Source organism: Canis lupus, chromosome 4 (assembly GCF_011100685.1).
Source record: "Canis lupus familiaris isolate Mischka breed German Shepherd chromosome 4, alternate assembly UU_Cfam_GSD_1.0, whole genome shotgun sequence".
NCBI classification, from domain to species: domain Eukaryota; kingdom Metazoa; phylum Chordata; class Mammalia; order Carnivora; family Canidae; genus Canis; species Canis lupus.
The window spans coordinates 14,883,386-14,986,641 of NC_049225.1; the positions used below are offsets into that span (position 1 = coordinate 14,883,386).

The 103,256-nt window shown below is 35.3% G+C and overlaps 1 protein-coding gene and 1 long non-coding RNA gene across 10 annotated transcripts; one reads left to right on the forward strand and one right to left on the reverse strand.

Annotated features, from left to right (window-relative positions):
• The first annotated feature begins 10,545 nt into the window (after positions 1–10,545).
• On the forward strand, positions 10,546–12,893 carry LOC119871459. The gene is made up of 3 exons (XR_005357885.1): positions 10,546–11,264; positions 11,371–11,427; positions 12,451–12,893. It is a non-coding gene; the product is annotated as an uncharacterized LOC119871459 (long non-coding RNA).
• A 1,357-nt stretch (positions 12,894–14,250) lies between these two features.
• On the reverse strand, positions 14,251–88,425 carry RTKN2 (rhotekin 2). 9 transcript variants are annotated; one of them, XM_038534041.1, is made up of 13 exons: positions 88,340–88,425; positions 81,537–81,733; positions 73,033–73,091; positions 67,539–67,592; positions 66,097–66,214; positions 63,509–63,691; positions 53,807–53,901; positions 43,311–43,417; positions 42,279–42,410; positions 30,923–31,088; positions 26,715–26,822; positions 25,283–25,443; positions 14,251–15,140 (listed from the first exon to the last, which is right to left on the reverse strand). In XM_038534041.1, exons 1-13 carry the CDS (start codon positions 88,397–88,399, stop codon positions 15,018–15,020), a joined length of 1,563 nt encoding a protein of 520 aa, XP_038389969.1. In that variant the 5' UTR covers positions 88,400–88,425; the 3' UTR covers positions 14,251–15,017. The 9 variants fall into 9 exon arrangements, 7 of the variants coding, with proteins under 7 accessions (XP_038389969.1, XP_038389964.1, XP_038389967.1 ...); XM_038534036.1 differs by having other exon boundaries at positions 24,912–25,443; XM_038534039.1 differs by lacking the exon at positions 88,340–88,425 and adding an exon at positions 84,094–84,382 and having other exon boundaries at positions 24,912–25,443.
• Between the last annotated feature and the right edge of the window lie 14,831 nt (positions 88,426–103,256).

Sequence of the window (103,256 nt, forward strand, 5' to 3'; positions counted from 1 at the left end):
AAGTAAGTCAGTCGGAGAAGGACAAACATTATATGTTCTCATTCATTTGGGGAATATAAATAATAGTGAAAGGGAATATAAGGGAAGGGAGAAGAAATGTGTGGGAAATATCAGAAAGGGAGACAGAACATAAAGACTCCTAACTCTGGGAAACGAACTAGGGGTGGTGGAAGGAGGAGGGCGGGAGGTGGGGGTGAATGGGTGACGGACACTGAGGGGGGCACTTGACGGGATGAGCACTGGGTGTTATTCTGTATGTTGGTAAATTGAACACCAATAAAAAATAAATTTATTTAAAAAAAAAAGATAAAGTGTCTATACTACCCAAAGCAATCTATAGATTTTTTTTAAAGATTCTATTTATTTATTTATTTATTTGAGAGAGAGAGAGAGAGAGCACACATGCAAGCCGAGGGGAGGGACAGAGGGAGAGAAAAAAGCAGAGAATCTAGCAGACTCCATGTGCATATGAAGTTGATGCAGGCCTTGATCTAATGACCCTGAGGTCATGACCAGAGCTGAAACCAAGAGTCAGACATTTAATGCACTAAGCCACAAGATGCCCTGTGATCTACAGATTTAATGCAATCCCTATCAAAATACCAACAGCATTTTTCAAAAAACTGGAACAAACGATCCTAAAATCTTATGGAACCACCAAAAAAACAAACAAAACAAAACAAAACAAAACAAATAGCCAAAGCTATTGAAAAAGAAAAATAAAGCTGGAGGTATCACAATTCTAGATTTCAAGTTATACTACAAAGCTGTAGTAACCAAAGCAGTACGGTACTGGCACAAAATAGACACATAGATCAAGGGAACAAAATAGTAAGCCCAGAAATAAACCCATGAGTATATATATATATATGGTCAATTAATCTTTGACAAAGAAGCAAGAATATGCAATGGGAAAAGACAATCTCTTCAACAAATAGTGTTGGGAAAACTGGATAGCTGGATGCAAAAAAATGAAACTGGACCATTCTCTTACATCATACACAAAAATAAACCCAAAATGGATTAAGGATCTAAGTGTAACACCTAGAACAGAGCACAGGCAATAATTTCTCTAACATCAGCCATACAAACATTTTTCTAGCTATGTCTCCTGAGGCAAAGGAAACAAAGCAAAAATAAACTATTGGGACTACATCAAAATCAAAAGCTTCTGCACAGGGAAGCAAACAATCAGCAAAACTAAAAGATAATCTACTGAATGTGAGAAGATATTTGCAAAAATGACATATATGATAAACGTAGTATCTAAAATATATAGGGGATCCCTGGGTGGCGCAGCGGTTTGGCGCCTGCCTTTGGCCCAGGGCACGATCCTGGAGACCCGGGATCGAATCCCACGTCGGGCTCCCGGTGCATGGAGCCTGCTTCTCCCTCTGCCTGTGTCTTTGCCTCATTCTCTCTCTGTGACTATCACAAATAAATAAAAATTATAAATAAATAAATAAATAAATAAATAAATAAAATATATAAAGAACTTCTGCAACTTACTACCCCCAAAAAACAAATAATTCAATTTATTTTTTTAATATTTTATTTATTTATTCATGAGAGACACACACAGAGAGAAGCAGAGACCTGGGACTCCAGGATCATGCCCTAGGTGGAAGAGAAGCATTCAACCACTGAGCCACCCAGGCATCCCCAAATAATTCAATTTAAAAAGGGGAGGAAACATGAACAGACATTCCACCAAAGAAGACATCAGGATGGCCAAGAGCTACAGGAAAAGATACTCAGGATCACTCATCATCAGGGAAATGCAAATCAATACCACAATGAGCCAAAACTTCACACCTGTCAGAATGGCTAAAATAAAAAACACAAAGAATAAATGTTGGTGAGGATACAGATAAAAAGGAACCCTTGTGCAGTGGGTGAACTCAGTACAAACTATATGGAAGTTCCTCAAAAAATTAAAAATAGATCTACTATGTGATTCAGTAATCCCATATTGGCCATTTACTCAAAGTATACAAAGACATCAATTCAAAAGAATAATTTACCCCTATCTTTATTGCAGCATTATTTACAATAGCTAAATTATGGAAGGAGCCCAAGTGTCCATCATTAGATGAATGAGTAAAAAAGATGTGGCATATATACAATGGAATATAACTCAGCCATAAAGAAAGAATGAAATCTTGCCATTTGCAACAACATGGATGGATCTAGAGAGTATAATGCTAAGCAAAATCAGTGAGGAGAAAGACAAGTACCATATAATTTTACTTATATGTGGAATTCAAGAAACAAAATAAATGAACAAAAGAGACAACCCAAAAATCAGACTTTTAACTATAAAGAACAAGCAGATGGTTACCAAAGGGGAGGTGGAGGGGAGATGGTGAAATAGGTAAAGGGGATTAAGGATTAAGGGTACATTTATCTTGATGAGCACTAAGTAATATACAGAATTGTTTAACCAGTATATTATACACCAGAAACAAATATAATACTATATGTTAACTATACTGGAATTAAAATAAAAATAGAAATAGTAAAAATAATTGTACAAATAATAAAATTCATTATAACAATTTAATTATAACAAATATTTTAAAAATTCAAGGAGGAGCACGTAGGTGGCTGAGTCAGTTAAGCATCTGCCTTTGGCTTGGGTCATAATTTCAGGGTCCTGGGACTGACCCCCACATCTGGCTGCCTGCTCAGCAGGGAGTCTGCTTCTCCCTCTCTCTGCTGCTCCCCCCCCACACACACACCCTGCTTGTACTTTCTCTCTCTCTCAAATAAATAAATAAATAAATAAATAAATAAACAAATCTTTAAAAAATTCAAGAGAATTCATGAGATTCATGAAAGACACACACAGAGAGAGGCAGAGACTCTCATGATTTAATGAGAGTTAAAATTAAATCTCATGATTTAATGCTTAAGCTACCATAAACAGGCTTGTTAGTTAAAATAATAACAATAAAAACAACACAAAATACAATTTAAAATAAAGCAGTTACCACATTGATTTGAGATCACTAAGATTCAGAGATCTAGGGCTAGGGAAAGAGTGGTAACCTTAGTTCAGGTAACCCTGAACTTCCTGGGATTGTTTTTAGTTTTGTTGCATTACATGAGTAAATGTATTTAAAGTGCTCAAGAATATGTAGCACATAGTAGATATTCAAAATGTTATTTCTGTAAAAGTTTTAAGAGATAGGCATTATATAGCAGAGAAATACCATTGCTTATCTAAAAGGATGGTCTTGGGCAGCCCGGGTGGCTCAGCGGTTTAGCGCCACCTTCAGTCCAGGGCCTGATCCTGGGGACCCGGGATTGAGTCGGGCTCCCTGCATGGAGCCTGCTTCTCCCTCTGCCTGTGTCTCTGCCTCTCTCTCTGTGTCTCTCATGAATAAATAAAATCTTTAAAAACAATAAAAATAAAAAATAAAAGGATGTTCTTTACTATGCAGCTTAGAAGAACCTCTAAAACGAGTTACAGCTCATAAATCAAAAAAGAATAACAAAATGTAAAAATAATTGTTATTATAATACTCAGCTAATCTAAATGGGCAAAAAAGAAGGAAGGGGGAACAGTGAACTGATGGAACAAATAGAAAACAAACAGCAAGATGTCAGGCTTAAACTTGATCATATCATTAACCACATTAAACACAAATTATCTAAATAGGGAGTCTAGTTAAAAAGCAGAGATTGTCAGACTGGATTAAAAAGCAAGACCTGAACTATATAATGTCTACAAGAAGCACATTTTAAATATAAGGAACAAATGGAGCTAAATGTACAAAGATGTTAAAGGCTAAAAAGAGATGTGCCATGCTAACATTAAAAAAAAAAAAAAAGCCAGAGCAGCTACGTTAACATCAAATAAAGTAGATTTCAGAGCGAAATAGTGACAGGGAGAAAGAAGGTCTTTTCACAAAGATAAAAGAATCAGTTTATCAGAAGGATATGAAAATATTAAACTTTTATGAATCTATTACAGAATTTCAAAATATATGAGTAAATATTGATAAAACTACAAGGACAAATAAATAAATCCACAACTACAGTTAGAGATTTCAATATCCATCTCTCACTAATTGATTAAACTGGTCAATAAAAGGTAGATAACAGGTAGATAGACTTGAATAACACAATCAAGCAACTGGACTTAACTGACATGTATAGAACACTCTACCCAATGACAGAAGAACAGATGTTCTTCACAAGTGTACACATGTGAAACACTAATCAAGAGTGACAACATTCTGGGCCACAAATCAAATCTGAATACATTTACAAGTATTCAAACTATACAAACTATGTTTCTTGACACAGTGGTATTAATTAGAAATCAATGCCAGAAAGATCTGTAAAAATCTCCAAATGTTTAGAAGTTAGATAACACTTTTCTAAATAACTTATGATCAGTGAAGGAATAAAACAGGAAATTTAAAAGTATTTTGAATTGAATGAAGTGAAAACACAGCATGTCAAAATTTGTAAGATGCTGAAAGGCAGGCTTAGAGGGGAATCCATGCACTACATGCCTATAATACAAAAGAAGAGCAGTCTCAAATTTTAATGAACTCAGTTCCCACCTTAGGAAACTAGAAAAGGAAGGGCATATGAAACTAAAGTAAGCAGAGGGAAAATAATAGAAAATTAAATGGAAATGAATGGTCTTGAAAACAAAACTCAACAAAGAAAACCAATAAAATAAAAGCTGTTTTTGAGATCATAAACTTAATAAATCTCTAGTCAGATTGATCAGGACAAAATAAGAGAAGAAACAAATAATCAACATCAGGAATAAGAGAAGTGATACCACTGGAATCTGCAGATATTAAAAATAATAAAAGAATATTATAAACAATGTTATATCAACATCAACAACTTAGATTACATGAATAAATTTTTTGAAGGACATAAATTATGAAACTCTCTCAAGAAGAAATGGATAAACTGAATAGCCCTGTATCTATTAAAGGAATTAAATCTTTCAAAGGAAAAACAATCCAGGCCCAGATAGTTTTATTAGTAAATTTTATGAAACATGTAAGGAATAAGTAACAAAAATTTTATACAAGTTCTTCCAGAAAACTGAAGAGAATGTTATACTTCCCACCTCATTGTTTGAGGCCTCAAATTAATCTAGAGATTAAATGGAATCTCCATCAAAATGCCAGCAGGGATTTTGTAGAAACTAGCAAGCTGATTCTAAAATTCATATGGAAATGCAAAGGATTTCAAATAATCAAAACAACTTGGAAAAAGAATAAAGCTGTAGGACGAACAATCTGATTTCAAGACTTACTACAATGCTGGAGTAATCAAGACAGTGTGTCATCAGTATAAAGACAGAACAATAGATCAATGGAACAAAATAGAGAGTGTCCAAGTCAAAATGACCTATGAACGCATGGGCAACTGATTCTCTACAAATGTGCAAAGGCAGATCAGTGGAGAGACAGTAGTCATTTCAATAAATGGTGCTGGAATAACTGAATATGCATATAGAAATAATGAACTTTGACTGATATGTCACACCACATACAAAATAAGCTATAAATGGATCAGAGACCAAATGTGAAACCTAAAAGCTACTCAACTTTTAGAAGAAAACATATGAGAAAACCTTAGTGATCTTGGGTTAGGCAGACTTTATACATATACCAAAAATATGAATAATGAAATAAAAAACTGATAAATCAACTGCATCAACATTAAAATCACTGGTCAGAGAATGAGGAGACAAAGCACAGACTGGGAGAAAATATTTGCAAACCAAATATCCAGAGTATATGAAGAACTTTCAGAACATAATAAGAAAACAATTCAGTTTTTTAAAGGAGCAAAAGACTTGAATAGATACATCACCAAAGAAGATGTACTGATGGCAAATGAGCACATGAAAAGAAGTTCAACATCTTTAATCATTAGGAAGATGGAAATTGAAACCTCAGTAAGATACTACTACCTACTCATTAAAATGATTAAAACTGAAAGTGCCATGCCATTTTACATGTACATTGGAATTGAACAATTAGACAAAATGATGGTGGAGGTGGGAGCCAGGTTTCTCACTATTTGAGTAGGAAGTTAATACAATCAAGGGGAAGTGGCTACACTGATCTCTGTGGTAATGGTTTCGAGCTGGATATGTAAATTAAACTCATGTTTAACTTACTATAAATACATGATTACAGGTAGAAATATTTATAGATATGGATACATTCATGTGTTCCCATTTTCTTGCTCTGTCAGTGGAGAGATCTAGAAGCAAGAATACTCAGTAACAATGAGTAAACGAAACCAGGGTTCTTTGAAGAAATGCCTGATTCTAAGACTGGGGCAGGAAATACACAGATGAGCCTGAAGAATTTTGTGGTATCAGAAAGTAAGAAAGCACTCAAACAAAAGCACAGTCATTGAGGGTATGGTAAAGAAACACAGGAGCCAAGTGAAAGAGCTCACATGGCTGAGGTAGAGTTTCTCAAGTCTCACCACGGTGAAGTTACTCTCTTTTTTCCACCTCCCCATACTGTTCTCTCTGGAAAAAAGTCACTCTGTAGCCTCAGCCTAAGGAGTGGAGGGTTATGTTCCATCTCCTGGAGAAGAAAGTATCTACATAAATTGTGTGTGTGTGTGTGTGTGTATAATTATATGTGTATGTATATGTATACACAGTATATAGAATATATATAGTATATATAAAAATATATATCACATAAACGTATATTGGAATTCTGTTATTTATTCAATCATTTATTTACAGCAGTATAGATTCATGCATATTTATTTTATACTTTGTGTTATAATCTAATACTACTTTATTTTGTTGCTCACATGGTTCCAGCTTTGGCTATTGGGGCACTTCTGTACTTTCTGGTGCAGCAAAGTGTTCCAGACTTATCTTGTGCTGTCACTATCCCAGCAATAGTGTCAGCCATTTGTATGAGGAACTCCAGTTTCTTTTAGTGGAGAAGAGTATTTAGAACCAAGATCTGGGCACTAGGTATACTCACTGATACTGGTATGTCGTCATATCCAGGCCTTCGCAGTGGATAGAGCTATGATATAGATATACATATGTAATAAAAAGGAGTCATAAGACTTCCAATTCCAATCCAACAATACAGGGTATTTTTTACTCTTCCCCTTCTCAGACTTGTAACCCAATAGAAGAAACCTGCATCCCATTATCCTCAGTAAATGTATCATTTGCTCAAGCCTAGAATGCAGAGAAGATAGTTTCAAAATTGCTGGCCTGATACTGCAATGGAGTATAAGAATGTAGCACTTAAGGCTAATGAGTTTGGTATCTGTGACAGAGGCCGTAGAGGAAGGAAGTTAAGAGTTCCAATTTATCATGTCCGAAGTGTTGACTTTGGACAAGTTATGCCACCTATTCAAGCCTCAATTTCCTCATGTATAAAGTGAGAATAATGATGGTACCTACCTCACTGGCTTGTTGCAAGGATTAAATGGGCCACGGCTATAATAACATTCAGTAAATAGAAGCTAAATGTTGTTTAAGACACATTCTGGAAACCCTCTTTAATATATTGTGTAGAGGGGATACAAGGAAAAAAAATAAGGGGAATCTTAAGAGCTCACTTGTGCCTAGACATTATTTGCTAGACCAACTACCGAGGGAACTGCTAGCAGAGGGATAAAACGGAGACTTGTTTTACATTGCACAAGTTTCTGTGCTGTTTAAAATTCTTAAATGTGTCTGTGTTACTCTTATATTTATGAAAACAAACTTCATATTAAAAGTTTATCTGGTTTATTAAAAGATTGATTTGATAGCTCAAATAAAAATTTTGAAGAGAGTATCTATAAACCTGCTTTTCTTCAGATGCAATGCCGAGCTTCCTCTGTGCCCTGGCCAGCCTGGGTAGTTGGCCCTGCAGGCAGCACAGCAGCCACTAATTTCTCTTCTCACTGCCATAGTTAAGATTCCATATCCTATTCTTTCATAGCATTAGAAAGAAACACAGATGCTCTAGTAATTTCTCTTATGTTGTCTCTCCCTTTCATTTATTTATTTGTTCACTCAACGGGTGTCTACTGAGTACCTACCTTGTTCCAAGCACTATCTATAGGCAGCGAGGATACAGCAAACAACAAAACCAATAACAATCCTCGTCCTCACAGAACTTAACATTCTAGTATGAGAATGTTTTGTATATCTACTGCTGCTTAATAAACTATCCCAAAACATGGCATCTTCAAAGACAACTTCTTTCCTGAGCCAGGAATGCTTAGTCAAGCCTTGCTTGATAGCTCTGCTCCATATAGTGTTGGCTGAGTCATTCACTTGAGTCCATTCAGCTGTGATAAGCTAGGCTTTCAAAGTCAAGAAGGCTTTAGTTACATGTCTGGAGCCTTGGTACTTACCCAGATGTGGACTCTCATCATTTGGCTAGCTTGAAATTCCTTCGGGCTTGGTGGCCTCAGGGTAGTTGACCTTCCTACTTGTTTGTTGGCTTCCAAGAGAATGCAGAAGCCCAGACCTGACTGAGGGGAAACAGACTCCATTTCCTGATGGGGGAGTGGCAATGTCACCTCAGAAAAGAGCATGTGGGATGGCAGCTAATGTAGTAGTCATCTTTGGAAGCAATCTAAGTCCGAGAGATAGATAACGAAGATAAATCAGTAAAAATGAATTGTAGGAGACAACTAGAGCAGGGAAGGGTGTAGTAGGAGTTGCAATCAGGACGTACTGAGAAAGTTACATTCACATTAAAACTTGAAGGAAATAGACAAAACTGGAGGAAGAACATTCCAGGCAGAGGAAACAGCAAGTGCAAAGGCCCCAAGGCAGGAATATGCTTTGCATATTCAAAACAGCAAAAAGGTCAGCATGTCTGAAGTAGAGAGGGTGAGGGGTCTCAAGAGTGGTAGGAGATAAAATTAGAGAGGTAAGGGGTCAGCAGATCATTTAGAGTCTAATAGGTCATTGTAAGAAGTTTGGCTTTTACTCTGAATTTTTATTTTATTTTATTTTATTTGTTCATGAGAGACACAGAGAGAGAGAGAGGCAGAGACATAGGCAGAGGGAGAAGCAGGCAGGGAGCCCGAGGTGGGTGGGACTCGATCCCTCCACTTCAGGATCATGCCCTGGGCCAAAGGCAGACGCTCAACCCCTGAGCCACCCAGGCATCCTTTTTAATCTAAATTAAATGGAGAGCCTTTGGGTGGTTTCTGAGTAGGGAAGAAGCATGCAGTGTATCTTAAATTGTCTTTTGACAGGATCCCTCTGTCTGCAGGACTGATCATAGATAATAGGAAGCTAAGCAGAAGTAGGGAGATCAGTTAGAAGACAACTGTAATAATTCAGACAAGAGATGATGATGGCTTGAACGAGGGTGGAAGCAATGGAGAGGTGATAAGAGCTTGGATTGTGGACATATTTTAAACATACATCCAACAAGATTTACTGATGAATTAGACATGGAGTAGGGAGGAACTAGAGAAGCCAAGGATGATCTCAAAGAGTTTTGACTCACACAACTGGGAGCATGGAGTTGGCATTCTCCAGGTGAACTGAGAAGATCAGGATTGGGAGAGAAGAGTAGAAGGTCATGTTAAGTTTGGAATGGTTATAAAACTTCCAAGTGTAGCTATTTAATAGGAAGCGAAACATGTAATTGCATGTATATGTGTGCGTACACATATACATGCACACGCTTTTGGCTACATAGGAAATTTTTGGAAATACATACTAAAAGCCATTAACAGTGGTTACCTCTGAGTGATGGGAATCTCAAAAATGGCATTGGGATATAAAAGGAGAGACTACTACACGTCTTTTGTTTTTAAATTTAATACCCTTTTGTGCCATGTATGTATGTACTACTATGTGTATTACTTTTATAACTAGAAAATTACATAAAATTTGTGTGGTTGGTGTAATGAATCAAGTCATCACAAATACATCTTATCAGAAAAGCCCATTTTGGACCAGGGTCTTGGCAATGTCCTTTCAAGCTCTAACAGATTTCTATGACTGGGAATTAACTGCTAATTCTTAAGTTCACTTCCTCCTAAGGGCTCTGTGAAATTTGTAGTGTGTAAACAGCCTCTCTAACTCACTTGCCTCGTCTTGAAAACAGCACCAAGAGCTCTCAGCACTTACCTACCTCACAGGAAATTTGAGGTTGGATGAGATAAGGTGTTCAAATACTTCGAGTTACCACAAAGACAGGTGCTCATGTAGGCAGGATATCATGAGTCCTGGAATATTAAGACATAGTAAAAAGAAGCTGTTTCTGCCTTTTGATCATACAGGCATTTTGATACTCTTGAACTATTACTCTTCATTCAGGCTGCCATAAAATGAGTGTTTCTCCCCAAACAGTATTCATTTTAGCATTTTTGTTCATGCCTTCTGTCAAACATGATTTCCACAGCCTTTGATTCTTATCAAGATCTATTTGACTTTATTCTTCAAAGGATTTAATTCAAAGTTCACTATCAGTGGGTGGATTAGTTGAGTAACTGAAATATCCGTGTTGAATGCCATAAGAGTTTGTTAAATTATTTCTCTTCACAGGAGATACACTTAACCAAAGTCATGTACTAATGAACAATGAAGTGACAGTCTAAATAGCAGACATCATTAAAAGAAGTTACTGGTACACGGTGAATGAAAAATAATAAACAGTGACAGCTCTAACAAACGTTCATTTGATGCCTCTTAAGTATTCTTCTAAGGCTATTATCATGTGTCAGGTACTGTATTAGGTGCTGTGAATACAAGAAGGAAGCACATGTCTTTTCCCTCATGAAGCTTATATTCTTCCAGAGAAATGCCACATTCTGTTTTTTAAGTTTGGCATCCGTGTTTTAATGAAGTATTTGAGATGCGGTGTGAAGAGGAATTGGGAGGTTGCTGGCTGTATCTATTCCTGGAAATTATGCAGTTGATTACTATTATTTTGAAAAAATCACCTTTAGTCCCACAAATGTAAGAAGAAACCCAGAAAATCACCACCAAGCAGAATCACAAAGTACAGTCAGTGGAAAAAGTTGCAAGTCTCACGAAAGATGTGCCGTCTTTATATGTAAGATCTTTCTTAGAACTAGAACTTATAAGAAGTCAAGCTGAATGTTCCAAAAACAATGTTAAGATTAAAAAAAAAAAAACAAGCAAAACCTATGTCAAATACAGGCTAGATATTCACAGACATTGTGGACTGTTGGGAGTGGCTTCTGCCTCTGGAGCGTGGTTAAAGTAGATCGCCTTTGAGATTCCTTCCTAGCCTGAAGGAACCTAAGTGAGTACAATTGTGAAGTTATATTTTCTCTAAAGAAAGATTTCTCAACAACCAAATACACCCAAGATGCTAACATTCTATTTATATTTTTATAATTATTTAACAGTGATCTCAAACCAGAGATGGAGCTAAAGAAAACTAACAGGCCTTGTTAATTACTGAGGTGAGTTAAATAAAAGTATAGCTTTTACCAGATATTCTTTTGCCTTGAGTTCATTAGAAATCTTACCATTCATGAGCCAAATGTCTGTCAAATTTAATTGGTAAACCACTAATGGTCAACGGTCAGTCCAGGGTCCCCCACCACCACCAGCATCCCCAACTCCCCGGATATCTTGCTAATGTCTTTCCCTTTGCTTGTGCCTCCCTGCTTTAATTAATTTTCCACCCACATTTCTGATTTCAGTGCCAACTTCAGATGACTCTTGCTTCATCTTGTAATTTAGCTTGCCATTCCTCGCTTCTACAATTATTCTTAAAAAAGACCTCCATAGCAAAAATAAAAACTCACATTTTTGATTGGCAGCCTCTCTAAATTGACTGGCACTTAGGTGCGTGTCATAAGCTAATAAGCATTTAATTGCAACAGTTCATCTGGCTCTGATTCAAAAAATGATCCTGGCAAAGCCACTGGTGGTGAGACATCAAAGGAGGAGTTCCTTTAGGAACAGCCCAGGTTAACCGAACATCAGAATTCATGTTAATGCAGTTACACATAACCACTGGCTCCTCACCTTGCAGCCAGCCCAAGCTGGGTTGTCTTGTAAGTAGTATATCAGATGTTTTCTTGTGCTTTGAATAACATCAGGGATTGGGACAATAATAATAGCCTTAGCAGCTAACATTTATCGGACACATACTATTTCCTTGGAACTTTGCAGATAGCTTTATATGTAGTTCCTCACTGAATCCTTGCAATGACCCTCTGAAGAAGGTCTCATTATTACTCTTTGACGAGGTCTGGAGTTTAGCAGACTTCTGCTGACAGGCCTAAGGCAGCCCTTGGAAGTGTGCTTTTCACCAGGGCACTGGCAGAGACTGAGATGGGACTCACTGTGGGAGGGAGCTGGGCCATCACACCTTCGTATCTCTTCTCCTCCCCTGCCTCCCCTTCCAGGCAAGCTCATTCTCACCTCTTCTTGACACATAGGTGTGTATTTTGTCCTTGTTTTGTGTTTCACTTCAGGAAATAGTCTATAATTCAACTAAAGCTCCTACTTGATGCATTTACATACTGTGAAGTTCCGAAGAGAGTTCCCCTCTATGTAAAGTTTTGCTAAAGAGGACGAGCTAAGTGAGAGATTTACTGGAAACAGGATTGACGGACGAAGGAACATCCTCTTGATTTGAAGGAGGCAAATATGGAGACTTCGTGACCAGGGAGGAAGATAGTACAGTGAACCTGTTGGCATTCTTATGTTTCCTACCTGGAATGGGAGTTGGTGTGATAGGAAATGTGGCTATGAGCCCCATGAGAAAAGGACACATGCAGTTTAAGGAGAGATGTTTTCTCCTTAATTCCTGGTTCCCGAAATATGTTCAGGGCTCATAAGTGAGGACTTAAGCCCTTGGGAGACACTTGGGGGCCCTTTTCTCTGCACCTTTTAGAATTCAAAAACAGTAGTACAATACAACCCATTAAACCTAAAGCTTATATGTGTACTGGAATTAACAGTTTCTTTTTTTCTCTTCTTGAAAAATCTGGTTGATCTCTCTCTCTCTCTCTCTCTCTCTCTCTCTGTCATGTGTGTGTGTGTGTGTGTGTGTGTGCGTGTGTGTTGTTGGATTGAGATTTGCTTAGTTTTGTCTACTGAGTAATCCAGTACTAAGCAGTCCAAATGCAAGTTTCTAAAAGGCTCCAACTAATTGTGAAAAGGAAAAAGAGGAATTAGTCTAAAGCTCATCAGCTTCTAAATGGAATGTCTAGCAGCACCTCACTAAGACTTAAGGAATGCTTTAAACTAACGGTTTTCAAACTGCTGTGGGAAACTCCAAGGTCCTACAGAGCAGCTTCTGGGATAGGTAGGAAGCAGGATGGGGAGGCCATGAGCTCCTTACTCCTTTTTCACTCCAGAATAGTTGCACTGTGATGTGTTTTATTATTAAAAGGCCCCCATAAGATTTTGTTTGAAAAGGGGGGGGGTCCTACTGCTTAAACAAAATCATAGTATGTAGACTTGTCATTTTCATGCTATTACTGATCAGAAAAGTACTTGTGGGTTTTTCTGACACTGGAACTAAACCCCACGAATCAATCCTACTAATCTATAAATCCATGAGAGAGACAGAGACTAGCCCCTCATCTTCCCATGCCCAGGCAGCTGGCAGAGCCCTACATATGATGGGGACTAGTAAAGTGTTGGCTGAATGCATGTTGTGTTTTTCTAATTACATTTATAGTACAAGTTATCCACCACTTTCCAGGAAGTTCATGGTAGAAAATTAAACAGAATATTTTCACTGGTGTTGATAAGGCTTGTGGTCCCTTAGTCTAACACTTTTTGGGCTCTCCACTCTAAGCATTTTATTTTAGTAATTGACTTGGGTTGAAATCAATCTAAAGTGGAATCATACCTCCGAATTTTTACTGGGTTTCATTTCTTGGGATGCTTTGCTCAATGATATAGCAAAGGTGTGGAAGTATACTGGGCACACTATTCTAATTTCCTGAAAAAAACTCTGAATGACTCATTTGAGGATGATGTCAGGTTTGTTCTCATAATTGACTATTTAAAAAGCACTTTTGGTATCACAAATTATGAAAAAAAAAAGTACAGTTGAATTTCCCACAGAGGGGAGTAGGAATCATGAACTCCATTCAAAGCACTTGGTGTAGACGCAGATAAATGAGGTTTGCCTTGGGCCCCAGAATGTTTCCTCCCTGCAATCTGTTCACCACTCTGGTCACTCTTCACAACCCTTCAGGCTTCTCCTTCCCTCTTGCCTACTGAAAAGAGAATTTGATAAACTCAGTCATGCTCAGATGTCACAGGTGGAAGCAATTTAATGTGTCACCTTCTTGCAAAGAGGCTGGTGGGTAAGAACAATCAAGTCGGTGGTGTTACATTAGTGACCTGGATACATGTGAGAAGTTTTTTCTCATTCTTTCTCTCTCTCTTTTTTTTAAATCAAGCCAGGGGAAGCTTTATATTGACAAAGCATGACTCAAAACTAGCCCCTGCCATCCATGGACTTCGCATGTAGTAGTGACATGTACAGGTTACGGTTTTTCTTCTTCTAGAGACATGGCAAGCATGCTCCCCAATACCAACTATAGCCACTCCTGCCCTTACTGCTCTAACAGAGAGTAAGTCACATGTGATCTGGATGTACTAAGTCCACATTGTAGATTTCTTCAGAAACCAAATGAAAGGCAAACACTTCAGTTTGACATTCAAGGCAGTTCATCTGACTCCATTGCCTCATCCACATTATTTTTAATCCCCATTCGTGTGCACCATTCCAAGCCCTCGGCATACCCTGTATTTTTAAGGCCATTTATTGCTATGGAAACAAATTACCCCCCCCCCCCCAAAGTGACTGTTTAAAACAGTAAGCATTTACTGTCTTACTCCCAGTTTTTGTGGGTCAGGAATTTAGGAAGTGCTTAGCTGGATGGTTCTGGCTTGGATTTTCTCAGGAGGCTGATAGGTCACACCTGGGATCTGGTCCTGAGGTGGCTCACTCAAAAGGCGGTCCTTGTTGCTGGGAGGAGGTCTCAGTTCTTCATTTCTCTTCCAGGGCTGTTTGAGGCTAGATGCTGGATTCCTGCAAAGTAAGCGATCCAGGAGAGAGTGCCAGGCTGGTGGACACCTTCATGTTGGTCTTGTGGGATCTCAAGCAGATAACCCACTGGAGCCCATCCAGAATTCTGATCTAAAGAAATGTGAGATAGTGAATGTTGTTTTAAGTCGGCAAGTTTATCATGATTTGTAATGCAGGGAACAAATTCACAAAACTCATATGTAAGGGAACACAAAGCTGTCCTTATAATGACCTAGTGTCATGAGCTGCACAGCATCACTTCGCCCATAGTCTATCAGTTAGGAATGAATCACTAAGTCCATATTCAAGGGGAGGGGAATGAGGCTTCACTTTTCTAGAGAAGTGTCAACTTGTAGATGTATTTTAAACCACCACACTACTCCTGTTCCACAGTTTGTTCTGTTCCCTTAGTTCAGAATGCTCTTCCCTGTATGTGCATGGCCCAAAACTACATGTCTTTATAGTTAACAGCATCCCTGGTCTCTTCTCAACAGATCTGAGTGGCACCCCAAGCCCCCAGGCATGGTGATAAAAACTGTCTCCAGATATTGTCAAATGTTCCATGGTGAAAACCATGGTTGCATGGTTTTCCACACTTGGTTTAGAACCATAGTTCTAGATGTGAAAAGTTGTGATTTATTTTTTGTAACCCCAATGTTAGACAGTATTAATGTATTAATAGGTTGATATAGTTACTACTTTAAAAGACTATTCTAACAATCTAGAACGTGACTTTATTCTTTCAACTTTATGTTGCTAAGGACCCAGACTCAGCCTGTCCAACCCTTCCTGGACAAACTGGTTCCAGTAGCCTTTCAATAAATTCCTCCACCTTTTTTTTTTTTTTTTTCAAGGTCTAGCTCAAATACCAACTTCTTCCAGTTCCAATTTCCTTAGAAGGAATTTATCTTTTCTTCCCCTTCATATTTCTATTACACTTTCCAGAGCTTAATAGTAGATTCAGGCTTACATATACCCAAAGCAGGTGCCTCCTGAATGCCTCCAGAGGCCAAGCATTGTGCCCAGAATAGTATATGCTGGATCTTATTGTGAAGGAAATGGATTTTTATCTGGGGCTTTAAAACAAAGGGATATACCAAGGGGCCACATCACTAGGGAAAAAGTTTGGAAGCTAGTCTGGCAAAACCTGCCCTTAATGGTTTTTTGTTTGTTTTGTTTTTGTTTTTTTTTTTCTCTTTCACATTAGAGGGTGGGAGTACAATGAGGAAGTTGAGCACTCACTGTGGATCATGAATGATGACGTTCGAATCCTGTCTCACTCACCATGAGACCATAGGCAAGTTACTCATTTGTTCTATGCCTTAAATCGCTCATTTATAAAACGGAGATTGTTATGATACTGCCCTGAGGGGTTAAAACAAGGCCGTCCACCGTGGAGCTGCGCTAGCTGAATTAAGAGAACCAGAGGCTCACTCTTTTGGCATCACTCTCTTGGTTGCTACCTCAAAGGGTATCAACTCAGGGGCCTAGGGCTCTCCACATTAGTATGAGACAAATACCAACAGCCTTACCAGTGGCTTTACTTATAAGAAAGTTGAACAGATGAGTAAATAGCTTGTCCAGGCAACATGGTTAGTTAGTGGTAAATCAAAGACTAGAATCCAATTCCCTCAACTCACAAACTGAATACTTTCTCCACTAACTCTGCCTACTCTATTGCTGATGTCAACGATTCCTACTTCAGTTTGTCTTATCTTCTTGAACTGCCATTCAAGGTCCTGCATGTGCTTCAACATATCCTACCCTTCCCCCATTGCCAATTTTATTCCATGCCAATCTGTACCATGTTCTGTGGATTCTTACCCTAAAAAATAGGCTCACTGCCTTATCTAATCCATTACTTTCCACAAGTTTCATGACTACACTCCCCCTTAAATTTGAACGCTATAAAATTAAACTCCTCTGAGAGTCTACTGGATAAACTGATTTCTATTTTACTTATTTCTCCTAAATTTGAAAAATCTCCCTATTATGACTTGCTCTTACTTTGTCTGAAAATACTTACAGCGTATAATTTTGCATTGCTTAACTCTTTATAGTAATAAAATACTATACACTAGTATTAATAAAATAAAATACAGTAGGCATTTTGCGCTTGTTGGAAAATTGTTTTGTAAAAGTTCTCATACCCCTTTCTGATTTCTCACACTTAAAATTAGATGTTTGTGTTATACTGAATACTCTTTTATATTGCCTATTGTTGTTTCATGTATGATATTTTCAACTAATTTCTCAAGTACCCTGGTGGTAGATAGGGATTGTTTTAAGTGTCTGTGTACAGATATATTAACGTTAGATACATAGAGTGCAAATTCAAGCAGTAATTCACCTCAATATTCTCTAATATGATTGATCCTACAAACTCTTATGTGAACTTCTCAAGAATAAGCATCGTTTTAATTTTGCAAACCTCAACGGTGCCTAGATAGGGTTCTAATATAGGAGCAATAAGTATATGGACACATTTTTAGATATCTCTTAAGGTCCAATATTTTCACATGAAGTATGCATGTGGAGAATATATGTATGCATGTGGATATATTAGCTGTATCTCATTCCTTTCTTTATATATTTGTTACGATGTTGTATGTCACACTATAGAAGCAAGGTAAGAATTTATATCCCAGGCCCTGGGTTTTGTTTGTTATATGCATTATCTTATTTAATAATCACGGCTATCCTGTGAAGCAAATACTATTTTTACCTTGAAGATTAGAAAAACCTCAAACTCCCAAACTTTGATGATATTAAAAAAAAAAAAGTCCCAAATCACCCAGTTAGGTCATGCAGTGCTAGAAGTTAATCCAGATCTAATTCCAGAATCCACACTCCTAACTACCATGTAGTGTGACCTTGGGCATGTCTTCTACATTTGCTTAGTGGGCTACTGAGTGAATCCATGTGCACTATACGTATTTATCCAATACTATTCCTCCATTAGCATTTCACTATGACAGGACTAAAAGGTCAATAATATTTTCCCTGTCCCTGAAAAGTCTAATTTGTGATAGCAGAATTCTAAAACGGTACCCCAAGATGTCCTGCCCTAAGAATATATCATGCCCATGATAATGATTACGTTATATGCAAAAGAGATAAGTAATTAATTATCATGCATACATATATTCTCCACATGCATACTTCATGTTAGTAATTAAGGTTACTAATAAGTGGACCTTGGACTAATCAAAAGGGAAATTATCCTGGTGGGTTACATCTACTCACACAACTCCTTAAAAAGCAGTTTTCCTCAGCTGGTAGTGGTTGGAAAAGTCAGACAGATTTGAATCAGATAGATTCAACTCATCCATGGGGAGGACTTAATTCACCAGACTTAACGAATTGTTGCTGGCTTTGAAGATTGAGGTGACCACATGCAAAAACTGGAGAGTGATCTCCAGTTGCTGAGAGTGACCCCTGGTCGATCCACAAGTAGTAGGAACTGAATTCTGCCAATATCCGAATGAATAACAGATAAGCCTTGAAGCAGATTTCCCCCCAGAGGCTCCAAATTATAGAGAGCCCAGGCTGGTGGACACCTTCATGTTGGTCTTGTGGGATCTCAAGCAGATAACCTACTGGAGCCCATCCAGAATTCTGATCTAAAGAAATGTGAGATAGTGAATGTTGTTTTAAGTCGGCAAGTTTATCATGATTTGTAATGCAGGGAACAAATTCACAAAACTCATATGTAAGGGAACACAAAACTATGAACAAGGGCTTAGGCTGTATAGGTATAAGTAAAGCACAAAATAAGGAGAGGTTAAAGAGGGTATGAAGTCTTGAGGAATTTAAAGGTGTTACCATTCTGAAGAATGAATAAAATTTGCTGGCTGCGTGCTGAGGGAAGATTGCATGAAGAAGAGAGGGAGGAAGGATATTCTAGGCAGAATAGCATAAGAAAATGTCAAGCAAGCAAAAACTTGTTGAGGCAACGTCCAAATGCTTGAGAGCAACAAGAGGAATGTGCCTAGCAGGGCGGGGCAGGTTAGAAGGGGGCTGTGAAGCTTTCTGTCAGCTGTGAAGAGGTTTGGACTTTTACTCTGCCCAGCATTGGCAGCACTTAAAAATAATCCTTTAAGACTAATGGAAAATATCTGGATTGAAGACTTGATGGAGTATATGTATGTATTTGTAATTTTATATTATGTATATATAAACACGTTATAATATTTGAGGCAAGTGAATGGATAACTCTTAACTTTTTTTCTCCTCTTTAATATAAAACTAAAATTGCCATAACTAAGTAAATTAAGATATGTTTATTAAGATGGCTAAATTCAACAAAAATCTACTCACAAAAACAGAAAAGTTTTTGAGTAAACAAACCTAAAAATACAACACTCAGAAGAGTGCCCATTTTCAACAAAACCACCTATTTAAAAAAACATTTTTTTTGAGTATAGTTGACACACAATGTTAATTAGTCTCAGGTGTGTAAGAGCTATTCGACAAGTCTATGGGCTGCGCTATGCTCACAAGTATAGCCACTCTCTGTCCCCATACATTACTATGACAATATCATTGACTATATTCCCAATGTTGGGCCTTTTATTCCCATGCCTTATTCATTCCATAACTTGAAGCCCATATCTCTCATTCCCCCCCTTCACCCATTTTGTCCATCCCCCCCAGCCCTGTCCCCACTGGCAACAACCATCAGTCTGTCTTCTGTATTTATAGGTCTGATTTTGCCTTTTGTTTAAAACATTATATTTTAATATCTTGAAACATATTTGTGACATGGCAATTATGTATATACAAGATCTTTTCAATCTCTCTGTTAGTAGTCACATTAAGAGATTACCATATCTCTGAAAGCAAACTGCTGTGATTTAAAACACAATTTTCAGTGAGATTTGGAATGATTTTGCCTAGTTTTCTAATTATCAAACTTGCCAAGATTGGTATTTTTCCTATATTCAGATAAACAAAAATATTTATGTAATAAATCTCAGAGAAAGGGATGCTTTTTTAAAAAAAGAAATGTTAAATATTTATGGTCATGTTTCAGATTCAGGAATAAAATGTCGAAATAATATAATTGAGCCAGGATTGTTCATTTCTCTCCCCCCTCCCCTGAGGAGCTCCATGGGAATAAATTAAGCACTGAGGGAGGTACATTAGAATAGGGAGTCTCCTTGTGGCTAACAGTAACTGAGTATCCTAGGTCCCTAATTTATTATCAGAATAACTAAAGCTCTGGGCAAATTCTACATCAATAACCTAAAACTAAGGTTATTTTAGTGGATGTTTAAGAATATACTGTAAGAAGGTTTATACATAAACATTTTAATGATTGTTAGTTATAGCAAGGTTATTGAATATTAGTCTTAAAGTAATTAGCACCAGTTTTGGGTATGTCTCTCTCTGGTTAAGCTGATTTCACATTTGACTTTTATTAATCAAGCACAGAAAGAAGGTTGTACCTAAAGAAAAAGTTAGCGACTTCATGATTCAGTTCCTTTGCTGTAAAGAAATTTTAATCACATGAGCTTGGCTTCCTTACCAATTCTTGATACTTTGAAAAATATATATCCATAATAGAATACTTTTTTTTTTTCCAGAGAGAATACAAGCAGAGTTGGGGGAGGGGCAGAAGGGGAAGGAGCCCCGCACAGAGCCCAACTTCGGGGGTGGGGGCTCTATCTCAGAACCTTGCAATCATAACCTGAGCTGAAATCAAGAGTTGGATGCTTAGCTGACTGAGCCACCCAGGTACCCCATGAATATGTTTTAATCCAGATGCTTGATTAAAAAATACAAATTTACAAAATTAAAATTAAAATTTAATTAAATTTAAAAATTTAATTAAAAAATAAAAATTAGGGGATCCCTGGGTGGCTCAGTGGTTTAGCACCTGTCTTTGGCCTAGGGCGTGATCCTAGAATCCCGGGATCAAGTCCCACATCAGGTTCCCTGCATGGAGCCTGCCTCTCCCTCTGCCTGTGTCTCTACCTCCCTCTCTCTCTGTCTCTCTCATGAATAAATAAATAAAGTCTTAAAAAAAAAAAGGGGGGGTAGCCCGGGTGGTTCAGTGGTTTAGTGCTGCCTTCAGCCCAGGGCCTGACCAGGGCCTGATCCTGGAGACCCGGGATCAAGTCGCATGTCGGGCCCCCTGTGTGGAGCCTGTTTCTTCCTCTGCCTGTGTCTCTGCCTCTCTCTTTCTATGTGTCTCTCACGAATAAATAAAAAAAATCTTAAAAAAAAATAAAAATTATAAAAAATGCCAATTATACAAGCATATCATAAAAAATATCCCCTAGCGTATTTTCAAGTGAAATCCTGACTTAAAATTTCAAAGGTAGCAAACACCTTTTCTAGTGTTAACTAAAAATATGTGATCCAAAAGAAACTATTTTTTTCTTGAACTATTATTTGCAGTGTAGTAGTTACATTAAACATGTAAACATTTAAAAATAGTGATGCCTTTGAAATGTCAGGGTGCAAAGAAAACTCCATCTACTTTATAGTTTAAGACTAACAGAACACTGTATAAATGGTCATCAGTTAAAATTTAATTACTGTTCAATAATTCACTTTTTAAAAAGACAAGGGCTTTGGTAAATTCTGACCACAGGGACAGATATTTTTCCTGCCAAAGCACTCCTCTTCTTGTTCGCAGTACAGCATTCCATCTGTAGCTAGTACAGTCGTTCCTTATTCATGGTAACACAGGTGATTACATTCAAATGGCATTTAACGTAAATTGTGCCAAACTGCCCTATAATTTCATTTTGGACTGAATTAATTAGCTTCTCAGTAGGTGTCTGAGGCACTGAACACAAGCCTAAGGAAATACTTGACTGCTTAACCTACCTTATATGAATCGTCTCTAACGCAAGGCAGCTCCCGTTTTTAATAAACGGTACCAGAAAAATGTACTTGATAGGGTCTTAAAGGGTAAAGATAAGGCATTTATAATAAATGAAATTAGTTTTCCACATACATGCACACCCACTTATAAGAAGTCAGAGGGTATGGCAGATTTAACCAAACTCACCAAGAGTTGGCATGCCTGATATTTTGAAAGACTGTTTACCTTAGGAAGCATGTGTTTATAATAACAAAATGCCTTCTTTGTCCTTGGCAAGATGTTTAAATAAAAAAGCTCACCACTTTGTTGCAAGTAAAAATAATACTATCTTTATACTGTTGTAATTTACGTCCCAGAGCTTGAAATGTAAATGCAATTTTCTGAGACATTATCTTCAGATCATCAGAATTATCATAATATAAAATACCTATTCTTTCTGTTTCTCTAATTATAATATTATTATCAAGATCTGACAGCTAACTCTTTGTTTTCAAGTTTATAGTCTTCATATATCAAGAAACAAATTAAAAGGACAAACAAGGAATGTGAAAAGGCAGCTCATAAAAAGCTGAAACGTCTTTTATTACATGACATATTTTTATCTGTCATAAACTTCCGGTTTAGGAAATGAGAAAACAAATACTTCTTTTGACGAACTCCTTGACAAAGTGTTTAAGTATTTTTAGATTTTTTTTTAACTGTGGAAGGAAGGAAGGAAGGAAGGGAGTAAGAAGGAGAGAAGGAAGGGAGGGAGCCCTGTAAGAAGGAGAGAAGGAAGGGAGGGAGCCCTGACTCTGTATTATAACTCTTGGGGGAAGTGAACTAACATTTAATGAACACTACGTTAAAGGAAGTGAAGCTGAAGCCTTCAGCCTGATGCCAAAGGCTCTGTAGCATACAGTAAGATGGGCTCCAGAAACAGCCTGAATAACTGTGGGGGGAGGTGGTCCTTGATTCAGGCTTCGGATAAATATTTCTAGGAAGAAGGGCCTCAGCCTTGTTTCAAAGTGTCCCACTGAGGGCACAACTGCTAGGGAGTTTCTCTATGAATAAATTCTCTTTCCAGTACACCTTAAATCTTTCTCAATATAATATGCATGAGGAAATGACAAGAATATAATTTGGAAGTTTTAACACTGGTTGTTATAAGGAAGGCTTCGACTAAAAAAAAAAAAAAGCTTAGAAGCCAGTTTCAGAAACGATTTTGCCTGCAGCATCTTCCAGCTCAATAATTTAGTGGCATTGACAGTCACAAATGCTGTCAAAAACAGCGATGAGGTTTAAAAAATAAACAAAAATTCAACAATAATATCCTGCAGATTTTTAATATGTCATTTACTGAATTAGCAACCACGACAGAATTGATGAGAGTCTCCTCGTTAGAAAAACAAATTAATCCTACCTTTGCAGGTTTTCATACATGTGATTGTCTCTACAATCCTCTAAGGCAAGCACATGGGGCTTCCTTCTCATCAAAGACTATGTCTATCCTGGTGTCGCTGGTCACAAGAGACCTTTTGAATCATTACTCCCTTGAGTCGCAATTCTTACTGGGAGTACCCGGCAAACACAAAAGTAACCTGGCAGTTACATCACGCTATATAAATGAAGAAAGACTGCTATCTAAAAATAATGAAAGGCTCCATTTAAATTAATGTAACTTTTTGTCAAGTGTTCATTTTACTTTGTAATAATGTAGTTCTGATACAAATAGAATTCTCATGAGCTTTAAAAATATCTCTAGAGATTATACTCTGGGCAGTAATTTAATTCTTGTGTTTTTATTTCTTACAATGACATTTAGGGTTCAGTGTGATTTCAGATTTTTTTGTGCCATTGCTGACACCTTATGGATACTGTCTTATTTGGAAATTCTGATTTGATTTTTAAAACTACTCAGTTCTTGTTTACAAGAAGCATTATTATTTTTAAAACGCAGTTTTTGTTCCTTTAAGGTATTCATTGTCTTGTTATTTATTCCTCACTTGATTTCATAATCCTGTTTGGGTCACTATGATTAGTTGCTATGGAAATTACCTCCTATGGAAATGATTCCGATGTCATTGTTATAAGAATATGACTTTTAATGAATAATATCAATAGCAGACATCAACCCTTCCTAGAAAAAGGAAATTTAATTAAAATGTTTTAAAAGGATTAATTCTGAAAATTATTATCATAGCCAACTTTTCTGATATTTTTGAATCAGCCATCTGCTTTTTAAATAAGTATTAAATGAATTTTAAGGTGTTAATCAGCTACTCACTTCCCCAAATTCCAATGTCACAATGGAAATTAGCACCATGCATAGAAAAGTGGAAATAAAGAACATTTCATTTACCTTTTTTCTAAACTAATAAATGCTATGCTTCACTTATGAGAGTTAATGTCAACAGGATTTCAGGGCTCATCAAGGAAACAACTTTGAATAGCACATTATAAATTCCCTTTAAAGATGAAGAATTTAATATTCCAAAATTTATCCCAGGAATGTGAAAGGTCAGTGAGTTAACTAGTGAGTTAAACAATAGATGAGAGCCAGTGAACCATTAGATGAGAATTCCAGAATGCTAAGGAGAAATTTTCTTGGGTGGATTCTATAATTTGTGGTTTGAATAAAACTTTTGAAACATTTCATTAGTATTAAAATTTTCACAATGAGAATATGGCTCATATTTAACCCATTTTAAATTACTAGACAGTCTCTCCCCAAAGAAATTTTAATGCCTTCTTCTGCCTAGTGCTTGCTCACTGCTGGCACTAATTTAGGAATAAATTAACCCTTCCAACAATTAGGATATTGTCTAGAAACTGCCTCTTACACTCTACTAGGGAAATCACTTATATTCTGAAGATCAGAAGTAAAAGAGAAACCTACCTCTTCATTATAAAGCATTTTTATACCTAACAGCTTATTAATTATTGATGTAAATCGCTACCATATTTACCAACATGATTACATACTGCTGTATCTCCAGTGTTTCTGAATGAAGCCTAACAGCTACAGATTTTGTTAAATGCTTTGTACATTAAGGGTCTCCTACACTTGTGCCTGCAGCCATGATCTGGGGTCCAGCATGCCTTTGACAGATTTCTGCCTTGGAGCTGGCACTGGCTTGGCTTCAAAACTGGTTTTACTGTCCATGCGTTCACCATCACTTAAATAATTTTTCCTGGCAGGAAGAAGTTTTCGAGGAGCAGCCATTGGTTTCTGCAAGTGATGCATCAGGGTTGATAATTTGGAATCCAAAGGCGAGGTCCAAGATACACTTGTTTTTTCCCAGTTGTCCTTAACGAATTGGTCTGTGTTGCTTTGTGTCTTTAAGCTGAATGGAGCTTGATCAGAAGGAGGAAGGGGAGCACGTCTTTTTTTCCCTTTCCCATCATGTAACTGCTTGCTTGTAGGAGATAATACCTTTTTCTGGATAACCATTTGATGATTACCATCAAAGAGGCTGGCCCAAAGAGGTGGTGAGGATTCTTCATGCTGACCAACAAGAAGCTGTCCATTTGTCTCTTCAAGGTTTTTTTGTATTGAATCAGTTAAACTTTCAAGTTTTATAGGTGAATCAATGCCTGTAATAATTTCCAGAAAAAGTACATGGGGGAAAAATTCAAAAGCTGTGCACACTTTGAGTGAGTTATTGTTTTCTAAGCTAGTATCTGTAACGGTCATCAAAAGCACATTGGGTAAGCAAGTGGTTTTGGTTTTAAAATAACTCTACCAACAGAACCAAAAAATAAGGAGATCATTCACACACACTCTTTCTCTCTCTCTCTCACACACACACACACACACACACACACCCATAAATATATTCCTAAATAAATGAGTAAAAACCAGTTTTCAAAGGAGTGGGGTTACACTAGGATTTTTTTCAATCTATAGATTAAATATTTATTAAATAACTTTCCTAGGATTTAAATTCTATTCTGACTTCTAGGTAAGAGTGAATTCTTTTTTTTTTTTTTTTTATAAAAGCCTGATATGTAAACTTAGGCAAGCGTAACTGAATTAGCATCTTTTCCTGTAGACTAACAAAGTCTGTTAATAGGGAAATAATCCAAAACCAGAAACCCAAGGAAACAGTGAAGCCCTGATACCAATTTGGTGATAAGGATGCTGGATGAATTTTTCCTTGGGAAAAATAAGAGAATAGAGATAAATGTCTACTAAATGAATCACTGGTATTAAATGAATCACTGGTTGTATCATTTTTAATCTAACATTTTAAAGTATGTGTACAGTATATATTGGTGACAAAATAGACTAAAATTTAGTGTTGACCTGTGTTTGTTCACAGCACTGTTCACTCAGGCAATCCCACAGAGAAATAAATACCCTTCAAAGTGCGGGAAAATGGAATATTAATGAGTCTAGAAATTTAAAAAATCTAAAGTATTAAACCTAACCAATTTTTTGACCTGAGATGAAAGCTTCCATTTATTAATATTCATTTATTATCATTACTTTAAAACAAATTTAATAAAATACAGAAAAAATTACAAAACATGATTATATTTTAGAATCTGTTAAGTTCACGTTTTCAGAATTTTCATCAGCTACTCAGCTAATATTTATTTTCAGTGTACCCTTATTCATTTTGAAGCCTTAACATTTTTGTTTGATCTTAAGCATTCAAACTATGAAAAATGTGTATTCATTAAATTTGTATTAATTCATCTATTAAACATGAGTTCCTTAGTCTATAATCATAGTCTTTTTTCATTCATTTTGACTGTGCCCTGAAAATTTTAGCATTTTAATGTCAATAGAATAAGCTGCTTGAGTATGGACAATGTTGTTTTTGTTACCCTGCAGCTTAGAAAAGACAAACCCCACTTACTCATATCATGGTAGACTGAGGTCGCCTCTTTTGTCAAGAACAAAGGTGGTTTCCGTGGTGACATAATCTCAATTTTCATAAGTTCTTCACAACAATGCTTCCATTGGCCTAAGAAAGACAGAAAAAGGCAGCCTAGTTTAAAACATAAATGTAAAGACGTATATTTCATTTTCAATAGATATCAACATATTTTTGCTGTGAAAAATAAGAGTGAATTTATAAAGCATTGCCTTAAAGAAGACACAAAAATCCAGTACTACCCATAATGTTAAAGTCCAAGTCTAAGCACAAAAGTAATCTATTTGAAAAATAAAGTTCTGTGCACAGACATAAGAAGCTAAGATCTCTAAGCTATTAAATACTGCACTATTTCACTAAATGGTTGGTAACTGAAATTTCTATTCATGGCAAAAATTTGTACAAGTTCTCCTCTTTTAAATATTAAATAAAAAAATATTAAACAAAAAATCCAATATTTAAGACAATTGAAAGGTAAAAATCAACTGAAATAAAATATAGTTATCTAGTAGGAAACTGTACTTCTCAAAAATGGTGTTACCTTTGAAAATTCTAGTTGAGAAATAAGAATTGCTTACTTAACAATCATTTCTTCAAATGATTATGCTTTTCATAAATCATGCAACTCTAGAAAAATGCTATATTTTCATTCAAGTAAAAGGTATATAAGAGCCTGCTATAATAAAGACACATCAGTCAAAATTCTAGGAAGGAATTTATTTTAGGAAGGATACTTTAAATAAAGCCATTAGTCACTAGGAATAAAAAAATACAAGTTGTTTCAATTTTTAAGTTAAATTTAAAAGTGTGGTCAACATTAATTTTTCTTTTAATTATGTTTTACTATTTTCATCTTAAAATGCTCAGACTTACTTCTTCTGAGGGCATATGAACAATTTAACCTTTCCACATTTATTGTGTACCTGCATGTTGGACAACAACTACGTGTCTCTATATTCATGTTATAAAAGTAGGTTATTGAGGTTCACAATTCTTATACTCTAACTTACATCTGTAGAAAACTAAATGTAATACACACGTGCCTTTTTGGAATGATTTATGATCTATATTCCTCTTCCTTTTATTATATTCTCAGTTTCCATACTCAATATCTAATTTAGTTATTTTCCATAGCTTAAAAATAAAAGACATTTCATGTTCAGTCAAATTATCTATTCATTTTTGTTGTTTTAAATCTAATACACAGCCATGGTTACATGGTAATATGCATACATTTTAAATCCATCACCTTAAATAGCTAAGAAACATAAAAAACCTTTTAGTATGTTTTATTACAATGCTAAGTATAGAATATGGTAAAAATTTCAAAATAGCCCACATAGCATCTCATAAAGGGAATGAAATCTTGAGTTTGAGGCTTCAAAGGTTGCTCTGCAGAATTTAAATCTAGTAGGATCTGAGATCTGATAACTTATTCCTCCCCTCCACTTCTTTTTTTAGATAAATATATAAAAGCCAGCTTTTCCTTCTTGGGGGCAGAAAAAAATAAGGTCTTATCTAATAGAAAAATAATGAAATACTTTGAACTAGCAAACATTTCTCTGTCAAATCTTAGGCAAATTATAAAGTGTAGTATCTTCTCTACATTGATAGATGAAAGCTTTTCATTGTTAAACTGGTAGCAGAATACTAATCACGTTGAAGACCCGACTATAAAGTCATATTATCCCATGTGTTACTGAAGTCAGAGGTACAAGGGTGGTATATTCGCTGGTCAATTTTATAATGGAAAGGTTTATTTATCTGAATAAATTAGTATGTGCTGTTATACCTGATACCAACATAAAAATAAAGGCCCAGTATGAAATATTAAATGGCTATGTTGTGCTCACATAAAATCTGTATATTGAAGATGCTTACCACAATAATATTTGCTATAATGTTCCCAGTCAAAATGATCTGTTATGTTAAGCTGTTTATGTAACTCAATAATATATTATTAAATACTCAAAAAAAATCTTTGGCCCACCATGCCTAGCCCCTTTTGATCATCCAAAACAATGTCAATCCTATTTTATTTTTTTTTATTTTTTTATTTTTTATTTTTTTATAATTTTTATTTATTTATGATAGTCACACACAGAGAGAGAGAGAGGCAGAGACACAAGCAGAGGGAGAAGCAGGCTCGATGCACCGGGAGCCCGATGTGGGATTCGATGCTGAGTTTCCAGGATCGCGCCCTGGGCCAAAGGCAGGCACTAAACCTCTGCGCCACCCAGGGATCCCAATCCTATTTTATATGTTGGTCAGCTCTCAAATATTAAAACTTAGCTATTACATCCCCTTTGCCTCCAACCTCCACTCCTCAGGTTGTTTCTCTGCAGGCTAAACAGACTTAGTGTCATTAATGTTTTCTCATGGTAATTTTCTCACTCTCCTGATTTTCTACTCTTAAGCAGAGACAAGTAATTGAAATTTGCTTTAAATATTAAATTAGTCTTATTCTACCTTGAATATCTATCTATCCTCTACTTGGTTCTACATATCAGATTTCACCTAAGATCACAATAAGCTTACCACTTACAAGTCAATCTTTAGGATAGTATAAACATTTCCACCTTTGCTTCATATTTTCATACACAATGAATTCTAAAGTATAAATTTCGTAGAATTTATACTTTAAAAAAATTACATAGATTAGCAGATTTTATCAACAAATTATTAAATACTAAAGAAATAGCTAGATCTGAGAACCTAGTTGTCATCACTTTCTTATTTTGACAGTAAAATTGGATATTTGTATCCCTCCAACTCCATTTTAGCATGATAAATTATTTTACATAATCTAGAGAATAAAAACATGAGATCATCTAGCAGTAATTGATATCCAGACCATAATATTCTGCATTTTTACCTCCTTTCACCCCTGTTCCTGTTTTTATACACATAAAAAGTTTAAAATAGCAGAATCACTTCTAAAAATAATATAGTCTTTGTAAGACAGACTCTCTAAAGCAAAGCATTTAGGAAAGCAGTTAAAATTTCAGATGTGATCAGCAAACGAAAGGAAGTTGTTGTCTTTTAAGTTACACATCTAAGATCAGCTGAAATAAAAAAAAATGCAGTGCATGTTGATAAGCATGGAACAAATATTTAAACATCTATTCAGTGCCTAGGGATAGTACTTAAGGAAAACAAGTCCTAAAGGATTCCATAAGGCTATAGAAGGAGTCCTCTGGTTTCCTGCAGTAAACCAGCAATCTTTTCAGGCCTCAATTTTCTCAACTTTAGAGCAGAGAGAAATAATTTCTGCCTTTCTGGACTTTGGAGAAATAAATGAAGCCATATGGTATGTGGAAGGTAATCAATACATTTAGTTCTCTTCTTTCCCCCACTCCAACCATCACTATAATAATTGACCAGGGCATGGATCACTGTAAGCTTATAAAAATTAATCTGAGGATAGCAGGCAGTAACTCTTTTATAAAGTTCCCCAAAACAGATCTTAAGAAGTCCTAAAATTTCTGTAGGATTATTTCTAGGAGTTTCAAAAATAACTTTCTATTGTTTAGAAATGGCTACCTTTCATAATTCCATAAAAAAAACATTCTAAAGACATAAAATACTGGTTGAATGTAACAAAAGGCTTAATTTGACTAGAAACAAGCCATTACCAATAGCCTACATTTTCAATTTTAACTTCAATATTTTGTTGATAAAATTCCCTCTTAAATTGAGAATATTTTATTATTATCACATTGTTTTTATAATCATGGGCTGTATTATTAAAACTGAAAAACCATATGTATGGTTTAAAAAAAAATCTTTGGACGATGTCCACGATAATATTATAATGAATCTGGAGTTAACAGAGGGTTACATGAGTTTCCTCAACATTTCAATATTTTAGGATCATCTCTAAACTACAGATACTGCCTTAACCAATTAAAACCCAATATTTTGAAAAATGTGGTCTAATTGTTTTAGGGACCAGAGAAACTTAAAAGTAACAGGGAGGGATAGGAGGAATTCAAAAGTATAATAAACTACATTAAGTCAGGGAAAGGTTGAGAGAAAGGCATCAATGTATTGATGATTGTATCATTTTATCCAAGAGCATAAAAAATTCTTGAGAGAAACCATAAGATTATAATTTTAATATTTAGATTGCTTTGTGCATCTTTTCATGCACATGAATATTTTACTAGTAAATCCAAACATCAACTTACTAAGATCAAAGAAATGTTGCCAGAAGGCTTCCATCCATTTCTGAAGATCTTCTCTATTGTCCACTGCAAAAATATGAGTTACAGACTGTCCGGCAACAGGGTTGATGACAGAGAAATTATGAATTTTTTTCTTGGCATCCTTATCCATTGCCCGAATTCTGGTTTCCTTAAAAATTAAGACAAAATTGGTTTTTTACAAAAGAATATTTTTGTAATCATCAAGTGAATGTTGTACTGCTTAGCTACCATACTTATACCAGATGCAATTATACATCTTATTGCTGATTATTTAAAATATGTAATTTTGAGTACTTTGAATATTCAGATTCAATAATAAATGCTTTGTATGAAAATACTGAGTAATGTTTCAAAGTATGCTACATAGAGAACTTACATTAAATTATGTGAGATTAAACATAACCTATTTTGATCTGTTTAAGTAGGAGTTTGCTGTCTTTTATATACATCTTAAAATTTGCAATAAAACAAGTACAGCGTGTCATAACTGTAATGTGAATTATGTTAACTACATTTCCAACAGTAATAAAATAAAAGAATCAGTAAAGTATGTTTGTTATTCTAATATTCAGGCATTATATACAGTGTTATCACTAAAAGCAGTAAAACCATAACTTAGTGTTTACTGCAGCAGAGTAGTTAGGTTTTCCCCATTAACATTTATTTCATATGTAACATTCATTTACAAAGTTCATAGCTAAAGATCCATGAAGTACTATAACCTTCCTGATGGTAACAATTATTTTTTTCAAATGCTGAATGCAAGACTCTACAACAAAGGCAATGGTTTTTTATTCATGTTGGTAGCCTAAACTTTTTCTGAGTGGTACTAGGTATGACATTGTGGTGCTTATTGTGTCTACATGTAGAAAAGTCTGTTCCCAAGCCATACAGGCACCACCACAACGCATGACAAGCTAACAACTGCATGTAGTTTCCAAGGAGTTTTGGGAAAAGAAGTCTGGAATACAACTATCTATGTATGCAATAATAGGTATTTGGTCCCTTGGATTACGACTGATATTATCTAAAGCAGTGCTTTCCATTAGAAATATGTGAGACACATATGTAACTTACGAGTTTCTAGTAACCACATTAGAAGGTAAAATAAAAATGGTGAAAATCGTTATGTATTAATTATTACATTTTAAGATAATGTTTTTATGTAACCCAACACATCCAAAATATTAGTTTAACATGCAAGCAAAAAAGTTTTTTAAGCTGTCTCACCTTCTTTTTCACACTAAGTTTCTAAAATCCAGTATCTATTTTATACTTATAGCACATCTCCACTTGGACTAGCCACGTTTTAAGTGCCTAAGCCACTGGTGGCGAGTGGCTACTATACAGGCAGAATAGTTCTCGAGGAATGTGTACATCTACTAGAGTATGTAGAAGAATATTCAGCTGGCAGTTACAAAAGCTGATTAGGAGTGAGAAGAAATTCCTCACTTCTTTCAGTATTGAGTGGATAGTCACAGCCCAAAACCAACATACACCTATGATGATGTCTCTGTGGACATTATAGAATAGCAAAGAGTTACAAAGAAATGCTATACATTCCCTGAAGAATGGCAGATATCATAGGCAGATGAACACCATATACGCTAGCTCCCCCTCATCCTCGATTTGTTGCTTTCTGCAGTTTCAGCTGCCCCCAGGCTACTGTCGTCCAAAAGCAGATGATCCTCCTGACATATGGTCAGAAGGTCAGAAGTAGCCAAAGGCTCCATCATAGTGCTGACATCATTCGCCTCACTTCCTCTCGTCACACAGGTATTTTATCATCTCACATCATCACAAGAAGGGTGAGTACAGTACAATAAGGTATTGTGAGAGATAGAAGGACCATATTCACATAACCTTAATTACAATATGTTGTTATATTTTATTAGTTATTATTGTTATTAATCTTTTACTGTGCCTAATTTAGAAATTAAACTTTATCAGAGGTATGTATGTATAGGAAAAAACAGTATAACCAGGGTTCAGTACTATCCACAGTATAAAGCATCCAGTGGAGGCCTTGGAACACATCCCCTGCAGATAGGAAGGGACTACTTACTATATACTATAGAAGTTCTTTGCTGAAAAAAGGAATTCTTATTCAAAAATCACAGGGGGAAGAAATATATGCTGCATGAAGTAGCAACATAACTTTAAAAGTTTGGAGCATCACAAAGCATAAGGATTTGGTAATCATCTTAGAGACAGTCTATCCTATCATTTTTAAAATGTAGGTATGTGTGTGTCTTCAGAGGATTATAATGGACTTATGGGCAACATTGTAATTTAAAAGAGCAGGGTCTTTTTATATTCCTATGCCATGGCAATAAACTTTGTGAATTAACTCTTTTAAGTAATTATTTATACAATATAAAAACAAAATGGTGCCCTAAATGGCATCCTTAGAGGCTGAAAATGCATATAATCCATCTCTTTAAATAGAAAGCTTATTATCACTGGCAGAGAATGACTTAAGCTCTAGGAAGAATCTTTAATATGCTCTCAATAAGATTTATTGAAGGCTGACTCAGTGGGGGAGGAGGGCAAAAGAACCCTCTATTACTGTTAGTATTTAAAAAAAACAATGAAATATTAAGATTCTTGTTGAAATTTTGCTTTCCTGCATCCAAATCTATCTTAATACAAATTTCTGACTACCTTTTGTATATAGGATTAAAATGGATTCAATTTTTAAATAAGGAAAGTGTGATTTTAACAGATGAATATGTACATTTTTAATAACACCAAGATATCATTTCAAATGAAAATAGCTAATGTAGAAAATCTGATGAACTGGATCATTTATATCCTTCTAAGAGAATATAATGCAATAATATAAAAATACTATACATTATACACTCCATTAACTCTGAGAACCATAAATACCACTAAATTTTTAAAACATGAGAAGCTTTTAAAAGGTGCAAATGAAACACAACGTAGATCATTTGAATTAACTTCTCTATATTTTATCACCCCAAATAATTTAACTAATGGGAATTTTTTCAACCAAAAAAACTGCATGTCAAAGAAAAAGTCATTAAACAAATAATGTTTCTGTTAATGCCAGAAAGTCTATACAAGTTGTCTTTCGTTGTAGACAAAGTATCAGTAAGAGTACTTAAGACTGCACTTCTCAAAGGAGGAGCGAATTAGAAAACACAAGGTGCACTTTAGGACTGTTACCATTGTGTGCTCACATAATACACATAGATGAGGGAAGTACCTGCTCTTCACAGGGTACGAAAGCAAGAAGCTTGGGTGTTTTTGCTCTATTTCTACCACCTAACATACTAAGTATTTGCAACATATATGCAGAATAAATGAACGAGATAAGAGAACTAAGATAATGACAGTTATAGGTTCACAGACTCTGATCCCAGAGAAGATCCTAGTCCTATTCTTTATAGATGATGACATCGATGGTTTGAAATCAGTTTTCTATCCAAAGTCAGAGTTTCCTGACTAAACCATTTATTGATTTGGTAGGTTTTAAAGTCAACTGCTACTGCTTTGTGGACAGATTTGAGACTATTCATTGTGAAATTTTAATCCTTGGCTGGATCTACTTTGTGAGTCAGCACATACTGAACTGCAAACTTCCACTGCATGAGATGGGGGGTACTGAGAAGGCCAAGTAAAGTCAATAAAAATATAATCTGAGAAAATTTTGTAACAAAATACAGTTAACTCTGAAATTAAAGAAAAGTTTCATTTGTTTCATTATTTTGTCATTCATTATTTTGAATTAAAACTGTACTTCAACCTCTCCATTTCTGTGATAATGGATGATTAGTAAATCAGGACTAGATTTATGAACTATTTCCTGCCTTACTTTTTGACTATATGATCTTTTAAAAAGTCTACTATATACCCAGATTATGTTTTCTAAATATTCTTTCCTGCTAAAAGGGATCAGAGCTCTTTACAGAGATGGCCAATTCTCAGCCTTGGCCAGGAAATGTACAGGTAATCCCAGAACATGTTCTCCTCCCAGAAATGAAAGATCACTAGGGTTGTATCAAAAGGACTGAAGAGGCTTCCAGTAGGCAAAGATGGGATCATCTGAACGTAAGAATATCAATGGTAATGGACTGATTCATTAAAGAATGTCCATAAACTCATAATGATATTTAAAAATGAACTCATTTGTCACTTTCAAAGGATACTAAGGGAACCACCTCATTATTTTGGTAACTAGTTAGTCTTGATTGTCTTTCCTATAAGAATTGTACTTCAGGGGCACCTGAGTGGCTCAGTCAGTTGAGCATCTGCCTTTGGCTCAAGTCATGATCCTGGGGGTCCTGGAATTGAGCCCCATTTCAGGTTCCTTGCTCTGTGGGGAGCCTGCCTCTCCCTCTGCCACCCTCTCTCTCTCTCTCTCTCATGAATAAATAAAATCTTAAAAAAAAAAAAGAATTGTACTTCAACCAAATAGCTGATAAAGTAGAAGTTTCTCAGCTAATAAATGAAGAAAAAATATTGAAATATCACTGGTTTGCAACATCCAATGAAATAAAGGATCTAAGCAATGCTCGTCTATGGATGTTAATATGAGTAGAAGACCCAGACATATTAATTGCCTCCCAATCAATAGAGGGCGTCTGGGTGGTTCAGTTGGTTAAGCATAGGATTTTTGGTTTTGGCTCAGGTCATGATCTTGTGATCGTGAGATAGAGCCCCATGTCAGACTCTACACTCAGGGCAGAGTCTGCATCATATTCTCTCCCTCCCCCCACTAATGCCCTCTCTTGCTCTCTCTAAAAGAAAAAAAAAAAACAAAACTTTAAGTGCCTCCTAATAAAAGTATACAATATTTCCTAAGACATGTTGTTAATAACTAACCAACGAACCTAAATCTGTGCCAAAAATAGAAGAATAAAAGACAACTCAAAGATGCAAGCAACAAAATCCAGACTATGGAAAACTCTTAGGGTAGATAATCCAATTTCTTCAATGAATTGTGTGTGAGAGTGAGCGAGAGAGCAAGAGAGAGAGAGAGAGAGAGAGCAAGCACACGAGAGTGCTAGAGTACTCCAACAGATTTAGAGATTTAAGAGACCAAATCAATTAACTGCAATTATTTCAAAATCCTGATTCAAAACCTGTTTTAAAAATTACAAGACTGGGAAATTGAACACTGAATTTTGGATGATATATCGACTATACATACGACTATAAATTTTTCTAAAGTATGATAATTGTTAATATTTACAAATAAAATCATATAGTCTACAGGATTTGCTTCAAAATAATTCTATGGTGGGGGCAATGTTTGAGGGCAGAGATAAGTTTATTTCTACCCTTCCCTTTATAGATTATCTTTAAACTTTTCCCCTCTAAAAGTGAAAATAAAATACGAGTACAAAAAACTAAGTGCCTGCTTTCCTACCTTTAACACAGAGATAATATTTCACTCACAGCTTCCTCACAGACGTATCATAAGAATAAAGGAGTTCTTTGAAAGGTGTTTGGTCTAAAATCTTATTAATTAGGAATGAAAACAAAATGTTGTTGGCTAAAAACAAGTCTTAGACCTTATATACACTCTAATGACAAAGTATACTTTCACAATCATATGGCAAGGACTGTTTGAATACATAAACCATAACCATAAATTAAACCAAGCATTATGAAGAATTAGTGTGATATAATTATTTTCAATTTATGTCAATTAAATCAGATGTAAACTCCTAAAGGAAGAGGCTTGTTTAAATAATTATTTTTGCTACATTTAATAAAGGACAATCTAAATCATTGACAGGATTGAGACATTAAAGGACTAATCAGAAAAAGAAAATCTCATGTGCTTCATAATAATCTTGCTTGCTAGCGTTCACAACAAACATAATGGTTCAAAGCAATTTCAAGACAATTTAACAAAGTTCTATCACACCAAGTAGTGATATTGATTTAATACAAATTTTATTATTCATTAAATTGAAGTGATGTATAGTATTTAAATCAAGAAAAGACTTTTGATCGCAAAGACTCACACCACTTTTCCATTCCACTCCCCACCCCACTGGCAATGGATAAAACCTTTGCTAATAAAATGTTTTTTACAATGTATAGAGGATTCAGTGGCGCTGTTAAGTACCTCTGATTGGGAATGTCTTGCTCAGCAACATTAATAGGGAAGTTTTTTGAAGTTGAAGCAATCACTTTGAAGTAAACCATCCTTTCAAATTTGGATTGAAAAGAGGAGGGGAATAGCTTAGCCTTTTCTTTCCTTAATATGACTATTTCCACAGATGGCTCCCTATGAAAATTAATAAACTGACTTAGCTTTAAAGGAAATGCTATCTAGGAGAACAAAAATTATAGTTAGAGAATAGATCCTGTGATCAAAATAACAGACCTATTATTTATATACCTCAGCAAATGCAAAATTTATGTTTCTACATAATTTTTAAAGTGGCATTAAACAAAATTATCTTCTAAATCATGAGAGAAGACAACAAAAAGAAAAGAACTCTGATTTGTATTTAATATGTAACTTTATTATGCATTAAAATATCTTAGAGACCTAGCATTGAAAGTATACTAAAAACTGAAACAAAAGCTCTATTTTTAAAATTTTTATTTAGTGCTTATCTGCCCTACATATCAGAAAATACCGACCTGGCATTTATCAAAGATCTTGTTTACTTAAGAATATACTAATAGCATGTATCCCTTGGAAATTTCCATAATAAGCCAAATAATTAAAGCACCTAACTTATATTTAAAAATCAAGTAATTTAAAACACTGAATAAATAAAAATCTATGAGTTTATCATTAATACCAGGGGAACGCAACAGACACAACACTCATTTACTTCCTCTGGAGGGAGTAATACTGCTCCAATACATACTGCCAATATCAATACAAGACCAGTAAGTAATACCAACTTTTCACTCTGAAAACTGGTAATTAAAACACTAATGTTTCATCCTATCTTTTCAGGAGGGACTGGGATTCATTCATTCCTACTTGATGAGAAAAAGTCCTTCTTTACAAAGGAATGCCAGCTAATACAAGTAAAATGAAGGACATTATGAGAACCACATATGCAATCTCCAGTGTAATAACCAATTCAGACAAGGGCAATCAGGTCACTAAAACCATTATGTGAAAGACTACTGGACAACAAGGATATTCACACAGTGTCAAACTATCACCTCATTGACTACTTGCTAACAGTAAAGAAGAAAACTTACTTTTATGTTGGAGGGAGCTAGTGGTCACCATCTTAACCAAGTCATTAAACATGACATTGCCAATAATGAGACAACCTGACATCATGTGCTTCTAAACAGAATGCCCTATAAAGGTATCTGTCATTATGCATGAAACATTCTTATAAATAATGTTTAGAATGAATCCAATCAAGCCTCTAGACCTAATTTAAAGTTTAGAAGAATGCATAATCCTTGAACATTCCTAGATTGAAAGCAAAAGCTAAAAGGACATTTTAGGGAAAATGGGGGAAATGCAAATATGGACTGGACTATTAAATGATATGAGAGAATAATTTTGTTCATTTGGTTAGACATGATAATGGTATTATAATTTCATTTACTCATAAACACACACACACTTTTGTTTTAGATGCTCCTATTTTTTAAGAGTTGCATGTTGAAGTATTCGGGGATAAAGTGCCAATGTTAGAGACATATGTTCAAACAGGTCAGCAAAATATATAGATAAGAGACTTTACAGACTCACAACTATAGGATAAATAAGGTCTGGAGATGACTACAGTTGATAACACTGCTGTATAATTGAAATTTGTTCTTACAGAAAAGCTTAAAAAACCCTATAATCCAATAATGACTCAGGTCAATAGTGTAGTAATGATTACACAATCTTATTTGTCAAAATTATCAAATTGAACACTTACAGTTGGTGAACTGTATTTTATGTAAGTTATACCATCACAAAGCAAATTAAAAACTAAATACAAAGAGCTTTAACTCCCCCCACGAAGAATAGAGATAAAGCCAACTGGACAGCAACAGTTAACTGCTAAATGCAGGTGGTGTGCAAATGTCACTTCTCCATAAATATGAATCATTGTCTGAGTTGAGAGAAAATAGGTAAAAGTTACTTTAATAGAAGATATTAGGACACAGGAGCCAGGCTTTCAGAAATAACAAATAGACTTCTTGACTGACTGTAGTCCTATTTAAATAAAGAAACCAGGCTGTTTACTGCTAAAGGGAAGTTTTCATGTGAATGAAAGGTTCAAGGGAAACCCAAGGGAGAAGTAGGAACTGCCAATAGGAAAGCTGCTACAGAGAGGCGGCAGGGATTAGCACTGCAGAAAATGAAGACAGTGACATCACAACACTTTGTTATCAGCTCAGTCATTGAGATTGGCACCTAAATTACATTAATCTTCTCAACCTAACCCTTACTTCTGGCTTAATCTTAAAATTCTCTTTTGTACTTGAGACAAAAGTCAGGCACACTGACAGTTTATGTCATCAGTCCTCAGGATCAAACAGAGCCCACACTATCCCCAAGTCGAAGGTCGAGTCTCTACGTATCACTAGATTCATCATTTTCCTGTGAATCTGTAATGGTCAACTGTGAAACCACCAGTGGGATTTCTAAGTATGGTGATTTCAGTCACTGTAATAATGGAGCTGATTGACTACAGAATCGCATCAGTCACCAAGCCACCAGCTTTTATCACCACAAGGAAAAGTGAGTCAATTGGAAAAAAAGTCAATTCAGCAGGGCCATGTAAACACTAACCACTTTTCTGGAATTACACCCTTGTCACCAGACAAGAAATACAGATACCCTGGTTACAGTAACAGAGGGGTTCCACTATAACTGCCCTCTTAACATTAAATGGTAAAGATGCAACACATGTCTAAGCCACTGCTTGGAGGTAGAAAGTGTGGCTTCAGGCTCAGAACCCTATTTCAGAGCTACTTCTTTGAAAACTTATTCAGAGTGGGTATGGAGATAGGAAAAAGTCTAATTTTGTCTTCCAAATCTAGTCTAGCAGTATGTCTGTGAGGAAATAGAAAAACAGAGAGCCATATAATTTTACTTACTAGCTAGACAAGTTCTATCTGATCTGTGAGTCTGTTTCTTCACTTATAAAACAGAAATAACATACCTATAAAACAGGGCTGACTTACTCGCTCTGTCTGCCATAAAGGACTTGATATGGTAAAAATGAATACCTTGAAAACTGTTTTCAAATAAAACAAGTAAATTTTAAAATAACATTTGTCTAGATTATATTTTAATTTCTTTTATGACTATTCATATTCCATTGTACAACACATAAGAGAAAAATTGGTAGATTTCCATTTTTACTACCTAGGTACCTAGTAAAATTAGGTTACACAAAATCCTCTATGCAGAACTCTTGTCAAAAACATTTACCTGAATCTACTGAAACAATTAGTCAAAAACAGAAGTGGGGACTGGCATGGATTTTTCCAAAATGTCAATATAATAAAAGATAAAAAAAGAAAAAGTAGTGAGTGATGGGTCCAATTTAGGTAAAAAGAAAACAATCAAAGGACATGGTGACTAGTTGCAATTTGTGATCCCTGATGGGGATCTTGGATCAAACAAAATATAAAAATCAGGGAGAACATTTTAGGGACAATTGGGATGATTTGCTCTCTATATTAGATATTATTTTATCAACAATAGATTTCTTGAATGTGATAATATTATGGTTAAGAAGAAAATGTCCTATTTTTTAGGAGAAACATGATGAAATATTTTAGGGAAGAAATGTTATGCTGTTTGTCACTTACTTTCAAATGGTTCTGAAAAAATTCTCAAACTATGCAAAGAGAAAGGAAATATAAGAAAATATTAACAAGAGCTAAAGAATCCAGGTGAAGAGTATACAGGTATTCATTATTCTATTCTTTCCATTTTTCTGCCCATCTAAACTTTCAAAAGGCTAGGATGGGGAAAAGTGGACACTGCATAAACAAAGCATTGCACGTAATGAAAAAATATATCAATTTTCCAATAATAAACAACATACTTTCATAAATCTAATTATCTAAACCCAAATAAATTCACCATGTTATATAATATTGAGGTTTATTGTTTAAGAGCAACACTAATTTTTCTAACACACAAAATGGATAAATTAAGTGGACTTAATTTAGAAGGTCTCATTGAAGGATTTCCTTTAAGAAAAAGCAGTATAATTTCTAAAAGCAGGATAGAAACAGACCAAATGTTATTGGAAAAGATCAGAGAAATTAACTTAAATCCTTATAGATAAGCAAACCAGCATCCACCTGTTTTCCAGGACATACAACTTTTTTTCAAAAGATAACTTAAAGTTAAGTAGAACATGTACAGTTAACAGATGTGATGGCTCATACTTTACCACAGACTTCATTTCAACCACTCCAAAAGCAAGCAAAGTAAAACAACTAGAAACAAGTACATTCTATGGACAGGAAATATGATAGAAATGCTCTAGAAATGCCATGAGAGTACTCTAGAGTAGGAATGCCAAAAAGAGGGGGAATCCTCTAATAAACACTAGGCTTGGACAACATACAAAGATAAATTTAAGATGATAAGTGCATGAGTGTGTATGCATGTGTGTGGGGTGTATGTGTATGTGCAAGTGCATGTGTGTGTATGTGTGCTTGGTGGAGGCTGATCAGGCTTTCCTATTCTGACCCAAGATTGGACAACTGTCCAACAGTCCCATAAGAAATCAGGGAGTATTCTCGGGATTGTCTTTTTATGGGTTCATTTGAATATTAACTACAAAAAGCATCACTGTAACATGAGCTAGCAATTTATGTTTATATCTTAGTTAAATACATTCACGAAAAATTTAAATATGTTAAATGTGGAGTTACATTCTCTGCTTTCAAACCTATTTACTGGTATAAATTTCCAATTACTATGGAAATATACCATATTTCCTTTACCAGATAAATTCTGTAATGGAAGAAAAAAGAAGATTAATTTATCATTATGAACTTATTTTTTTAAACTTTTAATTTTTATTTATGATTTTATTTATTTGAGAGAGAGAAAGAGATAGCAAGAGAGAGAGCAAAGCAGGGAGGAGAGGGAGAAGCAGACTCCACTGAGCTGAGCAGGGAGCCCATTGTGGGCCCCAGTCCCAGGACACTGGGATCATGACCTGAGTTGAAGGCAGATGCTTAATGGACTGAGTCACCCAAGCGCCCCTGAGCTAACCTATTTTCCGAGCTAACCTATTTTCCGCAGTCTTTCCCTTCTGTCCGTAAGATGGTAACAATGTGAAATGTATAGAAAAGAACAAACTTTATAAAATGTTGTATCTGTACTTCAGAATAGCATATTGTTTACCTTGTTAATGGCCACTACCAAAGCTGGTTCCACTTTAGCTTCAATTTCTTCCGGAGTGTAAAAACAATAGAGCTTACCCCCTCTTAAAACACAATACAACCTTCTCCAACTAATCAGGCTTTCTGCCATTTGCTGAAAAACATTCAAGAAACCATCAACCTTAATCATTATTTATCATCTTTAAATTCAACAAAACACTTCAATTATCAAAGTTATATTAGTTTAAAAAAATTTTAAACATGATAGAGTTACCCATTAATTTAATGTGCAATAAGTCAATAGTTCAAAATCAGAGTAAGTTATATCACAGAAGAAAGGTTTGGAATTCTCAAAAGCATTAAGCAAAATGGAGGTAACGATTACCACATAACTTTTACACACATAAAATCATAAATCAATGCAGTTTTAGAAAAGCTAGTCTATTCAAAATTAGTGCTTAAAATTCCACAGCAATCCATCTAATGACTCAAAAAAAATATAAAAATAACTCAATACTCAAAATATAATTTTCCTTTACTGTTCTCAGAACACTGGAAAATGTTGACTACCTTGTAAGAATGCAAATTTTCCTTCCCTTAATGGAATCTTTTTTAAAAAGTTATTGATTCATTGAAGCCCATAATTAATTATTTACTGAATATAAATAACTATGGTTATAAATAAATCAGGAGTAGGTGGCACAGAGGCAGCTTTGGAAGCCCAAAGGCTCAGACTGTGCCAAAAGCCGTCTGCCAGAAAGGCCCTTCTATGAAAGGAGGGGAACAGTCCTCATCTGCTTCCACAGGAGTCCTCTGCAGCTCATTATCCTGTCACTGCTATTATGCAGCAGAGGCACCTGGAGAGGTAGCTCTTTAGCCATCAAGACCCCTCCCCTTTTGGCCTTCTCACCCCCATTCTATGTTTAACATGGAGAAAACTGTCATTTAAAAGAAGATTTTTAAAAATACTTCTTATTATCAGAAAGCTAAACAATGCCAGTATATCAAGATCTAGATTGCAGCTATAATTGTAGGATATTTAAAGTCCTCCAACCTGCTGATTAAGAAATCCTGCAAATGCATCCTCAGCCATACAAGCTGGCTGGGCGACTAGTCGGCAGCACATGTTGCCATATAAGGGAAGCCAAAATGAAGACTCTTCTATTTAAACAAGATAGAAAAAAAATCAAGTTACAAACATGTTTATTTAAGGTCATTATACATTTTTATGTTTTTTTCTTTTGCATTTTTTTTTGCTTTATGTAACAATATATGTAAAGGTTTATCCTACTCAAATACCAGCACCATAGTTAATGACATCAAATATGAGAAAGTAGACCAGGATAAGATGACATTAAACTGATAGTTTATGAAATGCTCTCACCTAGAATAGACACGGAACTTCTAGTCTCTTGATCTCTTATTTGATCTTAAATTATTTAATCAATGGAGGTAGTTCAGGGCATATAAGTAAACTCATCTAATTTAAAAAATATCTACAAATGGTTCTTGAATGTCAAATTCTACTTTTTGCTCTGATTCTCAATATTATAGCTAGCAAAGTGATTCTCTGAAATATTTCAAAATGCAAGTTTATGAAAGTATTTTCATGAAAATACTTAGGAAAGTATTTTCCTAAGCCTTTTGGCTCTTCTTCCCCTTCCATTACTGAACACTGGGTAGAGCCCACCAACATGGGCTTCTGTTGCAGGGCTTATGGGAGGAGCTGTGGTGTGCCAGAGCAAGGTGCCACAGCCAGTAGGATGAGGAGGGCGAGGAGGACAGCTGCCAGGCACCAGGTGTCAGAGCCTGAATGGGCTGAGGAAGATGGAAGACATGGAGCTGAGCCCCGGGGGAATTTCTCCTCAGAGGGTATCATGGTGCAGGGAGTCGAGGTCCAAGCAGAGTGAGGAGAGTGTCTACATGGTGTGGCTACCCAATGTAAGTTATCAGAACCCAAAGAGTAAGGACAGTATACACATTTGGCAGGTGACTCTGCCATGGAAGTCAGAGTCCAAGAGCAGTGAAACATAACCCATATATTCAGTGTCCCAGAACAGTGTATCAGAGCCCAGTTAAAAGGGCATCTGAGAACAGGCACTAGGCATGGGGTGTCAGGGCACAGCAGGCTGAGGAGAGTGTCCACATGGGGTAAGGGAAAGGGCAGCCAGGCATAGGAACTTAAAGCCTGAGGAGAGCAGGCCTATGTGGGCTGTGTGAGCTTCAGCAAGGTAAGGAGCATCCACATGGGGCAAGAGACAGCCTAGAAATAGGAGTCAGAGATCCATCAGAGAGAAGAGAGCATCCATATGGGGAGATAGAAGAATGGTTGCTTTTAGGAAAACAGATCAAAGAATATGTGTTAAAAGTAATAGAAGACAGCTTTCTCTCTGTCAGGTAAAAGGAGTTACAAATGTGTAGAATGAAATCTGCACTGTTGGGATTGGAACTGGGTGCACCGGTGTGGACTCATGGTTTCCAGCCTATAGAGATTAAGAAATACAAGACAACACATGTGCCTATGTGCAGCTGTGTCCACTGAGAGGGCTCAGGGAAAACAACACCCTGATTATATCCCACTAACAGCAGTGAGTGTACCTAGAGCCCAGATCATATCTTCTAAATATTATTACCATTAAAAATAACCAGCATTCCTTGGAGAAATGACTGGCTCCAAGGCTGGGGCAAGCAAAGTACCTGATAAGTCTGAAATATCTTGTTATGACATAAAGCAAGGAACTACTTGATGAATGATGAGAACATTGTCAAAAAGACAACAGAACCCATCTTGAATGTTTTCACATAGGCCAAACTGGGAACAACATGAACCTTAAAATAAGCAATGATATTAACAGATTTTGAAGCATTGAATAAATTAGGAAAACATGAGTCCATATTGATATAAATAAATCAATGAATAAGTTGAAAGACCAATAAGAAATCAACTTACATAGTTTCAAGACACTACCCTTCTCCACACAAAATATGTATTACTTACAAAGGGGAAACAAAGGAGCAAGTTTATAGTAGAGACAGTAGGCAGACACCACAGTAATCAAATGATCAAAGTGAAAATCACTAGTAATGGGATGAATCAAAATTATATGCCACTTGATAGAATGCAAGGAGAACTCTCTGCCAAAGATGCACATCTTTAATCTTATCCCAAGAAAACATCAGACAAACCCAAATTGAGGGATCTTCTGCAAAATAATTGACCATGATGTTTAAAAATGTCAAGGCTGGCACACTTGGGTGGCTCAGTGGTGGAGCATCTGCCTTTGACTCAGGCCATGATCCCGGGGTCGTGGGATCGAGTCCTGTGTTAGGCTTCCTAAGGGGAGACTGTTTCTCCCTCTGCCTATGCTCTGCCTCTCTCTGTGTGTCTCTCATGAACGAATAAATAAATCTTAATAAATAAGTAAATAAAATAAAAATGTCAAGGTTATAAATGCCAAAAAAGGACAGAAAAACCGGTCCCATTTGAAAGAAACTGAAAGTGTGATAATTAAATGCAATGCATGATTCTACACTGGATCCTTTTGTCATGAAAGACATTATTGGGACAATGAACAGTATTATTTTAATAGTCTGATGATTAAATAGTAGTAATGTATTAATTCCTGACTTGGATAGCAGTAGTGATGTAGCCAATGTTCTGTTAGTAGGAAATACATATTAATATATTTGGAGGTAATGGAGAAACATGTAAACAACTTGTTCTCATGTATTCTGGGGGAAAAAGATCTTGACATTTAACTTATAACTTTTCTGTAAGTTCTCAATTGTTTAAAAAAAGTTCTTTCAAAAAACATTAAGATATTTCTTTAATGTAGTGGGTAGGTAAGAATAGAGCCTTCAGGGATCCCTGGGTGGCGCAGCGGTTTGGTGCCTGCCTTTGGCCCAGGGCGCAATCCTGGAGACCCGGGATCGAATCCCACGTCGGGCTCCCGGTGCATGGAGCCTGCTTCTCCCTCTACCTGTGTCTCTGCCTCTCTCTCTCTCTCTCTGTGTGACTATCATAAATAACTAAAAAAAATAAAAATAAAAAAATAGAGCCTTCACATCTGCATGGAAGGAAAGTATTGCATGATTTCATGTATTAGAGTATAAATAAAAACAACATACAGCCCTTTGCCCACACTAAACCAAACAAAAATGATTTTCAAAGTTTTTACTGCATCCCTGTTGGTAGTGCCTATAAAATGGCTAACCACTGGCTGTTACTATTATTGAACAAAAAGTCTTAATAACTCTGGAAAATAAAACATTTTTAGGTAAAAATACAATTATATAATATATAGATGCCATGCCAAGGTTTGGTACATCAGTATATGAAAAAGACCAGGCAAAATGAAGTATACAAAGTAACACAATAAAGTTTTTAACAACCTGCTTGCTCATCATTCTACTATAGAATAGAGCAAAACAAATTGTCTGGAACTATTCAAATCTTTTTTATTAGTATCTTGGAAAAGCTGCTATCTTTCAGAAATAACGAGTTTGACCTGGGAGAAATAAATGCATAAATACAATACAGGCGATGATTCTAAAACACATGCATAAATAAATATATGAGAATCTCCTTTCCTAAAATAGGCAGGAAATGAAATAAAAATTCTATAAAAGCAGGCATCTGAGTAATACATCTGAAATCAACTTTATGATTTACAAATTTAAAGTTTGAAAGCAAATTTCTTTATACAGCAATCCCAGATTTATGAATGGCTTATGTTCTAAATATCTGTAAGCTAGTTATTTTTAAGTTAGGATACACTTTCTAAAAAAAATAGAATCATAAATGATGATTAGTTTTTCAGACAAGTTCATGAATTTTATCCAATCAATAATGTATTTGGAATCTAAATACCACATGTAACAATCCACATCTCTGGTAAAGTAAGTTTAGATTTCATAGCATGCAAAGTAAAGTAATTTCTTCCTGATTGTAATCCTTGAAAAAGGGTATTGGATTTAGAACTCCTTTTTCTATAGACCTCTTGCCATATTCTACAGTCATCTGTCCTTTCTGACCTAGGTCTCTTTACAGCTCAGGACCCCTGTGGACTGAAGCGTAGGGTCACGGTTGCTTCTCTTGACTTCCTACAAGAAATATGGGATCCAGGCTAGTCATTTCACCTGAGTATCAAGTCTTTGCCTTCTTAGGTAGGAGGGTTGTGAAAATCAAGTAAGATAATGTGTAAATGGTCTATCATTGTGTCTGTCACATAGTAGCTGCTTCTCATAATTTCCTATTCAGGGCAGTCTCACTCTCAAAACCACACTCTTTACATTTTCAGAGCTGTCTCTGTCCTTGTGCAACATATCTAATCAAAATACTTAATTCTGCTTTTTTAACGAAGGGCGGCATTAGGACAAGATGAAATTAAGCAGGAAGTGAAAAAGCAATTTGACTTCTCACTACTTAAAGATTTTATCTAATTCATTTGTAGTTTCAAATGGGGAACAAAATGGTGTTTAAAAATGACAGCAACAACAAAAACAAAACATAGGCAAGGGAAAGAATCCAGATAACATCTCAGTTATGTGTGAGTCAATCTCCACAACGTGGTTTCATTGTTTTATAAAAAGCATAAAAATTTCTTGGTGATAAAGATATCATTTTAGACTTTCCTTTCAATTATCAAGAATAATAAAATTGAGTTATAAATTTTATAGACACTGACATAACTTTATTTAGATAAACCTGCTGCATTAACACAGATTTATAGTAATGAATAAACTAATGTATAAAATTTTCTTTAAATTATAATATTTCATTTTCAAAATATGAATGATTCCCAAAGTTTTAATTTACATAATTTACACTCCTAGGAATATACATATTACATAAAGAGGCACTTAGGTTACATTTCTTACATTTTTTTCTGTGGAGTCTACAAGTTCCAATGTCAACAGTTTTGTTAACTTAATGTCAACTTTAAGCACAAGTCTTTTCACAGTCTTTAATGTTAGTTTGTATTGTGTTTCTCTAAAACAGAGCCATAACACACAATTCCCATGCTGATCTGCCCATGAGCATTTTATTAAGTAAGAATCTAGTAATATCTTATAGAACACTGAAGACAACCGAGGAATCACTGCTAAAATTAATGCTTCATTTATGAATTATGTTCCTTTCCACAACTTTTCAGATGATTTGGTTGAAAGAATGGAGCCTTTCATCATCAATTCCATTATTCACACATCAATAGTATTTTGAGTCTTTAGGTGCTTTAGCAGTCATCATCCCTGACCAGAAAGCATAGCAGAAAGAGCACAGCCTGTCCCGGATTATTTAAAGTCTGACTCACCCACTTGCTAGCTACATGATCTAGCATGTTATGTTCTCTAGGCTGCAATTCACCCATCTGTAAAATGTAAATGACAATACAATGAGGAACTTGTGAAGGTCACAGAGCGGGCCAGTGGTAGAACTAGAATATGAGTCCAAGGCGGAGAGCTCCACAGTCCACACTATTAATCACTTAATTGTAATGCTTCTTTATAGATACATCTCACAGATTCTAGGAATGAACACTGCTGAAAATGTTTTTTTTATTCATTTACATTTTATTGTGGTAAGAACACCTAACAGGAGGCCTATCCTCTTATTAAGTGCATAATACAGTACTGTTGACAATAGGCAATGCATTATATAGCAGATCTCCAGAACTTATCCACATTACATACCTGAAATTTTATACCTGTTAATTAGCAACTCCTTCTTTCCCCTAGTAACTGACATTCTATTCTTTGTCTCTATGAATTTGACTACTTTAGATACCTCATATCAGTGGAATCCTGCAGTATTTGTCCTGTGACTGGCTACTGTAGTTAGCATGTCTTTAAGGTGCATTCATGTTGTCACATACAGCAGAATTTTTTTAAAGACTAAACAATATTTCACAGAACAGTGTCTGACACATATTTTTTTGTGTGTTCCAGTAAAATTTATTTACAAAAATAGGCTGCAGGATAGATTGGGTCAAAGGATTGTAATTTGCCAACCACTGTCTTTGTCCTTGATGACACTTAGTAAATGACCTGGCTGCCTGAGGGAACTATGGTCCATTCTGCTCCTCTGTGATATGGAAACCTCTAAGTCTGGTGCTTTGCTGAGTTGTACATGGGTGCAGAACAGGACACTATGTATGGGAATTTCTGACCAAGTAGTGGATGCAGAGGGCCAGAATGTGAGGGCCATAACTGGAATACATAGAGCCTCCTTCTTTATAAGAAACATCAATAGATTTATTCCAGATCAGGCCCAACCCTCCTACCCCATACACACATGGTCCCTGGGTGGGCACTATCCTTACTGGACCCTTAGAAGCCTTATGCTGTGACCTGACCACCACCTCCTCCCTGGTGATGGCCCAATTGTAGCTCTTCGGCAAGTCGGACATATGATGACAATGTTGATAATTCTAGAGAATTGACACATATGAAATGACCATAAACTCCATCTGCTAGATTTTCTCATAAAATTGATAATGCTAATACAATTACAGACTTTAAGTTTTGGTGATGCAGGGCTAAATTGTTCAGACCAATCTTCCCACTGAAAACTACTGAAAATGCTGAATCAAATAGATTTAAAAATTCTTCCCAGAACAACAAAGAGGTAATAAGACCATAAGAAATTACCACAACAAATCTGATACATGAGACCCAGTGAGTTAAGTGAGCATAGAAGTTGTGTTTGTGCTGAGAGCATTTACCCATTTCAGCAAGTCTGAATTTATGATTTAATGATCCTACAAGATGAGGAAGCAGAACAGAAATCAAAGTCTAGGGTCTGAACAGTAAAAGTAGTTTAATGGGAGATCCTCCTCATGCTAGGCTGATACCCGGAGGAACTGCCAATAGGGTAGTGGTGAAACAGAAATAATCCAAGCCCAGGATTCTCACTGCCTAGAGATGTGGGATAGGAGGAATCCAGAGAGACTCAGACATGATCTTTGAAAATGGGCCTAGACTAATAGTCCCCCTAGATGCCTGCCAGAAACAAACAGAAACATTAGGCATCAATTTTTTCCTGTATGTAAACTTTCAATTACAATGACAAACGTGAAGATAAGCAGACATGCAAGGAATTGAGATATCATGAGAACCACCAGAAAAAAAAACAACAGAAATAGACCCAGAAAGACACTGTATATCTGGAATATTAGTCACAAACTATAAAACAGCCATGCATGCTTTTTTACTAAAAAACTAAAAGATAAAATGCAGGAAATACAAAGTTCCAGAGTAAATCTGAAAAAAGTCAAACAGAACTTCTAGAGCCAAGAACTACAAGAACAGAAATGAAGAACTCTTGGTTGTAAGGTTTAACAGCAGATCACACAGAGCTACAGAAAGAATAAAGGAGAGAGAAGATAGTTCACAAAACAATCCAGAAAAGCATCAGAGAGACAAAAAGATGAAAATATATTATAAAGGGGAACAGACACAGAGGATAAAGCCAGAAGGACTGACACAGGTTTAACAGGAATGCTAGGAGAAAAGCAAGAGAATAGAGCAGAGGCCCTCTAAGTATAAAAGTGAGATTTTTGTCCAGAACTAATGAAAGGCACCAATGAGTAATTTAAAGAAATTAAAAGAGTTCCAAAAGCAGCATAAATGAAATAAAATTCTACACTATGTCATAATGAAACTTCAGAAAACTGAAGACAAGGGGAAAATAAAGTTACCTTCACAGAACTGACACACTGACAAATGATTTTCTTCTTCTTTTTTTAAAAGATTTTATTTATTTATTTATGAGAGACACAGAGAGAGACAGAGACACAGGCTCCTTGCAAGGAACCTGATGTGGGACTCAATCCCAGCACTCAGGGATCACGCCCTGAGCCAAAGGCAGTTGCACAACTGCTGAGCCACCCAGGTGTCCCAACAAATAATTTTCAATAGCTAGTAAAAGAAGCCAGAAGATAGTGAAATTATATCTTTAATATTAAAAAAATTGAAATTGTCAAAATCCTTTAGCCTATAAAAGATACCTTTCAAGAATGAAACAAAAGAGTCATCTTTAGGCAAACAAAAGAACAAAGAAATATGATACCAGTGAAACACACTAAAAGAAATTCCAAGGATTATACTTCAAGTATAAGGAAAATGATCCCAGATGTAAGGTATAAGATACAAGTAGTACACAGAAACTTATAGGTAAATCTAAATAAATACAAAATGTATAAAACATCTTGTGAAATTTAAAAATCGAATAGAATTATAATATATAACAATAGCACATAGGTCAGAGAAATGGAGTTTAACTGCTCTAAAGTCTTTGCATTGTCTAAGAAAAAGGTAAAACTGTCTTTTAATTTTAGACTTTAATAAGTATGATTAATGACATTTCTAGAGGTAATTTCTGCAAGAGGAGAAAAGAATTATAACTTTACTTAGAACATGGAAAAAGTGAAACGATAAAACTATCAATCCTTAAAAAGAACAAAAAAACGCACCATGAAATGGATAAGACCAATAGCAAACACAGAATATGATGGTAAATTTAAACCCAATTATTTAATATCATATAATATGGTTTATAATCTATTTGGTATTAAATGTAAAATGACCAAAAATGTGCCATTAAAAAAACCACAAAGATTATCAAACTGGAAAAAAATTAAAATCCAGAGGCTCCTGGATAGTTCAGTTGGGTTAAGTGTCCAACTCTTAATCTCCGCTCAGGTCTTGATCTCAGAATTGTGAGTTCAAGCCCCACATTGGGCTCCAGCATGGTGCCCCCTTAAAGAAAAAAAAGACTTTGGGTAGCAAACAGCAAAGGCTCAAATAATAAAAAGCAAAAGTAGACATAACTAGGAGAACTAGAAAAATCTACAATCACAGCAGATTTGATCACATCTCTCATAGTAATATAGAGTATATAGACTATAATAATTATTTCTAACAAATAATTAGAATATATAGAACAGACACTGAATAAAAACACTGGCAAACCTACTGCAAGTATGATAATAAAAAGAGAATGTACAAAAAGGCAGTATCAGGTGGAAAGGAGGGACATCACTACAGATGCTGGGGTAATTCAACAAAGCTATCATGAAGAAGTTAATGTTTATTAACTTCAAATTTTATTTATTTTTATTTTTTGAGAGAGAGAGAGAGTGTGTGTGTGTGTGTGTGTGTGTGTGTATGTGTGTGTGCAAGTGGTAGTGGTGGAAGGAGGAGCATAGGGAGAGAATCTTAAGCAGGTTCCACACTCAACATGGAACCCAACACAGGGCTCAATCAATCTCATGACCTGAGATTATGACCTGAGCCAAAATCAAGAGTTGGATGCTTAACCAACTGAGCCACCCAGGTGCCCCAATGAACCTCAAATTTTAGATAAAACAGACACATAAGTATAAAAATATAACCTACTAAAACTGACTCAAGAAACAGTAAACCTAAAGACCCTATAACTATTAAAAATAATTGAATAAAAGATAAATAATAGTGATATAATCATACAATGAAATACTATAAGCAATAAAATCTATACACACTGAATAAACAAAAACCAAGTCACTAAGGAGACAATGAGATTTTATCCATATGAAGTTCAAATCACAGAAAACTAAATTATATTATTTAGAGAAGCACACACAAGTGGTATAACCAAAAAACACAAGGAAGTGAATACCATAAAAATTGGTACACATTTACACCTAGATTAATTAAGAAGTAACATTGGCAATGTTCTTTCTTGACGTGGAGGTAGTTATAATTATTTGTTGCACTGCACATTTACATGTTAAGAACTTTTCTGTATTTTTAATGTAATGTTTAACGCAAAACTTAAAAAATATTGTTGTAAAGTCATCTATTTCATCAGTAAAGATAGCCATTCATCTTCACAACAATAAGTAAGGTAGTATATAATTTTATATATTCTGCTTCAAAAAATGGACAAGAATAAATAACCCAAATTATATTTATGAACTACTCTGCCATCGCCACTCTGTATTTTTCCTCATAGCTAAAATAATCTGGGAGAATGGAGAATGCTCATATTAAATTTTACAAACCTTTCTAATCACTAAGCTCCCTTCTTCACCTTGCTATATTATTTTTTGGGATAAACTACAACTATCAATATCATCCAGAGAGAAAGAGGTTCAAATGAATTTAGCCCTACCATCTTTATCCTCTGTTTCTACCACCAGGAGGGTTGGCTTCTCAGTTTCGACTTTAAAACTAAGACAGGTCTTTGACTGCCAACTAGAGGGTTGGTAAAGTAATCAATTTCAAGTCAAAGACAAAGACTCAGTATACACAAAACCTTTCTGTCCTCACTAAGCTAGCCTCACAAACAAGTCTCTGGCAAATGGCATGGAGAAAAGAAAACATTTTTTTTCTCTTTTGGGGAAAAGGGATGGACATATTAGGAAAAAGATAACCACAGATTCATGGATGTCTCTATGTTATTTAAGCCAACATCTGATTCAGAGAAGCATATTAAAACTAGAAATAATTACTGTCACCACGTTATCTATTGACATATGTAATAAGTAAAATATAAACTGTACTCACCATTTCCATTAATAGACAGATTATGGGTCTTAAAGCTATCCTCAGCACTCTCCAAGGTCAAAGTAGCATGAGCTAGCAAATTATATTTTGCACCGCTAATAATAGGGAGAAATAAGACATACTTTAAGTGTTTTAGTGTATTTTCTACTACATAAAATAATTTAATGTTCAACAATAGAAAATAAACCTGATAAAAAAAACAGGCTAAGATCTTGAATAGACATTTCTTCAAAGAAGATATACAAATGACCAATAAAAACAAGAAATATACTCAAGACCAATAAAAACATTTCTCCAAAGAAGATATACAAATGACCAATAAAAACATGAGATATGTTCAAACAATCAGTGAGGCAGCTGGATGGCTCAGTTGGCTGAGCATCCAACACTTAGTTTGGGCTCATGTCATTATCTTGGGGTTGTTAGATTGAGCCCCGCATCTGGCTCTGTGCTCAGCAAGGAGTCTGCTTGAGATTCTCTGGGTCTCCTTCTGCCTCTTCCCCCTTAGGCACTCCCCTCTTTTTCTAAAATAAATAAATATTTAAAAATTAAAATTAAAAAAATACAATGAGATACCACTTTACATTCACTGGGATGGCTTTTATTTAAAAAGTGGGGGGCGGACACCTAGGTGGCTCAGTGGTTGAGCATCTGCCTTTGGCTCACATACTGATCCTAGGGTTCTGGGATCAATTTCCATATCAGGCTCCCCACAGGAAGCTTGCTTCTCCCTATGTCTCTGCTTCTCTCGGTGTATCTCTCATTAATAAATAAATACAATCTTTAAAAAAAAACAGAATTGTGTTGGCTAGGATGTGGACAAACTGGAACTTTTGTACATTGCTGATGAGAAAGTAAAATGCTGTAGCTACTATGGAAAATGGTATGGTGGCTGGTTCCTCAAAAAGTTAGAAATAGAATTACCACATGATTCAGCAATTCCACTTCTGGGTACATATACAAAAGAATTTAAAACAGGAACTCAAATGGATATGTGTACACCTGTATAAATCAAAGCATTACTCACAATAGCCAAACAATAGAAGGTCAACCGTCCATTCAAAGGATGAAAGGATAAACAAAATGTGGCACATACATTACAATGGAATATTATTCAGCCTTAAAAGGAAGGAAATTCTAACACAGGCTACAAAATGGATTTAACACTAAAGACATTACACTAAGTGATAAGCCAATCATGAAAAGACGTGATAAGCCAATCATGAAAAGACAAATACTGCTTGATTCCACATGTAAAGACTCTAGAGTGGTCTAATTCATAGAAACAAAAAGTAGAGTTAGAATATGCCAGTGGTTGGATGGAGGGGGGAACAGGGTGTTATTTTTTATTGGGTATAGAACTTCAGTTTGGAAAGAGAAAATTAAGTTCTGGGGATGGGTGGTGAAGATGGTTGTACAACATTTGTGAATGTACTTAATGCCACTGAACTACATACTTAAAAATGGTTAAAATTGTAAATTTTATATATATTTAACCACAAAAAATGAAAAACACATTTAATGTTATAGATGACAGATTATAAACATAAATGAATTATCAACTTAGTGCATTTATCTTTTTATGCTATTTTATCTGAAGAAAATCTCCACGTTATTTGGTTTATCTCACAAATGTTTCTTTGAAAGATCTCCATTTACTCAAAAACATTAACTGAACATCTGACATATTTTAAGTCCTATGCCAATCGCTTCTCGGCCTTTTGGCTAAGATCAAGTGTAAGTCCTATGCCAGGTGATGGGCATTAATGGTAAATAAGACTCAGTATTATGTTCTGATGCAAGGGGGAGGGAAAACAAAGTTAAGCAGAGGGATGAATAAAATAATGGCATTTGTAAGTTATAATGCAACCTTTTCTATGAAACAAAGGGGATAAGAAAACTGAAGACTTTAAGCATGAGAAAGAAGAAAAGGGCTAAGGAGTAATGGTGACGATCTCATAAAAGGATGGAACCAAGCAAAGAAAACATTCCAAGCTGAGAGGGCTGAAAGAAGAGCAATGTGCTGAAGCATAGGGAGCCAAGTGGGAAATATCACCTTAGGACAGAAGGTCAGAGATAAAGACAGGGATTAGAGCCCTCAGACTCTGCTGGGAGCCTTGGAGGAAGAGTGGATTTGATTCAAAGTGTACGGGAAATCATTAGAGAAGGTTAATAAAAAATTAGTGATACAATCTGATTCATATTTACTTCCTGCGAGTAAGAATGAATCTTCTTCTGGTTTACCAACTTCAAAGATTTGGAGTTTTTATACATCATATGGGAAAATGGAGGACTTCATTACTAATTCCACTTTTTTCATTACAGTCCCCTTTATGCTACTTGTGTTAAAATAGCACTCTTGCCAAAGCATCTAAAAATTCTGATGCTAAATTTCATATCCTGGTACTTTGTGGTGATAAAACATGAATTCTCATTCAAAAATAATTCTACTTTCTGTGCTAGTAATCTTAATTTTAGTTCAAGACTTTTTCTTGGTTTTATCATTTTTTTTCCAAAATAGTAAAAACCTCAGCATTCAAAACATCAGGAATCATATTAAAATGAGACAGACAGTAATGTAGACAAACTTTGAAGAAGAATAGAGAAGTCTGATGGGAATCTTTATTAATTGTGCCAGGTGATATGTTTCATAAACCTCCTTTGTCTCTTACTAAGTCTTTAACAGAATCTCTACTATAAAGAAAAGTATGTATATATGTAGTAGGTGTGCAATGCATACCCTACAGAACATTATTCCCTTAGAGAACACCTATTGGTTTGTTTTCTTCTCCAGCTTTATTGAGAAATAACTGAAATACTTTACTGCATAAGTGCAGCATGATGGGCTGATTTATCTTAGGTTTTAATATACAACCACCATAGACTAGCGATATCTCTCAATACCCAATGTCTTTGTCAGTATTTATATAGGAAAATTTATGTTTCTGTCTCTAAAATGCAGCAAAAATTTTTTAACAAAATGACGCATGACTACAATTTCAAACTAAATTCCAAATGCAACTGGCATAATGTCAGACTCATATGCAGACTTCTGGAAAAGTTCACTAAGCACCAACAAATTTCCACTGTTGCAAGAGCTAAAGGCACCAGCCTTGTACTCAATGTGTAAGAGAAAAGGAATTATCAGTTCAAAATTATAAAAAGTATTTGATTTGGAATGAAGTATGATTAACTTTTTTTCTCTTCTAGATTCTATTTGATTATTTTTGTAATCAAATAATAAATGTGGTGAAGTGGTAGTACAATGGCAATCTCCCATAAAAATCAGAGACATGCAAAGCATTATACCACATATGTACAGTTTAAGGTATTTTGACAAACAATATCTTTTTAAAGATTCACAATAACTACTTGAGGTAGGCAGGGCAAATAATTTGGTCCATATTTCAGATGAAGAAACTGAAGTTCAGAGAACATAATTGATCTGCCTTTGGCTAGGCAAGTGGTGTATTGGAAGGAGAACCCCACTATACTATACTTACTACCTTTATATTTCATTAAGAAATAGTTTAAAATTATGGTACTTTTTCTGTTAAAAGACAAGTGACTGTATTTTATCACTGCAAGAATTTTGAGTTCAGAGAACATGACTTATTATTAACTTGGAAACCAATGTGCCATATGATTTAATTGCTGAATAATCATTTCTAAGATCATTAAATGAATAAAGAAATGACACCCAATGGCTGAGTATGTCTTTAGTTATGTTTGAACTCTGCATCATCTTTCACACAATCAAAACAGTAACTTCATTGTTCCTTGAACATAAATAACTCATTTATTCCAGACAGGGTTAACATATTTGTTCTATAGCTCCAATCTAATTTAAAATGTAGTATAGTATCTTTTTTAAAAAAATTAACATACCTTTTTGTCAAATAATCACTCTGAATTTTACCAGTTTTCTTGAAATGATTGTTTAAAATGACGTATATTTACACAGTGCCAAATAGTGTACTAAATAGTTCTCAAGAAGCATAAAATAGTGAACTCAGTTATTAGAGACACTGGGAAAATCTGGCTAAAGGAATTTCAGTAAGTGAAATTCCACAAATAAAATGAATAAATGAATCACATCAGGGAGCATGCTAAAAATTACCAAAAATGTTCACTGTCTTCTTTTGGATCAAACAATACTTTATGATGATATTTCAAGTTACTTCATTTTTAAACCATGACTAATTACAATGCCAATGCTTCCAAAACCAACAATGATCTCACTTTTAAAACATTCCTGTCAGGATAACATTTTCTTACTAAAACATTACACTCATTCCTTTTGGCCAACCCTAATATTGAGTTCCCAACAGTTTAAATCAGCTACATTTTTAAATATCAAATAGACCAATTGTTATAACATTAGGGTGTGGGGGGGGGGGAAGATTGGTCCAAAAATACTATGAAAAGAAAAATAAAAATGACTACTTTTAATGGTAGTTAATGTACTTTTTTGTCAGAAAGAACAGCTATATTTGGTCACATGCCATATTATTAGAGAAGATATATATGTCCCAAATTTGACCTTTAATTCCCATTTTGGTTGAAAATTAAAAGCTGTACTGGAAATCTTCTCATTGAACAAGATCACTATTGAAACAAACCTGATCTCCTTATGCATTTTGATCACTAGTGCTATCCTCAAACTCCTATCATGGTGCTGAAGCTGTCAGTTAAGGAATTATTAAGAGTCATCCTGGGCTATGAGTTTAACCTAGTATATGCTGGATTCACACCTGAAGCTCAGTAGAATTCAGGTATTAGCAGAACGAATCAGTGAAATGTAAAACATTTTACTCTTCCTTTGATCAACTTTAGTTGGTATAAATAAGCAAATGGCATACAAGTTGCATGGGCAATGTTCATAATGAAAATTAGTGTTTGGATTCAGGTATAAACCAAGTAGAATAACAAATCTAAATAAGAGAATGAACACTTCAAGATAAATATGCCATTTGTTACTTAAAAGAACTTAATACTGAGGCACCTGAGTGGCTCAGTCAGTAAAGCGTCTGCCTTTATTTAGCTCAGATCATCATCTCAGTGTCCTGGGATGGAGCCCCAATTAGGCTCCCTACTCAGAGGAGAGTCTGCTTCTCCCTTTGGGCCTTTCCCCCAACCCCCACTCATGCTTTCTCTCTCTTGCTGTCAAATAAACAAATAAAATCTTTTAAAAATGACAAGAACTTAATGCAAATACTGCTACGCTCAAAAATTCCTCCAGGCTTCAAAGAGGAACATGGGTTAAATGCAAGTTCTAATATCACTCAGATTATCTTCTTTGAATTTATAAGCAATGGTTTTATATTTTAAAATATCCGTCTATATTTTATAATCCCATCTTGTTTTTAAATTGCAGTACTTAAGGGGCGCCTGAGTGGCTCAGTGGTTGAGCGTCTGCCTTCGGCTCAGAGCATGATCCTGGGATCCAGGATCAAGTCCCACATCAGGCTCCTTGCAAGGAGCCTGCTTCTCCCTCTGCTTGTGTCTCTGCCTCTCTCCGTGTGTCTTTCATGAATAAATAAATAAAATCTTAAAAAAAAAAAAAATAAAAAATAAAAAATAAATTGCAGTACTTAAGCATGAGTTTGAAAAAAAGTTAAGGAAAAGCACTAGTCTCAGAAAAGTAAAAATAGTAACAATAATGGCAAAAACTTAATGATTAAATACTGTTTTTATTTTTTCCAATTATTAATTTTTTAGGAACCTCCATACTGTTTTCCATAGTGGTTGCACCAATTTACATTCCCACCAACAGTGCATGAGGGTTCCACCTTTCTCCACATGCTCACCAACATTTATTTCTTATCCTTTTTTTGGTAACAGTCATTCTAACCGTTATGAAGTGGTAGCTCACTGTGATTTTGATTTGCATTTCCCTGATGATTTTTGATGCTGACCACGATTCTTTTCATGTTTCTGTTGGCCATCAGTATATCTTCTTTGGAACAATGTCTATTCAGATCCTCTGCCTATATTTTAATTGGATTCTTTTTTTCTATTAAGTTCTAAGAGTTCTTAATGTATATGAATATTAACCGTAACAAATAGATGATTTGAAAATATCTTGTCTCATTCAGTAGGCTGCCTGTTCATTTTGTTGATAATTTCCTTCACTGTGCAGAAGCTTTCTAGCTTCATGTAACAATTCGACTACTGGGCATTTATTTGAAGAAAATGAAAACACTATTTCAAAAAGACAGTGTATGCATCCCTATGTTCCCTATAGCATTATTTATAATAACCAAGATATGGAAACAACCTAAGTATCCACTAATGGATGAATAAAGAAGATGTGATATGTTTATGTAGTAGATGACTACTCAGTCATAATAAAAAAGAATGAAATCTTGCTTTTTGCAAAAATATGAATGGACCATGAGGATATTATGTTAAGTGAAATAAGTCAGACAGAAAAAGACAAATACCATATGATTTCACTTATATGTGGAATTAAAAAACAAAATAAGTAAAAGAGAACTAATAAATACAGAAAACAGACTGGTGTCTGTCAGAGGGGAGGTGTGTTGGGGGGGTAGGCAAAATAGGCAAAGGGAGTCAAGAGGTACATTTCCAATCATAAAATAAATAAATTATGAGTATGTAATTTACAGCATGATGACTATAGTCAATCATATTGAATTAAATATCTGAAAGCTGCTAAGAGAGTAAATCTTAAAAGATCTCATCATAAGAAAAAAATCTTTAACTTTGTACAGTGAGCTAGTTACTAGGCACCATAACTAGACTTATTGTAGCAATCCTTTCTCAGTGTATACAAAACTGAATCGTTATGTTACACACCTGAAGCTAATATGTTACTTGTTAATTTATATCTGAATTTTTAAAATGCTTACTACACACCAAGTTTAGGATTTATCTTTTTTGGTTTTTTAAAATTTTTATTTATTCATGAGAAACAGAGAGAGAGAGAGAGGCAAAGACATAGGCAGAGAGAGAAGCAGGCTCCATGCAGGGAGCCCCATGTGGGACCCGATCCCGGGACTCCAGGATCACGCCCTGGGCTAAAGGCAGATGCTCAACTGCTGAGCCACTGAGGCATCCCCGATTTATCTTTTTTGAATCTCATAATGAGCCTATGGAGTTAGATATTACATTATTATTATTCCCATTTTACAGAAGGAAAAGAGAAGACACAAGAGTAAATTACTCTGCCCTGGGTCACACAAATAATACATGACAGGATAAAAATTAAGTACTCACTGCCAAATAATGATATTTTAAAATGAGGTCTGAGGCTCACTCCTTTTTTAACAAGCTTTAAGGTGTATGAAACCCTAGAAATGTCTGTAAGGAGGCTCCTAATAAATGATTGTGTCTAAGCATCTTTACCTTTCATATGAGAAAACTGAAACCCAGGGAATAATGTCACTTGCCCAAAACTTGTCATTGTTTTGAATAAAGCAAAATAAATTTTGCTGCTTAAAAAAGTTTTAGAACTACTAAACTCTGTAGTAAATTCTTGACATCTCTTAATCTAGAAAAAGAAGGCCTTAATTCTAAAGGAAGAAAATGAATGGGTCCCTTATCTACTTTTTAATGATATTTATACGAGGAAAGACTTAACATCTTTTGTAACTATTTTTCAGTGGAAAATGGGGGGAAAAACCCATCCATTGGATTGTAACATGGATTTATGACTCATAAACTGAATTTTTTAAAAATAAAAAAGGGTCTGAAAACTATATTATAAATAGCTAGGGCTAAGTATTGCTTCATGAAATCTCTCTGCTTATGCTGCTGCAAACTCAGTCATGATGTAAAATGTGTTTCTCAGCATAGGCCTCAATCAAAAGAGACTGAACTATAATGCTAGAATCCCAAGATATTTCCCATACGTAATGTATCTGACATGAAGAGTTATTTAATTATGTTCTGATGATTGACATTTCCAGGGTGTATATACCTGAAATATTTTGCTTTCTGTAATTCTAGTCAAGTTATTGACATGCTGAAGAGCCAACTCTACCAAGACATGCAAAGAAATTCTAAGAATGTGGACTGATCAACAGTTTTCCCAAGAAACATAAACATAAAACTATTTGTGAAGTAACAAACACAATGTTTAAAGAAAATATCTGAAAGAAACCAGGGCTCCTCGAAGAAATGGGGACTCCAAGTCTGGGCAGAAAAATAAAAGATGAATGTGGAACAGCTGGTGTCAGAAAGTAAAGAAGCTTTCAGAGATTAGGTTGTGTCAAAAGCTACAGGAGTCAGTTGAAAGGGTTCCCCCTGATCAAAGATGGGACAACTTGGCTTCAAAGAGAATAATAACTATAACAGATTGAAACACAAACATATACAAAAATTCAAGAGTTCAAATAAGAGAAAACACTGATTACCTCCATGGTTGCTAGGATATCAACTCATTATTCTAAAACTGGGTAAGTAAAAGAAGCTAGCATTTTTTTCTCCCTTTCCCCCATCAATTTTTCCCAATTATATCCACAGTTCATGAAGGAAAAGTCTTTTCTAAGAAAATTCAAAGTTTAAAAACATATGCATGACAAATTTAGAAAGTCACCAAATTATAATCCCTAATGAAATAATTATCAACAACGGCTGCTAAAACCATTAGATGAAACATTGATAAAGAACTTTATAATGGATGAATTAGGCTGGCAACACCTGAACCCACTGCACAATTTTAATAAAACTGTAAGGACAAGGCCTCCTAATGGAGACAGTAGGACATACCTAAAATTATTTTTTTTAAGATTTATTTATTTATTTATTTATGAGAGAGAGAGAGAGAGAGAGAGAGAGAGAGAGGCAGAGACATAGGCAGAGGGAGAAGCAGGCTCCATGCTGGGAGCCCGATGTGGGACTTGATCCCAGGACTCCAGGATCGCACCCTGGGCCAAAGGTGGGCACTTAAACCGCTGAGCCACCCAGGGATCCCCAGTACCTAAAATTAATATGAAGTATTATTATCTAAAAAAGAACCTGAATCAAATCAGTCCTCCTAATCTAACTACCAGTTGTGGGAAACACAGGAGATAGAAAAAGATGTTTAAAAAGAAAGACAAAGACGGCATTAGCTAAATTTAAATATGGGAAATTCTGCAATATCTGATTTCTTCAATAAACAGGACAAGAAAAAAGTAGAAGGGAAATCATTAAAGACTAAAAGAAACATAAAAAGACTCACTTAAGCACAATGTAGACCTTATTTGGATCCTGATTTGCACAAACAAATTACAAGAGGACATTTTCATAATGGGGACAATTTGAATATGGACTGGATATCAGATGATATTACAGATTTATTTTTTATGTTGTTAGACATGATAATGGTAAAGAAGTTTTGTTATAAAGATATAAAATATTTTTAAAAATCTGTAAGAATAACGCATGACATATATAGAAATCCAGTTAGTAGACTGACAGGCAGTAAGCAGTTTGACAGTCCCTTTTTAAGAAAAATATTTCAGCTTTGTGGTAGATACTGGAATTCCAAATCACTAAAACACACTGTCCCTCAACTTCCTACTTTCAAAGGAAGGTATTAAGGAGACCTCAACTGGATAAATGTGTTTTGTTTCTGCTTCAGGATGCTTTTTCCATTTAAAATGTAAACTTAAACTCCACATACAATACTTTAAAATGTCACAGATATATAGTAATCCTATGTCACTATAAATGCTGTATTAAAAAACTTACGAAATGGACGAACATGTTTCATGATCTTCTTGAAGCACCAAATTTATTTTCTTCCCTGTTGCTTTACTTATAGATGTCTTCAATTTCTTAGCTAGTTTTTTGGGTGTGTTGGTTATGGAAGAGTCTTCTATACAGCAGCTATATACTTCCACCTTTACCTGAAAGTCTGGCTCTGCTTCATTACTAAATCAAGAGTATTCACAACATTAGAAATTTAACTCAGTAGAAAATAAAATTGGAACATCCTTTGGTGTTTTCATAACATTTAAAATCACAAATTGAAACGTTCATGTTAATATATGTTAATGAGTCAGAATCTCCCCCTGTTTAGTATCTAAAGGACCTGAGACAGTCATAGCAACTTCCAGAGCTACCAGCTTCTAAAGTAGGGCCATGTTAACACAAAGCAACCAATATATGCAGGCACAGTCCTAAAGAAAAAGAATAATGCCCTCTGGTCATCTTGTTGCCAGTGCTATTTCCTGTTGTCCTGCCTTCAGTTACACCTCTTTTTAAGGTATTTATATAATATGTGTGATTTCCTGAAATAACTATTCCTCCAAAAGGGAAAGACTTAAAAATCAAAAAAGCAAAGAAAACATAAAAGGATTCTTCTGTTGCAAACTTCAGTGTTCATTTCTTTTTCATAAAGAGTCACAGTCCAATCACTACCACGTCCTCCCCACCCCACCCTACCTTTGTTCCCAATAACTCTAAAATAATGCTGCACTGTTTGGTTATCTAGGGGAAAACAAACATACAAGCAAGAAACAATACAAAGAGCTATATTGCAAGGCAGGAACTTCTTGAGGGAGAGTGCTGCTTTGGTGGTCTCTAATTTTTAACCTTGCATAAAAGGTATTCAACACACTATTATACTCATATGCAAAAATTCTGCACTTTTAGCAAATGCTAAGCTTGGCTTTGCCCTTTTTTAGACACAATGAACTACCTTTACCATAAAAGATTGTGGTGGTGTTACTAACAATAAAAGTTACTTAAAACCACAAGAGAGGTCCATCAGCAGTAGATGTTGCCTTAGATGGAAGATCCGTCAGTCTCAGAGATTTTTAAATGGCCAATCTATACTTTGGATACATCCAAGAAATAACTCCCAGATAGTTTTATAGTTTACTTGGCAACCTTTAAACATACAGTATTCTTGGTAATGACTAACAAATGTCAATATTTAGAGAAAAACCAGAGATTCATAAATATTGAATACTTATTAAAAACAATTGTAACAAAAGCACATTTTTAAACAACATTTAGAACATTTGTCAGCAGTTATTTTTGGAACAATTTAAAATATTTACAGAATTTTTCAAAAATTATAAATCATGTGTTGTCTTCCCAAGTAACTTGCATTGTTCGTTCAATGAAAAAAATTTTATGATTTTGTCTTTGTGGTAAAAACAAATGATAGCAAAGTGATGTGAAGAAAAGAGCCCATTAATAGGATGATTTTGGTAGAAAAAAATGCACTAGCAAAAGTTGATTATGGAGATAAATGTAGTTGGATAAGGAAGAAAAATTATTCTTTACAGTCTCAACTATGTAAGCATTTGGCAATATATTCTGAGGATCCTAAATAAATTCCTTTGGTTCAATAGTTTGTAAGAAGGCCTACACAACTGCTAATAACTCAGAGCAATGCATTTTATTTTTCCATGCTACACAATTATTTATGGGACACTGGACAGAAGCCACAAAACATGGTTTGCAATAGTTTTTATAATGTTATGTGAGTGGCAAAATTACTCTCAAAACTCAACTGTTTAGCTCCATAGCTGAAAATGGAAAAAAAAAATGTACGTTCAATTTTATTTTAATAGTTAAGTAGCTATTAATATTTAGGTATGAAGACAGTGTTTTTGAAACCCTGAAAGAAATACAAGTCACACACTGATTTAGGCCAATAGAACCTTTGAAAGAGGCCAGGAAAAACTTATGTTAGTTAAAAATGATTTCTATGGCTACCTGAGGAGTTCCTTCTGGTTCTGTATTATGACCACAATAAAATGAGCCTGTAAAAGAGCAGGGGCAATAAAAACAGCCCTAAGGATCACCCAATTTTTTATTGTTTTGGAGTACATGAAAGAAGTACACCATAAGAAAAAGAACATCTCGAAATTTTACCAAAGTGCTTTCCCTATGGTACATTATTTCAGGACTATCTTATAAACAAAGTTGTTATAACTATTTTAGTGTTTCTGTAACTAAATACCCTATATGAGATGTAAGAACCTATTTTATGCCCAGATCCACTCCATATAAAATAATGTTATGAGATTCCATTGTATTCATAGCTTGGTTAATAATAAACTATAAATGTTTACAAAAATTTCTCATATCCAAGGAGTCAAATATTTACTATCAATATTATATGATTTCCACTTTATTTTACATTGAAAAATTTCAAATGCAAAAATGGGCTTCTTTTGAATAAAGTAATTTTCAGAATCAATTTAAACATTTAAAGATCTTAATGTTCAAAACTAATCCAAAACCCTCAATAATTTTGTCTTCCTTTAAATTATTTTCTGAAGACTTTTTTTTTCATTCTCTGAAGACTTAAACATACTTACAATATAGTTACATTTTCAAAACATATATCTGTGATTGTTTTATCCACAATCATCATGTCAGTATCAAAAACTTCGGCTCCCATTTTGAATAAACAGAAAATGGCATAGTGCTGTGATCCTAGGGGAAAAACAATGATCCATGAAATGAATCATGCCTACGTTATGTTAAAATCTACTTGAAAATGACAAATTAGTTCAAATATTTGTTAATAGGCTCTTGTTTTCATACATGTTACACTGTAATCCTTAACTTTTTATAGGGACTGTTCTGTCAGTATATGTCCACATCCTTCCCAACCAGAACAAAGCAATTAAACCAAGGAGTATCAAAAAATAAAGTTGAAAATATTGGCCTCTCAGTAGCCTAAAGTAAGCCTCACATTCATAAATTTTATTCCTAGAAAATTCTCTAAGCTTTCATTAGTATCCATTTTATTACTGTGTATATACTATTACCTCTCTCATTTTGGTTTCCATTACCTATTTAAGAAGAAGTTTTCTATTATAAGAGGTTAGGAGCAGACACGTTAACAACAGCAAAACATTTTCCACCAAACTGACAGCAGGAGAGGAAACCACAAAAACAATAAAAAGTAGATATGCGAACACAAAAAACATAACTGCTGAGCCTTTTAATTTGGTGATGTTTTTTAAAAGTACTGGGTGATTAAAGGGCTAAAACCTCATTATTGAGAAAATGTAGCTCTTCAGAAAAACTTATTCTCTATAGTAATCAGAAAGATATGCTTAATCCTCACATGTATTCCTTTGTAAAGTAAATTATATTTCCTAATTGAATAACAAATATACTAACCTGATTTTGGATTCTTCATATAAAACTAATTATGCTCAATATGATTCAATTTTTAAAAGTACGAGGAACAAAGCTATCACAATAGACAAGAAAGATAAAGGATTATCATATCTTTTCTGCTTTGCCTCTAACAGCTAGAAATCATTTGAGGTTAATTTCTATGACCTAAGCATTACATGGATTTGTGAAGACTATATAAAGCCATAAAATGCTAAAGGGGAAAAAAAATCAGATTGAGGTAAAAATCTTTCCCTCTTATACTCTGCTAAATAATCTGAAGTAACAAAACAAGGCAAAAAAGATCTCCTGGATTCTGGTCAAAAAGAAATGCTGCCTTAACATTTTCTTTTGTTGCACACTTCCCTTCCCCACAACCTGTTACTTTCCTTGTATAGGTTCCAATCAACAACTAAAAGTACATTAGATAGGCATTATCTTAATTAATATCAAGTAATTACAACATATTTGTACTAAAACTGAGAAAACACAGTTCAGCAAGATATTATTTATTCTGCCAAATGACATCAATTTATTTCAATGTGGAAGCAGCTTTTTTCCCCCCAATAATCACAAATTTACTATATACTTTAAAGAAAATATTTCAAATATAAATTAAAATCATACATACGCTCCTTATTGCTGAAGTGATCAGAGTCTTTCCACATTAGTGGTATTCGAATATCTATGAAGAAAGGGAAAAAGAAATGACAGGTAATCTTGATAAGTTTCATTTCTTAGAGTGAAATGAACCTCTGAATTCCATAATGGATTCTGACTATTAAAGCCAATATAAAATTTATCATTTAAGTATTCTAACCCAGGCAATATTTTCTCAAAAATTGCCTAGACTAGGAATATAAAATCTATTAAGTTATTTAAATAATTTACCAAAAACTCTATCAACTATTATTCAACAAATTATTAAGTAAGGTCTGTAATAAGCTTATGCCACAACATTTTCATTTTGTGATTTATGTTTTTGAAATAGATGAAATTGTTGAATTTCTATTTGGGGTAAGCAGTAGCAACTAATGTAAATACATTTCAAAATCAGAAAATAATAGGTAGAAAGGACGTCAGGACTTCCACTCTGCAAACTTTAAAGATGAAGAAAAGTGACTTGTCTAAGATCATTGTTCATGACAAACAGATACAAACTCTTTCCATTAAGAAGATTTAACTGGTCTAGGAAAGAATTTTCAGATCTTTATATATTCATGTTACAAACTACAGCATTTCCCTTAAGAAATAAAACTGAAAAGAGTAATGCATTCCTTCTTTGAGACCAAGAAAAGGGTATATGTTTTAAAGGAGATAGAAACATATTTTCTCTCATTCATATATTCTTCAAACTTTAAAATAATTGTTTTAATGATCTATTCTAGATGTTAATCTAGATCTTTGACACAGTCAAAATTTTTCCTTCATTATTCCCTTTAAATACGAGATTAACAATTTTCCTCTGATATTCTAATGGTATCTATATATTTTCTTTTTTTAAAGATTTTATTTATTTATTCATGAGAGACACACACAGAGAGAGAGGCAGAGACATAGGCAGAGGGAGAAGCAGGCTCCATGCAAGAAGCCTGATGCAGAACTCGATCCCTGGACCTCGGTATCACACCCTGAGCCCAAGGCAGCTGCTCAACTGCTGAGCCACCCAGACATTCCAGTATCTATACATTTTCAAAGAGAATCAAAGTTCTACCAAGTAGATTAAGATGTATGAATTACAGCATAACACAATACAGTAGAAAGTTCAATGATAAAGTGAAATTAGTTTTACTTTTTTTATTTTTTGAAATTAGTTTTAATTACTCAGAATATAAATACTTTAAACCTTTATGGAAAAATTTTAACGATATTTCCCTATTACACTTATGGTATTTAAATGCATATTTTCATACCGGTTAATTATGCCACTTTAAAATAATTACAAATCTTTATGAATATAAGCTTCTTGGCTACATTTATGTTTTGCTTCACTTTAAGTCCCATGATCTTGTCTAGATTTTCATTTGTTTAGAATCCTTTTTAAAGTTCATAGTGCCTATTTCTAATTTCCTTTCTAGAAAACCTTTATAATACTCCCTTGTCTCTACCCTACCCAACCAGCTAGGTATGTATGAGTTTCCTTCCACGGCTGCCTGAGCCATTTTGATTAAAAATGTTACTTATTAGGCTCTCTCCATATGCCAAGCTAAACATTTTATATACATCCAACCATAATTTTTAAAACATATTTACTAATTTAATAGCCAGCTGACAAGATTTATTTAGATTTGCATTTTCCTAAGTAACAAGAAAAATGTTAAAACATGTATTGCCATTTCAGTGAATATTTGTATCCATGATCCACTTTTCTTTTAACATATTGTTTATGCTCTGTACTTTTAAAAGTTAATTATTTAATCTATGTGAGAATTTTGGGTATATGAGGTAAAAATATATATATATATATTCTTCTTATAAAAATAATTGTTCCAGCTCCATTTATACATCTAATAGGCCTTCCCTTACTCATTGATTTAATGATTCAATGGATCTTTATCATATGTGACCTTATGAGTAAGTATCTGTGCTTTGGGTATATGCTTTACAGATCTAATTGAATAATTTATCAGTTTTTGTCTATCCTAATACTAATACCATGCTATTATAACTACTGAATCTTTATAATATACTGTACCATTTGCTAGAAATATATCCTTCCAAAGCATGTTATTCTAAATTGCTAATTTCTTTATGCAAATTTTAGAAATATACTGTCCAAATTCCCCCTCCAAAATGTTTTATTAGAATTCTATTATCCAAATTAATTTGTGAACTGGAACTTTATAATATTCTGTCAATAGATATAGTACCATGATACAGTTATGTTTACATTTTTATTAAGGTTATTCTTGGGATATTTTATGTTTGTTTTTTGCTGTTTTTATTGTAAAAGAGAATTTTTGCCATATTTTCTAACTAGATATTGGTTTTGAGAGCAGCTTACCACTTTTTGTATATTTATCTTGAATCTAGCCACTTCTACTGAATTCTTTATTAGTTCAAATAGTGTTTCAATAAATTTCCTTAGATTTTCTAGGTCTGTAATCTATTATTTTAAAATAGTATTCAATTTCTCTATTTCTTTTCAGTAGTTTCATCTCTCATTCTTGCTATTTTAGCTACAATTTTTAAAATTGTGTCAGTTATATTGATATAATAGATATTTTTACTTTGTTCTTGATTTTAATAGGATTGCTTTTATTGTTTTATAATTATGACTTGGCTGATACCCTGTCAAAGAGCCTACTTCTTGCTTGACCACAGTTGCTGATTCATCTCATTTCACAACTGTTCTTGTTCACAGCTGTTCTTGCCCTATTAGGGTAGTATTAACTATTTACACTGGCTTGGGAGGAACATGAACCCTGACTTCCTCTGCTATACACCAATAGCCCATGGGGTCAGTCTTGCCTTTTCCCATGCCTATCTATATCAAATTCTCAAGAGAAGGGACACACTTATCTATTTCCAAGCTGGTCAGGTACTGTTCAGATAACAAAGGATGTATAACCTACCAACTATGATTTTTAATTCAGCTTCAAATAGTAGAAATTCCTTTCAAATTCTTGCAAATGGTTGACTCGGCTTTAGTTTACAGTGCTCTTACTTTTGCCTCTTTTTATGTCTTCATTGACCCTTATATAATAAACTGAAAGAGACATACATAATACAATGGCTAACTTGATGCTATCAACTCCTAAAAGTCTCTATCATTTTCAGAAGTAAAAATTGAGATATTTTATGAATTGATTAGCCTTTAAAAACTGAATTAATAGTCACTGAATAAGCTAAGTCAATTGCCACAGTACAATTATTTGATGTTTAGTAAGAATGATCAGATATGCCTGAATTATCTGTTTATTTTTAAAAGGATCTGGCCATTGAGTGGTGAAGCTAGAAATGGAAAACCCTGGTATCACCTGTTAATCAATGTAATCTCAAAACATTATGAACCTTTGTTGCTAATACTCATATTGATCAATACAAAAGTCATCCTAATGTCAAAATGGACTTATAAAAGTGAATTAGTTTTTAATTTTCTTTGTTTTTATTGTTTACAAATACACAGAAAAGATATAACTAAGTCAAAGCAAAGATGAAAAGAAATTACATATGTATCCCATTTTCTGAGACTTCCAGTTCCTTAAGTTAATTTAAAATTATCTTTTGGAAAGAAGGAACACATGCAGAAATAAGTTTAATTTCTACACTTGAATATTTGTGGTCAGGAAAATAGATTTTTTTCTCTTACTTTAAATGCTTTTACTTAAGCACTCTTCTAAATGTGCGGTAAATATTAATATCATGAATTGCTATAGCTAATAAACTTATAAAATGTCAATAGATGTTAACTCTATCATGTCATTTTAGTCTTCACAGCAATTTAACATATTTCACTTGTATACTTAGTGGCACTAAGTCAGAAACAAGAAATGGAGGATTATGTTTAAGTATTTTTAGAAAAATCTCCCTTAAAGATCTTAAATATTTTATTTATTCACGTTAAAATGTATTGAACATAGTGCACAACGACTATGTAAAAGTACTGTGTTTGGCATCAAAAGCATAAAAGAGGTATAAAACATGTTTTTTTCCAGTCTTATAACTGGAAAGATGAAAATATGAATATAAATAACTATTAAAAAAGGAACAGATTTTATATAGTTCAGTTACTTTTCAGAAGAATTTTTTGCTGAGGGCAATTCCTATGATTTAGGACAATTACATATTATAAAATTCAAATCTATCCTTCCTGCATGAGAATTTTGTTTATCCATAAAGACATTTCTAAAAACCGTTCCTTGAGTGAGAGAGCCTGAAATGCAGCAGCATGTTCCCTGGAGCTAAGAGAACAAGGCTTCTGGCCAATGAAACAAGCTAGTTATTACTTAAGGGCTGATGGAGGTCTGTTGCTCCCAAAATGTACTGATGAGATAATATTTGTAAAAGGTACATTACCTAACTAGTGTACACGAGTTAGCCTTGCGTTCATTTCACTCTGTGGCATCTCCAAGCCACTGTCTAGTTTCCTTAACAGTTTGGAGAAACTGAGACAACACAGCATAAGTGCCATCTAGTGGTAAAGGGTCGTCTATCTAGCATTAGGAATTCAAAGAAAGAAAACATCATTTCCAGCTGGAATGATAACAGGGAAGGCTTTATAGATGAGCAAACAGATCCCGAAGATAATATAGTTATTTCAAGAGCTAATTGGGTGTCAGAAGCAGGCAGTGTATTGACAGAACTGGGAGAGAAATGTCTGACTAACACAGACCGTTTACGCGCAGGAGTTGAAGACATGGCTAGAAAAACAGTTGGGTCAGTATGGAAAACTCTTGGGGGGGATAGTTTGTTTTGTATCCTATGGAAAACAAGAAGCAGTCATCTATCCAATCAATACCCCTGAGCAACCACTATGTGTAAGCACTGTTCTGGCTTCAGGGTATACTGTGATGAACAAAACAAACAAGAGTTCCAACCCTCATGGAACCTCTAGCCTGGACAAACATTAGAAATATTATTGAAACTTCTGAGCAGAAAAGGAATGGAAGGTTAAAGATTTGAGTTTGCAGCCCAGCTAAACCACTTAATGGAAGTCATTTAACCTCTAAGTTTAGAAAAAGAACTATCCTATCTATTTCACAAAACTGCACTCAAGAGAAAACTGCATAATACATGTAATGTACACGAAACAGTTTTCCCAAACTGTAAAATCTTACATAAACATACAGCAAATGATGAAAACAGTGTTTTAGCACAAATACATGCAAAATAAAATAGAGGGGAAAAACGGATGCAGGAAATTAAAACCCCACCAATTCTGGGGATCTCTGGGTGGCTCAGTGGCTTAGCACCTGCCTTCGGCCCAGGGTGTGACCCTGGAATCCTGGAATCGATCCCACATCAGGCTCCCTGCATGGAGCCTGCTTCTCCCTCTGCCTCTCTATGTGTGTTTCTCATGAATAAATAAATAAAAATCTTAAAAAAAAAAAACCTCCAACAACTCCAAGTAGGTACTTTAAAGAATTTATTCAGCAATATAAAACAATCCATCTATAGCATACCTGATATGGCAATCTTGCCTTTACATGCTGTTCGTTCTTTACTTTCAAAATTCACATCACTGTCAAAAGGAAAAAAACGAATGAAAACATGATCTTTTCTAAAGCAATATTTTAACAATCTTTCACAAATGCCTAAATATTAAAAACAGACACATATCCATGCATAATGACTTCCAGATAATATAAACTACTTCACTCAAACTTCACAATGTTTAGTCAACAGCTAGTTGCCTTTAAGAGAAATATATAGAGGAACTCTTTCATTTTTCATATAAGCTTTCCATCCCTGATGATTATATACTGGCTTACTGTACAATGAAAGCCTTCTGTGAACACTTATTTATAAGCAAGATGTACAAGATTTGTCCAGGTCCCAGGAAGTGTAATACCTTGGATTGCCATTTCATAAATCACATTTCTAGCTTACCAGATTATAGCTGCCTGAAAAAGCTAAAGAGCTTCCCAACCATGAACTTGCTGCTCAGGAGTACTTTATCCTTATAAAAATCTAACAAATATCAAACATTTGTTATGTCCTATATATTTATATGCAGAAATATCATATAATATTTCTTTTTGAAATTAAAAAAAAACTATATACTAAAACAATAACTCAGGCGCTAAAGGAAGGGGTGGCTCTGCAGGAAAAATAAAATATGGAGAGCAAAACATTATCATGAAAATAGAAAAAGTCTCAAGTAAAATTCTTAGTATATAAGACACTTCCAGATCTAACTTTAGAATATATTACCATAAAAACAACTCAAAATAATTATCTCCTGGTTAAGTCGAATCAATCCCACCCTTGAATACTTTTCCAATATCTTATTTCCTAATAATCCCACATTTAGAAATTAGTATTGCATTTCTGGAGCAATATTTCCCAGATTATTCTGCTTTGCACTTTTTTGGGGGGAGGGGGTCTCCACTTAATTTGGTTACCTAATTAACTACTGGCTAATTAGATACTTCAAATATATGATAAGATAAAAACTTTCCATTTGGATACTGTTTGATTCTAAGAGAGTTTTTGGAGAAAGATTGGTGGAATTTTGAAGTGTGACTAATTTTCAGAAGAGTATGACACCATCTCATTGCATTTCAGTAGGCATGTTAGAAAGATTATATAGTTATTCTTTATCATACATTAAAATTTAAAGATAAAATATCAGTCTACTTCTCTCATTCTCTTACTGGATTAAGCACATAAGCATTTTAAGTGAAATATACACCAAATGAGCTGAAATAATACACTGATGTACGTAAGCGGATAAATTTACATAGGATATGTATATAGTATTTATACAACTACATGTAAGGTATAACTAAAGTAATGTAGTAGACCTAAAGCCATAAATTTCTCAGGATCCTATCTAATTACTCTCTGGTCATATTAGTATTTAAGTTAAAAACAAGGAATTCACTAAGTACAAAATAAAAGTACTCATTATTCAAAAATGTTGCACTGAATCATAAATTTTAAAAGAGTCATGTTCAGTATTTTATACGCAAGTTTAGTTTGTCATGTTGCAGAACATTAGCTTGATTATTCATCACAGAGTGAAAAGTTCAATTGAATAGCCTACTATAAGGCACACTAGAAATCAAACACAAATCTCAATTTCCCCAAAACGGTATAAGAAAAATACAATATATATACAGCCGGCTGGCATTTATAAGTTAATATTTCTAAAAACACCTTCTATATGAGCAATGCATAATACAAACTCTTAAAGTACTTATTTCAATGAAGAAATACAAGAAAGCTCTAATATAGTGAGTAATTTGAGCACTATGGAATAGGCCATAGATTATGCTAAAGTTGAGATCCATTAGGTATTACTAAATTGGATTAAACATGAAGTCTTAGCAGGTAAGAGAAATTCTGAAATATAAGAGCCACCAAAAGCAAACTTGCTGAATATTCACCAAAAAACTAAAAAAAAAAAAAAAAAAAAAATCCCACCAAACTATTCACAAGGCAGAGTACAGCTTTCTTCTCTATAATTATAATGTACTTGCATAGGCATTTCTAGGGCCAGCCAACAGTTATTATATATAAATATTATCAAACTATAATATAAATCCATTTAATCATATAATCTTACAGAATAATTAAATCTCTTTTTTAAAAAATGAGAGACACACTGAAGTAATTCAGCCTCATTTTGCTGATGCCTGTATTATTTTCAATTCAAATAATTCTTCAAACTGTTATTTAGGGTGCTAAAATGTGATGTTTTTCTAATTAATCCAAATTGACAATAAAATTGTTAAACATTCTCTGTTTAATAATGTGCTACTGTAGCTAATAGTTTGCTACAGTTAAATAAATACTTGTTTGAAAATCTGCAATGTTAATGCCAATTCTAAATGCTACAATTAGAGAGCCAGCCTAAGGAAAAAGCAAATAACCACAAAATTATCCAAACAAGCACAGCTAAATAGTAGTATACCTTATTCTTATAAACTCAGTTTAGAGCATTATTTTGGTGAGACTTGTAAATGCTAATTTAAAGGACAGAGATAAAAGTACTGAAGACAAACTTTTAATTTTGCTTTATTAATTTCTGCTTGTAGGTAAATAAAATGACCAACAGAGGGTGCCCATCAACCACTTTGTTGCTCAAAAATCCGTATTAAAATTGAGTAAGTACAGATTATCCTATTTTATATTACTCAATATGGGAATTTAAAATATCATTTATTTGCCAAAATTAACAAGGTATAATGAGGAATTGCACAATGATGAAAGTATTTTATATTTTCTTAATGAAGTACTATAAGAATTCTAACTAGGATTCCATTATTTGGAAGCAGGTTATAAAATCCTTCACTTCTTATGCAAATAAGTGAAAACTAAAACATTCAGCAGTGCTTAATGTGGAATTTTAAACATCTTAAATTATGTGGTATAAAATTAATAACTTCATAAGTATGTTAAATTGGGAAGACATTTCTATTTCAAACCTTGACATAATAAACTCTTTCAACAGACACCAAATAATATAAAGTTTAAAAAATAAAATCAATTCTTTAATATACCATATTTTGTTGTAAATACCAGGAGTATACAATTTTTACTTGCCATCTGTACTTTTTCTTTTTTCAGTTTATTAGTATATAAGCAATAAATCAGGCAATTGGAATATGAGAAACTGGTTAGTGTGGCATTATTAAAATCACAATTATGTTGAATGATATACATACTTAGGTGCTACAAATGACTTTGACTAATAATGTTTTTACAAAATCAAAGTATTTCAGAAGTTAAGACAAGAGATACATTGGCAGGTTGCCATAGGAGAGACTATTATTACTAGAATGAATGTAAGCTCTAGAAGCATAGGGATTTTTGTTGTTGTTGTTCACTGCTGAATCACCAGTACATGGTATATAGCTCAGCACCTTAAAGACACTCAATAAATGTTTAGTGAATAATGAATGAAATGAAATTATGTGCCCATTTTGATGGAGCGTGGAGTATTTAGTAGATTCAGACTAAATCTTAGGTTTGACTCTTACCATTGTTAACTAGTTCTGGTGAAGAGTTACTTTTAACTTCTTAGCCTAAGCATCATCATCTGTAAAATAGAAGAAATATCTACCTAGCTTATAGGTACCGAATGAAATAATATTTTAAACGTATTCTATGTCATTCTTAGAAACATATGTAATCCTTATATTTGTGTTCTTATATTTTTGGCCTCAGTATTTAACTTGGAGCTTATGTAGAAGAGGGACTAAAACATTTTTAAAGTGATCAGAGTATGACTTCCTAGTTCTTGTAAGATAATGGTCACTAAATCTGAATTTCTTCAGGTATCTTACAAAAGCTTTCAGATCAACAAGGAAAGCAAATAAAATCACCTATCGTCCACACTTACAGCATAACTAGAAAACAGAGACTAAAACAAACTTCAATTTACATGTAAGTGGGAAAATTGGTAACTAAAACCATCAAGGCCAGCTCCTGGAAGTCAGGTGCCCATTGTAAAACACAGTATCAACTTGTGATCTCTCTCCTAGAAGAAAAGACAATGGACACAAGACCTGATGGATACCATAGCACTGGTTCCTAGGAAGTTGAAAGGAAGGCAGTCTAAAAAGAATTCTGGTTCAGAAGCTGTTAGTCTTATGAAAAGAGACACACAATGAAAGAGGTATCCTTTGAAGGTCTGCTCATGAAAATGAAGAAGAAGAAGAGGAAGGAGAAGGAAGAGGAAGCAACTGAAGTTAAAAGCCTCAAGAAATAAAATAGTATCAAAAAATCGGGAAACCAACTAACCAACATCCCAAAGACATCATTTATTAAAGAAACTGCTCTTTATAGTTCCAATAGAAAACACAATTAGACAAAAACAAATAAACAAGCAAGAAAGCCCCTCTACCTACCCATCATCACTTGGCCCAGGAAAACTCTACATCCTGTATATTTGAACCAGGGACCAAACAAAAAAAAAAAAAAGGGACCCAAACATCCATAGAAATCTACTATAAAATGAAAGCAGGAGTCAAAATGCTTCAGCTAATAAAAATACTCCATCAACCACTCTCCCCCCCCAAAAAAAATATATATATATAAAGTAACAAACATGATACTCTAAAATGAATTAAGTGCAGTTAAATAAGCTATTACAAATATGAAAGAAGTGAGGAATCTGAAATCTAAAGCTGCAGACTAGTAAAGAACAAATGAAAGGCAAATATGAACAAAAAATGAGAGGTAAAGACAGGAAAGAAATTAGAAAAAGGAAAATAAAATAATTTCTGAAATGAAGAGTAAAATACAAAGTGTCCAAGGATGAAGACATAAAACTGAAAGTACATTAAGGGACATAGTGGATGAGAATGAGAAGAGCCAAAAAGACAAAAATGAGATAAAGATTTTTTTAAAACATCAAAGAGAAAGTGATAGACATAGAAGACAGGCAAAGAAGATCCTACTTATATGTAATTGGAGTCCTTAAATACTAAAAACAAAATAATGAGACACTAAATGCTTTATTCTAGAGGCTTTAACTCCAGGAAAAGTGTCTGAAAATAGAAGACTTGAATCTACATATTACAAGAGTTTTAAGTAAGCCAAAGTGCTCAGCCCTTCAACATACTCCAATAAAATTATCAGACTTTTAGTGAAAACTATTTTCAGCCTCTAGACAAGAAGACCAAGTCACTTACAAAAGAAAGAATATTCGACATTAAAATTTTTGTGCTTTTAAGTACGAACACTAAAGAAAGCATTCTAAACATAAAAGAATGTGAAGAAAGCTATACTCACATTGAGAAATCTACTAGATCATAACCTTTCTCCAAACAAGAGATAATTTTGGAAAAGTACAAAAAGGTAGTGAACATTATACATATTTAATCAAAGACTAAAACAAAAGAGAGAAACAAGACCAAGATTAGCATGTAAATATTATCTTCTCAACCAAAGGAGAACACAGCCTGGAAAATAATAACAACCAAAATAAAATAGAAAACTAGAGAAGGAAAATATGGGAAAATAAGTTCACTGATCTTCCCAGAAATGATAAGTGAAGACAAATAATATCATTAAAAGTAGAAAAAAACAAAATAGTAAAAGCCTAAGTAAGGGGAAAAAAGAAGCTAAAGTCATTATAAAGTTACCGTATAGTTATTATTATTTTTTTTAATATAAAGTTCTGGGGCAACCCTGGTGGCTTAGCGGTTTAGCACCGTTTGCAGCCTGGGGTGTGATCCTGGAGACCCGGGATCGAGTCCCGCGTCGGGCTCCCTGCGTGGAGCCTGCTTCTCCCTCTGCCTGTCTCTCTCTCTCTATGAATAAATAAATAAAAAATCTTTAATAAATAAATAAATAAATAAATAAATAAATAAAAAGTTCTAGTAACTACTGTAACCAATAAAACTCTTAAATTTTAAAAAAATTAAAAAGAACAAATAGATCAAATACTAAAACATAAATCACAATTATAATACACATAAATCAACATAACATAAAAGAAAGTGACAAAGCCAAAACCAAATATATCTGTAATATAAATGTAAATAGGCTGCGCCACCCAGGGATCCCCCACACTGTACTTAAACCAGTGCTTCTCAAACTCTTCCACTCAAACAGTCCTCTCTTTAAAAAATGTCCTTAAAAAGGACTAGGGGGGTATCTCTGGGTGGCGCAGCGGTTTAGCGCCTGCCTTTGGCCCAGGGCCCGATCCTGGAGACCCGGGATCGAATCCCACATCGGGCTCCCGGTGCATGGAGCCTGCTTCTCCCTCCGCCGGTGTCTCTGCCCCTCTCTCTCTCTGTGTGTGACTATCATTCATAAATAAATAAATAAATAAATAAGATAGATAAATAAATAAATAAATTAATTAATTAATTAATTAATAACTGACTGACTAGGGGAGGGCAGCCCCGGTGGCCCAGCGGTTTAGCGCTGCCTTCAGAAGCCCGGGGTGTGATCCTGGAGACCCAGGATCGAGTCCCACATCGGGCTCCCTGCATGGAGCCTGCTTCTCCCTTTGCCTGTGTCTCTGCCTCTCTCTCTCTCTTTGTGTCTGTCATGAATAAATAAATAAAATCTAAAAAAAAAGGACTAGGCGAGAACATATATCCCTGTGAATAGAATTACCCAAATCATACCTTAGTTCCAAATTTCTCATGTTTTATCCTAAAAATTCATAGTTTTAAAAAGATCTGCCAGGGCACCTAGGTGGCTCAGTGGTGGAGTGTCTGCCTTTGGCTCAGGTGGTGATCCCGGGGTCCTGGGATCAAGTCCCACATCATGTTCCCCATGGGGAGTCTGCTTCTCCCTCTATGTCTCTGCCTCTCTCATAAATAAAATCTTAAAAAAAAAAAAAAAAGACCTGCCATATTTATCCTATGGCTTTGTATATCTCCTGACACATAGTCATGTACTTTCACTGATATATGCAAACCAGTTTGAGAGACACTGACTCAAACTATGGTGTGTCCATCTGAAAAAATATTTTCCTAAATTGTGACACAAGAGTAATTTCATTTTATAATGTCAGGGATATATAATAACAAAAATAATTTGACATTTGTTGAATAATAATGATGTAAAATGTATCAGATTAGGTTTTAAATATAATCTTAATTTTCAAAATGTAAATATTATCTTGCCAGTCATACTGAAGGAACTCTGGCACAGAGAAAATAGCTATCCAAAAGGAGTACTGCAAATAAACAGTAGTTACTTTGTACACAAGTCTTTATTTTATCACAATCTCATCAACTTTTTATTTTTACAAAAATCTTTTCGTAATCTGTGTTTTTATCTTATGTTTCAAGAATTTAGTGGAGGTAACAGCAAAATGGCCACTATCATATAAAGAGAAATTCTTCGCTAGTGCTAGAGCTTTAAACTGATCAACAACTGGTGTTGTAAGAACATTTATATTAGAAAAGAAACTAACATCTAGTCACTGAGCTGTGTCAGTTTTTAGGTTCAAGTTAAGACTTGGTATTGTAAAAAGGACAGGATATAAATTTCATATACAAATCCTAGACCTGATACCAAATGGCAGCACAGAGTAATAATCAAAAGAGCAAGGACTAAAACGTACTTAGCAAATCCTAAGTAACCTCTCCGTAGCTTCTGTCCCTAGCCAGTGACATCCTTGAGTCAGTTTGCTTGCCTCTCTAGGACTTATGTTCACCATGTGAAAGGAGTGTGCATTTCAATTTCTATACCTAAGTTCCAATTACTCTCAGCTAGCACCTCTTTATTAGCATTTTTTAAGCAATTTATTTTTTAAAAAATTCACATTTCTATATACTCAGCTATCAGTCTTGGACCTTTAAAAAAAAGATTTATCATCTTATTATATATTTATTTATTTTAAAGATTTTATTTATTTATTCATGAGAGACACACACACAGAGAGTCAGAGACATAGGCAGATGGAGAAGCAGGCTCCAAGCAGGAAGCCCGATGTGGGACTCCATCCCAGGATCACACCCTTGGCCAAAGGCAGATGCTCAACCACTGAGCCATCCCGGCATCCCTATTTATCTATCATTTCAGAGAGGGGGGGGGGGAGCATGCAGAAGCATGGGGGGATAGGGGCAGACAGAAAGGGAGAGAATCTCAAGCAGACTCCTTAGAACATTGAGCCCAGGCGGAGGCAGTGCTTAATCTCACAACAATGAGATCTTGATCTGAGCTGAAGAGCTCTATGAGTCAGAGGCTTAACCAACTAAGCCACCCAGAGGCCCCAGTCTTGGTCCTTTTCAAAATATTCCCTCAGTTCCTGCTTCTTAACCATTTCATTTTACCATCTAGATTACAACAAAATGGCCTAGTGAAAACTGCTGCTTTAACATATACTCTGAGTTCTAGTGCCAAAATGTTATAATATCAGAGACTACTTCAGTGCATTTATTTTTTAAAAGCTTTGATGATTTGATAGTTCACATTAAAGTCAAATTATATTGTGTTCTTAATTCAAATACTTGAGTACATTAAAAGCCATAGGAAAAACTATGCTACTAACCATCTTCCAATTTGATTTGCAATCTGTTCTTCTAATTTCTGTAACTCCAATGTGTAAGCCATTATTCGAGCATTGCATACCATGAGATTCTTAACCGCATGCAAGATCTGGTCTTTCTGAGTGCTCAGAGAAAGGAGTTTCCATATTCCTTCCCGCATTCGAATTTCTAAATCTATTTTTTCTTGAATACTGCAGTCCTTTAAAAAAGAGAGAGAAAGCATTTTTAAAAGATAGCAAAAATACAAAATTATAACATTTCTTTTTACCCCAATAGATGGAAAATGTACTAGCCATCATTTTAATGTTATAACATATTGAGAAAGTAACAAAGTTTTGAGGTATGATAGCACAAAAGATACAGCTATTTGAAAATGCTCTTTGCAAAACCTGAATTTCTTGTTTTATTGGAAGTCTTTACAATCTAGTGAAGAAACAGAACAGAAATAAGTGTGAGAAACATTACATATTCTTAGCATAACTTCACGAGTTTGAATAACGTCCCCCAAATATTCCTGTCCTCCCAGAACCACAGAATGTGATCTTACTCAGATACAGGGTTTTGCAGAGATAACTAGTTAAGATGAGGGGATACTGGAGTCATGAGGGCCATAAATCTAGTGACTGTTGTTCTTCTGGAAAAGCCATGTGAAGAAACAGAGAGAACTCCATGCAAAGACTGAAGCAGAGATGGGAGTCATGAGTCTACAAGCTAAGGACCACCAAGCAACCATGGGAAGCTGGAAAAGGCAAGAAGAATTCTTCCCACACTCTTTAGCAGGAATATGGATCTGTAGGTACCCTGATTTCATACTTCTGGACCCCAAAATGATGAGATAATAAATTTCTACTGTCTAAAGCCACCCAGTTTTGTTAACTTGTTTTAGGACAACCTAAGGAATATAGTAACTAATGTAAACAACAACACAGCACATGTACGTATTATATAAGTTGTATTGTGGAATGGCAAGATGTGTTTGATGACACTGAATTAACCAAGGAAAAATTTTCTACAGAAGAAGCTGGGAAAGGGACTAAGGTTTAGCAGACATGGTAAGCAATGTAAATAAAATCTCAGAAGGGTGAAAGCACTGTGCCTAGAAAATGTCAGAAGCTTTAGCTATTGGATGGAATGGATATTTATTTATTTATTTATTTATTTATTATTTTGGAATGGATATTTAGAGTGTACTTTTGTATATGTTTACTTTAGTTTTAAGAGTCACCATGAGGGACGCCTAGGTGGCTCAGCAGGTTAGGCACCTGCCTTCGGTTCAGGTTGTGATCCCAGGATCGGGGATCGAGTCCACATTGGGCTCCCTGTGAGGAGCCTGCTTCTCCCTCCGCCTATGTCTCTGCCTCTCTGTGTCTCTCATGAATAAATAAATAAATCCTTAAAAAAAAAAGTCATCATGAAATTACTAAATCATTTTAGTTCTGAAAGTCTTGCAATGCCCTGGTTCTATACACAAGTTACACATATAACATTAAAATTCTATAAACTGAAATGTACTTATTCTGAGTTAATTCACAGTAGCTTTTTAAAAAATTATAAATCATTGGATACTCTTTACTATACTATAAACATAATAATGCTCCAGAATGTCTATTACTAAAAGTAAAGTGACCATCCTGGCTTCTGTGGCAAAAAAACTTTTAATTGGATCAAAATCTGTATCAAAAAATGTAAATGGAATCTAACAACAAAAGTGCCAGACATTGGGGATCCCTGGGTGGCTCAGTGGTTTAGCACCTGCCTTCGGCCCAGGGCAAGATCCTGGAGTCCCGGGATCGAGTTCCACGTCAGGCTCCCTGCATGGAGCCTGCTTCTCCCTCTGCCTGTGTCTCTGCCTCTCTCTCTGTGTGTCTCTCATGAAAAAATAAATAAAATCTTTAAAAAAATAAGTGCCATACATTAAAAAGACAATCTTTTCAAGAAGAAAACCTAAAAGTCAAAAGAGCAAGTCTATGAAAATTGCCCTAGGAGAGAAGCTGCAGTAGATGATTTAACTTGACTATCCAAATCAATCAAAAGTACTATTCACATGCAGAAAAACAGATCTGGTTAATTACCTTGTGTAATTACATCATGTAATTACCACATAAAAACCATCTTTAGTAGTATAACTCATAACTGGCATACCATATAAATGTAGTCGTTTGCAGATTTTCCTTCTTTAAACATGGCTGAACTTCAACAATTCCATTTCATCTTTTTATGACTTTGCCAGTCCCAAAGTAAATTCTTCTTTAATGTAATTAATAATTAATTATAAGAATTATCTATGTGGCCCATATGTCTATAGAAATAAACTCTGGCAGGCTGGTTAGTATTAGAGAGTGCACACAGGGAGCAACTTGAAGTCAGGATGAATAGCTTTACCCCACAACTCAAATATAAACAAATACCATCTGGTGCCATTAAATTCAATTTTGCTTTTTAAATGTTACTGTGAGGCAGCCAGATGAACCAGCACAGCGATTCTTAAAGCTGGCTGCACATTAGAATCACCTCTCGTAGGGGAAGGGCCTTATAAAACTACCTAAACTGAAGACTCACCACAAAACAATTAGACTTTCTGGAGGTGGAGCCTGAGTTTTTTGGTGTTTTTTGTTTTGTTTTGTTTTGTTTTGTTTCTTCTTAAGTTCCTCTGGTGATTCAATGTATAGCCAGTGTAGAGATCCACTCCTGTAGTACTTGAAATTCCATCACAATCTGGAGAGTTGCAACAATCTTAAGGAACCAGTAGGTGGCCACAAATACATTAAAGAATCAGTTTGGGCTTCCTGGGTTTCCATCTTATAAATGAAGATTGTCTTCTCATCACTCACTGATAAAGACTTTAAAATTATAGAGGCTTGGGAAATAGTGCAGAAATGAAATGCAAAGTTAGGGCTTGTTTATTAAGTCACCTTATCTGTGAGATTAAATATTCATTAAGGAAATGAGATCTATCTAATAGATATTAATATTAGAATTCTATCCTTTAGAGCAGAGATCAGTAAACTATAGCCCAGTCAATGCCTGTCTTTTGTAAATAAACTTGTACTGTGGTACAGTCACGCCCACTTGTATGATCTAAGGCTACTTTCAAACTACAATTGCAGAGGTAATTTCAACTAAGACCATGTGGTCCACAAAGCTGAAAATATTTACTCTCTGTTCTTTTACAGATATAGTTTGCTGAGCCCTAACCCAGCCAAATTTACATACATATTTAACTATAACCTCATCTCCCCTATTCTACAGTGAGCAGATGTGGATCTGGGAGGGCTGACATGAGGAAGATGAACTGTTAAGTGTATGGATGCTTTCGAATGTACTGGGGTTTAAAAAAAAAAAAAAAAGAGCCATGATGTTAGCCAGTTTTGTATTCTCCATGCAACTTCTTTCAGTACACATTTGTACTTCACACAGAGAAAACCTCTCTGGTCAAGTGATGACTCCAGCCAAGAAAGTCTATATGGAATCAAAGAACTTAATTTTGGTTAGTAAGGGGTACAAAGTGCTCCTGGGGTAAGAGCTGATGTGCTAATCCACAGTGAGAACAATGATCATCTAATGAGGGCACAAACTGAGCATTTAAGGATGATGTTTACTAACCTCGGAGTGGAACAGTAGGGAGCTAAAATCTTTACTGCTCCTGCCTCAACCATAATGGCGGAGTCAAGACCGAGTAGGACTCCAGACAAAAGCATATATCCATCCCTTGTAGAAGTGTCTAAAAGCAAGTCTCCAGAAAAAGCAAAGAATGGGAGAAAAATCTTCTTCTTGCCATTTCTTCAATTTTCTAAAGAGCTTCCTTATAAGTCAAACAGAGGCTTATGGCACGGTCCTTATCATGCAAGTATATAAAGTCAGGCTGATAAAAATTAACAGGATAACGCTAAAAATGAAATAGGGAAAGAATTTAAAAGTGCAAATCTAGATTATACTAGGTTTGAAGACCTAGAATGGAACAAAGGAAGTGCGAAGAAAATGGCCTTAGTTTTGAAATTAAGTGCCAACTTAAAAAAAAAAAATGTTGCACTGCCACTAAGACAACTGTAGTAATCCATATAGAAGCTATCACCCACCTAATGGATATAGGTAAACCATGTTAGCTAAGAGACCATGATGAAAAAGACTGCAAGAGTATATATAGCATACATCCTTGTAAAAGAAATAGTGTGTTATTTTAAGAACTGGTTATGTACAGAAAAAGTCTAGAAATCATGAATAGTGGTCATTCTGGGGAATGGCATTAGAGAAATAATTCATGTTTCTGTATATATTACTGAAATGAGATAATGAGACAAGGAAACTGAAGGACTCCATAAAAACCTTTTTGCTCCTTTTCCTGCTTCCATTCTTGCTAGGACCTGTACCCACACCCCACTTTACACATGCCTTATAGTGCAAATAATGCACATCCTCCCTGTACGGGAAGGAACTCATGATTTCTCTAGAACAGATAACATCTAAGGAAGAACCAGATGAAAATGTCTGGAGGAATCTACCGTATGTGTGTTCCAGACTACCAGTGCTACACATCTTGATGCGAAGACACCCACCCCCACCCCCCACTCCCAGCAATGACACTTTGGGTACTAATCTTTGTTCTAATCATTTTCTGGATGCCTGAGAAGACACATACTCCAGACCATCATCCTCAATAAAACTCCCAGGCCCCAAACTAAGACATATGCTCCTTTTCTTTCCAAGTCTCCTAGACATTCATCTGTATTTGCTCTCTCTGTATCTTCAATAAACTATTTCACCTCCTGTGGGTCATGTAGGGTTTCCATCCTGTAGGAAGCCAAGAACCTTCTTGGCTGGTCCTACAAGACCCCTCTGGGTCCTTGGATTTGGCCTGCTGCCCAAACATCTCAGGTGAATGGGACAAAAGATAGTAAGAAAACAGTTTTCTCTCAAGCACATTCTGAGTGTTAGGTACTATGCTAAGTATTTTAAAGAGGTTCTCAATTCCCAGGAACTTTCTGGAATAAGCATTTTACCCATTTCACAACTGTGGAATCCAAGGATTTAGAAATAACAGGTAATGTATTCAAGGTTTTGTACAACAAGCAGAGTTAGATTTGACCTGAATCTGACTCCAAAGCATAGAATACTCTATGCTGTGTGTACTCACAGATGACTCCAAGGTTTAAGTACAGGTTTTTTACTAGTGTTCCAACTACCTCAAGAATCTTTGGTCCTATCCCTATTAGATGGCAGGTTCATTAAGATCAAAAGAAAAACAGCAAACACTAGGTTGAAACCTATTGCTATTTCGTAATTTTTATCCAAGATCCAAACAGAAGGAACTCCACAACTCAACTATTTTCTTGATGCCTCAAAATCATTAAATATTACACTTTCTCACATGTAAATAATCCAGCCCTTGTGCATATTTAAATATTTATTTTCATTCCATGTAGCTAAGCTTCTTTCATGACCTTATCCTCTTCTCTCTTTTGTATAATTCCTAAATATTACTGCTACAAGCAGCTAAACAAATTTACTTGAACGACTATACAAACACCTGTGTAACACACACGAGAACCTCAACAAATTGCCAATTCACTAGAAATCAAGATCTTGTTAACAATCGAGACAGCCAAAGCACAAAAGGGACAGGACAGAAAAGAAGTATCTTGGGCAGACCCGGGGGAGGGGGGGGGGGCGGGCTCAGCGGTTTGGCACCGCCTTCAGCCCAGGGCATGATCCTGGAGACCCTGGATCGAGTCCCACGTCAGGCTCCCTGCATGGAGCCTGCGTCTCCCTCTGCCTGTGTCTCTGCCTCTCTGTGTGTGTGTCTCTCATGAATGAATGAATGAATGAATGAATGAATGAATGAATGAATGAATGAATAAATAAATAAATAAATAAATAAAATCTTAAAAAAAAAAGTATCTTACATCAGAATGTCTGAAATTTTTGGAAATGCCGGCATTTCAAAAACAGCATTACTAATAAAGGAGTTAGACTTTTCTGCATAAGGACTCTTAATGTCTTGCTTTATTTTTCTCAGTATCATTGAAGATTTCCTAACAATTTTGTATCTACTTGAGGTCTCAAAAAAAAAAAAAAAGATAATAGGTTTCTAAGCAAAGGTAATAGGCTGGAGCATATAAAATTGCTAATAGCCTACCAATTTTGACCTGCAAAACTGGCATTTTCATAGGGTTTAATCTTCCTCAGAATTAGGTAAGAGAAGGTGGAGGTTAAAATAGAAGTGAAGATCCAGCTTGATGACAGCAGTTTTCTTTTAAGACTCCAACGTTATGGTTAAGGGGCAAATATAACATTTTAAGAACTGATTTCCCTAAGGGGGAAAAAAATGTTGGTCTCCGTGAAGTAAAAGGGTTTCTAACACACGCTTTACATGGCGAAACAGCAAACGCCCCTCCTCTCCAATTCAAGAAGCGTCCACCCTCAAAGCAACTTTTCCTCAAGTTCCCGGGCGGCGGTTTGCTCCTCCGACCCCGCCCTCCCGAGTTTCTGTGCTGAGGGGCCGCGGCTCCAGGGCTCGTATTCCCGTCCAGCACACGGTCTTGCCCGGGCCTCGGGCGCGCCGCTCGGGGAGGCCGGAGCCTCTATGCCCCCGCCCCCCGCATCGCCTCGGGGTTGGGGGGTCCGAGCCCCGGAGGGCGGCGGGAGCTGCGGGCAGGTGCGTCGGGCCCCCTCCGGGAGAGGTCGGGCCGTGGGGGCTGAGGAGCCCTCGGGCCCCGCGGAGCCCCGCAAGGCGGCCTCGCGGCCCTTCCCTGCTTCCGGCCGCGGCTGAGGGCGAGACACGGGGCCTCGACCACCAGGCCAGACTCACCTGCTGGGCGGGAAGGCCCGCCGGGCGCAGCTCGGGGCGCCTCCCGCTCGGCCCCTGCATGTCCAGCGCCGCCGCCGGGGCCGCCGCCGGGGCCGCCGCCACTCCTCCGAAGGTGAGATTTGAAAAGCCCGCCGCTCGCCGGGGCCGCGGAGGACGCCAACCGCCGTCCGGGCCGTACCAAGTCGGGCCGCGGGGGGAGGGGCGCGGGGGGCTTCCAGCCGCAGGGCGCACGCGCGGGGGGGCTCGGAGCGGGGAGCGGCCGCGGAGCCGGGAGCGGGGAGCGGGAGCGGCCGGCGGGCTTAAGGCAGCGACCGGGGTGTGGGCGGGCCCGCGACCCGAGTGGGCAGGGCGGCGCGGGGAGCGCCCGACCCCGCGGGGTCTGTGCTGGTGGCGTGCGAGGCGCGTCCCCGGCGCGGAGCGCGTTCTCCCCGCGTCCCGGTGCGGGCGGGCTCTCGGGCGCCTCGCGGACCCACGCGGCAGCAGGTGCCTGTGGCCCGGTCCCAGCGCGCACGGCCAGGTCGGCCGGGGTCACTCGGTCAGTCCGGCTGCTGAGATGCCGTTGGCGTTTCACAGGTGTTTTCTTAGCCCCAGGAGTTGCTCTGTGATCGCAGATCCCCCACCACACACGCCCAAGTGGTCTGTTCTTCTGGCAAAGACTTCTTTCTTGAAAGTAGTCTATTCTTTTCTTGCAAAATACTTTCTCGTTACTCCTTCCCCACCGAGCCACCTTGGATCATCATCCAAGGTGATGGCAGAGTGAAGTAGTCTTTTCCCAGAGCCCCATTTTTGGCTGTCCCTAAAAACCGAAACAAAGACTCCTTAAAGGGTTTTTATTATTAATCATAATGGGAAGGTATGGAATCTTTAAGTGCTGAGGATTTCAGGCCCTTTGTAAGGTTCTTACAATCCCGTGTCCTGGCCTATCCTTGAAAAGACAACAGGACTCCTCTCTCTCTTTTTTTTTTTAAAGATCATATTTGTTTATTCATGAGAGACACACAGAGAGACAAAGAGGCAGAAACACAGGCAGAGGGAGAAGCAGGCTCCACGCAGGGAGTCCGATGCGGGACTCGATCCCGGGTCTCCAGGATCATGCCCTGGGCTGAAGGCGGCGTTAAACCGCTGAGCCACCGGGCTGCCCGGGACTCTTCTCTTGACTTCTGACATTCTTTTCTCCACAGTGCAAAATGAACCAAATCATCTCTCTCCCACCATCACCTCATAGAAGGCTTTAGGCCCTTTTCCTTCCATAATTGGGTATATATATATATATATATAAATTGTATGGTCACATTATCCACAAGGCTCTTTTTTAGGCAGTTGGCTTGGAGATTTACTTCTGAAAATATGAAGAGAGCCCATCCTCTCAATTAGGTAATTTGCTTCTTTGAGGCCCTCTGGAATAGATGATACTAGAAGCTGCCCAGCTAGGAATGACCGTTCCCTTACATTAGGAATGTATGGGTCATTAGAAATGACCCATATCCTTACACACAACTATAAAATACATACAGCTCAAAATTACCAACACAATGAGTTCACCTCATTCTCTCCAAACACAGATCTGAATTCCAAAGTCATTAGGTACCCTTCCCCCAATGCACACCTCTCTCTTATGCTCACCACTTTGTGGTATAATTATCTCTACTCAAAGTGAGCTGCATGAGCCTTATAGAGTCCCTGACTCATAAAAGAAATACACACAGGGAGCACATCATCAGACATATATTATTTTTCATATAACACACAGCTCTCAGACTCAAAGCAAAATACTTATAGAAGCCATCACTTCATGGAAACAGAGGCAAGCCAACCAGTTTTAAATTGGACACGGTTGTAGGAATGTTTGATGAGTAAATACTAACTGGAGATACATTTATTTATAATACTTGAAGAAAGAGATCTAGAAAAACCATATTTAGTAATTATCTGTGGAATTGACAGTTGCTATTAAAGACTTTTCTCTTTGGAGAAGATATGATGTAGTCCTATCTCTTTATTATTCATCAAGGGATGTGTCCAGGAAGTGCTTAAGATAGAACTATTATATGGTGATTAAAATACCTCAGAGCAGAAATGTTTCCTTATTTATCCCCAGGTCCTTCTGGTAGTTACATCAAACATAGGTTTCTCTGGTGTATGTGGTGCACATAAAAAGAAATGGAAACTACCAAAAGATTAAAGATTTCACATGAGTAGTTTGGTCAGCTTAAGAATGAATGAATGAATGAATGAATGAACTTAACCACTCCCAGAAAGTAAGAAGTATAATCTTTTACTGTTTCAGTTCTTTGAAAAATAGCATTTGGGCATCTCTCATTTGAGAGCTGCTAACACCTTCCTTGGGCTCCCACAGTCAATGGATGCCCACCCAATAGTCCAGGTGTAAAAGCTTCAAATGAAAGGTGAATGATGGGATTACTGTTCTACCAATATTACTTCCCATGATAGGTTCAACACATAAGACTAGTTGTAAGTATTTGTTATGTCTAATATAACAAATAGATAATATTTAATAATTAATAAATATAAAATCAGTATTTGACATAGGGCAGCCAATTTAGATAATACTAATAACTATCAAAGCAAATTTTTCTTCTCTTAATCCCTGCATTCATCTTTTTACATCTCTCAAAGGCCAAAAGAAAGGAAAATACTGAACTTAATCAGGTCTCTTACATAATAGACCCATTATGTTTAAAAATGTGGTTTGTCCGGGAACAGATAACTGTTGTGGTTTCTAATATCCTCCTAGACTCTCTTAAAAATTCTCTCAGTGCTTCCTTTATTCATCTGTTATCTTGTAGGTAATGCATTTAAAATGAACTTCATATACTAGAGCTATATTTTGAATTATATACAAAAAGAGGGGGAAGAAAGAAAGGACACTGAAGTAAAGATGCTAAGCAGAAGTACAGCATTTGCTTAAATGATGAGGTGGTAATCTACAAACAGCAGAAGCATCATATAATCATAAAGAGGATATGGAATACAGAATCTGAGGATGTATTAGCTCTATGACCTTGGGCAAGCCACTCAGTGTCCTTATCTATAAAACAACTATAATAATACCCAGCTAGTTTTTAAAAAGTTGTTGGGAGACTCAAATGAGATAAGATTTGTGAGAGTGCTTTGTAAACTAGTTATCCACACAAACTTGAGGCACTGTTGCTGTAGGAAGGAAACATCAGCATCTATGGGCAGATGTACAATACCTGAGAACTGAATGAGACAAGCTTATGTGAATAGAGTTAGTTATATTCAAGATGTACCCACCACCGAAAAATAATTAGTACCTAGATTAGATTATAAAGAACTACAAATCAATAAAAATCCAACTGGAAATTGGTCAAATGTTATGGTAGACATATTGTGGGAGATAAAACCCAAATGGCAAATAAAACATAAAAAGTTGCTCAACTTTATCATCAATTTTAATCTGTAAATTTGCAAATTTGCAATTTACAGGTTAAGAGCCCAAGAAGACAATATTTTATAGTTACTCATATTGGTATATATTAAGAAGTTTGATAATATTAAAGACTGGTGAATTTACAAGTCAAAAGGGTATTATACACTGATGGAGGTGATGTAAATTTGTGCAATTACTTTGGAAAAATTTGGTACACCAAGCCATTCCATTCTCAGGTACATATATACTTAGGGAAATTCTTATAAATGTGTACCAGCAACATGTTTGTAATAGCAAAAATATAAAACAATCCAAATGTTCATTTCAGGACAATGGATTAAAGAAATTGTGATGGTGTACCCAATAAAATATGTCAGTAAAAATAAGTAAACCATAGATGTATGTAACATTATAGCTGAATCTTGAAAATATTGAATGAAGAAATCAAGTTACACAGGAGTACATATAATATGAAAGTTTTCCAAAGCTGAATAAGAAAAATCTAAACAATCTATTGTTTAGGAATATATACGTGTGATAAAAAGCTTCTATTTAAAATGGAAGAGGGTGCTAAGAGCAAAACTCAAAATAGTGACTGTCTCTGGGAGAAAGGCAAGGGGATGGGATGGAAACAGAGCATGCAAATGCTGCTAGTAATGTTTTAGTTTTTAAACTAAGTAAGGGGTTCCTGGATTTTCATTTTAATGTTTACCTAGTAACTTATATATATATTGCATATAATCTTTTGTGAGCTTCAAATATGTCATAAGAGGAATCATTCTAAGATGTTTGAAATATTCTTGCGCAAGTTAAACAATGCTGAGAATGTGAGGTATTTTAAGATACTTACTTAGCAAAATAACAATACATTTTTTTGGCTTCCAAAATTTGACTTACATTTGATTCATTTCCAGTACATTGTAGTATGTGAAAGTGTGAAAGTACAGCTGTGATGCATTGGTGCCTTTGCCCAGTGAGAGATGAAAACTGGCCATGTGGGTTTATCTGTGAAAACTTAAGAGGAGCCATTGCTTGGGAGCTTGGATGGCAGGTTGAAGTAGGTAGAATTTGCAAAGGATGAAAGGTTTGTCAGCAGGTGGGGACGAAGTGAAGTGCAGTTTGAACTGTTACTGTTAATGCGACCTGCGTATTACCCATAGGCCTGAGGACATCCAAATGACATTAAAATCAGAGGCTCCTTACTGAGAAAGCAAATCAGCCAGAGGAATTAGTTACATGACTTGAATCAGTGGTCCTCAAACTTTGGCACAAAAAACCTTTCCAAAGTTTTATAGGTTTTTAAAGGAATCATTGTTAAGATCTTCAACTTGCATTCCTCATCTTAAAATTGATCTAAGGTGCCTGCTCTCTGGGCCTCACATTGGTCTCCTTTTCTCAGCTACCTTTTCCCACTTGACAAAAGAAAGGTATCGCTGTTAGCCATCCCTACTACAGCATTGCTGTATGGTATAAAAACCATCTGGGGGCCAAAGGGACAATTAAATTCATTGGTGTTGACGTTGCCACAGTCAAGGAACCAGGGGCTTACATAGCACATGTAGACTTGATGTTAAGAACTCTCATTCTAGGGATGCCTGGGTGGCTCAGTGGCTGAGCATCAGCCTTGGGCTCAGGGGTCCTGGGATCGAGTTCCACATCACGCTCCCCACAGGGAGCCTGCTTCTCCTTCTGTCTATGTCTGTGCCTCTCTGTGTCTCTCATGAATAAATAAATAAAACCTTTTAAAAAAAAAAAAAGAACTATCTCATTCTATCATTAATATTTGCTCGTGGATACATTAACTAATTGGAGGAAAAAAGGGATCATCTATCTCGTTATGAGATTCATTTCCAGGGAAATTTTATTTTCAATGTTTAATATTCATCTGTTATAATTTGTGATATGCTTATTTTGTTATTAATTGTCTACTACTAACAATTTTAATAATGAAAACCAAAAGAAAACTCTTGACCATTGAATCTTATAGTCACATGAAATGTAAAAATGTATAAAATTCCAATTTACATTTATATGCTTGCTGAAGAGAAACATTATAGGATGAGCAATGAAGACCTCAACCACAAAAATATTTTATGTAAGCATAAAAGTCTATGGAGAAAGTGGAATAAAAATAGAAGTTCAAGTAGGAAAAGAAACTTGTAAAATTTCCCATTTAGAGATAAAGTGGTTCATGTCTTTTCTGATGGTGGCTGAATATCAAATCTTTAACATTTGGGATTCCATTAGATACACTTGGTAAATATAATGATTTAAATTGTAAATTATAATTATTTTCAGTACACCAGCAATTACATCCCTTGTAACTATTTAAATATATGCTAAAACATAACAAATTCCACCTTAAGAATACATTAAAAGGCAAAAAAAAATTTAATTCTTTTAGGAATTTTGAACAAATATTTTGGAAAACTGCTGATTTAGATATCTAACAACATCACACTGCAAAACCTGGCTATGTCTATGTCTGACAGAGAGACATGCTTGCAGACTCCCTTCACTTCCTCCAATTTTTCTCTGATTCTGCTGCCTCCACTTCCCACCATCCCTCACAGCCCCTCCTATCCACTCTTGTTTCCCAGACAGACTCAACTCCTTCTCCAGTAATTTTTTTTTCTTCATATGGTACTATGGTACTATGATGGCATAGTACCATCAATTAGGCTGAGGACAAATTCTTCTCTTCCTGCTTTTGTTCTGGAGATGTTCTCTTTCTAGACATTCGCCATTGGTTTCTTCTTTCTTTATCTTGGATCTTACTGGTCCTTTGCTCTCTCAGGTAAAATTTTGAATTGACTTCTCAAGTTCTGAAGAAACAGCAAAGAAGCCTGTTGGAATTTTTTTATCAGAATTGTATTGACTTTAGAAGAAACTTACGTGAGCATTTCCTATCCATGAACATCATGTATGTTGCAAATGTAGATCTTCCTTAATGTCTTTCAGTAAAAGCTTTGTACCTTTTCCATAGAGGTTTTACGTATCTTTTGTTCCATATATTTTTGGATTCCTTATATCTCTTCTTGCTGCTGTAAATAATTGCTTTAAAATATGTCTTCTGTTTGTGGCTAGTGTATAAAAATAACCCCAATTTGCTTTAGTTGGTATTATATCCAAATACCAGTTGATCCTTGATAACTTAAATTCTCTTATTATTTCTAATAAATGGTAAGTTTGCAGAGGGCAGGGGGTGGTATTCCATGTAGACAACTAAGTGTGAATTTTAACAATTTTGTTTCTTTCTTTTCTAATTCGTATTATTCTTACCTGACCTACTGCAGTGGCTAGGACAAGCAGCTCATACAGTGTTAAATGGGAACTGAGAAAGTGAACATGCTTGTCTTCTTCGTGATTTTAAAGGAAATGTTTCTAATGTTTAACCACTTCTTTATCTCACTACATATACATCTTGTTACTTTGGATTTATGGCCTTCATTTATAAGCATTAACTCTTTAAAAATTGCCTCTCCTGTGTTCTCTCTGTCCTGTCATTTAGGGACTACAATTAGATGTAAGTCTTATCCTATTGTAAATCTTATCCTATTGTAAGATGTAATCTTATCCTATTTCTTCATCTCCTAACCACTGTTTTATATTCTCCATTTTCGTGCCTCTTTGTGGCTGTATTCTGAGTATTTTTTCCATCTTCCTATTTATTTATCTGAGTCTAATTTTCCCTTAAATTTAACCACTGAGTTTCTTTCTTTCAACAATTATATTTTTCATTTATAAGAGGTCTACTTTTGTTACTGTTTTATATCTTCCTTGTCACTTTGGGTAATCTTTTGTTGCCTGAGCATTCATCCGATTCTATTTTTAATTTATTTCAATATTTTTCATAATTGACATTCTGTATCTGGTCATTTAATATTTGTGATTTTTGAGGATACTAATTTATGTTTCCACTGACATTTACTCATGGTGACTTGTTTCCTTGTGTTCTGTAACCTTACATTGAACTTTCGAAGGTAGCTAACCTCAACTTTCTTCCAAAGAAGATTTGCATAAGCTTTTGCTGGGATCCATAAGGCCCTAGAAATGGGAGACCATTTAGCCCAAATTCCTAGGTTTAATATCAAAATCTCAGGTGCAGGTCCTTCTAGTTGCCACTGGCAGAACAAAACCGCATGTGTATGTGCATAGCATGTGTGCCGGTATAGCTTATAGCTCCATTTTCAACTCCTGGTTGTTTTGTTTATTTTGGGGTTCTTTTGGTTGTTTGAGTTCTTTAAAAGATATTTCTTCTTTCCTGAGATTTTAGCAATGCTACAAAAGTTAGACTTTATGGAAAATTTATGTTTTACACAAACTTGTTCAATAATAAGAAGAACCACAGTTCATGAAGACTGCCATATTGCTGATACAGAAGTCCAGAGGAAAGAGTATTTTAAACACCAAAAATATAAGAAGTATATAATATTCTGCACTGCAGTCTTAAACAGCACACATTTGGTCTTAAGGGAAAATTGCTATATTATCTTTGTTTTTCTCCTACCACCTGAAAAAAGTTGTTCAGGGTCCCAGTAAGGTTACCATTGTTCACCTTTGTACAAAGATGAAATTTTTCAGAAGATAGAACAAAGAGCAATGGAGAATAAATAAATTGGAAAGCCCCTTGTAGGTCTAATAAAACAAAACAAAACAAAACAAAAAAAACCTTTTCTCTCCCTTTGGGATAGAGGATTCTTAAAATACCTGCCCTCTGGGATTTCACACTTGCTATAGACAAAAGTGTTGTGTCTCCCATTTTTCTCTTTTTTTTTTTTTTTGGAAGTTGCCCTGAACATGTTTCACCAGCGTATACTGGGTGTTTGGCAAGCAGATGACTTGCCCTTTTAGTTTAAAGTTTTTTTTGGTTCAAGAGGAACCACAGCAGACATGAAGCACATTTCTCTGTGATGTAGGGACTACACTGTAGTCTCATCCATAGATCCTGTTCTTTGTGTTTGCCCTCCTCCCTAAATGTCACTTTTTGGGTTTTCTTCTTCAGGGAGGGTGAATATGTATTGCCTATAGGAAGGAGAATGGATTGAATACTTGGTACCTTGAAAGACTATTGTAATTGGTGACATTCACGGAATACTTCTAATCTGGTTCATTTCCTCATAGGTTTGCCCACTTGCAGTTAGCCATGACTGTGAGGCATGCTTTGGCTGATGAACCATGAATAGAAGTGTCTGTATAGTAACGTTAAGAGCAAGTGCGCAATTTGCTACAATTTTGTTTCCCTCTGTCCCAGGGACAAGCAACTTTCCAGGTAGTGGATGGTACAATATCCTGGGTTGCAGAGGGACAGAACTAAAGAGAGCCCCAGATATCTTGTGATAGACATGTGTTAAGAGCAAGAGATATGTCTTTGCTGTTTTGAGCCTCTGGGGGCAATTGTTTGTTGCAACAGAATCATGTAGGCCACCCTGACTTATGCAAGTACAAAACCGAGAGACAGGATTTAAAGTATAGTCTTCGGGGATCCCTGGGTGGCGCCGCGGTTTGGCGCCTGCCTTTGGCCCAGGGCGCGATCCTGGAGACCCGGGATCGAATCCCACGTCGGGCTCCCGGTGCATGGAGCCTGCTTCTCCCTTTGCCTGTTTCTCTGCCTCTCTCTCTTTGTGTGACTATCATAAATAAATAAAAATTTTTAAAAAATTCTTTAAAATAAATAATAAAATAAAGTATAGTCTTAGACCTGCCACCTAGTATCCACCTGCCGAGTTGCTTGGTGTCTCTAAACCCAAGTTCCTTCACCTGTCACGTAGGACTGATCATTCTTCCCCTGTTTGCTGCACAGGCTTGGTTTTGGTATCCAACATTTGTGAAGGTGTCTGAAAAATGTAAAGGAGGTGCAAATATATCCCAGTAGTATAATTAACAACATTGAATTGGTTTATTCCAATCAATATAAGGCCAATCCCAAGAAGAAGATGTTAAGGAAGTTATGAAAACCCGAGAAGTAAATCAGTTAATAGTGTAATGAAGACTGACCATTTCAGCATGAACTAATGACATGTCCATCTAAAATATCTAAATATACCTAACTCTGGGACACGAACAAGGGGTAGTGGAAAGAGAGGTGGGTGGGGAATTGGGGTGACTGGGTGATGCTCACTGAGGGGGGCACTTGGCAGGATGAGCGCTGGGTGTTATGCTATATGTTGGCAAATTGAACTCCAATAAAAAAATAAAAAATAAATAAAAAATAAAAAATAAATAAAATAAAATATCTAAATAGCTACACACACTTTATTTTGCAAGCATAAACTTCTTTAAAAAGTCTTTAATGCTTTTGAAATTTTATTGTAAGTTAAAGAATTAAAACTAAGAAAAATAAAACCCAAGGTAATTTTGGAAGAAAAAAAGTTTATTTTGTGGCCTTAAAAATTATATTTTTTTGTGTATGTGATATCAAGGTGATCATGAAGTTGGCTTGCTTACTGTAAGTTCCAGAGCCAAGCAAGCCTATTAGACTGCTTTATTTCCAAACTTCTTCAGCCATTTCCTCATCACAAAATTTCGAGTTGTTGGAGTTGACCCTGGTCTTCCATCAAGAGTGCCACATTAGAAAGAATAAATTATAAAGTCTTATAAAAATACCCTTCCTATTATTTTCTGAAAATGAAAGGCAGGAAAACATCCTGTGACCACTTTCCAGAGTTTTTGAGCCGATTTGGCAGCTGTACACTACTAGTTCACAAAGACCATCAACTGAACACTAAAATTGTTCATGAGAAGGAACTCCAGGTCTTACAGGATTGTTGTTTTTGGCTTGTCATTTGCTGAATTATGAATGGCCAGGCAGGTAGGGCAGGCTCCATTTAATTCTGTAAAGTGCTGTGTTGACTGGTGCTATCACAATAATGATGATGATGTGTAATGAATAATTATACACGAAAATCTGAGCTCCTTCTTACATGTAAGACACCTGGATTGGATTACTTATCTCTGTCCTTACCAGTTTTCAATGGGAAATCTAAAAGATTTAGAATTCATTTTGAGCTGTATAAGCTTTCCTGACTAGTTATGCTCCAATTAAGCGTTAAATAATAGCTAATGCTAGATGAAAGCTTACTTATTGATGACCACTGCTCTAATTTTTTCCATTTGTTAACTCTGCCATGAAGATAATTTCATTTATTCAAACCATTTCTTTATTACTTACAGAAACCATTCATTTATAAAACATGCACTAAATTCTTCAGCCGAAATACATAAAGTATAAGATAGTGTATAGTATCAATAAGAAACTTTGTCACCAAAAACAAACAAACAAACAAACAAAACTTGTTGTCACTTGTGACTCAAATACCATGGTTCTGACTTCTTGAAAGGATACTTATGTAGGTTTGAGGATATAGTCATCAGATATACATCTTTATTTTTTTATGTCCTAACAATATCTTCATCATTTGGAGTTTCAATTCTTTGTTTTGTGGATGTTGTGATAACAATGTCCCTCCTTCTCCCTAACATGGTATAAATAAATTCTGAGATTTTACCTGCAAGTTTAATGTGTCTTCCTTAATGTGTAACACTAAATACTTTGAAGAATTCACATACTAATCATATACTGGATTCATATTTTAAAAGTGTCTAATGAAAATATTCTTTTAAAATGCTGTACCTAGGGGCAGCCCCAGTGGCCCAGCAGTTTAGTGCCACCTTCAGCCCGGGGTATGATCCTGGAGACCGGGGATCAAGTCCCACATCGGGCTCCCTGCACGGAGCCTGTTTCTCCCTCTGCCTGTGTCTCTGCCTCTCTCTCTCTCTCTGTGTGTCTCTCATGAATAAATAAATAAAATCTAAAAACAAAAAAATGCTGTACCTAGGGAAAATACTCATATTAAATAGAAAAGAAAACTGGTGATCTCCCTGCTGAAAGAATTTTCCTCCCAATGCCCAATATCTCATTTTTCTGTATAGTTCTTATTTAATTGAATTCTACCTTGCTTCCTTGCTTAATACTTTCTTATGATCAGGCTAATAATAGAAATTACATACAAAATTATATGTATTTTATTATCTAAGTTGTAATTAGTTTCCACTTTTGGACATATTGATGAAAACTAAATTTGGCTCTATTAGCTGTGTTTCAAATTCATAAAATTAATAAAATTACAAGAATGGCTATGGAAATCTGGATTATCATAAATTGCTTTTTAACATAATGCAGTGTTAACAAAAATGAGTTGTGTAAGTTGAAAGTATCTGTAGAAGTAAAAAAATACTTAAAATGCCCTTAATGTATCTTATTGATTTTTTCCTAGATCTTAACTCATTAGAGGAAACAAATTATTGGTTAAGCATTTAACCACCTTTTTTTTTTTTTTAAAGATTCTTTTTTTTTTTTTAATTTTTATTTATTTATGATAGGCACACAGAGAGAGAGAGGAGAGAGGCAGAGACACAGGCAGAGGGAGAAGCAGGCTCCACGCACCGGGAGCCTGACGTGGGATTCGATCCCGGGTCTCCAGGATCGCGCCCTGGGCCAAAGGCAGGCGCTAAACCGCTGCGCCACCCAGGGATCCCTTTAACCACCTTTTTATTACTCAACAAGATATTTCCCCTGAAAAAATTTTGATTGTCCAAGAAAATTCATTTTAATGAATGGCAGATTGGATTTGTTAAAAGATAGAAGATTTTACTGGGTATATTTTGAATACGAGAATGGTTTAGTAATTATCACCAAGTGTACAAGGCAGATGCTATGCTATATTTTTCTAAGGTATAGAATTAAATCTATTGTAAGCAATGTTAGCAAAAAAAGGTCTGGGTGGATGGCTTCTTTATGGTTTAATCAGGTCAGAATTTTATAACTATTGGCAAAATGTATTATAGAATTTTCAGAGCAAAGAAGATTTAATCATTAAAATTTTAGAAATTAGAACAAGCTTTAGAGAATATCTACATAGTTCTATTCTGCAGTTTTGTAGAAGAGAGTAGAAACAATGTAATCATTATAAAACATAAAAATAACAAAAGAATTTACTGCTTATTAAGTACCTTTAATATACTACTGGGGTATACTGATAATCTCTTTTTTTTTTTAAGATTTATTTATTTATTCATGAGAGACACAGACTGAGAGAGAGGCAGAAACATAGGCAGAGGGAGAAGCAGGCTCCTGGCAGGGAGCCCGATGTGGGACTCACTCCCAGATCCCGGAATCACGACCTGAGCGGAAGGCAGGCGCCCAACCACGGAGCCGCCCAGGCATCCCTGATAATCCCTTCTAAAACATCTTTGGTAATATGATAAATTTCCAGCTTTTATTTCTTATGTATTTGTATAAACATTGATAATACTATATGGCATGATATACAATTCCAACATATGATAAAAAAATTCACACAGTTGTTTTCTGATGTGGCCTTTTCCATGACAACATTTACTTCAGGACCTGAATTGATTGTTAATGATGAACTACCGCAATATTTATTTTTTCCATCATTTCAATACTGCTTACAGTATTGGCAAGAGTTCATCCACGTTCCAATACATGGTCTCCCCAAAGGCCATCTCCATATGTTTATCTTGCTAGGACAACATCAAAGGTTCTTACTCTGGTTTGTCTTTCCAACTGTGAGCCTAAAAGTTATTAGTGCTGTCGGACAGGCGGACAGTTAAATGGAGAGATAGAGGGTGAGAAAAAGAAAAGATGCTCAGCACTGAAGATCCTACCAAGCTACTTGTTTTCCTGCCTCCAAGATCCAATTGTCATAGTTTGGATAAGACAAGACAGTAATCAACCAGGGGCTCAGTGGTTGTGACAGTTGCAATGTCTTTTAAATGAAGTGCTTCCTTGATTGCACTATGCTATAGCTGTGCCCACCACAGAATAAATATAGTCCTTCGTCCACTGAGAAAGTAATTTTATTTCCTCTTTGTAGTAGCAGAAATTTTTCTCTTCATATATAAACCAAGATCTAGCTTTTAAGATAAAGCTCTTGAACAATAGTCACATTTTCCTGTCTAAAGCCAAGAGTCAGCCTCAATGCTGTTGAATTTATTTGCAGGTTTTTTTGGACAAAAGTTGGAAGTATAATCAAATGTACAATTTCATCTGTTGAATATAATGTCTCTAATTTTTCAGATGAAAAATACAACAAAAAGCCTTGCCACCTCCACCCTCAGCCTCAATACTCTCATATACTTTGTAACATTAAATAATTTTTTAGGATCATCATTATTTATTTCTGTGGCTACATTTCAAAACTTAAATTAACAAGATTAATATCAAAAGGTTATACAACACTAGGTAAAATGTCAGCCTGATGCCGTAGTAATTAATTTAAAAAATGAGACTACAAATTTAAAACTGTTATTATGTTCATCATATTTATGATGGTATGAATAAAGTTATTCATTCTAGAATGTTAACAAGATATCTTTCATGTATCATTAAAATAACTTATGTCAAATACTTGGCTAAATTATTGAAGTACTTTCGATATTAATAATTTCATACAAATGTCTAGCAAGAATAACCAGTCAAAATTAATTAATGATCAATTAGGATAGATTATTTCTCTTGGCTCTCAATTGCTTTCCTAATAATCAACTTGCTTTTTTCTAAAATAGGTCAGTCAGCAATAAGTCTTAGTCATTTCACACTTCTATTTTTTAATAAACCAAAACTGTATAAATAAGTGATTCTGCTGTAAGTTGTTAATCCTTATGGATATTATAAATCATGTTTTCATCCTTTAAATTTGATGTGCTCATTTTCTCTTTAATTATTGTATACTAATGTGATAATACTGCAGTAATTTTATTAGTTCTACTTCTAATATATTTTATGAAAATTGATTTATTCTACAATTAATGATATTTGACTTCAGAGCACAAACATTCCTCTCATTATTAAACTATTGATTAGGGGAAAATTATTTTCAAGATGTTGTTTAGCTAAAAGTATAAAAGGGTACATAAACATCTTTCATTTTTTAATTATTTTGTACCCTGGTTTCAATTTTTGTGACTCTATGTTTGCTATACAAATCTCTTATTAATTTAAGCTAGAACCCAAGAGATTAAGAATTAAATTATTTGACTTATCTTTTAGCAGAAGATATAATATCAGCAAGAAACATGTTACCTGCAAGCTATAGTAAAGAATAAGAATCTGAAATATCGATTAAGAATAAGTCTTAATTCTTAAGAATTAAGTCTTTGACTCATAGGCATGTCGAAGAGATGGTAGATTTCTGACAAGGGGTTAAGCTCTTGTATGGTTACTGTATTTGAGAAATGTCATTCTCTCTATGTATTTATAGAATTTACCACTTCATTTAGCAATTGCTAAGTTACAGGTGAACATTAAAATAGAAAAATGTGAAAATAACTGCAGAATTAAGATAAACAGAATTATTAACCTGAAAACACAATTCTTGAAAATTCTAACCAATTATTCTTAATGTTAAATTTATCATTTAACTTAATTGGAGCCAATTCCTTTTTTACCTACATTACTGAGAAGTAATATGTATCTTCCCA

What these genes read in the sequence shown, in the direction of transcription:
- RTKN2 (XM_038534036.1), bottom strand. Translation starts at nt 88,399, where the DNA reads ATGCAGGGGCCGAGCGGGAGGCGCCCCGAGCTGCGCCCGGCGGGCCTT. An exon ending in TCTGTCTATTAATGGAAATG is followed by an intron (nt 43,418 to 53,806) that starts GTGAGTACAGTT and finishes TTGTTTAAATAG; the next exon opens with AAGAGTCTTCATTTTGGCTT. An exon ending in TGGTAGTGGCCATTAACAAG is followed by an intron (nt 31,089 to 42,278) that starts GTAAACAATATG and finishes TTAATTTTTAAG; the next exon opens with GAAACCAGAATTCGGGCAAT.